Source organism: Gallinula chloropus, assembly GCF_964237585.1.
Source record: "Gallinula chloropus genome assembly, chromosome: 18".
Lineage (NCBI taxonomy): Eukaryota > Metazoa > Chordata > Aves > Gruiformes > Rallidae > Gallinula > Gallinula chloropus.
The window spans coordinates 7733296-7877474 of NC_140103.1; the positions used below are offsets into that span (position 1 = coordinate 7733296).

Genomic DNA, 144179 nt, shown 5'->3' on the forward strand with positions numbered 1-144179 from the left:
AAAGTTTCTTTTGCTGCTTTTTTACTGTAAGTAAAATCCCATGATTGAAAAACTTCATTGAAACAAAACCCTTTTCACTGCAAAGCTTAGTGTCAAAAGACTGAGGTTTTTTCAATTAAACCCCATTTTGTTAGGGAATGTACATCCATGTCTATTCTGTAGCTGTTGGTTGGTTTGTGTGTCTGAGTGCTGAGAAGGAACATTTTTCTCCTGTGAATATGACCTGTTTGGGAAACACTGGTTTTGATTGTTGAGCCCTGTGTTATTAGAGACATTTTGCTGTTTGGAGTCTGAGGGTGGAAGTTTCTCTTTGGTAGCAGGAAGCAGGTGTATCATCCTGTGGTGGAAATATTCCCCTCCTTGCTGAGAACTCTTTAGTACAGTTTTGGTGGAGAGTGATTTTAAATCTTTCCTTTTCCCTTAAATTTTGAAGCCTTTGCTGGTAGACCCTCAAAAGAGGGTCTGCCAGAGCTGAGAAGGTGAAAAATGGAGAAAAAAAAGGTTCTCTCTGGTGCCTCTAGACTTCCTTTATACACAAAGCCATGTTAGTTACTTTTTCAGTCATTTCTGATGAAGTCATGGGTGTTGAGTCACTATGGAGTGAAGGCTTCCATTAGAAGAAGGTTGATCCAGGGGTTAGGAGGCAGGCTTGCTGCTTTGGAAGCAACAGTTAAATTTACTGTCTGGACACATCTTTTCTATGTTACTTTACAGATAATTCTGCTCAGTCTGTCAGGTTCTCATCTATAAAAATGATAAGAATATTTCCACCTTATCTTAAATGTGTTATGAAATAAATCTAGAAGATTGAAGGCTTCTGTCTCCCTGTGTGCACACAGACATATACCTACACTCCCTCCTCCCTTTCTGCAGAGACGTTACTTCATTCTTACAGCAGATTCACAGCTTCTAAGAGGCAAAAATGTTGGCTTGTGTCTGAACCTTCTTTTCTCTTTGCTGTGCAACATAACGTTCTAAAGATGACACCAAATTCTGCCACCAGACATCACTTTCACAATGCTCCCTGGAGCTGAGGCACATCCTGGTTGAATGTGACTGAATGAACTTACCAAAAGATGAGTTTGTCCACTAAGATGTGAATCAAGTGGCACATAGTATAACAATGTGGGTCAAACCCCATTAACTGTGTGTATTGGTTATAGTTGTGCAATACATAATAATGCTCAAATATTAATCAAATGACATATTGTTATGATTCCTGTTAATTGAAAAACGATCATAGATTTTGGCCTAAACATAGGTGCTCTTTTCCCCCCTCCTCTTTTAGTCTGTAACAAGCTGATGTTTCTTTCTGTGTGGAGAGCACAAACCCTGAGATTACAGAACTGGGCTGGGAAAGCTAAAAATCTATTCCAGTGATGCATGGGGCAATTCTGATTAATGCTCTGACAGCTCTTGTTTGAGTTTCTCTACCTGCAGAAGTAATACTGAAACAGTGTCTCATTGGAGTGAAGCTAAACTTGTTTAAATACCTTCAGAATAGAGGTGTTTGGAGCAGCATGATGTAGCTAAGAGTGCATCTGTGCCAATTCTGACATACAGCCCCCTTTCTCAGGCAAAGAGGCTATAATCAAATACTTTGTCCAGCCAGAGGGTGTGAATCTATCTCACCTTCAGCATCAGGTTCAGAACAACCCTATGACCTGACATAAGTTGAGAGAGTACCTCACCCTGTCTTCCAAGGGCACCTCAGGTTGCTGTCAATATATATGTGCTGGATCAGACCCTATTTGGGATTGTCTTGTACACAATTCTCCACCTCCCATTTCCTTAGTGTACCAATTGGGAGCTTTTCTTCTCTGGCTCTGATTAGAAACCCACTTCAAATCAATAGGAGCCTTTCCTTTCAGCAAGTGGGGTTTGAACACGATAGTTTGTGAGACTGCTTGGGCCTCCCTGGGATGAAAGGCACAGCACTGAAACAGAATACAAAAAAGGTCCTTCTTCCACACATTCCTATTCACATGAATATAGGTACATCCACCTACTTCAGTACACTGAAATGAATATCTGCTATAAGAATAAAGCTTATCAAAGCCTAAACACAGTACAATCAGCCTTCTATGTAGATGCAAAACCTTACTGAGCAGCAGCAAAAAGAATTAAACCCAACAGAGGAAGACAGAGACTCATTAAAAAGAGTTATAACAAATCAGTTATCAGACGTTTAAAGAATAAACTTGTTAGAATAAACCTGTTAAATAAATCCTCAGCAAAGCTAATTAGGTCGGTGTTACGCTGGCACAATGGCTCCCTTCTTCCATAGAAGACTTAATGATAGCATAAGCCTGTTAAAGGAATACACTAAGTATACAATAAGCCAGCTATTTAAAGGATACTGCAGTCAGTTCATCCTCTAAATCTGACCTACCTACAAATTGTCACTGGTGAGAAATTTCTCCTAGGTTCCAAACGCCTATTGAAAGCCCAGCCCCCTGTGCCTTCTTGTTTGAGACACACATCCCTGGATGTGCCTCTTTTTCCAAACAAAGGGACTGGTGATGGCTGTGGAAGAAGTACATGATTGAGGGGTTTTTGTTTTCCTTTCTCTCTGTGTTGTGCTCAAGGTGCAGATTAACCAATTGAACCTATTCTCAGAGCTTTAATGACAATATTGATTGACTATTGGTGAAGCAGCAAGGAAAGAAAGAGAATAAAAATAATTACTTTGCCCCTATATAGTGGCTTTTGTCAACACATGAGTAAGGATGGATGATTTGGAGATTAAAGGCGTTTAACTGAGGCTTGGAATATTTGGGCTTGTCCCAGTTCTGCCTCTGGTTTTGTGTAAAACATGTTCTTTGTGCATCCCTCTCATAAACAACAGGGTGAACAGCAGGGTGACTACTGCTTCCTTTTGATTTCACCTGTTGCAAAACACAGATCTGTGAGGCAAGCCTTCTAACTTCCCTCAGGATGATCTACGAAGCCAAACGAGCCTTTTGTAGAGTGTGTGAGAATTCCCATGATGGCTTAGCCTTGCTAGTGTGGGTAACTGCAGGAGTGGAGATGCAGGCAAAAACCATGATGCTCTTGGCACTAATATTTCCCACCAATACCATAATGTGTTGCTACCACTGTGCCTTTGTGCTGCTGTGTGGAGAGCAAGCTGGGTGAGGAACTGTAGTAAGCTCAGTTCTGTCTTCTAGGTGAAAGTTATACAAACAAGAATAATCCTGACAAGATGAGAGCTTTAGGTTAGTGTATTATCACTTGTTTTACCTGGGTAGAAGCAGAAACAAAGAAGGATAAAATGATCCCCTTGAGACCTTGGCCATCCAGCAGCAGAAGAGGAGACCAGGTGTCTGAGCTGGTCCTGTATGTCTTATGCAACAGCTCACTCCCTCCAGAGGTGATCTCCCTCAAGAAACATGGGAAGAGTTAAATGCTGACTTGTGAGGAGGAAGTGATCTAAAACTAGAGGGGAAAGAAATGCTTAGTTCTGGAGAAAGTGTCACAAGCAAAAGAAAAGCTTGCAAAAGAGAACTGGACACTACATAAAGAAACTCTTGACAGCCACAGCCCTTTAAGTTGCCTTGAGTATCTGTGTGCAGAATTCATTGCTGGCAACCAAAAACCAGTGTCAGCTCCAGAGGCTGAACGTGGGGTATGAATCTACTGTAAGAACATGGGGACACTGCGGATGGTAGTGCTATAGGGAAGAAGGCATCTGGGCTAGTTCAGAGAGGCATGGACAAAAGGATAGCAGGAGAAGAAAAGAAAGGAAATAAGAACCTTCAGGATCCCCTAGACTGAATTTCTGCCTAATGTTCAACCCGCTCCTGAAGAAATGCAGGGAATGAAGTGTTGGTATGGAAAGCTGGAATGTGCTGGTACCAGAGCATGCGTGGACTGCAGGAGGTGAAGAAGCACATAGGCCAAGTTCATCGTTAGTAATATTTCTAGGAGCAGGGGAAGGTACCAGCTGAGTTCAGGGCTGCTTGGGGAAAGGCGTGCATATACAGAGTAAGTAGCAGTCTTTGCTTTGGGAAGCATATACAGAGTAAGTAGCAGTCTTTGCTTTGGGAAGCATCCAGATAAAATAAACAAGGTGGAGGTTTTTATACATGCTCTTTAACATGCTGCTTGGGAAACTGGCATAAAAGCTACATCTAAACAGTCTGGTAACTGCTTCACTGAACACTGAGACCTTGGTGCTAGACACCTGGGCAGGGTCCACCAGGGCTTGTTCTTCATTTACTTGACTGTGTTTCTGGAAGGAGATTCCTGAATATTTTAATTTGTCCTTTCCTTCTCTGACCACTAACTAGAATACCCTGAGAGGCTGTGTTTATGCAGAGAGTTTTTGTAAAGCACTTAGGCATGTGACTTTCAATGTAGCTCCTGAAAATCGATCACATCAGAGTTGGGATTTTTTTTAACAAGATGAAAAATCCTTATTGTATATGAGAAATAACCCTGCTCGAGGCATGTGGTTACTGTATGGTAACAATAACCCCACTTCTCAGGGTGCCAGTAAGCACCAGCTATCAACCTTGTGACTCACTGCATACCTGAGGCAGAGTGCAGTTATCTCAGGGTAGCAGCATGCTCTGAAACATGTCATTCTTTAGTGATTCAAATTCAGATTTTCTCCCAAATAAATAATAAACGATACCCAAGGGGGGAAAAAAAATACTTCTCTTTCTATATTCAATACTTGCCACATATATTGGTTTGAACAAAGATAATGGTGATAGCCCAGTCTGACCTAGACTGCTGTTGAGAATGAAGTGCAGTTTGGCTGCATGTACCTGTTGGAAGGTGCTGGACTCCCTACCCTGGTGATTTGGGTCCTCAGCCTCCAGAAAGTGGTATTTTCCCCCTTTTTGCTTTGTGGCAGATAGCCAGGTGGGTTGATGGTTATTTATAATTCAGAGATAAAAAGACAGCGATAAAACATCTTGTGCCATCCCTTTCAGAAGCTGAAAAAAAATTGCCCATACAGTTACAATATATCAGCATCAATTTAACAGTCATGCAGTCAGATGTGAATACATGTTATGACTTGATTTTATGCTGTGGGTGGTACAGTGATTCTGTGCAAACATCCGATCATACGACCTTAGCACAGCCCTGCTAGATGTGCACTGGCATCTTTTGGTTAAGGCAGAAAAGAAGCACTGACCCTCTGGCTCCCACTGATGTACTTTGGAATTAGCTCAGAAAGGCTATGGATGGCAGTGGCTGTCCAATTCCTCCTAAACCCTGCTAATCAAGCTAAGGTATTTCTCTCTCATGCCTGCTTCATAAACATTGAGATATACCAGTGTCTCTTGCTTTGCCTTTTCCTTTGCAATGAACATTTTCGGGGCTCAGAGTTTGAAAGAGAGTAAGAGCACAGATATATTGGAGTGAGGAATAAGGAAAAAAAAGCTCAATTGAACGTTCTAGTCTCTGCATTTGACTGCATGCGGGTTTCATCTGCTAACATTTTTTTTGAGTGGTCTGAAGTGCTGAGTGATTGCAGATAGAGGCAGAGTGAGGCTTGAAGCCTTCTGTGCAGTGTACAGCTCATGATGGGTTGGGAGTTACAAGTAGTTCCCTTTTGAAAGCCTTAGTCCAAGTTCAGAAGGAAACTAAGCTGCAGGTGATGAATACTGATGACTTGTACTTGGTACCAGACAATAGTAACAATAGTGAATATGAAAGACTGCTAATAAAGAGGATGGATTTGTGACTAAGATGGGAAAATCAGCAGATATGGGATCATTTGCTTGCTCTTCTGTGCACCTCAGCAAGCTCTAGAGGAAAGTATTCAATTTCTCCAGTTTCATCCCTCTAAAATTTAGGATTTAAATCTAAGCTGCTGATTTGTTTCCCTTTAGAGTCAACACAGCTAATTTCACAAGAAAATCCATCCCATGTTGAAGATATTGTCTAAGATGACAAGATTACATCCATAGAGTTAAAATTACCCCTTTCTGTTAACTGGTGAGAACAGTTAGGCATTTAAATACCTGAATCCAATTATCTGGCCTGTTCCAATTCCCCATGTATTCAATGGATCAAATAATAATTTTGCATCAGTTATCCTTGGCCAGGAGCCTTCATATCAGTGATGATTGGGAAGCAGTTCTCACTATTTGTTCTGCCCACTACATTTCTCTAGAACTGACCTTGTTGTGGTCACTGTTTCTCTTTAAGCTTCAGTAAGAGACAAACCACTATTATTTCTTTTTCACAAGATATCTGCTTCCTTCCCAAGGCCAGTAGCAACAATACCAAGAAAAGCTCATCAGAAAGCTGGATCTCAGGAGAGTGAAAAGCTCATTCTGCAGCCCTCAGAACTCGTACCCTGAATGGTGAGCGCCTAGGACAGCTGAAAAGTTCAGTGAGCTCAGTGTTTCAGGCTTCTAGAGCCTGGGGATGATTCACTTTAGTGCAGAGGAACCAGGTATAAGAAACTCCTTTGGGGGGGGGGGGGGGGGGGGGGGGAGAGGGGAGGGGAGCGGGGAGCAAACAAACCCAAACAAAACTCCCCAGTTCCCAACTGTTTCTTCCCACTCTGCTGGGACTTGCCAACATTTTCACTTAGCTTGGCAGGGGGTTTCAATCTTTCCCCAACCCCTGCTCAAGCTTTGACTATAAACCTTGAATTCTGCACAGCAATGGTGGAAATGGTCTCTGCCAGCTCTTTGCCTCTAAGCCCTGATCCTTGAGCCCTCTCCCAGACTTCTCTGTGCCATCAGTCACAACAGCTTGGTATTTGTCAGGCCTCACAGCCCTCCATATCACCCATCTGCTTTGGGAACAGTGAGAACACCCATCCAGGTGCTAAGGGATACTAACAACAAATTAACATCTTTGGTGTTTAGGAGTAGGGTATCTGTGCAACCAACACAGTCTAAATAAGATCACTACTTTCTGTGATACTGCTACTAGAGAAAGAGACTGGGACAGCACCAGAATATCAATACAATGCTCACAAAGCAAGTTTAATCCATTTTTAGCCTGTAATAAGCAATGAAATCTGAAAAACCTGGGCAAGAATGCATTCTGCATCCTCAAGGAGGGCAACACAACATGTGGAAAGAAAGAGTTTGGCAGTAATGTGAGGAAAAGCTCAGAACAGGGTCTGATTGTCTTCTAACAGATAGTCCAATACTGTTTCCTCATCCTCACCATTGCCTTTTTTTTATTGTTGTTGTTTCCTAGTATTTGAAAATGGAAGAATCTCTTTTTACACCATGTATGTCATGAATTTCTGTTCTTCATATCCTCCCCTGGTTGACTAGTTTCTATTATCTTCATGGGAAGAATATAAAAGTAATAGAAAAATCCAGGCATTGCTTTTCAGACAACTGTTGAAGCGGGGTCAGGGGGAGTGGTGGTGAGGATTGGACATAGTTAAATTGTTAGTAACTCAAAAAAAGGTCTTTACTGGAAGGAGAAATAAAATTTTTTGTTCAATGGAGCTTTGCTGATTTTGGATGAAGATCCAGGCTTTGTTCACTGCAAGGAGAAGGTGAGTTGAAATATCCAATGCTAAGAAGAAGAGACCACTGAAAAGAGAAAGCTACTGAAGTGAAATAATTTTGTTTTTAAAAATGGCATCCAGAAACCTTATCTTTGACACATAAGAACAGACACATAGCTAAATATGCTGTAACCTGCTTAGGTTTCCAAAGCAGCAAATTAAACCAGTGGACTATGCAGTGAGTGTCCATTCAGATGAGCAAAGCTCATTGAACACAACAATACTGTAAGAGAACATGTTGAATACTCAATGCACCAAATAATCCTCTTTTGATACAGAGACAGTAAAAGCTTTTGGGAAAGAGGCAGCAATAGCATGTCTGTGAATTTGGGGAAAAAGAGAGAAAACATTTTGGGACCAGAAAATTATGAGCAAAACTACTCCCTTTCCTGTATTTTATGTTTTCCTCTTATTCTGTTTTTACAATATTGATAACAATTCTCATTTCCAGGCAGTACACTGGTGGTGAGAGTTTGTTGGCTCTGACTTTCTGGAAGGTGTTATTTTGTAGACAGTACTTGAGTTCTCCTCTAGGTCCATGAGACCTTTGCGTGCCTGAAGGGTATCATCTCACCTGGTTTTGTTTCCCCTCTCCTCACTGGAATATGGAATATCAAGCCGGGTGGTGCTAGGGTCTGCGAGATCCAATCATACAGTAGCCTTCCCAGCTGTAGTGAGGAAAGACACTCGGTATTGTTACATTAGTTTGCATCAGTAAATCCTATGTGACTGCAGCATTGTTTATGGAGCCTTTGCTTTGATTTCAAACACCCCTCCTGTAGGGCAGCAAAGGATTCCTCATCTCTTTCTGGCCAATGCCAAGAGCACAAATGAAAGAACGTACTGGTGATAAACCCAAACATCATTTATATCTTTAAATAAGTGCTTTGCAGATAGATGTTCTATATCAGACCCCATGCCTCGAACTTCTCTGCTGTGGTGTAAGCTGTTCGTGGTCTTTTACCAGGGGATTTGGTGAGAATCATTTCAAGGCTCTCATCTGAGCCATTGTGGCAGAATCAGGGGTGGCTTACCAAGAAGTGTGCTTTGCAGCTGAACAGTGACTTGGAAAAGAAGTAAAACTCAGGAGCTTTGGATACATTGTAACTGAGATAAGCTAAGCTTCAGCCCTATCAGAACAGCCTGGAGTTTAACCAAACAGCTGCTAATTCTGCTTAGGAAAGATTTGCTGAAGATTTAGCTTAAGACAATGTTCTGTAGCCACAGGGGATGGGTGAGAGAAGGACAGAGTGTCCTTGCAGGCCGGAGAAGGCGGGTGGGAGGAGGGCGTCTCCCGTTCCCCTCCTTGTCCCATATGCCCTGCACAAGGCGGTTGGATCCTTTCCCTTCTGTGAGCAGAGCTAACGCCTGCCCTGTCTGAGGGGTCCCTGGCTAGAAACCTCATGCAATGGTAGGAGTCGCTAAATGCTCTTCCTTTGTGGGGCCGCTGAGGCTTCTTTGGGTGGGTCGTGCCCTTGAGACCCCACTATCCTAAACCTTCCCCGAGCCCAGCGGTGGGACCCTCTCCCGCCCCGTCCGAGCGGCAGCTGCCTGCTGCCTCCCCGGGGGGGGCTCGGCTGCCGCCAGCCCAGCCCCGCTCCCAGCTGCTGCCGGGCGCTGCCTGTGGAGGCAGGGCTGAGCCGGCGGAGGCACCGGCCGCCGCGGGCGAGCAGCGGAGCGGGCTGGGGGGGATGAGGAATGAGGATGAGGTAAGGGGGGTCCGAGCAAAGCCGGGCCCCCGGCGGGCGGTGACCGGCCGCCGGGACGGCGCTGTCCGTGGTGCTGAACCGCGCCCGCACTGCCTGGAGCGGGGAGCACTCCTTCCCCATCTGCCCGGGGGGAGGCGGGACCCCCCCCCCCGGTGTGGAGACAGGCTGGGGAGCAGCCGCGCACACACCGTTACCCCCCGCCATCAGCTCGGCGGATAGAGCCCCGTGCTGCCTGGTTCCAGAGAGGAGAAAAAAAGGGGGAGGAGGGGGGGCAGCCTGGAACCGCAACCAGTCCCGCTGCAGACTCCTCCCCAAATCCGAGGGGCAGACAAGTTTATATATTTCCCCCCCCCAGCCCCGTCCAGCGGCCCTTCCCGGTCTCATCCTCCCTTCCCACGGCCCAGGCTCCGTCTGGCCGGAGCTTAAGCCCCTCCTTTTTGCCCCCCTCCCCCTTCCAGCCCCTCCCCTTTCCCTAATTATGTACAAAACGCTTCTTAGAATAAAATAGCCAGGCTGGGGCTCCTCCCTGCTTTCCTCTTCCCCATTCATCCTCTCCAGGCTGCTCCAAGCCCCTCCCCCAGTGGCAAGCCCAGCCTCTCGCTTCCCTCCTGGAGCCCTTTTCATTTTTATTTCTAACCCCCTCTCCATTCTCCCTGCTGCCTCTGCTCCTTCCCCCGATGGCTACGAACTGAGCAGCAGAAGAGAGGGGGGGAACAGGAATAAGTTAAAAATAAAAAAAAAGCCCAAGAAAAAAAGAAAAAGCGAAAAGAAAGAGGGGGGAAAAAGGATATATATATATTTGTTATTTTTTTTGCCTCTGCCCTTAATGCCCGCGATCTGGATCAAGGAAGGGGATTTTCTGTCTGAGCATGAAAAGGACTGCTAGAGCCCCAGGATTTTCACGCCTGCATTATCAGCCCAGCACCCAGTATGCGAGCTGGACAGAGAAGCTCTCCCACAAGTTCCTACCGAGCCGAATAAAACCCACGGGCGACCAGATCTCCGCCAGAGAGGGACATTAGCATCAGGTAAGGCGAGCGCTGCGGCTGCAGCGATGCTTCTGCCCCGCGCTCCCCCGTCCTGCATCGGCCGCGTTGTGTAACGCGCCCCGCGGTGCCTCTCTGCCCCCAGCCGCGCACACGTTTGCTCTGCGTTGCGTTGCACCCCCGCCCTGGGCAGGTCGGAGTTACCGGGGGAGGGGGGGTCGGGGGGCGAGGCTGTATGGCAGAAGTCCTGCGGTCCGGTTAGCGATTGTGCGTGAGTGGGACCGAGATTCGCCGGCACTTGGAGGACTGGGGAGACTGGGAGCACTGGTTCTTATGGGGGCAAAGACGCAGCCCCCGGAGGATCCCCGGCAATAGGGGTTCAGCCCCTGACTCGGCTGGGCTGGCGGCGAGGCGGGATGGGTTGTAGCCAGGTCCATCTGTATTCCGGAGTATCGATACATCCCGGAGCGGGGGGGGGGGGGGGACACACACACATACACGACACGACCGTCCCCAAGGAGATGGTGTCATCTCCACTTAATCCACTGCTCCGTTTTCGCAAGTGACAAGCAAATAGCGGAGGAAAAGGAAAGTCTGTCGCCTTGAATCCCACACTGGGCTGATTGCCTCTACGTGTACTGGGGACTGGGAGACAGCGGCAGAGCCGGGGGAGGGCAGCGATGGCGGGGGTTGGGAGGGGGGGGCTGCATCCCACGGCGCAGGAGATTGGTTTTCCCTGGCTCAGCTCTCAGCGCTGCTCGCGAGGCTGGTGTGGAGCATAACTTTGCCTTTTCCAGTCCGTGGGGAAAAAGGGGACAGAGCTATTACATCATCTCGAGGTCCAGCACAGCCTGGGTCTAGAGACCCTGCCATGATCCGAAGAGAGGAGGGCTGAAGGTGTGAGTGGGTGTTTTGGCTTTGGAGAGCCCCTCCGTGCTTTTACTTGTGAGTGGAGAAGGGGAAGGGGGGGGCACTCTAGATGCAGTCTCCTCTTCATGGAGAGGAACAAGCAGCAGATGAATGCCAGCAGTCTTCATGTACGAATTTAGTCTTGTGATTGATATCTGCACTAGGTAGGACAGAAGGGTCCTTCATGCTTTACTCTGGCTGCTCATCTGGGTGCATAATAATTTGCTAATGGCAGTAAAGCTCCTTTCCTGAGAGTTGTAGAGAAGTATTTGGGAGAATGGTGAGAGGAAGTAAAGAGTGAGTAAAGAGGAGATGAGGCTTTGGTGTAAGAAACATGAAAGGATTTTTTTTTTTTTTAGTTCCTTATAAAGGAAAAAAGATTGATCAGATCTGCCTGTGAGTGACAGACAGACAAACCCAGGCTCTCTCCCTCCCACACACCACACAGCCAAGCAGTCGTGGTCTCTCTCTCGCATGCATGTACACGCTAAGCACACAAAACACATGCTGTCGAGCTCGCACAGCCTACCCCATGCTTAAACGCAGCATCTCGGTCTCACATCAATGCAAGCACCTATTCAGGCTCTGCAGCCCCGCAGTTCCCCCGCACTCAGACACACAGACTTGAGGAGCTACACATGAACACGCACCGTAACGTGCAGAAATAACCGGATTGATGTTCTCGTTATGCGAATCAAACGCTTAGATGTTCACATGAGCGCACACATGCCGTCTTCTTTGCAGGTCTCTCAGTAGGTGGTTTGTTCTTCCAGCACAACCTTCTCCCTTGTAGTTAGTTCCAGGCATTGATTTGGGGTTTGTCTGACTCCAGAGCCCTTCGCGACTCAGCAGAAAAAGCTTGCTACATTTGGTGGTTCTCGGCTTGTTTTACTGCTCTTTGCATGTTCCCAGGACTCAGTAATGATTTCGCTACTGGAAAGGCAGACAAGCAGTAGACAGGGACCCGGGGAATGGCTGGGGGGAGCAGTGGCAAGCCCATACCCATCATGCTCTCTCTGATCAAAAGCCAGAGTCTGTGAGGATGGGAAGTGCTGTGCTGGAGTTATGTGGCCTTTGCCCATGTGTGAGTGTGTGTGTGCGAGCACAACCATATATGCATCTGCAGCTAAAACACACACCGTTCAAGACTCAGCCTTACCCTGGGTCAGAGCAAAACCCTCCCACCCTTAGAGCGCAAATAGTCCCCGTGCCTTTTCAAGCCCCTTCGATCAGAAACAGCATCATATGTGCAGGGGAGATGATGTCACTGGTGTTAGATGTATTTAATCAACATCCCCCTCTGACCTTCCTCCCCTTCCCCTCTTTCTGTAGGGCCTAGTGAGGAGACACTGAAACCCTCCAAGAGCAGGAATATAACGAGGTTGACTAACGCCTGTGTTAAAACTTTGGAGCAGAGGAATGTACAGTGCACTAGCTGGCTGTAGGTAAAAGGTGTCCCGAAAGAGGTGACAGGGAGTACATCTGTGTTCACTCCTCAGCTCCGCTGTTTACTACATTGGGAGCGTGTGTAAGGCTGATGCTAAACACTACGTGGGAACGGGTCTGCCAGCAGACAATAATCATTGTTGTCTGTGTAGCAGAAATAGTTCAAAGCCAAATCCTCCCGTCTCTGCTCAGGCTGAGGTCCCTCTGCCTGCTGAGCGCGGTGCCCAGGAAGGCACTGCAGAAACCGGCTCCAGGACCGGCAGAGCCGTACCCGTCTCCGCCGTGGCACCGCATTTACAGCCGATGCAGAGACGTCCAGAAGGCAGGAAAAAATGATTTTATAAGGAAATCGCTGAAGGCCAGAGAGGAGGGCGGAGAGCCCCAAGAGCAGCCCCAGGCATCGCGTTCGTAGACTGAAAAGGAGGGTGGGGGGGAAGCGCTGCGCCACGGATACCCCTCCTGCCCCGCTCCCCCGCGGGAAGGACCCCTCCGCCGCCGCGCAGCTCCGCGCCCCGCTGCGCCAGCGCGGCTCCTCTCCGCGGCCGCGGGGCGGGCGGCGCCGCCGTGCCCCAGGAGGGGGCGCTGTGGCTCCACGCAGCGGCGGGGCGCGGCGGGGCGCGGAGCTGCGCGGGTCTCCAGTTCCACCCCCCCCCTCCTTTCCCCGCGCCTGCCCCGGCCTCGCGGAGCTGGAGCCAAGCGCTAATAATAATAATACGGGGGCGGGAGGGGGGGTGAACGATCAATAACAACAGGGCTCTCTTCTCCAAGGAGCCCAGGTGCAGCTGAATGGGTTTGGGCCGTATCCTCTCCGGCTGCGGACCCGCTGGTGCGTACGGGAGCTTCGGCTGAGGATCTGGCCCGGTACACGCAGGAATCTTTTACCCGGTGATGAAATGCAGCTACTTCTGGGACAGAGCCCAGCAGCTTTTCCGTGCCAGCAAATACTACAGGGGAAGTGAAAAATCACTTCATGCATTGAAAGTGCAGAGATGAACTTAGCGAGGCAGAATATAAATTACCCGGAGTTAGGTAGCTTGTGCCCTGTGGTTTGATTTACACCGTCCCTCTTGCAAAAGTATCACAAGATCTTTAACAACCATAAGGACCTTGGCCCATTTCCTTCCAGGCCACACAGAGCAGCTTCCCAGAAAGGGAGAATATCCCCGCACAGAGGGATCTGGCTTGTAAATAAACCCGCGGACCATGGACTGATCCTGTGGTTCTTCCTCTTGCCTGGAAGATGGCTGCCGGCTGGAGCACGGTGCTGAGTTCCTGACTGATGCTGAGCTAAGTCAGGGCAGAGCATCTCCTCCCAGCTATATGCGATACCCCAGACTGTTTTCAGATGCCAGGGAAGGTTTTTCCCTGCTCACTGTGCCTCTGCACTGCCACGTCCTGCCGACCTGCTGGGACCGCAGCTCTGCTGGACAGGGCTGCTGCAGGCTGCAGCTTGTAATCGGTGTGGAGAAGGGAAACATCATCAAGCAGAGAGGCACCAGGAATGAAACTGGGTATATCTATTGGGCTCTTCTGTCTGGAGAGAGTCAAACATGGGCAGAGCAGGACTAGATAAATGAGGTGACATTCACCAGGGTTCGAGAGTAGGCGTAGGGTAGCTGCTGCTGACTTGATGGGCTAAGCTGTACTGTTTCAGGGAAGAAAAAGTGCTGGCGCTAGTGGGAGGAGGAATGGGAGGAAAACCAGGGATCAGAGGAGCAGCTGATTTAGACTGAGCTGAAGGCAATTGAAGGACTCAAGTTTACTTCAAGGATGCTGGATCCTAAGTGAAGGTGGCATAAATTGGGCATAAACATGTCATTTTAAAAAGGACCCAAGAGTCAGGATGCCTTCTGAGGTTGGGCTGGGGAGTTCAACACATGTCTACACCTTTGCAGCCCCCCCACTCAGTGAGCTGTTTTGTTGCAGCCTTGAAGCAGGACCTGCAGGCAGCATCACAGGAGAGAGAGAAAGACGCTTATTTATTTTTGCTATTTGCTCTTCTGAAGTCATGTGCTCTACATCCATTTTATTGTTGCCTACGAGGCGCAGCTGACAGAGCTTAGCTATGCACAATGCTGGGGCTGTGTCTGCGGACGGGCCCGTTCAGAGCGCAGCGCTGGGTGAGTGTGGGACCCATGGCAGAGCCAGGGCATGTCCCGAGGTATTGACATAGTGCTCCCCAGTGCATGAACTCTCATACACACAATTCCCTGCTCCTATTTCAGAAAAAAAACAACTAGTTGCAGTGCTGATGGATCACCTCTTACACGAGCAATAGAAATAATAGTAAGTCAGAGCAGCGGCAACCGATTGGAGCAAATAATCTAAACCAGCTTCAGGTGGTGGCCTCCAGAGGAGGACAGAGTAAATAGCCTTTGCCAGACAAATACTGTTGTTGTTCACTGTTTATATTGGTGATAGAAATGCTGGGCAGAGGTAGAAACTCAGGTGCCAGGAGCACCAGAATGGCTTTCAAGCTCTAGAACAAATTCTCTGTGTGTTAGCAGCGGGCACCGTTCAATGGCATATTGCCATCACAGTGACATCTTCCCTCCCAAAACAACAAAGCCAGCTCTGGGTTGACACAAACCAAGCCACGACACAAAACCTTGCAAACCAAGCTATGACAGGTTCTCACACATAGGAGAAGCTCCAGAAAAGCAATTTGCTCTGGGGCTTTTTGTTGGGAATCAAAACAGACTATAGGAGCAGAGGGAACTCTCACGCTTCTGTCCGTTCTCCCCATTTCCAGCAGAGTAACTCTGGCTTTTGCTGTCTCTCCATGTTTGGGACCTGTCTCATGGATATCATGACAGAAGGTGCGCTCTTGTTTATAGATTATAAAGTCTGGTGCCTTTATAAGACAGGTCGTCTTCTAGCTTGGACTTTTATATCTATGCAAATTACAGCCAAAGTACAGCGAGTACCTGTGAAAAGCTTGGAACCTCTTGCTGTAAATCATCACAGCCTGTCGAAGCCAGGAGAGTTAACTGGTGTTGTGGTGAGTGAAGATCTCTTTCTTAGGGTTTGATTTAGAACCTGGCCTGTGCTCTAGACTCCGCTGTGTCTATCATGAGTTTGGATGCAATTTTGGCCAGAAGTCCTGAGTCGGCAGAACTGATCTCCTTTAGCCATCTCTTTACCCTGCCATAGCTGCCTATGAGGTTGTCAGATGCATTGCTAACATTGGGGACCTCTGTGGTCATCTATCCTCGCAGCTGTGGATATTAACTTACTAAGCAGGGGTGGGAGATGGGGAGCGTGAGCTTTAAAACCGTTGCCATGTGCAGGCAGCATGTTCCAGGTATGGCTATAAGGACCAGAATAACAAATAAAAGGATTTTGTTTGATAGTTAGGAAATTGCAAAGAAACTTAAACTAACCAAGGAAGGACAGAAGGAGATGAGCTGTGACCCTCAGGGGCGGGGGAGATGATGATTCAGAGCAGGCTGGAGAACCAGGGTGAGCATGTGTGAATCTTTAGCTGGACTTCTGGGATCAGTGGAATAAACAGCAGTGAGACAGGCTAGGAGGGCCCGAGCAGCCTGGCTGCTTTCGGCATGTGACTGCTCTTCAAGCAGGTACAGATGGTGAGCGGGTAAGCGAAGCCCTCAGACATATGCTGGGGTACATATGTGGCTATGGGTCCCTCCTGGCTCAGACCACCTCCTCGCCTAGAAGATGAAGATGTTAAGGCTATTCCAGGCATTTTTTTTTGCACTGTTCTGTGCTGGGGGAGACTTGCAGTCAAAATAAAAGGTGTGTTTTGATGGAGCAAGGAGAGCTTAGGAGGTACACGGTGAGGCTGAAGAATGCTTGAGAAATATAGAGAAAGCTGAAGGAAAAGAGCTAATAGAGACAGCATGTTTGTGCTAAAATTGTTAACAGAGATAAAAAAGCAGTGAGGATACATGTAACGTAGCCTTAAGACCAGCAGCTATTTCTAGAATTGCTTATGTCATGTCGTCCAAATTCAGAGTTGCTTCTGCAAAACAACTCCAGGCTTCGCTGTTTTATGCCTGAGAATGCTGATAATGTGTTTATCTGCCATTCCCACTCTCCTAAAAGAGAACTATAAAGTATTTGAAAATGATGGTGGGTTGCTGTACCGTATTTTGGGCCAGTGAATAGATAAATCTAATCATCCCGAGAAAAGCCACCAGTCAGGATTTTCCCTCAATATTTAAATAGAGCTGGCTTAAAGTAACTTAATAGCAGTAATTTGAGCTCCTGTAAGTAATTTTGTAAAATCCTTGTTGTGTGTTTAGAGATATGTGTATATCAATCCTCTTATTTGCTTCTTGGGGGAGAAGAGTTAAGGTTGAAAAGGCAGCGATTTGGGCTGGGCGTGTGGCTTGGCATATTTGCTGGTGACACCGAGGAAGGAGTGATGTGTTTTGGTGATGGAGCTGGATCGGGCCTCATTAAGAATGGGAACAAGTGAAAAGTGGTCTAAGCAAAACAGAGGGATGCTGAAGAGATCAGAAAGGCATGGATGAGCTCTGTCACTCCTGGGGTAACCTTTCAGCCCTTTGGGGCCATGCAAACCCAACAGTTGTCTCAGGACCGCTGTGTGCAGTGCCAGAAGGAAGCCCAGCACTTGTGACTATGGCTAGTTTGTGATTCAGTCCTTGATTGATGCTTTTGGTTTTCACAATATTCTGCAGTAATGGCACTAGTTATGGGGTGTGCAGAGATGTATTTTGTTTGGGATTTTTTTTAGATCTGGTACCACATGATTTCCTTGGGTGTTTCCAACTTTCTGTGGGAAAGAGAAGGAGTGAATAACCATTTCCCACTGCCTGGCTCTCCCTGATTTGGGACTGGACCTTGTATGGGCTATGGCATACAGGCCCCACGTCTGCAGGTAATGCAGATGTTGCTCAAAGATTATTGACTCTAGGCTTGCTCTCAAACCCATGCTCAGGTGTCCCTGACCCTGTGCAATTTTGTGCAGGGAGCCCGATCCTGAACCACATAGACAAATTCTCAGTTACAGTTCCATGGACATGATGAAACCTGTTTCCAGGATCAAAGTCTAAGCAACTGCAAATCCATCCACGTCCTGAGTGCGGAGTGAATCATGTTTATTATCCACTGGAGTTCAGCTTCCTTGTTCCAAAATGCTGGTCAGGAAGGCAGAAGAAATATTCCCCAGGATATTATAAAGACTAACATATCATCAGAGGGAGAATCAATGGAGATTGATGGCAAATTAGATGAATACTTGAGACATTAAAAGGAAGGATGGAAAATAGAAGTGATATTATAATTGAACCATATTAATACATTTTAAATTGCTTTACAAATGTTAACAAGCCAAATGAGGAAAACCTGGAAATAACAGTTTATTTAGCCTGGGAAAGCTGGGAATAAGAAGGGACATTTGGGTTCCAGTTCACAAGTATATGAAGGTTAGAATGAAAAGTGATCAGAAACCTTTTAACACTTTGATGATACAAGAACAAGGGGACACATCAAAATTAAAGGGCAAAACTTTTAAAGCAAATTAAAAGGAAATAGTCCTTTCTTCAGAGTATAGTGAAGCTACACAATTCCCTGCTGCAGGATGTCGCTGAGATGAAAGTCTGGACGGATTTGAAGTGTAAAAGGCTACGTAACTTTGTAGCAATTAATAGCATTTGCAGCTCTGCAATCTAGGACAATGGTAATCAGATCTCATGCTTCAAAGCAAAAGGTGACCATCTTCTGGGGTCAGGAAGGACGTTTTGTGCCTGCATAGAAAGAACATAATATGGTTGGCCAGGTAATATGACTGGATATGGTCGATCCTGCTAGAAGCTAAGTCAGCAAGAGATTAGCAAATTGCTTCTGTGGGTGCTGGATTAAGGTATTATAAAAAGGTTTTCATCAATGCCAGACAGACTATCAATCCAACAATGTCTTCTTCTGTGTCAACTCCCACAAAAGTAATTTCACTGATTACAGTAGATATTGAAGTAGGACATAAAATGAGTGGTTATAAGCAGCGGCAGTGACCCTGAGCTGCACATTTCAGTCTCCTCTATCAGCACCATTATCTGCAGGATGTGCAGATCCCAGAAGAGCCTGGAGTCTCCCAGTGCTAGGGGCTGCACAGATGCCCTCCCTGCCCTCGAGGGTGTGCGGTCCAGACAGTGGAGAAGCAAAAGAGACAGGGTTTGCCTTCACCTCTGCTCTGTAGCAGGGAAGTGCAGCACGAGGCTCCAGGATCAATTCAGTGGGACATTTTGATTTATAGGAAGAGGAGCTTGGGCTTGGCTTTGGCAGGTTTCAGAAGCGGTCAGTGGCAAGGTAGCAGAATGCTTTGGAAAACAAGGCCTTAGATATCACAGTGGGGTACGCTGGACACTTGGAAAATCACCCTCCAAGGTGTTTGTAAAATGTCACTCAAAAAAATGTGTCCAAGTTCATGCAGAGAGGGTGCAGCAGAGGTAATGTCTGGGTGCATCTAGAGATTTAACCGGACTAGCATGGTAGGAGTGGCAGAGTGGAGGGAGATCAGTAATGGAGCCTGTTAGTGTTTGAGCTCCTCTTCCCACATTTTCTTTCCAGTGTCACAGCCCCGTGCACCAGAGCATCCCAAGGTGCACCCCCAGACAGAGGTCCACCCTGTCTGCATGTGCTGGGTCCAATCCTGTATCCTGCCCATGGTCTTCCATCGTCACTGGGGCCACATTGGTGCTGCCTTTCTCCATACTCTTCCTCTCTCATCAGCCATTTTTCTCCTGTTGCCATAGACAGATGTTTGTGTGGTGAGGGAACGGGCTGTTGTATACAGACAGGGGTGTTCAGCTTCAGCAGGTGACATTTGCAGAGGGCCACGTGTCCAAAGCATGACTAGGTGGCCAGAGCAGACTACTCTTCCATGGTCAGCTGCACTGAGGCTGAGACAGGTGACACAAATGAGTTTCCTACAGAAAGTTGGGAAGGATGAAAAGCTGATGAGTGCAAGGAAAGTATATTCTCTAGAGGGAACAAAGCTCTGAGAGAGATGTGTGAGCATGGCTGGGAGGGGGAGGAGAGCTGGCAGGAAGGAACACAAAGTTCACTGGCAAAGCAAGTGTGAATGCTGAGACAAATGTTTCCTTTGCTTCCTGGATTGTAAACAAGAGAGAGATGAGACCGGCAGGTGCAAATCTGCCAACGATGTGTTGTTGAGGTGTGATGGTTACTGTGCTTGGCTGGAAAGGGGAGGGATGGCCAAGGGAGCTTTCGTTCTGCAAAATGCATGAGAAAGATGCATACAAAAAAATATAGCTATGAGGCAGGATTGCAGTTTACCTGCATTATTGGAAGATTGATTTCTGATGAAAGGAGCAGCAGAGAAGGGAGGGGAATAAAAATTTTATAGATGGCAAGAATGGGGATCAGAGCTTTAAAATGGCAGTTGTGAGTTAGTAGGCTTGAAGGATTGGTTCAAATGTGACTGCAGAGGCCAGTGCTAGCTTCTGATTTCCAACCATCTGCATTTAAAAAAGAGAGAGAGAGAGACCAGCAGACTGGCCTCAGTGAAATTCTGCTGGATTTCCCCCCGGGAATGAGAATCATCCCTGCATTTCAAGTACCTGGAAGACTTAAAACACTGAAAAGGCTGAAAGGTGAGGCGAGGGTGGGAAGGCAGAATGGCTGGCAGGAATAAGCAGATTGTAGACTAGGCTGGATAATTCAGGGATCTGTAATAAAACTGCATGGTGACGGATAGTGAATAAAAGACTATAGGTATATTATGGTTTACGGAGCACAGGACAGATGTGTCTCTAAGGAGACTGCGATAAGGAGTGGAAGGCAGCAGCGGCCCGGCAGCCGAGGCTGTTTTGGGATGCAACAGCGCTGTGTGAATAAAGCAGCACCGTAGCAAGATAGTTCAATCCCGACGCTGTCACCGACGTGTTATATATGACCTTGGGCAGGTCACTTAGGCTGATATCTTTCAGCAGAGCTTTTTTAATGCATGTGTTTCCATGCATACGAGCTGAATTTCTTAGAGCCAGCGCTGCGGTTCTGAGCCCTCCAGCTCGCAGAGTGGATGTGGAACCGCTCAGGGAACTCGGCTCAAAGTTTGGCATGAGGGAAAAATCTGCATGTTTTAAAGAATTCAGCAAGCCACGTCCTTCAGAAATATAACACCCTGAAAGACTGATATTTGGCACCACCGATTCTACCTTTCCAGGGGTGGGCAAAAGCAGCACTGGTTTGCATCTAACTCCCCTCCACCCCAGCAAAACGGCTCCATGTTTAGAAGTCTGGCCTGAATTAATTTCTCTTCTCATTACCTATGACCACTAATGAAGTTGGCCTTTTGTTGGAATATGTAAGGGAAGAATATGCTAATTGTATCTCTTTCCCTCCCTCGCACACTGATACTGGGCTTTTACTTACACAACACTCATAATGAAGTGTGCAAGGGTGGATGTGCACACACACATGCACACACACGTGCATTGTGCTTTAAGAAGCCTGAATCAAGACTGCTGTTTAGGTGCAGCATATTAGTTTTTTTACCAACTTCAGCATTTGCAGTAAATAAAAATTAATGATAAAGATGCTCATATTAAAAAGAAGACCAGAAGAGGCTGATATGTCCTTCCTACCCGTGGATTCCCCTGCAGTGCTTCTCATTACTTTGTTTTCAAGTCTGAAGACAGAAATTTTGTCCATGGCATTTTATTTTTCTCAGTGCTGCACCTCCAAGGGAGATCTTCCATAGAGCCTTGATATCTGTGAATTCCCCAAACCCTCCGTACCTCAGGTAACAGGGACTCTCCTTTGATGCTGGGGGCATGACCTCCCCTCTGGTGTCATAATAGAGCTGGGCAAAAGGGCTGGGGACAAATACACATGCTGCTGCCCTTGCACAGCATTGCTGCTTGTCTGCAGACCCTCCATAAATAAGATTTGGAGCTGGTGAAAATGAAATCAACGGGAGAGCTGAGATACACTCTGGGTTGTATTTTTGTGTGTAATTTTAAAATTTCAGGCTCTTGAAAGGGTATGAAGGCTGATTTCCAGGTCAGTAATGCAGTATCTCTGTAGTACGATGCTCAGGATGCATTTTGCATGCCCTGTGTGCATATGCAGAGTGTTTGAACATGCAGTATCTTCTGAGACAGGGCCAAAGATGACAATAAGCTGTTAAAGGGTTTGTGGCTGCTCTCATTGCCCACAATTGATGTGAACAAAGCAAAATGTACCCAGAACTGGGTTTCTTCCTAGTGGAAACTTGTTTCCTCATGAAGAAACCCCAAAAGCAAAGTAACACAAATGCAATGTCTATGGCTAAGGAACTCAGGAGCCAAGTTCTCTGGCAATGCAGAAACACCGAGGGATATTTAGACACCTAACTCCTATATACATGCCAAATTTTCTTTAAATCCTCTGGCTGCAGGAAGCTAAGCAGGTGATGCTTCCCTAAATACCTCTGGGACTGAGACTGGCAGCGTGTGGCTGTGTGCAGGGTCCTGTGCTTGAGGGATGAGACCCAGAAACTGATGTCAGACGATGCCTGAGGAGCAGGATCCTCGGTACATGCTGTTCCCACCCCTGCTTGTCTGTGTCTCATTCAGAGAGCACTTCGATGGTTTGAATCGGGGATGGCTGATTGCAGGGAGCTATGCTGGCTTTCTGCTTAGTGCTGGATGCACTTGGACATCCCTCGGTCCAATCTTCTGTAGGGACCTATTTGGTTACATGTTAGAGCCAGCAATGCTTAAAAAACCCCACCAAACAGCAGAGCCAGGAGAAGGGAAAAGAAAGAATTCAAAGAAATAGAGGGTAAAAAGGAATTCTCCGGTTGTCTTAAAATGAAACAGCAGTATATGGCAATTTGTAATGGGAAAAATAAATCCAGTCTCAGATTATTTCCTGGGAGCTTTTCTTTCATTTTTGATACAGGATTTGCTCACTTATTTTTCTGTAAATCTAATTATTTCATGTTAAGTTCTCTGTTGAATGCAGGTTTAGACTAGAAGAGAGCAAAGGACTATGAAAGTCATCAGCTTAAGGAACTCGCAGAAACTCATCCTTGCTGAGATCCCTCATGTTGTTATGAAGATCTGACAGACAGTTATTGTAATTCCTAGTAGGGATAGGTGAATAATGACTTTTTTTTCCCCCAGTTTGGTTCTGAAACAAAAAATGAAGGCAAAAAAAATTTTAGCTATTCAAAAATATTGGGGGGGAGTAAAAAGACTTTTTTATATTTGGAACTGGAAGGAAAGGAGAATAGCAAAGCCCTTCAAAACTTTAAATTTTGCAGAAAAGCATCACTTTGTTTTTCATAACTATTGTTTCATTTATGTTTTGTTTTGTTGGTGATTTTTTTTCCCATTTCCTTCTAGATCCACTTTGTAAACATTTCAATATGAAGCATTTATGTTAAGAAATAATGCACTCATGTACTTTGATTCTTTTAAATTTTTCCCATCCTATTTTTTGACAGTAACTATCTAACGAATTCAACCTGAATTAATAAACATTGGCACTCAATCCCCAAGCACTTTTCTGTGCCTAATTTTAGTATGTGTTAAAAATAATGTCTTGCATCTTTAGTGCCTATGATTCCAGTTTCCTTTATGCTACACACAGTTAAAGACCATTCATACCTCAAATAACATATACTCAAAGGGTATATATACCGAAAGGAGGAAATAAAAAGATTTATCTGGGGTCTCAGAGTAAATGAGTAGCAGAAGCATGTAGAGAAGCCTACGGTCTTGACTTCCATTCGCCCGTTCTCTCACTAGGCTGTGGATTAATTATCAATCTCTTTCTCACCCATTAGCCTTTTCTCATACTACTTCTACTCCTGCACTTTCTCATTCACACCTTCAATTCTTTGCCACTCTTCCTTTAATTCAACTCCCCTTACTCTCCATTTTTGCGCACTTTCCTCTTTTCTGCTCCTCCTGTAGAGGATTGCTAACGAAGCGGCAAGTGTTAACAACGTGTCTTGGCTGTGCCAGCTGCGATGGATAGAGAAGGAGCAAGGTGGGTGAAGGAGAAGAGGAGCAAAGAAGGAGGAAAGGGATGACCTGAACTGATTACAGGCTCAGGGGACAGGTGTGCAGGAGGGCAGAGGAACCAGCTTGGGAACCTGCACTGCAATGGGAGCACAGCGTCCAAACCCAGTATCTAAGGAGGAGAGAGTAAGCTCATAAATGGTGGGACTTGTATCCTCAGGGATGTGGAGACCAAAGGAGAGTTACAGCTTAAAGGGATGGGAGATGTGTGGGCACATTTCTCCTCTCTGCAGTGACAGGACCTCAAACCTGGCCATCTTGCACTCAATTCGTCTGGATGAGTGTGTGCACAGGGACTTGTATTGCTGAAGTACAGTCAGATGCAAACATGCATATTCAATTGGACAGGGGTTACGGGTGCTCTCTGCGCACTGGGCATTGCATGCTGGCAGGGATTAGACCGCCATCTGCTCGGTACGGTGCACATCACAGTGTCGGTACCTGAAGCTGGGATGCTGCTGGAGCTCCTGCTGACTTCCTTGAGTCCTGCAGAATAATGTTTTTGTCACTGGAGCCTCTGTTGTGTGGTTAATGGACAAGTCTGGAAAGAGCTGATGGATTTAGGGAGGAGAGGTGTTTAAGGGTCAGATAGGAAAAGCAGCTGAAGAATCCGTACTTTGGGCTGATACTTATAGCTCCCTGAGGAACACAGGCCAAGCACACAACAGCTGGTGGAGGGAAACTGTGTTGATGCTGTGGGAACAAAAATGTTGTCTAGTCTGCAGTCCAGGCAGGAGGAGATAGAAAACAAAGATGAAAAATAGGAGGAAGCTTCCTAGAGCTGCTTTGGTCCAAGAATATTATACCAAGAATAAAATGTCCAAGAATAGCTGTCTGTCATTGTAAACAGTCACATTAGACAGGATGGATAACTTCAGGCTATGTCTTCATGAGAACAGTAGACTCTAAATACCCTTCTTCCTTTGGCAACTCCTTCCAAACACCTTTGGTTTCACAGGGATAAGCCAGCTAGCTGTATTCCTGTTCTGCCTTTGTTTTACCACTCACAGTGTGTTACTTATCTAGCTGGCTATTTATTATCCTGTTCCACAGCTGCAGTTGAGGAAGGTCTGTTTATTCCTTTTCCACAGCAGTGTCTCTCTCTCCGGCAGCTCTGACCAGCCGTCAGGTGCCCCGGGGAATGGCAAAGCAGAATTAATTAATCATGACCAGTGATGGAGGTGCTTTTCAGATTTGGATTTGGCTAGCTGAATGCTAGCAGGATCTTTCTGGGAGTCAGGCTACTGAAGAAACAAATGTGATGCCTGCTCTGGATTGTTTTCAGAGTTGTTCTGGGAGGCTGCAGAGGCACCTAGGGTCTATGAAGCAGTGGGGGAAACCTAGCAGTAGTGTGCATACTGGTGGAGGGGACTGCTTGCTCCCTTTGGCAGGATGCCATGCAGATGAAACTGTAAACTACAGATTAGCATGTCCTGTCCTGTTCCCAGCCTACAGAAGTGTGATTCTTCTTCTGAATGTCCCTTTTGGAGCAGAAGGAGTTGTGATGGCGCCTGGCACACACCAAACTGGAAGTCACCCCTTCAGCATGCCTACAAGTGATGGCAATGCTGGCCAACTGCACAGGTTGTGCTGAAGCAGCAGTGTTTGTTTTACAAATAGCTCCAAATTCTCCCAGACCCCCTTCCCTCCCTTTGTAGAGACTAGTTGAGCATGTGCTATTCCTCCTGGTCACTGATTTCCTCCTGGCAATGGAGAAAGGTCAAGTGTCCATGCCAATTCTTTTTGATCTGTCAGCAGCCTTCAAATCCTCTGGCAATGAAGGAGTAATGATTTGCAGTGTCTGGCATGGATGGGCAATCTCTCGCTGCAGGAGCATTCCTCCGTTCCAAAGAGACTCCTCTTTGGAGTAATGAAGCACTTCCCTCAAGGACGCTTCCAGGGGGTAATGCGGTGCTCAGTTGCACTGTTGCTGTCAGAGGGATGGGGCTACAATATTACTGATGTGCTGATGACAAAGGGGTATGATCAACATTGAAGTAAATAATCTGCAATTTTCAAGATTTGTCACCCTCAGACGTCTTTTTCTGCCTTTGACTTGTTCCATCCAACACCAAAACAAATCGAGGTGCTTTCCTCCCTTCCCACCCCAGAGATGAGGCCACACGTGCAGAAATGTCAGCTGGGATGGAGCCATTTGTGGGGCGGGGAGGTGGAAACGTCAGCTTTTAATGGAAGTCTTAGACTACAGCAGTACTCACTGTTAGCAGAAAGCTGTAATCCGTAGTGACAGGCCAGCTGGAGCAGCAGTAGATACCCAGGCAAATCTGCATGCAGAGGTGCACTTGGAGCAGCTGCGTGGGGGGGACTCAGAGTTCAGTGCTATGCCTGGCAGTAGAGGCATGTCCCTTTAAGAGAAAAAGCAGACAGAAAAGTCTCCCATTACTTGAAATAAACCTCCAAAGCTGGAGGATGCTTCTCCTTATCATCCCCGTTGCACCAGCCCCATGCTCACCCTTGCAAAGCCTGTTGGGGTCAGGACTGATCCCTGTCAGGACTGACCCCCCATTTGGGGAGGGCTGCCCCCCTGCCATGGGAAGGAAAGTCTTTAAACTTTCTTTTAGGGTGGTGAAATGGAGGAGAAGGAACACAAGGTGGTCATGCTTAGCCACCCTTTGCCTCCTGGTCCCTCCACCATCCCTCCAGCCTGGCATCATGGCCCTACCTGTGTATAGATCGTTCCCTGTGCATGGGCTTAAAATGGACTCTGTCCTCTCAGCCCTGCAAGCAGGCGCTGGCAGCACTACAGCGCTCAGCACCGAGACCCGCTGCCCTCAATCTCTTATCGAACCACAGCGAATGCGCAGGAGCCGTCGGGGACATTTTCATCCATGAAATGAAGAATCAATAGAGCTGCCTCATTACAGGCTCTGCTCTGCGCTGCCGTCCTCCCCTTCCCTTCTGCCACTCGCTTTGCCCTTCTTTTCAACCTGCTTTCGCCCATCACCTACACAGGCTCAGTGGCACTAATTCAGGGGCAGCAATTCCCCTCTGCTAAACACAGGGGAGCGAAAGTATCCTTTAAAAGAAGCAAAAAAAATGAAAATCAGGTGGATCCAAGAAGGAGGTGGAATATATCTTTTAAAGTACCTAAATGGTTTGGAAGCTAAAGGCCCCAGGAGGTCAATGGTATACAGACATTTAAATCCCTGATGCTCATGAAAACATTACACACAAATTCCACCCTTGGAGAATCTACATTTTATTTATTTCTTCTTTTTTTTTTCTTTTTTTTTTTTTTTAACAAGCAGAGAACTTGTTTTTTTAGTGTGCAGAGGGGAGTGGAGCTGTGCTCTGCAGTCATTGAGCTGACAGAGCTGCTTGGAAAATGGACATGTTTTATTTCCTTGGGAAATCCTCGCTGTTTGATTTGTGGTTCGTTGGGTTGTTGTTTGGGTTTTATTTTTTTAAGCTCCAGTTTGAATGAGAACCATGCTCCCACAAAGCTCTTATGGCCTAAAAATTGAAAAGCAATAATAATTAGAGACCATCAATAGCTTCTCTTTCTGTGGTGATGAGGCACCGAGAGGCTATGGGAAATATTTAGCATTGTATAATGATAACACAGATAATAAATAAAATAACATCAAATATTTTATGCAATATATAGTATAGTTAAAAATATATAAATACAATGCAGAATATGTAAAGGTGTCAAAACAAATTAATTGAAACAACACAAAAATAATGTGTTTATCTCCTCAAAATGAAGCATTTCAGAATAACTGAAATGAGGAGAGAAAATCAAAATGATTTGTTTTGACACTTTAAACATAAAAAAGTTTGTCAAAGTTGACACATTCCCATGCAACGTTTCGATTTCAAGAGAGCTGCGTTTTCCTGCGAAAAACTGTTCTGTCAAAATTTTTTGACCAGCTCTACTTACAGTCTATCTAAACAGACAAGCATCACAGCCAAGACTCTCAAACGCTCCAGGTGGTCAGAAGATGGATTTAGCACAGAGCAGAACAGTCTCAAAGAAGGAAATAAATAAAACTCACAGCGAGAGGTGGCCTGAAACTTGGGTACCAAACTGCTTTAATGTTTGAGATGCTCAGACCTGAGTGGTTTTGGATTTTAATCCTAGCAAGGGCTGCGTTCCTTTAAGGTTTTAGCAAATCTGTGTTGCAGGGCTGGAGCGCTGATGAAAGAAGCTGTTTGTGATGGTGAGATGCCAGGGCAGATTCTCAGCATCCTCTGGGCTTTTTCAGTTCTTGGCATTGTTTGAGGTCTAGCTAGTAACAGCCCACTGTGTTTGACAGATTAATACTGGGAAGTATGAGGTGGCTTTATTTTCCACACCTTGTTCTGTCTCAGCAGAAAAGGCAGGCTCAGGATTTGGGGAATATCTGAATTACAGTGTGGTGGGTGGATTGGCTTGGGATACAAGGCTGGGGAGAACAGCTTTGGCCAGGAGTTCTCCCACCTTCCTGATACACGGATTTTAAATCTTCTCATTACATAAATGCAGTTTCAGGTTAATTTGAGCTTCTAATTTAATATGCTCTTCCAAATTAAGAGTTAATATGATATTTGATTATCATTTTGCGATGAGATCCAACCTAAGGTTCATTGACTTCAATAGACCTTCCAGCAGAACCTGCAACTACAGAGCCTGTGTAGATGCATGCTGAGAGCAGGAGACCTACACAGGATTTCTGGTCCCTCTTCCCTCCCCTCTTCAGCTGCCCCTGGTTCCCTTGGCTTCACCCAGCATGAATGGTGGCAGAACCTGGTACCCAGAGGAAGCAGCTAAGTTAAATGGTGCTTTTCATCCTGTCACTGTCCAAGCAGCAGGAGCTGTCCCAGAAGAAGCAATGGCCTGTGGATGTTGACTCCTTCTGCTTCTCCAGTAAGAGCTGAGGAACATAAAAGACCCAGGCCAAGAGCTAAGCTCCTTTCTGAGGGACAGGAAAACCAGGGAGATAAATCATTTTCAAGCATCAGCTCCCTAGCACACCAGAATAAGCAGAGCGATCTTGCATTTCCCAGACCCTCTGGAGTGGGATCACTCCACGTGGCTGTGGTGGTGATGTCCCTGCCCATAAGTGAACTACAGAACAACAGAAATATTGCAAAGAATGTCAGGTGTGGGATAACAGTTGATCTTTTGGATTGAACATTATATTATTGCTCTTCAGGGCAGTTTTGGCATTGATTTTTTTACCTTCAAACTCTTCGCTTACAGATCTAAATCGTTGCGATGGAATACATTAGAAAGGCAAGGCTGGCACACAGGCTGGAATAGGTGTGAAAGCCAGAACTGGGGTTTCTGGCCTCTGACACAAGCCTCTTTTAACTTTGTTTTCAGATTACTGTCCTGGAATTTTCAGTAAAAATTGTAAGGAATAGTGTGATTTTTGTTCAGTTTATTGTGTGTGGTTTGCAGGTGTTTATTGTTCCAGAATGCAAGAAAAGTATTCAATTAATTTGGACATTTCCTTTTATGCATAAATTGCAACATCTATTTTGGCTCAGTCAAAACATACTGTTTAAGAAAACACTTCATTTTGATTTTTAATGTATATTACTCAACATGTAATGAAAAACAAAACACAATCTTGAACCGATCCTTTCCAAACGGAACACTCGACACATTCTGTTCCAAAGAAAAGCTGACTTTATCAAAACGCTCGTTTTTTTCCCCCTTAAATCAACAAATTCCTACCAAGTGTTTTGCCTCTGATGAATTGGCATTTTTCTGACATAAAATGAGCAATCCAAAAAAAAAAATTCGAAGCAGCTCTGTGGCAAGCCTCAGCTAATTCTGGAGTAACATGAAGGTGCGTAGGAAGGGTACTGCAAGGAGACGCAGCTTTGAGCTGAGACTTAAGAGATTTGGGTTGTATTCCTGAAGCAGTTGTAAACTGATCTGGGACAAACCATGAATCTACGTCGTGTCTCAATTCCCGTTCTGCAGAATGGGAAAAAACCCACCACTTCCCAATCTCCTAAAGCTGCTGCAAGGATAAAAAACTTATTAACACTTATGAGATTACTGGGCTTTGATATGAGGTGTAGAACTACTGAGGAAGACAGAAGACAGAGCTGCATTTGTGTGTAACTTAGAATGAAATTATGGGGAAGTGGACTAGCTTGGACAATAATTTAATAATAGTAGGAATAATTTCAAGTTCAGGGCAGTGTTTAATAGAAATCACTGCTCACCACCCACCATATTTTTTTTTTTAATAAGCAGCTCAGAAAAGTGCAATTTATCATTATTATTATTATCATCTATATTCATTCTATCTCTGCCACTTCACAAATGAGAGGAGATCCTCACAAACATCTACAAAGCTAGCTCATTATCCAGCCTCCCTATTTATAACTCTCATTTATGACAATAGCTATCAAAATCTTGCCAACAGTAGGGCTGCTGGTGTGCTGACACCGCTGCTCCGCAGCCCGCCGAGCGGTATTATCTCACTGTTCCCTCGCGTTCCCCCATCTGTCCCTGGCCATCTGGTGTCCTTGCTCTTCTAATTAGATTGTAAGCTTTTTGGGGCACGGACCGCCTTTCTGGTCTCTGTTTGTACAGCACCTAGCACGATACCGTTCCGGTCTCAGAATCGGCAGGACTGGCTTTAAAATGGGATACTTCACCACATACCTGTGTGCACGTGGAGAAGATCCTCTTAATTCAGTCCCCAGACTTCCTGGCTGACTCCCCCTTCCCAGAAGAGCCCTGAACCAAGTGTCTCTGGATCCTGGATTTCAGAGGGGTGGCTTTGGCACCTTGGCTAGTAGATTTATGATGAGGACTAATGGCATTTTATTCCCTCAGTGTAGCACCAACAGATGTGACTTGATGGAGGTTGCATGCTTGCCACATTTCTTCAGTTTCAAGCCACTTTTCCTCATCACAATAACACCAGTAGTTTATAATTAGCTTAAGTGCAGGGACAAATGAGCTGAAAACAGGTACCTGGTTGTTACCAGTGTGATTCTCGCCTTGCTATAGGCAGGGAGTGATTAGAGGTTTTGCACCAAACCTGGTCCCTTTAGGCTGCTGGTTGAACTGCATTAATAACGAAGGGTTTGTAGGGTGGTTTTGGTTCACTGAATATTCTGACAGGTTGTAAGCAAAGTGTTGACAAACTGAAAAGAAAAAAAAACCCATGACCCTTTTCTCCTCTAAGTCATTTGGGGTCAAAAGAAATACTTTTATCACTGTTCCCTCTTAAGAGGCTGGAAAGACAAATGGAAAGGAGAAAAAGAAAAAGCTCTGGTTGTTTCAAAGTGAGTTTTGGAAATGTTTCCCCTTGGTGCTCTCACAATCAAAACACTGACATCTCCCAATCATTGTTTTTTCAGCATGAACAATTTGGCAAAAGTGAAGAGAATTGGTGGACTCTGTGTGTATTTCAGAAAGGTATTTCTCATTCTCCCTCCTTGCCTTTCCTCATTCAAAAATGTTTCAGCTGATCAACAGCCCTCAGGTCTAACAACCTATGCATATTTTAAACTGAAGTGCAAATTTAGGCACTGATCAGTGCAAAATTATCAAGGTTTAGGGAGAGATTCACCCATCACTGCCCAAAATGGAGAAATCCCACTTCTGTACAGAAAAAGCTATACAATTATTTGGGATTTTACAATCAGTTGGGATTTTACAATGTTGCATACCACAGCCATCCAGTAAGTCAGAGCCTCTGCTGTATTGCAGCTCCATCTCTGGCTCCAGTCAGATATCAGCCTCTGTAGTTTGAGCTATAAAGACATGCAGGTCAGAAGTGGCCAGATTCTGTTTTCCCAGGGCTCAGGTTATCCACAGAAGTTTGTGTGACTTAACAAACACCGACAGATTCACTTCCCCATCCTTTTCCATCCATGTTCCCTGTTTTCCCCTGGCCCTGACACAGAAAAGATGTCCTAAAGATGCAGGGACAGTAGTTACCTGTCTAGCAGGAATATGAGTGCACTGTTAACTCAAAGCAGGTGTGGTTGAATAAAATCTGGAAGAGCATCTCTGGTACTTAAAATTAAGGATACACTTAAGCTGTTTGCTGAAATGAGGTCAGGTGTTTGTCACTTTACAGGGTCGAGCTCTAAACTAACGTAAGCTGTTTCATCTCTCCCTTGGCACTTCAGTCCTTTACTAATTTATCAGCATCCTAAAGCAGTGTGTGAAGTTGCTGCAGAAGAGAAGTGTTTCAGATACAAATAGCAATTGTTAGCCTCTTCCCTCTGGTAAATGGCAGCAGGCAGAAACCTCTCTCAACCTGCCAAGCACCAAATGTGGGACACAAGAAAGAATTATTGGTGCATGAAGATTAAAGAGATAGAGGACTTATTTCTTTACTGCAAATAATGTGTTCAGTAATTTCTCTTTCCTGAGTCTGCATTTTTGATGGAAATAGTTTACAACAATGAGCACGAGAAAACAGAAGGGATGTGTGCAAGATCAATTTGAATCTAATAGAAGGGATAAATGAAAGGTACAGAGGTTAGAAGAAAGGTAGAAAAATCCCAGGAGGCAGAGGAGTAGCGGAGTGTTTACAGCAAGCAATGGAGAGTCAGAGCTCCTGCATTCTGCCTTCCCATTTACAGCAGTGATCTGGAGCTACACAGCCTCCCTGTATCAAACAGACCTTGCAATATCACTTTGTACAAAATCTATCACTCTGAGCTATCCCACTGTATAAAAATTGCCTTTTAAGTGGCTAAGTAGACACCCAGCTTTATTCCTTTCTTCTTATTTCAAGAAACAATGGGAGTAACAGCACTTGCCTGCCTTACTAGAGTGCTGAGAGCTTTAATTAATGTCTCTAATTCAATTTGAACTCCTTGGATAAAAGGCACTGCCTTGTGACAGCAAAGGTATTGCCTAAAATAGAATATAATTAACACACAGATATCAATCACGATGAAATTAAGTGTACATTCAAATACAACTTGCACTTTACAGAAAGTACTTGCCTATTTTTCCTCCAAGAATCTTGAAGACTCATAAGACAAGGAGCATTTAATGTTCCAGGCTGAATTCAGATTTAGAATAAGGCCATCTCAAACCACCAAATGAACCAAAAGGGGTTGGAACAGAAATCTCCCTTTGCACTGATGGATGTGCCTTCATGATGGATGATGCTGGAAACTGACTGCAGCGTGCCTCAGAATCAGTACATCTAACACTTTCTTCTCCCAGTGCTTATTCAGTCTGAACTTTTTCCTGTGTCTTAGCCCACCTGGTGATCATGTTTATTAAGAGCTGTAATAATTGCATGATCATGTTGGTTGACATGAATCAGGAAGACCCCCAATTGCTGCGTTGCTCTGTAGTGCTCCTGAGTGGAAATGGGCTTTGTAGCTTGGACTGCAATGAACCACATTGAGCTTGTAGTTATTCCTGGGTCCCCTACCCAAAGGCTATCTATATACTTGGAGACATTGCCTCACTGCCCCTTCTCCCCTGTCCCCTTTGCAAAATCCTCAGCACATATCTTACACCAGTGAAGCTCCACAATGCCACATAACAAATTAATTTCAGATTCAAACTTGTTAGGAGTTAGATTGAATGCACCTCACAATATTGCCTTAGATGCAAAATAATCCCACTTTAGTAAGCTTTATAGCTTCCATGGGGACCAGCCCCGCGGTGTGTATTAATCTTTAATGTGAAACAACATCTCTACAGCAGCTACAGGGGGGAAAAAGATACTACTAAAAAATTAAAGTTGATGGTGTGATAGTTGTCTAGACCCAATTGCGCTCTACCATCCTCCATTGCCTCAGGCACCACTCCCTGCTCTCAGCACCAATACAACCAGCTTCCAGACTGGAGATGAGTCCATTTCTTCTAGTGATCTCCAGGCATGTTTTCCCCATGTCTTAACCCTTGGTTAAGCGCCGTCACAACTGTAATTATCCCAACTCTTAACTTTGACCTAAAAGAAAAGTAAAGGAGGATGAAGAGTTGCGTGGGGGGAATTAGTGAATATCTCCTCCCTTTTATAAGCTGATATTTCCCCAATGTATGATGCTTGCACGTGGGAGGACATGCTGGGATTTCTCTGAAACCCATTTGATTTGGCTCTTCTCATGTTTCAGTTCTCACTTGTACTGTGCTGGGAACTGGAGGTGAGCTATCACTCCACTTTGGTAGACTGAATCTCTGTTCCTCTCTTTGCAATAGAAATTCGGTAGAAAGTGGAATGTGTAAAGGGAAAATGATCTGGGCTGGCTGATGAAGGAATTAGTTATGGACGAGCTTAAAGAGCAGACAACCAAGCGAGTTTGAACAATGTGTACAGAGCAAATTATCTTTATCAGCAGCAAATCTGCATACCCCTCTAATGGCAAATACGCTGATTTTGCAGCTCTTGCTGTGATGGGACAGTGCAGTAGGTCTGCAAAGTGCAGCGAGGCAGAGAAGTAGCCTGGATGGAGAAGCAGGAGAAATGAACTCCTGAACTGGAATTTGGAAATGCTGAGGGTGGGATGGAGCTGGGACTGTTTCCCAGTAGTCACCTTGGGTTCATGACCACCATGAGTGGAAGCAGAGATGTACTGTAGCCCACTTGGAATATGATGCTCTATTCCCCTCAGTGCAGAGCTAGAAACTCCCCAGTTTGACTCTGCAAAGCAGAACCAGTCATTTCTGAGAGGCAAGGGACTGAAGCAGCGACAACTGCCTCATTTACGGGTGAAGCAGGAGTCAGCGGTGAAGACTAATATTAAATGCATGTCTCCAGAACAGGCACAGCCTCCTCAGTCAGGAGCTACAGGTACCATTATGTTTAATAACAGTAATATTCTACCCACAATTGGAAAGAAGTTTCTATGTGCCCAACAGAAAAAGCTCACATTCGCTGACTTGCCCGTGCTTAATTTGTTTCCTTTCCTTATGTAGTGCAACAGCTGACTGTCATTTTAACCAGACTTACACAACTCCGTTTTGTCAAGTGCTGCTGAGCTCACTGCAGCTCCCCAGACACATGCTGTGCACACGTGCAGACTCCCACACACTCCGGCGCGCACACACGCTCGGCGCTTGTGCTCCCCGTCGCACTCCCAGGTTCAATCCACCCGCGCAGGAGACATGCACGCTCGCTGCCATGGGCTGTGGCTTTGCTGTGCAAAAACATGGTGACAAGCTCCCAGAGCAGGGACACAGCCACGCCGAGCACAAATGCTGATGCCCTCTGGTCTGAACTGCGCTGCTGGTGCCAGCCAGGGGCTCTGGTTCACGCTCAGTACTGCACTCATGCATGGCATCTCCAGCACACCTTGGTGTGGCCTCTCCTACACTGTTAGCAAAACCTTTTCTTTCTGGGAGTTACAAACTTTTAGAATGTGCATGGTGGGATCATCAAAAGCAGAAGGGCTTCTGGAGATGTACAAATAAGCCTGACATTAAATGTCACTGTAGCAGACCTATGCATAGCCTAATTCCTCCTGCTTTAGAGTTGCTACAGTCCCTCTGCACTATATGCTGCAGAAATAGGGGAGTACCACCTGTCCTGAGGACAACTTTTGGCCAGGTTTTGTGCTCCCAGAGGAGTGGATGGAGCCTCAAGATAGTTCTGCCTGCCCGGACATGCCCATGGTGTTGGCATGTCCTCCACAGAACTCAGCAAGGAAGCCAGATGGACAGGAGGTGGGCAGGAGGAGGAATACGTCCTGCGTATGGAGAGGCCTTTCTCAGAGCAGCATCAGCAACTCCCGGTGATGCGGAGCACCACCCAGCATGCTGAGCTGTCGCTGCTGCAGCCATGTTGCTCGTAGGGAGCTGGAGGGGAGGGGGTGCATGCCGGGCACAGGGTGCCAGCTAAGCAAGCCTCTCACCTTCTACCAATGGAGCTCATGGCTTCGTTCAGAGAGAGGCACCACGCCAACAGTGTGACTGCGGAGGCGGATGATCTAATGGCTGAAACGCTGGAAATGGGAGGCAGGAGACGAGGGCTTTCTTCCAGCTGTATCCATGGCTTGCTGCGTAACCTTTGGCAAGGCATTTCACCCCTCTGTTTCCCTTCCCACTCATCATATGTCTTGTCTGTTAAGCCGTTAAACACATAGGGGAGAGGAGCTGGCTCGTAGCGGGGCTGTCCACAGCCATCATTTGCCCGGGGGGGGGTGCAGCGGGACAGCCGCTCTCCCATCATGTGAGCGACAGTGTGCCCTGCACCAGGTGGTGTGAAGCATCCCCTTAAGCTGCCTAGTAAATCTCCTACACTGAATATGCATGTTCAGTATGTTGCCCTGCAGAGCCTTGATCTTGGGAAGCGCCTTGAGGTCCTACAGTAATCAAAATACTGAGAGTCCCCCTCCACGAGACACACACCTCCCAAACATCCAGGCAGGAAAGCAGGTTGAAGTGATTTTTATCTTTCAAAGTTTGGCAGGGTTTCATAGTCGTGTGTCTGTCTGTCTGTGTGTGTGAGTGTGTGTCCGTGTGTCCACGTGTGCTCATCACTGAAGCCTGGGTAATTATTTTGTTTTATTTCTTTTTTTGGCAACACTTTAAAGTAAAGAGCTGGGTCTTTATAGATTGCTCAGGTTGCATGGAGTATGGATTACAGATCATCAGAGAGACATGAAAGCAGAAGACATGTTTCTCTGGCACGGCATTAAAGGGACAATAAAGGGGTAATTGTAGCCTAGGGTGCGGCCACCTTCTGCGCCCAGCCTTCACTCGCCTCTGCGGCACTGCAGAGAACTTCATGAGGGGAATGATGGAAATGATGTTTCAGGTCAGGACCTGGTTTTTTCAAAGGTGATATATGCTCAGGAGGTTAAAGGCACCACTTAGGTACATGAATAAAACACTGCCAAATACTCTACGCTGTAACACAGGCAGACTGAAGTCCTTTACAACTTGATTTTTCTTGTCTATTTTCACCCTGAGAGACGGTTGTCAAAGGATCAAAGCAATTCCCATTTTTAAACTCTCTCTTTCTCTCCCTCCTCTCTCTCCTCCCCTCCATTTCTCTCTTTCTCTCTCTTTCCTTCCTCCTCTTCCCTCTCTTTTCCAACAGGACTCCACAGAATGGAGCAAGAATGAGAGGAAAAAGGCAGACAGAAAAGCATGAACTGGAGGCTTGTTGAGTTCCTCTACCTCCTGTTTATATGGGACCATATACTAGTACAGCCCTCCCACCAGGACCCAGCTGCTACCAACCAACATGTCTCCAAGGAATTTGATTGGCTTATTTCAGACAGGGGGCCTTTCCACCACTCACGGAGCTACTTATCCTTTGTGGAAAGACATCGTCAAGGATTTACAACCAGATATAAAATATACAGGTACGTTGGTTTCCTACAGCACCTGTAGCTTGGATAAGTTGTTAGGTGGTGGGAACTCAGCCAGTTCCCATGGGCTCAAGGCTCGTAGTCAATGGGAGACGCATCATTGTTCCCGTTCCACCTGGAAACGCTTCTTTGGTTCTTCATGGTCCTCAGCTGGCAATGCACATTGCTTCAAAGACTCAGGTGTAATGCTCTGATAGTGAGATGAAGGCACTGCGGTACCATGGCAATGTGCACAACATAGATCAAGATAAAAAGGGACCAAGGGTGTGGGTGTACTTCAGTTGTAGTGACAGATAAGTTCATAGGCAGGTTCACAAGCAAGTTTTCCACATCAGTGTACCTATGGGCAGACCAAGCCCCTGTACCAAACACATACATGTGAACGGCCAAGAGCTTAAGGTTTACATGGGTAAGAACAGACATAAGGATGTCAAGACATACATCAGTTCTCACATTGCTGAGCATGAGCCTTAGCTGCATACTGCCTGCCACAGACTTTTGCAGATTATCTCCACATATGAGTCAGACTTGCCCTCAGAACTGTGATCTTGATTTAAAAGTTTTCCAATTAAAATGTACAAAGAATAGGCAGAATTCAGATTTTCTTTTGCCTTCTAGGTTTTGAAGCCTTTGTTTCAGGCTCTTATTGCCAGTTGTGATCTCTAGAAACACACTTTTCTTTTCTCATTTTAACATTAAAAGCTGGGGTGCTCGTATGAGCCCCCTATTAAAGCAGCAAGTGCCTTGGAGTGAAGGGGAATAAGCCAGCAAGGGTCATGAGATTTGCACTAAAACCCAAAGAGACTGAAAAACTCTCAGAGACATGTGGTTTTACATCATTATAGAGCCCTGTTGTGCTTCAGAAAGACACTTGAAAGCACAACTGTGCAAACTAGTAGGTAAGAAAGTACTAGTGAATTGCCTGCTGGCAACATGCACGTGGATACCCATGCACGGTGATTGGGGGACATGGAACCAGGGAAACCACATGTGTGCAGGCACTGTTCTCCTAAGGGCAGAGAGCCAAAAGCACTTGCAGAGTAACAGCAACATGCGAGACATCAGTGTGTGGGGAAGAAAAATGAGTTGTGCCTGTCCCATGGACTCCAGAGACTGCAGCATCCCCTCCCCTCACACCAACCCGCAGGTTAGCAAGGGTTGGAGATGTTGTCCTGGCTTGTCTCCTTCATTCAAAACAGCTAAGGGGGAAGACAGCCCCAAAAACTAGAAATTATGCTGCCACACTTCCACTGAGGATGTCTCACTGCCTTTGCTTGCAGAGAGGAGCAGACAAAACATGCCTTTTTTAAAAAGACTTTCTTCCCAGCCATGGATATCCCCAGCTCTCTTCCTGCCCTGCCTGACAACATGCACTCTGATCAGGACTGCAAATCTCTGCCCCACACAGTGCTCCTGGCAGTGACTCTGCCCTTTGCTAAAGAGCTATTCAGCCCTAAATGCCACCACAGCAGTCTACAGGGGCTATAGTGGGAGAGAAATGCATGCGATGTATGTGTTCAGACACATCTAAGAACTGTCACTGCAGGTCAGGCCAGAGATCCATCAAGCCTGGGATCCTGTCTCTAAGAATCATGGAGAAACGGGTCTGGAAGGACCTTGAGAGGTCATTTAATCCATGCCTCTTCCCCAAGGCAGACTCAGACATACCTGTGTCACATCTGACAGAGGATTGTGGGCAACCTCTCCTGAAAGGTTTCCCGTGACGGAGAATTCACACCCCGAGCAGGCAGCCTGCACCACGGCTTTGCTCTCCCCACTTTTATAAAGGAGCTAAAATCTTGTTTGCATGTGAAGCCTGTGATTTCTAGTTTTATCTGCTACAGGGTGAGGAACAAATTCTACTTTGGTTTGTATGTAGGAGACTGGTGAGAATTTGAAGGCTTATCTCAGTTCGGGATGAACTTTATTTATGGGAAGTGGAAAGGGATCTGTTTTTCTCAGCCAAAGCATTTATGAAAGATGCTTGTAGCATGGGGAGGACACAATGTCTTCCTTCTTCCAACATGGAAGAAAGATGGGTAGCAACATTCTGCATGCACAGGAGTTGTCTGAGAGGGGCCTCACAGATGGTCCTGATGCTGGAGAAGTCATTATTCATGAAAGAAACGAGATGAGACAAAGTCCAGGGGAAGTAGTTAGGGAGAGAGTTGAGAGAGATATGGGAAGACTGCGAGGGCACCTGGGGATGCATCTCACAGCCAAGTGTCATGCACTGAGCTGAAGGAGGGAGCTGAGGGCTTGGGGAAATCCAGCCATGTGTGTCATGGTTTGAGTTCAGCTCTTTGGAAAGACACTTTCTGAGATTAGCTTTTGCTCCCACTGCAGTCAGCTGAGGAGGAGGGGAAAGCCTCATGTGCTTCAGAGCAGATGGAGCCATTAGGTAGGAGGCTGGCTAGATGTCGGTAGGTTGTTGGTTTTTAATATCTGGCCCTCTTGGCAGAACTGGTCATTTAAACATTAGGCCCATGCGTTTTTAAAGGATTGTCAAAATCAGTCTAGCTATGGTGAATTAGTGGAGCCACTGTCAGTTCCAGCAGTTAAGAGCTGGACTCTGAGCATACACACCCTCCAGAACATATCATTTTACTGAAACCCACAGGGGTAAAATCTCATTTTGTGGGCTCCTTAAATTGACTTCGAGAATCTGTAAAGCTGTTGGGATTTTGTCAACTGTTTAATTCCAACATAGAAGCTTCTTTCCTCCCAAATGATGTCTCTCAATTGCTCTTTGCACTAGACTAGCCCAAGGGAGGCACATATTCTACATTAAGGCTATTGCTCCTTTCTGCAGAAAAGCAGCTGATATGGAGCTGGGAATTTTCTATGCAGTCTCTTTTAGTGTTCCTTTTCTCCCATACTTTTTTGGGTTGGCTGGTTTGTCTTTTGTCTGTTGGTCAGCCAGTTCCTTGGGGCACCTGTGATTTTGTCAGAAGAGCTTTGACCTGACAACTGCTCTTCTCCCAAGGCCAATCACAACAGACCTCAAACCAACCAGAGCAACCAAGGATTTGGAGTGGATGTGAAACCAAGCGAGAGGACCTCACCCATCCCTAATCAAAACACTGTCGCCTGTTTAGTGGTGATTTCCCCAGTGTCTTGCTGTGCAGGAGCCTGGACACAGCGCATTAGGACCGTGTCATTGACACTGAAACCCACAGAGATAACCCCCCTGTCGATGCCGCACGGCAGCGGAAGGCAAAACGAAACATCTTCTCATTTTCACAGGTGATGTCAAAAAGGGAGCGACACCAAACTAAAACATGCAGCACTCCTGACACCACAGCTGAAGCCCCGAAGTGTCAGCAGCAAGCGGAGAGCCTGTTTTAGTTAGCAAGGTGATTTTATATGCTGCATAAGCAGATTTGCCGTGGAACAGCGTAGCTGCTGATATCTTTCCATAGGATGCCTGGATCCAGATCTACCGTCCTAGCACAGAAAGGCAGTTCACTGTTACAGTCTCCAAAGGCTTGTTCCCTCCTTCTGCGTGTTTCTCTTTAGTAGATTTTAAGTTGCTTTCTCACAAAACTTGGACCATTGATTTTCCTGGTACTCTTGGTCCAGGTTTCTTCCTTGCATGTGATATTAGGAGGAAGGCAAGCAAAGGGGGAGATGTTTTATATTAAATCATGAACAGTAGGGGTAGATACAATTGCATTAAGGAAGCACATTAATCAGCATCGATTCATACTAATAAGGGTGGTTTAGGGGGGCCTCTGGCAGGAAAATGCAGCTTTGATCATTATCTGTGCACTCTGATGCTAATGCAGATAGGATGGCAGATGCTGAGAGTGGTTTGTGGGATGTCTGAATATTCATTATCACTATCTTTGTTGTTGTTCCTAGTCATGAGAGCCTTGGGTACTAGGTACTGCACAAAGGCTGGAAAACAGATGAATCTCAGCTTGGCTTTGGGACATGGGCACTGCACAGACCAGGAAAAACTCCAGTTAGCACAAGACAGTAGTTAACAGTTTCAGTCCACTTCTTTGAAGTCTATCGTAATGTTGCCCTTTTTTCTTCTCCCAGAAATGGATTATTTAGCTATAAGGCAAAGCAAAAGAAACAGCAGACTGAGCACTTGTGTGCACCATGCAAATAGCCAGGCAGAAGCACCCACACAGACGCATTTCACTAATGATGCTGCTCAGTTTAAGCAAGTTCTAGAAAAACAGATCTTTCCTAGAAAAATACTAAGGCTTTGCCATTGAATGTCAGAGGTGAGACACGGGAGGCAAAGAGGGAAGTAGTGAGATGTTAGCCAGGCTGCTGCTGCTGCCAGGTTTCCTGAAGCAAAGCAGGGATGGGACACATCACCTTGGAAGGAGGGACTCACAGCTAGACTGGCAGAGAGGTAACGCAGGCAGTATCGCTGTCTTTGCCCCATTTTGCTCATGGTGTGGCTGTGGGTAAGCTCCCTCCTGCCTTGGTTCCCTCTCCGTCTTGCTCCCAGAGAATGGGAGATGACAGCATTCGTCTGCGCTGCGTTGCTGGGCAGACTTAATTAAACGCTGCAAGACGTTTGGACGTAAGGGACAGCAGCAATATAAAGTGGATGATCACACAGGGCTGGAGGGGGAATGTGTGTGTACAGGAAGAAATGTGGATTTTCCACATGTGGGAGTTTAATTCCATTTCGTGAAATGACAGCAGGGACAGGGAAATCTGGCTCTTTATGTAAGAGAGCAGGGAAACCCTGGGGTATAAAAGTGAGATCTGCTCGCCTTGCAAGTTCTCCTGCAGTGGGACCATTTAGAGGCTGCCTAATTTCATGAAACCTGCAAATACAGGATTCTTCTGAGAGCTCTGCCAAGCCTGGTTGAAATGCATGAAGAGATGCAAAACTTGGTGAGGGATGTGACAACAGACAAGCCAGTCCTGCCCCATCCCTCCGCCCGCAGAGTGACAGGGCAAAAGTGATTGCAAATGAACACTAGTTACAGGAAGGTTATATAAATGGATATATAAAAAGGAAATACAGCTCCAGAGACAGGAAAGGTTGTGAGTAACTGGCTGCACAAGCTAGCTGTAAATTGGTTGGGATAGTGGCTGGGGAAAGAAAGTGGATTTTTCCTCCCCCAAAAAAGAATTTGTTTCATGGGGAGGGTGCTGTGGGTCTGGGACAGGTCAGTGGAGAGGTGAGGGGTATCTCCATCCATCCTTGGTGGGTTTCAAGGCTTGACTGGACAAAGCCACAGCTGTTGTGCTCAGGAGCTGGTGATAGTCCTGCTTGAAGGGGGAGGTTGGATTAGGGACCCCCAGGGTCCCATTTAACCAACATTTGTGTGATTGCTCTGATCCTCTGACTCAGAGTGGACACTAAATTGGGCGCTCATAAAGGGATTTGCACTACTGAATGCATTTGGCCACGCTAGAGATTTTTATTTAGTCCTAGAAAACCCACAAATCTGAGCAGCTATGTGCTCTCTAAATGTGTCATTCCCTTGGCGAAGAGGAAGAGAATTATCATGATGTGAGGATCTTTGCTGTGCACGTAGCATGGGCTACAATTGGCTTACAAAGTGCATATGCTGTTCTGCTGCTTAAATTTTCCCTTAGAGGAAAAAATAATTGTAAAAGGAGGGAAAAAAGAATTTGGTCTCACAAAACTGTCTCACAAAACTTTCAAAGTTTTATGGCACCACAAATTAAAAACAATGAGCCAGATTCTCTGCAACATAAATATGAGAAGCTGTTGACTTCAAGGAAAATTCACCAATTTATTGGCTAGAATGTGTTCTAGCATCTCTGGCATTGCCCACTGCCCGGGCTCTGCATACACAGCACCAGGGTTTGTAAGGTTGTTTGGCCTGCTTGTCTGGCTGAGAGCATCATGAGATTTATTATTTCTAAGTGAAAGAAAAATACAACTCCTACTCCAGTCAGGCTCTGGACTTGGACAAGCTGGCTTGTGAATGTGAGGGTTTTTATGACTGGTTTTAGCAGCTTCTATTAGAGAAATTTCATCTTTCTTGATCAGACCTTCCTGGCAGGTTTCATGCAAACCTGTGATTTCCACAACTGGTCTGGCAGAAAACTAAACAAGAAAAGAAAAAGAAAGGGGTTAAAAAGAGTTAATATTTAACTCATTAATTGTTTGGTCAGTTGATCGTAAAGGGACAGGACAATGTGGATGGAGGGAGAAAGGGGACTAAGGGGACCGGTGAAACCGCTGTTTTCAGCAGCTGTGTGGATTAAAGTTGTATTAAAGTGGTAGTGAAAATGCATGCTAAGTTCTGGCAGAGACAAGATCTATGAGAGCTGCTTCCAGCACTTTTTTAGTCCATTCTTCTTCCATCTCTCCACTCCTCATTGACTCCTTTTGCTGTCTCTCTGTTGCATTGAATTTAATCTACTGGTCACTAGAGCTGTACAAAGAATTGGTTTCATACAAATAACTGGTTCACCAGTTGTACAGAACAAATAGAACATTAAAAATGGTTTGGGCTTTATGGATATTTGTTTAGCTTTTCAGTAAAATGAAAAAATCAAAACATTTTAGTTTAGGCACAGTGAAAGGTTTAAGGTTTTCCATTTGTTTTCACTTTATTAATCCAGTGAAAAGCTTTGGTTTTGGCAATTTTTAAGGTGTAAAAATTTATCTCAAAGCAAAAGTCAACTACTGCCACTTAAAAAATGTCAGAAAGGAAACATTTTGATTTTGAGTGTATTTTGTTTAGCTGTTTGCTCTTCAACTTGTTCATTCCATTTATGTTGAATTTGCAAGTAGTTTTTATGCCCTTGAATAGGGAAGGAGAAAAAAAGAAAAAAAGACTGGCTGTCCTTATTGTTCACTCTGAGACTTTAAAATCTTTTAATTCCCCAGGGTTCAGCTTTGACTTTCCTTGGACTCGAGCTTTTAGCTCTTTATCTTAGGATAAAGAAAAAGAAAAATAAATTCCCCATCTCACTGGGCAAGGGAGACACGGCCAGGCTGAGCAGTAGGGTTGTGGCTTTGCTGTGGGATGGCTCGTGCTTGCTCACAATGATGCTGGCTGCTGAGATCTGGGTGCCACAGGCTGAGCCACACTGTCCAACATAGGTGCAGTCAAAGTTCCTCTCTCATGCACATGCCCTGGCAAGTTTTCAGTCCTGTTCCAGTTGTTGGGGTGCCTGAAGCATCCAAAAGAGCACCGTGAAGGTTCTTCTCAAACAGCATTAAGGTGAGGCTTTGCACTGGTACAAATTGATAGGCACTGTTAGGCTTTTTAATCTTTGCTTTGGCTTTTTTAGTCATGCTGAAGTTCTGCTGACAAGGTTTTCCTATTAGGTTTTTATGCTGTCTGCTTAAAGGGGACATCAACTTTTATGTTTCCCAGTCAGAGGCAAGGCTTTTTTAGGAGAGGCAACGCAGCAATTGAAGGACAGAGGGAGCTGAGATGAAAGGAGGCTCTTGCCTCTGTGTGGAATGAGCAATGGAAATCCGTCCAGAATTGCATGGTGAAAAAGACAAAAATCTCCATAGTTTACATTATGCATGTAAACGAGTGATGTACATTGGTTTGTAATCAGTAAACGCCTTGTAAATAAATGTGTGTAAACCAAAAATTTAAATCTATTTCCATAGCGCATGTAAACAATGAAGCCTTCTAGTGTTCTCCTCAATGTAAATGTTAATCTAAAAATGACATTACTACAAGTTTATGCAACTTTACAAGGGAGCCACAATTTACATTCCTGTCTCACCAGCCCTAAAGCAGCAGCTTGGCAAACACGAGCCAGTCAGTGATGGGCACAAACCAGCCAGTTCCATCCCATAGCCTCTCCTTTAGCCACAGCCTTCATTCTTCATGCAGTTCAGGGACCAGTGTTGTTACATTCCCTGCATAATGTGTCTCCCTGTGCATGGGAAGCTTTTAATATATTTGCATAAGCGGAATAAAGGCAGGAGTGGGGGATGGCAGGGAATGGCTCAGGCTGAGCTGTGCAGCTCTTTTTCCTGGGAGCGCTGGGCTGAGCAGACAAGGAGCTTGGCCTGTGTCAGGGCTGGAGGAGCGGCTGCTCTGGTTACGTTTGGATTCAGATGCTGAGGGCTCGTGAGCATCCCTGGCAGCTGTGGGACTTGACAGAAGGACACACCTCTCCTTCTCTTTGATACTCTTGAGAACAGAGGGCAAACGGAAGGATAAATGGCACCAGCATTTGATATGCTCAGAGCTGCAGAGATACAGGAACAGAGCATCTGGCCACGCTTTGGGGATGGGCAGCCCCTCATCTCGGCATGGCAGTGCACACCCAGGGCATAGGGAATGGCACAGAAGCCATGCAGTTGATAAGTTCATGTTCTGTAGGGAGCTTGTGGTTGGGACACGCTGGTTCCTCTGAAGAAAGGCATCCATGTGAGCTGTAAGCCTGGAAAGGCGTATCACAAACTGCCTGCCCTGCCTGCTGACCTCTGTGAGTTCTTGGCTGGATCAGCTCAGCCTCCTCACACTTCTGCAGAGCTGCATGCTCAAGCACAAAAATTCCCCTTTGGAATCCAGAATGAAATGTTTCAGCTGTGCTCCCAGTGAAATCCAGAAGCAGCACAAAGAAATATTTTGAGATCTGCTGGGGGGAGCTTTCTACAAAGTCCCCTTCAAGATCTTGCTTGGTGGGGGGGTCTTTTCCCTTCTGTATGACAAGTGGAAAGCTTTGCCCAGCAGATCTCCCAGGGCTGCTCCCTGACATGCTGTGACAGCAATGACTCTGCATGTTCCTCTCAGATTCCTTCAGACCAGCAGACTATGGTCCAGTGGCTCAGGAGCATATTTTAAAGGATAACAAGCCAAGGAGAAGCCTTCACTCTTTTTTTTTTCATTTTTTTTTCTTTTTTTTTTTTGGTGAGCAGATTATTAATTCTGCTTTCAAATCAGGCAGATGCTTATTTCAGCAGAGAAGCTGTTACATTAAAAAAAAAAAAAAGTAAAAAAGTCATCCTGTTAGATGCATGGAATAATTTTGTTCTGGCACCAGTAGCACTGGGAGATGGCATGACTGTACCTATTATAGGGGCTTTTCTATTTCTGGATCCCTCTAATGTTTCCCTTGGGCTCCAGAAAGTATTTTTTTTCCTTTCTTTTTTGCTGATTGCCACCCACCAGCCCCTGTAAATGGAACAAGATGCATCCCACTGGGGCAGTCGGAGACGTCCAGGCTGGTTTCCCAAGTTAAACTCTCAAGTGCAGGTACAGAACCCAAGGATGCACTTGAAAAGAAACCCAGTGCCAGCTTTACCTGCAGCAAGGTGGAAGAAGGGTTTGGCTGAGCTCTTTGCACCAGGATCTCCTCTCCAGGCAGTGTGAAATCAGATCTGCCTGTGCAGAGCCTGTGGTTCCTTGTGTGCTGCAGGACGCGTGTGCCCGGTGAAGGAGCTGACGCAGCACGGCATCGGCTTGGTGCAGCCTCAGCTTCCCCTACAGAGTCCTGGGCAGGCAATGCCTGCTCTGCTCCTGGGGAATGAGAAGGATTTAGGTTGTCAGGTTGGGGCATTAAGGATGCTGCTTGCTGATGACCAAGCCAGGATGCTCTGTGTCTGTGTCTCGAATGATGAGACCCCATATCCCAGTCGCAGCACTTTGCAGCCTTCCACTGCTGAAACAGTGACCTTGAAGTGTTTATGGAAAGTGTTTTGTTGGTTAAATACAGTGCAAAATACCTGGAAGGAACGGAGGAGAGGGATAGGAATAGGGACTGGAGGTGCAGGTTGCCTGGGCTGGAGGCACTATATCGCAGGCTGCAGGCAGATGCCGCCTCCTCCTCCTTCCTCCCTGCCAGCTCCTCGCACCTGCCTGGCTTTCCAACTGCTCAGTCTGAACAGGACAGAGATCCTCCTCATCTCCACACTCTGCAGTGTGGGAAAGCCTCTGACCTGCATCAGCGTGGCCCCAAAAGGCAAACCTGGGCCAGACTGGAGAGCCATGGAAGGATGGGTCTTCTGAAATATCTACTGCGCTTCTAAATCAAAGTCTTGCTGACTACACAGAGCATCAAATGCCTGCCTTGCTCTCTGCTCCTACAGCCATGTGACGACATCAGAATTTAAGCTTTAATTAAGAAATGACTGCAGGGAGGGAGGGAAGAGTCTCCAGCCCTTATGACTGCAAAAGAAAGCTTGGAAACATGACCTGAGAGCAACCAACATCTGCTTTAATGTGCAAATGGCTCCCAGCAGAGGGGTAAGCAGCCAGGAGAGGAAACCATTACATCAAATTCCCAATCAGGTCAGGCCTGCTTGTGCTTCTACTGGCAATGAAAGAGCTTACCTCCAGAAAGGGGAGTTTGCATAAATTACACCAACATGCCCTCCCTTGCTGCATGTGGTTCTCATGTAGCCTTGCAGGGCCAGAGTTCACACTAACACAGCCTCTGCTTGTGCACAGACACTGTCTAGGGGTGGTGAGAGCATGGTGGCTGCTACCGTGTTCCTGCTGGCTGGATTGTGCTGATGGTGCAGCTCTTTTTAAGCAGCAATAAGGAAATTCTCTGCTCTGAGGTTGTGGCAGGAAGTGTTTCACCTCCTGGAGTTCTTCAGCCCAAAGTGGAGGGACTCCTTTGTTAAGCTTGTATGGCATGCCACCCTTCAACACTTGCTGGCCCAACAACCCATGCTGTGCTTTCTCTTGCCATCAGTTACAGCAAGGGCAGGGAGCAACTAGACATTTTAGACACCAGTTAAGGAGAAGCCTCTGGATGCTCTCCATCTCCCAGGGATCCACTTCTGGCAAAGGTCATTGAAGAAGAACACTAGTTGATGGCTACGCTCTCAACCAACATAACAGGCACTGGAGGCTCATATATGCCCAATATTGCAACAACCTCCCCTTCCCATGAATGAATAACATAAAAAGACACTGGAAGAGCCATTCTCCTGTAAGTTATAGCTGGGACCTGTGTTGGGACTTGGTCTTAGTGACAGCTCTTACAAGTGTCCTGACCCTGACCCCCATGATGTGGCTAGAGAGCTTATCCTTTCTACAGCAAAAGTGCTCCTTGCCAAGCTGCAAACAAAGGTTTCATGGACTGGTAGCGACTGGTGGGTCTCCTGGAGCACGCATTGGTGTTAAGCACCAGCTTTGATAGCTTGCCATGGCAGTGCACTCAAGGGATTCAGCTTGGATGAGGATGCCAACAATGACCAGTGAGGGACACTGCCTCCCCACAGCTACCTGGAGGTGGAAGGAGGGAGGAGGTGAAACCAAGCATTATGTCAGGAGGGCAAAAGAGTTTTCATTGTTCTGCATCCCTGTCCAACCTCATTTTTCTTTTCCTCCTCTTTCTTTCATACTGATTCTTTCTGTCTCAGCAAAGGAAAACCTGTCTATTGAGTATTCAGCATTAAATATTTCAGTGTTAGCTTCCAGCTTGAGCAAAAACCCAGAAAGAACATTACTTTTTACTCCCCTCCAAATGTCTGGGGCTCTCCCTGGGGAGTGCAGGTGCGCAGCCTGGCTAATGCTAATAAGAGAGCTCAGTGCCCGGGGAGAACTGTGTGTTTCATAGTGAAGAGCAAGCAGGAGAGGCAGGAATAAGTAAAGAAGATTGCTAGCTTCATCTCTGATTAAAACTAAATGAATAGCCCCCCACCAGGCTAAAAGATTCTCCTTGCATTTTGTCTTCCTTCCCTGTTCTCTCCCCCTCACCCCCCATTCACGGTCAGACTGTGAAAGTCTCAGATTCCCCCTTCCCACCCATGAAAGTCTCCCCGCCTGTTCCTTGGGAGGATTTGATATTTGAAATCTGTGCCGTACCGATTCAGCAGCCGAGCGTTGCCAAGTCACATGATGAGCTGTATCTCAAGACTATTTAGCGTCTCTTCAAAGCCCACACTTTGAGAGTCCTGTGATTATGTAAGAGTCTCAACTCAATTTTTAAAGTAAGTTTACGGCCCTCATAATTGCAGAGGAAAACTTGATAATACGACTCCTACATAGTCAGAAAGCAGAAGGCAAAAAAGAAGAAGAAGAAAAAAAAAACCCTGAAGTTTATCAGATTTTAAAAGTCTCATGAATTTTAAAACCAATCTCTTAATTCTTTTTTGGAGCCTGACTCATGATTTTCAAACAGTTAGCAATATGGCTGTAGGGATTGTAAGGCTGGTTTGTTATCTTATTAGATAACTTACATAAAATATCCAAACCCATGGAGACTCAGAGATTGAGTATTGCACTTCAGTGCACAGCTGGAGAGAACAGTGTCTCTTCTTCTCTATAGATGCTCAGGATCTCCTCTTAATCCTGGTCTCTAGTCACTACTGCAGCATAAATATCCTGAAATTATATTAGTGCTAATCATATGAATGAGAATGGCCATAATATTGATCTTCATAATACATAGGTTATTAAATTTAAGTTTGAAGGTAGTTTTGTGGGGCAATTCATAATAGTAAATCTCTTCAGCATGCATAAACAGGGGGAAGCAAGCCACAGAGCAATAGCACTGCAAACCCAGAGAGAAATCTCTTCTGGAGTCTTCCATCCAAGACTGCACACCACACAGACACATGTAAGTTAGCAATCTCAGAACTGACGTTTTGCTAATTGATATTTATCTCTGATTAATTTAATTGATCTGAAAGGAGAGAAAAGAATATTGAAACAACTTGTTACAATGTTTCCATGAGGTATTTGCACCACCCAGGGGCACTGGATGATTCTCACACATGCACAGACAGGGATGCTGGTGTGATAAGATGAAGGGGATTGCCACTGTTACTGGTGAATGGTGGGCTTGTCTTCTGCACATGTTTACCCAGGCTGTCCACATCCATTTTAAGAGTCATGCCTACTCAAGAGTTAGGGAGGTAGTTGCCCACAGAGCCTCTGAAGAGCACTGGTGTTTGAGGCGTGTGCAGGTATTGGGTGGCTGAAATGCCTTGTGTGACTTTATTAAAGGAAACCTGAGGATACTTCTCTGTGGAATGGCTCTGCAACAGGGGACAGGAGAAGCCCCTACCAGCTCTTCTAGCATATAACAAAGGAGGAACCGAGAGTGTGGGAGAAGCTGACTGCTGCTTTATAATGAGCTTACAGGATAATTGCAAACTGTATTTGGAGTTAATTTTCTTCTGCAGAAGAGTCACAAAAATAAGTTTATTGTTTTCACTCCTGGGGAATGAGATATTTGCATCCTGTCTTGTAAAAAAGACAGTGCTTTATCTCCCCACTTGACATATCACCTCCATTGGTGATTGTACAAATGTGGGTGAGCATCCAAAGGTAAAGACTTCTGGAATGCCAGCTGGAATAGCAGTAGCTCAGCTCTCTGTCGAGTCTTGCAAGTGTTTGTACTACAAGTGGGATGTTCACTCAGAGAAGTGGGGACTGGGCACTGGAAGGGGAGTGGGTCTGGAGTAGTTCTACAACTAGAATTTGGTGGAAGACAAATGGCAGGTTGGTGAAGTCTTTGTGTTTCAGGCACAATGGAATTGTCTCACTGAGGTAGAAAAAAATGTTTTTTCAAAGTAAGGTTTTGTGAAATGTCTCTATTTTGTTCAGAGTGTGGTGTTTCAGGCTGATGAATTGGATTCAAGGCATTTTGAAGTCCTGGCCTCTCTGGTCACTAGTGATTATAGCAAGAGAGTGAGATTGAAGAAATGAGCTATTTTGACAAAATTTTGTCTAGTGAAAACATTACAAGCTGTTCCAGATTCTTCCAGCATGGAACAAAGCCAGATTCTGCAGCCCTGAGAGTAGCTACAAAAAGGAATAATCTCCTGGACAGCTCCAGCCACAACTGAAGCTGGAGCCCTCCCAAAAGTGAACGATTTAAGCTTTGTCCGGAGACACAAAACTGAAGCCCTTACCAATTACAGATGAGTTATCATCAGGTGCCACAGAGACGGTGCAGAGGGACTGAGTAGTAAAGGATTAGCCAATGCACACAGAAATATTGAACAACTCACTACTACCTCCTATTGTGCTCATGCCAGTGGAAATCCTTCTTAGAACAGCATATTTTATTCAATTTTTAAGAGCTCTCAATTTTTCATTTAGGAGAGGAAGTTGGAGCAGCATCCAATCTGTAATCAATCAGCCCGCCTTTGCAGAAAAGCTCTGAGGAAGCTCTCTTGCTCTTTGGTCCTTTATCTTCTCTGTGAACTCACAGAAAATTATATTTCTGAATGGGATTAAGAGTGTGGGAGAGGGAGAACTACAGCCAGGGCAGTCCTCAACTAAATCTTGCAGACCTCCATCCTGTAGTAATTAGCCTTTCTGAAACTACCCCCAACAACAGAGCTACTGTCTCCAGACAGGAGAAGCAGACAATGTTTCAGATAAGACTTTAAAAAGGTATTTAAGCACTTTGTGTGGGTACTTAACTGCCTAAATGCCACATTCCTGTAGATTTTAGTGGGCATTATAAAATCCAGAGCTTTTGAACAGGATCTGCCACCATCTTAAACGAGTCTGCCCATAACATAAGCCATGGATTTATTATCCCTGGTAATAAATCACTAGAAAGACACAATGATAAAAGAAGGAATAACAGACACAGCTCGTCCAGGGATCTCAAAGCTCTTTGCAGCCATTACTTAGGGTTCCTTATGAAAGCTGAGGAAAAGGCTTGGTTTTGTTTGTTTGTTTCAAATGAATAAATTAATCATTAGTAAAATATTATGCAGTTCATCAAATATATTATTCACTAGCTATTTGTCAAAATAACAGCTCAGTCATATATTATCAGAACTAAACATTTATAATGTGTGTATATCTAGTCATCAGATGATTTATTCAGGCTTTTGTGGAATGAGTTAGTTATTGACCAGTTTAAATCACTGGTCCCTTGGGAGGCAGAGACGTGAACTCCACCAGCTTTTTTTGTTGCATTGTTGTTCAGCATCAGGCACCATGAGCAGAGTCCTGTGGCTGGGTTTCCATCCAACACTACCTCAACAGAAACAGTTATAGTTCTGTTTGATAATAGCCAATGCCAGGTGTGCCTCAGGTAGGAAAACTCAACCACTGATTCAAGATCAAGCTGTGACCTGAATTCTTCATGTTCTTGTAGGACCCAACAGCAAGTTCCTCATCCCTTCTCAGATATCTCAACTGTTTAGTTTCTCTCCACCTCCCAGTTACAGGAAGAGTGGGCCCAGGCATCCCAGCTCACTGCTCCGTGTGATAGATCACACAATTTCCTTACCGCTGGGAAAGAACAGAGGAGCCCTTTACCAGGTCCCTCCCAGCTCCCTCTCCCATGCCAGCAAGCTGGCCTCCTTCCAAAAGTGCCTCAGCAGAGCGAATCTACGTGACTGACACTCACTGACTCCCCTTGTCATTCGTGACCAGCATCCCAGAAGGCTGCAACTTCTTCCATGCCTTTATTGGTGTCAAACATCACAGCCTCTCCCCTGGGTTTTATTAGGGAAGCTGATGCCAAATCACCCAGCTTCCTCCTACTCGATAAAAAATGTTTATAACCCAGTAAATTCTAACATATCAGCAGCTTGTTATGGAGGGAAAAGGTCACTGGGAGAGAAAGGAAAAAAAAAGAGGGAAAAAAAAAGGGTGCCCTTCCATCGGAAATTCTGGCTGGGTATAGACGGAGGAGTCAGCGCCAGGAAAATATCTTTTGATATGATAAAGTCTCATAATAGAAAATGTTGCTGCAATCCAGGCCTCGTTTCTTCAGATAAATATTTAATATAGATCACTAAAGATTAATCGAGTACAGAAAAGAGTCTCTCCTATGGTTGGTGTAAAGAAAACATCTTCTCGTTAATTTATTATGGAGCCTGAAATGAGAAAAATCCTATAGAGAGAGATGCAGGGGATGGTTTCCATAGAGAAGCAGCGCACCGCACCAGAATTTATTTAGTGTGTGGGCAGAGGCCTTCCCAGAACCAGCTGCAGCGTGGCATTCGCGTGATAAAAAATCCCACTGTAGGAAGAAGGCTCACAGACTCATCGTGCTTTGCTGATCTGACTCCTGCAGATCCCAGGGTTTCCAGAAATGGTGAGACCCTAGGACTCATAGGTACCTGAGAACATGCTCCACCCTGGATGGAGAGTGTAGCATGGCATGTGTAGCGTGCCAAAGCTCCTCCTCCAGGAAAGGACACTCAGTCCTTTTGGAGTAAGGTGATGCTCCAAGCTCAATGCAAGGAGATGAGCCCCTGATCTGATCCTAAAGGCTGTTTGCTTTAGCAAGAACTCCCCATGAGCATCTCCCAGACAATTTCTCCAAGGTATTGTGGCCATTTCACACTGGGCTGACTATAATGGGCAGCAAAGAATCCAGGGTGCTGGGGTTGAGGTGTCCATCTCCCATGATGCTGGGATGGGTTTAGTCATCTCCACTGTGATGGGTAAATGACGTCCCTTTGCTTTCTGCAACTTCGTCCACAGAAACCATCTACCCAGCCATTTTGCAGCATTAAATAGGACAGTTATGGATAATAAATGATAAATAGTAGCAGAAACTGTATGAGGGAGAAAATAAGAGTCACAGGCAAGGGAGGGGAGAAAAAAAGATACAATTATCAGCTGAGACTGATATGGAACAAAGAGTCAATGAGACAGAGGGATGTGTGAAGGCTGTTCCAGATGGCTAGCCCCACTGATGTGAAGCCTCTTGCACCATCAGCATCCACAACATATGAACAAGGGGGGACTGCTTGCTCTTAGACAAGCAGTGGAAGTGGGTGGGAGAATCCAGCAGATCTGTATGTGCTTATGGATGAGGGAAAGAGAGCACATCCCCCCTCTGAAATGCATGTGTTAAAGAGCAGAAACAACTCTAGAGAGGAGGGAGGCTGTTACATTTTTCCATCTCTCCAACAAAGCACATCTAGCTCTTTCTCCAAGGTGATACTTTCTCTGTTTTTCTTGTTGACCTTTTCCTGTGGACACCTTTCCTGTTTTGGGAATGTTTGTGCCAAGTGATTCACAACACACCAGTCCCTTGTTTATCTCTCCCCAAGGGAAGGAAGGCTGACTGCCACCAATCCAGTCCTTGTCGTGCTGCTCTGTGCACTGCTGGGAGGCATTTGGGATGGGTAGCTAGGAGGAAGAGGAAAAAAGCATGGATGGTAAAGGGTGGTTGCCTTTATTTTGTGGGATATATATAAAATCAGAGTGTCTCTTCTGCTGCCATGCCTAGCTGATCTTGTAGGACACACTTCTTTATTTGAGTCACATGGAAGATGGGGAAAGGACAGTGAGACTTTAGCATCCAGTATCACAACCCAAGGAACGTGAGACTTTAAGGACTCTCCAGGGTCACAGCTTCCCATTTCCCTCTCTCCCAGGTACAGCATTTTGCCATTTGAAGAATTAAAGTCCTAAACCTCTAGGAAAGAATGGGTAGTCTCTTTGCATCTCCCAGACCTTGCTTGCTCCCAGAACCCAAGTAACAACTGAAAACCTTAATAATAATTCTCTCCAGTTCTACCACAGGCTGTTGGACTCGATACAGGTGCATCTGGCTGGCAGGCACTAGCCTGGGGCTATCCAGGGGAAAGACTGACAGGTTTTTAATAGTGGCAGGGACTGTTGCAGTCATCTAATATAAAACTAATCTGTGTTTAGAACATTTATTTGTGGCGTGTGGCACGGATCTGGTGAGGAGAATCGCAACAGTGCAACTACCCCCAGCATAACCTGGGGCTGATCAAGGGGCTCCTGTTTTTGTGAGTGAAACACTGTGACTGCACTGCAGTTTGGCCTGTCACCTTGGCAGGGGCTTCCATCAGCCGTGCCCCTCCGACTCTGTCTGTCATGCTTCGTACTCCCGCCGCAGCGAGCCTCAGATATAATCTATGGAACACAAACATGGTTTTATAATAAGTTTTCTATGCAGCCAGGATAAAATGCCAAACAGAATCAGAAAACAATCAGTCAGTGAAACTCGGCGCTGCTGATGAGTGCGCTGTTTGTAACGGTTCGGTGCCCAGGAAGATTGAGGCTTTAAATACAGCCACCACCTGCCCTTCCAACACGGGCATCCGCGGGGAAAGGAGAGAGGGGCAGGAAGGGCGTTGGGGCTGGGGAGCAGGGTCCCCCACCACCATCTCCCCTCGGGAATAAGTTAAACCAGGAGCCAAAAGACACCTTGGTGTGGAGTCTCTGGTTCTGCCATACGGAGATCAACATAAGCCACAGCTGGGCTTCGTCCAGAGCGGTACGAGGAGCCGGGAGAAGCGGCTCTGCCTCTGGGTGATGCTCTTGCACAGGGACGTGTCTCGTCCCTCCCGCCGAGGCCGTGTCAGGACACCTCTCCCCTCCAACCCCCCGCCTTGCCACTGCCCCTGCCCGAACAAGTTGAACTTCACGTCAGGGTCTGCGTCCTGCCACGGGAACACGGTCCGCAGGGCCCGAAATCTGTGTGCTCAGCGCTATGCGGCGGCTGGGCGAGAGGAAGAGGAAAGGAGAGAGGGGAGGGCTGGGAAGCGCGGAGAGGGGAAGAAATTCCGCCAAAAAAACTGGAGAAAGAAGGAAAGGCAGTGCCTGTGCATGGGGGTGTGTGTATGGGTGCTCACAGCATCCTGCTGGTGCTTCACCCTAGGGAGGGCTGTAGCCCAGGGGATGCACCGACCCCATGGCCAAGAGGCAGACTGACACCTGCCCCTCCTTCCTGACGCTTCCTCAGGCACTGGGAGCTCTGAAGTTTTTACCCCACAGGTATTATTTTTATTTACTATGGGGTTTTTTCCCCCCTTCTCTCCAGTATTTGTGAGAGTTGGGGGGGGGTTTCCTGTCTGCTCTGAGTATGCCAGGCTTGAGCCATACTATTGTATAACTCGCAGCTTCCATTTAAGAAATAAGAATAGGCTGTCTTTTAGGATTGCAAAGAAAAGACAGAAAATATGAGTCTTTAAATCTCAAAACCCAGAAGGCAAATAAAAAGCATGGCTGGTATTGTTGTTTTGTTCAGTAGATAAATATATACATATGCATGTGCTTCAGAATTCTGGGGTCCAGTTCATTATTTCAGACCAGAGGCTCTGATGTGCAATAGCACATAATCCCTTATTCAGCCATGTGGATGGGTTTAGCTAGTGTGGGAACTGGTGCTTTTACTTTGCCCTGTCCTCACCCCCCAAAGCAGCCATGAGGGGAGGTCATTTCCTTAGCTTTCCTGCAGCATCTGATCTCCCCAGACTAAGTTTCCAGTACCTTGCCTCACAGAGATCCTGATGTTAACTTAGCACAAATAAAAAAGCCTATCATTAAAGAAAGCAGTGCAGGAAAAAGGGGAAGAACCAACCCTGTGGTAGCTCCCACCCAGACTCAGACTATTCCTGATCCACGATAAAAGCACAAAGCAAACACCTGCTAAGCCAAAATGAAAATCAGAGACATAAGAGCCTTTCTGAGGAGCAACCCTCTTCACCCTCCATTTCACTCCCTACTAAACTTAAAAAACCCCAAAACCTACCCCTCAAAAAAAAGCCAAACTGCATCCTGCCCCTTGGGGGAGAAAAGAAAAAAAAAAAAAGCAAAACCAACCAAAAACCCAACCCCCCAAGCACACAGCTGACTTCTCCCTCCCCCTGAAGAGTTCTTGAGTGAGTGGTGAAGCTATAAATCCTTGCAGCTGGCCTTGCCTATCTCTCCAGGAGGGAGCCCTGGGTTCAGGAAGGGGCTTGTTGTGCCCTTTCCTTAGCATCTACACTCAGCTCCAGCCCTGACTGTTGATGCTTGCTGGGCTGTGAGACTGTATGAGGCGCTTCAGCCTATACTGAAATCGAGGAGGTTTTGCTTGTAACTTCTCCAGGACCTGAGTTGCACGCCTGGATCTTTGCATGTGAGTGGGTTTTGCTTTGTAGCTGGGTTGCCTACCTGTGCTAGGGGCCCTGCTTTGGCAGGGGGTTGGACTCAATGATCTCTTGAGGTCTCTTCCAACCCCTACAGTTCTGTGAACCTGTAACTCACAAGTTATCTGTGTGTGTTGTGGGGCAGCCTGTCTGTGCTGCCCTTTTGCTGAACTCCTTCCACTGTGCTGCAGGTCTTATGCCCGCAGCATGTGTATAACAACCTATTTTGGGTGTGTTTGAAGCTCCCTGAGCTAAAGAAGCACTCTGGTGGCCCTTTTTACAGTAAAACACTCATCTGTATCATCTGGCAATGGAGTGTTCGTAAAATTGCAGGAACTCAGACAGGCACAACCTGAAGTGGTAGACTAGCATGGTTGGAGGCCTTGGAGGTCTTCAACCTTCTCTCCCAGACAATCTGTCACATTCTTCTTTGCTGATTTGAACACAACAGAGTCTGCAATCAATGTAACCTTCCCAAAGGAAATAGTTTGCATTTCATTAGATTGATTTCACAGCCTTTGGGCTCCTGTTGCTTTGGAGAAGATAAATGCCATGGGTGAGTGTTTGATCCCTTCCACTGTTGCTGGAGAACAGGTCCAACACCCTCCTTGCATGCCTCTAGCTTGTGCCCCTTCATGTTTTGAAGTATGTGGCTCTTGTGCCCACCACAATGGGCTGGGATTCAGGAATTAATATGCAGTGAGGATTTTAAGGCACATACCTCTGCCCCTGCTTCTCTTTTCTGGGGCCATGTGGGGTTGTGTTTTCACGTTGCCACTGCTACCCTTAGCACTATGGGGTACAATGTGGGAAGCAGTGCTCCCTGCCAAAGAGAGCCCTGAGTGGGTAGCAAGGACCCATTTTGCCTGTTTTTTGGCACAGGCAAAATGGTCAACAAGTTTGACCATCACCCTCCCCTCTATCTGACAGTGCTGTTAACAGTTGGCCTTCATGATCCTAAAGAGTTTTTTCCAACCTAATTGATTCTATCATTTTGTCTACTTTAGTCCTTGCTGGTGAAATGCTTTGTTCTGGCTTCAGATCTGGGTTAATTTTGTTCTCAGCTGTGCTTCATACAGATTTCCTCTTGGAAGAGTTGTTCATCTCTTGCTGCCTTAGCTTCTCTGTCTGCAGTGACAAGTTTGTTGAGAAGTGCTTTGAGATCCATGTATCAAAGTTGCAAATAACAGCTAAAGGAAACATGACTCATGATTGGGAAATTGCTAAGCATGTGCCTGAATAACCAAGTGCTTCAAAGCTTTACAAACAGAAAACAAAAGCATTTGCATTCACTAGTTCCTGTTCCCTGGATAGGACAGGACAAAAATAAAGCTCTTCCATCATGAGATGTTGCACAAAAAGCCTGCTTGTCTTTTTATTGCAGGCCACTTTGCAGCATGCAAAGAGATTGCCTTTCTTCAAGAGTTTGTGAATTTTTATTTTATTGTAGTCTTTTTATTTCCTCCATCAAAACATGTCTGAGTTGGAAATGGCATGACTAGGAATGAAAATTAAATACATCAAAACTGATTTTTGTTGAAATGAGATTTTGGAGCAACCAGGGAATGTTCAAGGCTTTCTCACAGCTTGTGTTCAGTTTTTTTGCTAAAGAGGGATGTAGTCTGAGGAAATGGGTCACCTTTTTCCTAGAGAAAATTTCTTCAATTTTACTGTAATTCTGAAATGTCACAGGCTTTTTGGGACAGTTTTCTTGTGTGTGTTTTTAATCTTGAACAAAGCACAAATGTCTCTGATTATGGATTGCTTGAATTTTGCTGCAGCTGTACTCTGCAGCTTAATGTTCTTAGCCCTTCACATCTCATCTCATGCCTTTTGCTAGTGATTTCAGGCCCAGATGCCATCTGAACCCTACACTGAGAGGGACAGTCTCTGCATATAGCCACTGTGTCTAGCTCTGCTTGTTGGATATCACCATTAAAATAACAACCCTTGGTGAGTGGCCTCGAGGTAACAGCACAGCTTGAAAACCAAAGGGATGCTGAGCCAGAGCTGTTAGGGTGAAGGCACAGAGGTAGGAGTCCTGAGGAGCTGTGGGGAGGAACCACTGTCTTCTCCTGAACCAAGTTGGAGGAAATAATGTCACAGCACTATAGGAATAAAGTAGCAAGGTTCAGTGTGGGAGGGCAGGGTGGTTTTACAATGACAGAACAGATTTTGTTCACTTGTACTGTCATACCTCCCCCATGTTCTCATAGAATGCTTTCTGCAAGACCCAGTGCAGATTGCATCTGCTGGGTTATTCTGAGGCTGGTGACCATGTGTTGGGTCTGGGCTTGCCTTTAAGAGCAGACAGTGACTGGTCCTTCTGTCCTGTTGTATCTCTGCAAGTCATGGTTTCTCTGCCTGTTCTGTACATGCAGCCTGGAGCACACTGCAGGATAGTCCCTGGCAGGGAAGGGTATGGACCCCCTTCACTTACCCTGGATAAACCCCCCTCATCTAGCCTTCAGCAAGAGATCCCTCATATAAACAGGTGGCTTTGCCAACTGGCTGCCTTTAGGCATCCAAGCAGCCCACCAGCACCTACCTTACATGATCATGTTAGTGTCTCCATCAGCTGAGAATGACTCAGGGGCGAAGGAGTGATGAGGGGACAGCATTCCCATCACTGCCTGTTCTTGCTGAGCCCAGGTAGCTCTGCCAGGACTGCCTTGAGGGCACAGCTGGGTGTAGGAGGCAGGAGGGGTTTGGATTTAAACATCACTTTCTCTTTTTTTCCCCTCCTGATGCAGTGAATTTGAGCCTTTGCCAACTGTGTAGCACAACTGACCAGGGGGAGGTGATGGCTCCATTTTCTAACAACAGTTCAAGTTTTGAAACATGGCTGCACGCTGTGTTGGGGGAAAAAAGAAGTGCTTCTTGAGAAAAAGGGCAATCAAGGCTAAATTTCCAATGCTTACTTTCCCAGTATTGACAAATGCTGTGCTCAAGGTGCCAGTAGTGCAGTGCCCAGGTACCGTAGCCTGTAGCACGAGAAATTAAGGTTCAAGTCCACGTTTCTCACAGATTTTTCATCTGATTTAACTGAATCATGGTAAGTAAAGAGTAAGGCTTGAGGCTGTGGTGTCACAGGCTGAGGTTATCAGCTTGCTACAGCTAAAATAAGGGAAAAAAACCCTCAAACCCTGCAGTACCTGCACCTTTATCTTCAGGGAATGAAGCAAGTGCAGTTTAATGAAATGACTTGTTCCAAACTATGTTCTTGTTACAGCCTTTGATTTGTGCTGCTGTGCTCATATGAACACTAGTAGGCAATTGTGACCCAGTCTGGATGGTGAATTTTGGGACAGGGCAGACCCAGCTTGCTGAGGGGCTGCATGGGGTAAGCAGTGCTCACCATGACTTGGTGTGGGCCAGTCTTGCACTGGGTGATTTGTTAACCTGCTCTATAAATTAAAATCAACCTGCCTGTCTTCCATTTCAAGCTTGCTTTCAAAAGCAACAGATTTAAATACTTGCATGTGCTATTTAGCCACATCAGAAGAGATTTTGAGTTTAGTCCTCTAACCTACTGGAGTCCAAACAAACACTTCAGTGTGAAAAGGTCTTTTTTTTGTTGGTGGTGGTTGGGGTTTTTTTTCAGTTGTTACAGCATAAGACTGGAAAATTTTGAGGCCTTTTCCAGTCTCTGCCCCATGCTCCTCTACATCCTTAATTGTCTCAGCATCCTGCATCTTAGCTTCCCTTCCATGGCTCTATGCCATCAGCTCTCTGGACAAGGATCCAGTGTTGAGTGAAGGAGTGTGCAAGAAGGGGGATTGGAAAAGGTTTGAGGAAAGAACCTAAAACTGTACTGAGGTTTCCACAAGACTATCTAAAATTCCTCCAATGACTCAGATGTTGCTTCAAAAGTGCTATTCTTTGAAAGCATCATCTTGACAGCTCCTTGACTCCCCGGGATCTGCTTGATCCTCAATTCTGGGTCAAACTCATAGAAACATAAATCCTAGAGACCATGCTACGAAAAATACCAGTGTTGTGATCATAACTGTAGAACTCAAAATGCCTGTTTCATAGATAAGCTTCTGTAGGCTACCTCAGGTATTTTAGTGGAGAAGTGTTCTGGCTGCAGGCCTTGTGATTTTTATCATAATTCACAGTGAAGCAATGGGTGTATCTGTATTGTCCATTCCAGTGCTTAGAGCACAGGACCCTGCAGCCTATTAGAATATTTCTTTTGGTAGCTTAATAAACCATGTCCGGTTTAGGTAACCTTGTAGGAAGAAAACAGCAACACATTTCCCATTGTTGATAATGTTTGTTAAGCTGCAGTGGTGCTAACAATGCTGGGAGCTCTTGTAGAGATGTCATCCTGGCTTCTAGCAGCCAGTATCAACTGCTATGTAAACTGTAGTGGCTTAGCAGAAGCGCCCTCAGCCCAATACCCAAACCATCTGAAATGGTGTTAACAGTAATGGGAACTACTTATGAGCAGGTCTCCAGGGTGGACGAGGCATAAGTAGACTGGTGTTGGAAAGGGTAAGTCTGGTGCCTGAGGTGTGTGCTGCTTGCAATAATCTGCACAAAGAACTTTGAGGAAAAGTTAAATGGAATGAATGTCCTACGAGCAGTTTGCAGCGTAACTGGATGGGTGTGATGGAAAGGAATTGCAGCAGCTGATTTGGGGGAATATGGGAACAGATCCATAGGCAACAGATGAAGGTAGCTGGTGAGTTTACTGTGTTGAAGTTTAGAAGTTACTACGTGTTAGCTGAGGATGTGTAAACATGTAACTTGGATGTGACCCCATCCTGTTGAAGGGGTAGTAACCTACTCTGCCAAGTTTACTTGTCATTGATTGCAATGGTAGCTACGTTTAGATTTGAAGTCATGGCTAGGAATCATAACCATGTCCTGGCCAGGATCAAATTTAATAATAAGCAAACTTAGTACTGGCCAAATTTAATGACTGATCTTGTAGCTTGTACTTACCTGTGCTGACTCACTCTGCTTTGGCTCTTTAGTAATACATTTATTCCAGCTTCGTCTTTTTTAAACAAATTGATCTTTTCAGCACCCAACAATTACATGTTGCCTCCTAAGAGACCTGAGAGTAGTCCCATCCTAAAAGAGAACACAAGACTCAGTCATGTCTGTCTGATTGATTTTTAATTCAGTGCTGGAACAATCTGTTTACCAAGGCACTTTCAAGGTCGCATGAAATCCACTGAACTTTGAAGTAATTTTCTTTCTTTTTGCAAACTTTATGTCATTCTGGACCTATTCTTTACCTCCTTCTACAAAACAGCCCAAACAAACAAAAACACAACCCAAGTTTTCAACCTTAGAACAATTTTATTTTTCTAAGAAAAATATCAGAGAGATGAAAACAAATCTGTTTGTAAGAGGAAGGACCAACAGGCTGAAATGACTGCTGAGGGAAGGGGAAGCAATTGAGGTATCAGACACTTCAGCCAAAGCCAAGTATAGACTGAGTTGAAAACAACAGAACATCCTTCCATTGTCCTGTGGAGACAGGCAAAGGAGTGAGTAGCCAGACAGTGCTGTTTTATTTTTGCCATATGATTCTGTTGAATGATCTAAGCACTGATGATCTTGGGTTCAGTCCTATCCAGGTAAATGCCCTTACAGGAATAAAACTGCTGCAGCCAGCACAGCACTTATCAATAGGTCAGCTGTCATATGTCAGCTTGTCTGCTTGCCTGGTTGTCAGTACAAAATGCTGTTACACTTTCATCTTAAGTGATTTCTTTTTCATACTTCTCTGGAATTTGATGTTTTGCTTTTTTTCCTCCCTCTTTCTTAAGGGAGAGCTTCATTCTCTGCCTAATCTGGAACCAGTTTGAATCTACGGACTGGAGTTTTCTTAAATAGATCAGGAGGGATGAGTGCCAAACCCTCACAGGAAACTTAATTCTTGTAGGTCCTTTGAAAAGCTCAGCTTTGAAGACCGACGTCTTCACACTGGCCTAGATAGAGAAGAGGCCAAGCTGCAGAGGCAACTGCTGAAGGAGTATTGCTCTGTGCAGCCTGGGGCTGTCTGGCACTTGGAGGGCACAGACTAGAAATAAAACATCACTGACCCCACCATAACCACAGATACCCTGTACAGACTCCCATTAAGCCAGATCTGGCGGCAAAAGATAAGCATTATAGTGCTGTTCTCATGCTTGTATCGTGCCCCCATGGCATTGTTTGTGGAGTCAAGGGCACACAGCAACCTGGAAGAGCTATCACCCTGAGGACTGGAGATAAATGTTACTTTGTGCAGCCCTCACTGGAACAATTAAGCTGAGGAAAGGAAAGACAAAACAACACAAAAACCCCAAACCAACAGCTCTGTTGCAGGAGCATCTGGGAGGATTTTGGAGGACTTAGGGCTAGGTTCCTGATGCTAACACAGAACTTGTTTTTTACCTAGGCACAGCCTAAAATCTGTCTGGTTTGGTTCATGCTCGCTCTGACAGTTAATAGCACTTGTCTGCAGTGTAGGTAGGGGTGTCCAAAACTGTCTGTCTCAATGATTGTGAGGTGTTTGGATGAAAACAAGGGGCAGAGACATGTCTAGACTGATGTAATTCTGTGTACACCAAAATCCAGGAGAGCAAGAAGGCTCTAGGAGTTTTCTGTCTCTTTATTGTCCTACTGACATCAGAGCAACAATGTGTGCAGTAAGCCACGTAGAGATGTTAAGCGATGTCTTGTCGTCTTGCTACTGAAGAATGGGTTGCCTTTGGAAAGGCTTTGTCTGCTCATCACCTATGTGAGCAGCTGATGGCTTTTGAGCTATAGAAAGAAAAACAAACATCATAGAGAAAGGAGCTGGTGCCTTCTCCTTGCTCAGCTCCCAGGGAGAGGTGGGGCTGGGGCTGTTTGCTGAGTGTGCACTGTGAGTGGGATGAGCTGCCAGCCCTGAAGGCAGTTTATCCAGATGCAAGAGGTGTTGGGGTGTTCTAGTTAGTGTGACAATTACAGGCTTTTCTAGGTGTCTTCCTGCTCTGCTTTTTTCCTTTTTCAAACCGGCTCTGTCTCGATCATTGTTTAATTCATTTAATTTCTTTTTGGTTTCTAGCTCCAGCCCCTGAGGTCTGTACTGAACTTGTTTCTTCACTTATGTCCTTTGCTTGTCTTGGCCGTTTGAAGATGGGGAATTTAATTTGCTCCGACGGCCTCTCTCTTTCAGACTTCTCTCCCTGGGTAGAGATGCTCATGCCCTTGGACTCTCCTAGCCTCTCTGCTGGTGCAGCAGGGGGTCTGGGTGATGTACCCATTCCAGGCTTTTGACTTCTCCTCCCACTTCAGCATTTTTTTTCCCCCTTTTTTCTGTTTCCCTGGAGGGGTCATAGTGCTAATGAGCACTGTGTGACATCCCCAGTGGCTTCCTCAGTCTCTGACATGCATGGCCTTGATGGCGAGCTCGTTAAAGCAAACTCTGCAGGGGCAAGTATTTTCTCAGATATGGCTGTATATAAATAAAATGAGTTGTCTTACTGCGACAGGGGGGAAGGCCTGAAACGTGTGTATCTGCATCCCTGAGGCAGTATTTCACCCCTCTATTTCCTTTTGCCCCCCCCCCTTTCTCCTGAGGCATGAGCACTTCCTACCCCTCCCAGCCTTTCGAAGAGGAGTCTCTTCAGTGCTTTCACCAGGCATTAGAGAGCAGACTCCTCTCTGCTGACCTGGCAGGCGTTTCCTGGGTACGCTCCACATTAGCACGGGCTGTCTACGCCGGCGAGACATTAGAGCATAAACAAGTGCCTCTCCCCCACCACTCAGACGTTAGGTCATAGTTTCCCCTTATCCCGTCTCTGCATCAGGGATACAGACTCCTCTTCCTCCTTGCTAAGAGGTTTATCATCTTTCCAAAGCCTTTAAAAGCTTCCCCGCTGGCAGAAGTTCAGGTCCTTGCTGGGGATTTCCCTGAGAGGCAGAAGAGACTATACTAATCCTAACCATTTCATGGGGTGCCATCATAATCCTGGTCAAGTCTCTGCAACTTCTTCACCTGGAGAATGAGTAAACAACAGTGTAATATTTTTTATAAAGTGCCCTGAGAAATGTAGAGGCCTCAGCTGTGCTTTCCAGGTGGCATTGAGACCGTGGTGGTTCTGAGAGGCAGTGATTGGTGAAATGGCAGCTGAGAGTGATTCTTGGGAGGAATGATTGCAGTGTCCTTCTGCACACATCTGTGAATCCAGGGCCTTGGTAGATCCTCCAAAGTTTCACAGGTTCAAGGATTCAGTGGTGATAAACAGAGAAGTGTATACTTATCCCAGAGCCATGGAATCAGTTTTGGGCAATAGCAGCTCTTTCTGCAGAAAACACAATGAAGTCTGGCATGGAAAGCTAATAGAAAATCTGTTCTTGGAGGTGTTTCTTCACAGACTTCAGGAGTTACAGGTTGGATTGTTCCCTGAGGCCAGAGCTCCTTGCAAATAGTCTTTGATTTTTTTTTAATAATATTAATAATTAAGTGATTTCACTAGCCATATCCATTAATATTAAGTCTTATTTTCCAAAATTGTACCATAATCTTGGCCTCAGGTGTATGTTACAGCACTGAATTCTACAGGTTGGATGGAAGATTTCTAGTATTTAGTGGGTTGCTTTCAATGTCAAATAATCTGGAACCAGGGAAGCCAAGTTTAAAATGTAGTTGTGATCATTAATCAGGCATTTGATCAACACCATATCATTTCCATGACCAATCCCAACTAACCAACAGCACACAAAGAGGGAATATGCCCAAGTAGTATGCAAAACCTTAAAAAAAAAGCTGGAAAAATGTCACTAAGTAAATTCAAATAATGCATAAATTAGAAAGAATTGCAACTGGCTCATGGATATTCTATGAGCAGAAGATAAACATCTAAGTTAGTTGCATAAATTATTCATCATAATGTATTTGCTCAGCTTTTCTCATCAGCTATGAAAGCCACACATCCAAGCATTTGAAGAGTATAATAGAACTGGGCTTTCACCTCAATGATACGCCCTAGGAGTAGGAAGCCCTGGGGAGGGATGGCATGCATAAGAACTGAGTGGAAAAAAATATCCTCCACTATGATGTTTTTAGATGTGGATTCTGCTCAGTCCTTGTCTACTGCATGAATGGTGCCTGGAATTGTCCCTTGGCAGCAGGCAAGGTTGAAGATACAGCAATGATTTCTTTTAAACTCCTCCTTTTGCCTCCTGCCAGCGGTGTTGTGAGATGATGTTGGACCCAATGTAAAACATGAACCCACTTTCCCTTGGAACACACCAAACTGTCATTCTCTGTTACTACCTTCTCCCATCTTTATTGCCCACGGCTTTGCAACATGTGGTCCCAATTGTGTGCCCTGCCCACCTCCACACACTGAATGGAGTCACTCCCAGGGCTTAGGTCTTGATATATCAATAGAGCCCTCCTTGAACAGTTGCACAATTCAATCCCATACTCTTTGCTTTGGAATAGATAACTTGGCAGTAACAATAGCAAACTCTCTGTACTTTGTCTGGGAACATGAAGCATTGCCCCAGTCCTTTCTGAAAAGATGCTGGCTCTGGAGAGCTCTAGTCCCTCCTGACTTTATTGATAATGCTTGCAGGAAGCACTAATCTTGGAGGAAAAGTGTGCTTGAGTTTTACAGAAAGTAATAATTGTCTCTTTGGAGAGGAAGCACAGATGGCATTTTTCCTGTGCTTGCTGGTTATCATCTTTATGATGGGAACACAGGAATCTCTATTTATTATAAAACTTTCCCTGTCTTACCATCCAGAGCTGTGTCTTCCCATGCAGTGTAACTGCTGTATCCTGATGGGACCATCCCTTCTTCATGCCAAGGGGGGGTTTCCTTAAGGAGCCAGGTTTGGGATCACCCCTCTAATCATGAAAGATTAGAGTAACACCTCTGCAGTGTCAGAGAGAAGCTGTTTATCTTTACCTTTAATGTTCTACCTAGCATTAAAAACAACCCCCAAATGTATTTCTTCCACAGGCATTAACTATTTGACTTTTACATTATAAAAACAATATCCTGCTCCACACACTGAGTATGTGGCCATTAGTAATGCACTTGTTATTTGCAGACAACTCTAGAGTCAATGGTCTATGTCTTCTCCACTCCTGGTATGAAGATCCTAGTCTGTGGGGATTTTTGGAGATGGGTTTGGGGTGGTTTTGGCTTTTTGACAGATTTTTCTAGGAAAGACTGATGTTTCTGTGGATTTCAAGATTTGACACTAATGCCTCTGAGGATGTTGTAAGGAGGGTGTTTTGTTTTGGCATTTTTACTTGGCTTGTGAAAGCCTAGGAGCTACAGAGGGGGCATTAGCTCAGCTGTAAGGAGATATTTTGAAGTAAAAAGCTGGCACTTTGCTATTTTAATCAATGTGACTGCTGTTAGGCAGCCTGGGGTGTTGTGATAGGGTGCAATCAAAATAAATACATGCATAATTGCATTAAGTAAAATAACTGAACTCACATAAAGTGGACTGGGTATAGATTCAACCTAGGGGGAAAAAAATCTGTTTTGTGATCCTGGCTTTGCAGCAGACTTTGAGCATCTCCTAAATCTGCCTGCATGTCAGGTTCTCTACCAGCAGAGTGGGGTTGCCAGTGCTAGTTGACACACGTTGATAGAAAGTGCTGTGTCAGAGCCAGGTATTGTCATTCCTATTATTTAAATGAAATTTTTGTCTTGAACTCAAGTCACAGGAACCAGTGAATGAAAAGTGATGGAGAAGCTGGTGTCTCAATTACTTGGGAGATGGCTTAAGATAGTGCAGGTGTGTTGCAGAGTGGTTATAAATAATATTCTTCTCTTTTTAGAAGGACTTGCTCAATATTTTTCAAAGGACATTAACAGGTTTCTCATCTTTTAGGTGCTCAGCTGGTAATGTATTTCAGAGGCCTGATTTTTAGATCACAGGTGTGCAAGGTTTTCTCTAGGCATTTCCCTCTGTGTTGTTTCAAAATGGATACCTGCAATAAAGTGCTGCTTTTGCAAACATTAACTTTGGTGTGGGTTTTTTTTCCCAGTCGCTATCAGTTTAAAGGAAGGGATTTGAAAATCACTTTATAGGTTTGTTGGGGTTTTTCAAAAAGAAAAGCAAAGCCTCCATTTTCATCCTGGCCCCTGATTATATCTGAATCGATCCTTTTACAAGGTTTATCAAGCGTTTTGTTTTTCAGAATGATCTTTTGCTGTTCTCCCTGGTGCTGAAGGATTAAGATGTTTGGGGAAAGTGTTTCCTGCAGCCTTGCTTTACCAAAGCAGTAGCTCCAAGGGAGCCCTGTGGTCATGGGGACAGAGCAGTGATCAGACTGCTCTGGGTACGCAGTCTGTCTAACTGACCAGCTCTTTTGCAGACAGAAACCAGGATTTGCTATTTTTATAGAGAAGTTTAAGACCCCAAAGTGTGTGAGGGTGAAAGGCTGCTTTCTTTGTAGGGAAATTTAGCCCCCTGCCAGACACCTAGAGACTCTGAGACTGGCTCCTCATCAGCCCAGACCCTGATCCTCAAACTGTATTATTACTGTGCTGTAATGTCTTGCTTTTCCTCTTCTCCTGCCCTCCCTTTCTGTCTAGCCTTGTGGCTTCATGTGTGTGTCCCTGTGGGGGTCTCCAATAGGATTTTCCCCTTTGCCATCCTCTTTCCTTGCCCTCAGTGGCTATCCCTGCCCCCCTGGACTCGAAGCCTCACCTCTGTTGTGTTCCTGTGTTGTCGCATAGGGAGTTTGCCCGTTGGAAGGTGAGGAACACAGCCATCGAGCGGAGGGACCTGCTCCACAATCCACTGCCCCTGATGCCTGAGTTTCAGAGGAGCATCCGCCTCCTGGGCAGGAGACCCACCACGCAGCAGTTCATTGATACCATCATCAAAAAGTACGGCACCCACATCCTCATCTCTGCCACCCTGGGAGGTAGGTGGCAACCTGGGCTGTTTTCTTACGTGGGTTTCAGCGGTGGGGTATTGAAGGCACCTGCAAACCTTGGCTGTGCTGAGCAGGGGCTGGTGGGTAGCACAGAGCCAGGCTGCAGCTCCAACAGCTAAAGCCTGTCTCCTCATCAGACATCGTGTGAAAATCCCCAGAGTACAAATAGCCTTTGGAAATGAATTTGCAGCACAATTCATGCAAGTTCGGCGGCTGTGATACGTGTGCTCCTCTGACAGCGGCGTGTGTGTACTGGTGTGCGTCAAGATAAACATGCTTCATTTAGCCAGGGAGCCTGTCTGTCATTCCTGCACCCCTGTCCTTAATTTGACAATAGACCTTTTTTTTTTTCCAGAAACAAACAAAATTCAGGAGGGAAAAAAAAACATCCTTTCTTCCTGTAACTGGAGGAATTTTACAGAGCTCCAGGAAAGGGGAGTTGATGGAGTTGGGCAGGGAGTGTGTGCAGCAGGGGAGGAGATGGCTGGGAAGGCTTGTGCTGAATGCTTAAGTGAAAGCAGTGATGGGAAGTAGACTTTTGGAAAACAAACAAACAAAAAAAAGAACCCCAAACCCAACAGTTAAGTGAAATTCAAAATGGGTATGCAAGGACTGCAGAGGCTTGCGTGTGCAAGCAGAATGTCAGCCATGACATAAGACAGAGTACTATGGGACCATTAATCCACATGCAAGCACTGCTGCTGGTGCTGCATAAACAATTCAAGTACTGAGTATTGAAAACAGGAGGGGTAGAAATCAGCAACCTCTCCTGATATTTGCTGCTGATTTTACACCCCCTATCCCCCTTGTACTATTTTTAGCATTCTTTACCCCTTTGGGTGCATTTAAATGCCTTTCTCTTGATTATCTGTAAGAGGAATTCTGCAATGGTAAAGGGTCTTAAATTTTAGTAGTTAGTTTTTCTAATGTACCTGACCTCCAGACTTGCCACATTGCAAAGTTTGTCTTGAACTTTGAGGAATTTCTGGCCATCTGTCTGTTCCCAAAGCATTCTGCAGGCATTTGGAGGAGACGTAGATGAAATTAGATGTGTGCATATGATTCATGCACAGATTAGGTGGTAGGTAAATTGGCATGGTTCCATTGAAGTCAAATGGCCTCTCGTGTGGCAAATGTCCTTCAAAGAACCTCGAGCTGCTCTTCCAGTCCAAGCATTCAAACTGTTTGCTCCATCAGCAAGAAATGTGTGAGAAAGCATGTTTCCATGCACCAAAGAGTACAAGTTCCTGTCTGCATCAGGCCTTAATGAAGCCTGTGAAAAAAATTCTCTCCTCTTTATTGGAGAAATCACTTTTCAGGACCATATTTTACAGAGCTCAAGCCAGCCAAGTAAGAATCCAGTAAAATACTGATGTTTTTTGGTGGGTTTACTTTTCTTTCCATTGTTAGGCCTTTTTCTTTTTCACATCTGCACAAATTCAAAATAAGAAAGACCTTTGATGGTAAAATATATTTTTAATTTTGCCTGGGTGAGGTTGTGAATTATTCACAGTGGCTTGTTTCTTCTCCTGATTTTACAACACAACAATTTTAAATATGCAGAGGCTTGTAACGAGAACTGGTGTTGGAGAGGAGTGCTAAATGCTCCATCAGCCCAGAGCACAGTGAGCAATGGTGGGGGAGAAAAGAAGGATTTATCTTGGCAGTGGCAGTCCCAGAGAAAATGTAGATGAAGCTGAGCATGCATTATGCAAGGAGGAGATGCTCTAAGCACAGTCTGTGGGTTGAACAAGAACACTGGGATAGAAAAGCAGATGTGTCCTGGCACCCTTGCTCTCTCAAGACCTCAGGTCTCCTCAGGAAAGTTACAAGAAATCTCTGTTGGATGACAGTGGTTTATAAACTGGGCCTGATGTCTTATTAGGCTGTAAACAAGTGACAAATGTATGGGGAAATTGTTTGGCTTTTAAATGCCAGCTGTTGCGTGGACCCCAAGGGTCTGGGTGATGGATCAGGCCAGCCCACCTGAGCACAGCAGCTATTTTCACACCTGGTTGTATGAAGAGCAGCTCTGATGCCTTTCAACCTGTGGAGCAGTCAGGTCCCTCTGGAGCCTAATAAAAAAACCAAACCAGCTCTGTTCCAGTTTAGTTCTGACAAAGGAATTGGTGAAGGGTCATTTTGAGGGCATCCATGTTCTGGGATGGAGCACACAGAGCTGAGAGCCAATTTGCAGGGAAAGCCCTGAAGGAAAGACAACTTTGAACATAGCATCCGCTTAATAAACGAGAAATTAAGACTTAATAATGCAGCAAAAGTCTATTAACCTCTCTTGATCTAAGGGTTGCTTTCTCATATGCATTCTCTGTGGGGATGTGGTGCTTTTCCAGGTCTGCACACATGTACACAGCAAAGGTTTCCAGCAACATCATTTCTGTTCAGCACCCTTCACTCCTAGGTGCAGTATTTGTCCCTCAGGATAAGCATCAAATATCTTGGGCTTTGGTTTTTTTCCCTTCTCCTCCCAGTGGAGGGATCCAAACACCTCATGGAGGGAAAAAATGATGGCTTTTTGGGGGCAATCATTGATCTCCACTGCCCTAGACCACAGGTTTCTACTGTCTGATGTCTGAGAACAGTCTCAGCTGCTCATTGCCTGCATGTTGTTGTTCAAGGACCAAAAGCTAGTAGTGGATCTCCTGGAGATCTGAAACCTGTGCTACTGCCTGGTGTAAATCAACACACTCTTCCTGGTTGCTCTTTGTCTAAGGGATCTCCAATCTCAGCATTCCTCTCCCAAAATGAACTGGTCTGAACTGAAAAGGTGACTTTTATGTTGCTGGTGGGATTGAAGAGTTGATACCTGGATCCCACAGGATCCTGTGAGAATCTCAGCTAAGGGGAAAACTATCTCAGGTCTTCCCTCTCCTATCACAGCCTCATGTAATGGAGGTAAAGCAACATCTATACTTGCTGTGTCTCCATGCAGAAAAATACTTCCACTACATGAGAGATACAAAACTTTTGGCTCACAAATAGACTTTCACACTGATCCAGCTTATCTTCCCTTCAAGCCTCTTGGCTAACTCCCTTGCAGACATCCTTTTGGTGGTAAGCAAGTCGCCTCATGAGAATTCACAAAGTCTGACCTTCCTTCAAAGCCCCCTGTAAAACTCACCTCAAAGATGAAACCTGAAAGTGCCTTGACAGCAGCCAGGCATCTGGTGAGCGCTGACCGCTGTTTCTCACGCTAATCACTCATCTTATTGCCTTGTGTGTTGCTGGCTGTTTGTTGTATACACCTGTGGTGTCTCAGCTGATACGTGGGTTTTAAATCCTCTGAGATGGGAAACATCATCTGCTGTTTGTGTGGCTAGAGCCTGATGTGGCAGAGCCTTGATCCCTGCCAAGGTCTCCTCACGCTGCTCAATGCATAATAAAGTTTATGGTGATAAAAGGCATCTAAGCTGATCATTTTCCAGAGACCGTGTTTTTTTGTGAGAAGTAACAATGATGATACTGTTACAATGACAACTTTGATCGTGGTCAAAGGATACTATGTTATTTTTAACAACACTTTTAGGAGAGAAAGTTTTACATGCCAAACTTCTCCACTTAGCTCCCATGAAGCCAATTAAAAGATTTCAACTGATCAATTCTTTTGATTCTTTCCACCAAAAATTTCCATTTTTCGTCTGAAAGCCAAAGGCTCAACTCTCAACATATCAATTGCTTGAAAGACTGAAATCCAATAAAAATATTTTGATTTTCAGCCAGAATATTTTTGGTTTGTTTTCAGGCATTTGGCTTCCAGATAAAAGCTGGAAAATTGCCAGAGGGAGCGAGGGGGGAGAGAGCTTACTGGGTTTGTTTTGCACGTATGCAATAAAAGAATTTATTATTTGGACAAATCAAACAATTTCAGCTAATACAATTTATTTTTTGAGAAAAGTGGCTGGTCCCTTTAAAAAATAAAAACGGCAAAAATGCTGAAGAGTAAAATGTTTCTTGGCCTAAAATATGGTGGTGCATTTTTTTTTTGACCATGCTATCACTGCCAGAAGCAATGAATTCATCAGTGGTTCATCATTCAAATCAGAACAAGCTCCATTCTTCTCACTGAGAGAGCTATGTGGAAACGGCACATTCCTACTGTGGGTATCTCTTCTCCTCATTTATTAAAATCAGAACTTCAGATGTTAAGGATGCAGGACAGTATTCTACCTTTTTACTCCTTCCTTAATGCCAGCCTTAACATAAGAATGAACTGGATTTTAATCTGGCTCATACAGCACAAATTGAACTTTTAGGTAAATATTACTTCTCATCTTCGTGTCCTTTTCATATACCTTTTGTTAGATTCAGGTTTCTGCTGATGTTTGGTGCTATCTGGTCTTAACTCCTTCGCTCCCAGATTCTCTGTGATTGCTACCTCAGAGCCATATGTTGTCCTTTATCTTGCACTACATTTTTTGCTCTCCACTTAAATTCATTGAATTAGACTTTAGGAGATGGGAGGAAAAGGGGGAAAAAAGCAGAAAGGGTGGTTGCTTTAACTTCATTTTCTCATTTGCTCTTTCCTCTGATGGCTGTCCTTCACTCAGCCCCCTGCTCTTACCTTCTCCAGTGGTCACTGGAACCTCAAGAGCTACAATTATAATTTGGTTGGCCTCTGTACCCACCTACCTCCTACATGCAACTTAAATAATCATTGTTTCTTTCACCATGTCAGAGACAATTGCATAAAATTGGTACCTTTTCCAGTCTGGTGTGCACCATTCCAGAGGCACTGCCCACAGAGAAATGTGTTCCTCAAGTGGGAGAAATGGTCTGTGAATCTTTTCCAACAGTTGCAGTAAAGCTACACTGGCTAATAAACGTTCCAAATGTTATCTACTCAGTGGAGCTGACCTTTCTGGCTCATATATACTGAGGTTCTGAGTCTGGTGAGGAAGGGGGTGGGGGGGTTCATTTAAAGTGCTTCAGGTGTCAAATTTTTCTTTCTTTAGGTGCAACTTGTGGCATCATGTGTTCCTGTTAAGATGACTCTGCATGACAACCTCCAGGGCCTTACTGAAATCTCCTTTTTTCACTGCTGCAGGGGAGGAGGCCTTGACCATGTACATGGACAAGAGCCGCCTTGACAGAAAGTCAGGAAACGCTACTCAGAGCGTCGAGGCGTTGCACCAGCTTGCTTCCTCCTACTTTGTAGACCGTGATGGCACCATGAGGAGACTCCATGAGATCCAGATCTCTACCGGAGCAATCAAGGTACTTTATCTTACCTTGGGAAGAGAAAGATTGTGTGTCCATACCGATACTGTAGGGATTTGGGACAGGACTCTGCCAGTCTGGTGTGATGTCTTTTTTGATCACAAGTTCTTTTTGTGTTCCTGTGCTGATTTCACAGAGTAAATTGTTCCTTTATGTGCTTTACCAAAGAATTGATTTACCCAGGGCCAGTAATACCTGGAAAGAAGCAGGCATTCAGTGTGATGGTTCTGACAGATAGGAGACTTCCACTATGTCTGGCAGTGATCTTTGGAAGGGAAAGAGAAGCAGATAATTCACATCAGCGGTGGAGGTTGGAAGGGAAAGGCAGGTCTGTGAAATGGGCAACCCCTTGTAACCCAGAGATATTTTCCTCTTGTGAGTGTAAGACTGCTAAACATCTCTTAGATGAATTTGCTACAAGAAGAGGTGAAAACCTCAGTGTGGCATTACTGAGGCGTCTGGAATGAAACAGACTGAGACACAGCTTGGGGGTTGCAGCAAGAAAGAAGGGGAGCTTCTCAGAGCATACAAAATAGGGAAAATGGCTCTGCAGACAAAGGCTGCCTTCTCTGAAAGCAATCATCCTATACTGGGGAGGGATTTTATTGTTGCAGAGCTCACTCCAGGGAAGGTGATGTGGATGGAGTCATCATTGTTAGCCATTTCTGAAAGGTTTCAGCTCTTGTTATTGTTCTGTGGTGTCTCATGGCTGAGTCTGTTCCCTTCTGGATGGGAAATCGAATTGAGATATTGAAACAGTGACAGCAGATAATCACCCTTTGTGAATTCAGGAAGGGCAGCTCTCCTACATGGCTGGAAACCAACAGCAACAGCACTGCAGGTCATCTGTGCCTCCATCTATCCTCAGCACAAGGATGGTGTGCACATATGTTGTGGGAGCTCTAGGCACTGTTGTGGGCTGGCAATCCATCTCTGTATCTTGCTTTCCAATAAGAGAAGCCAGGGAATAATTCCTCTACTGGCTTCTGATGTTCTCCAGTGGAGATCCTCTATGAGAAACATCAATCTGCAGGACCTCATTGCCAAGCCCAGAGTAACATGCAGTACCATAAAGAAAGCAGATACAATTCACTCTCTTATTTCAGCTCGTGAGCGTGCCAAATGTTAGCTGTGTCTGTCCAGCGTGGGGCATTCTATCCCAATCAGAGAAGACATGCTTTGGATTGCATCAGCTGGTGACAAGGAGTCATATTGAAAGGTCTGATCCTGCTTGGGAAAGATGTGATGGCTCAATCAAAGGGAACATTCTCTTTTCTATGTTCTCCATAGGTAACGGAAACTCGGACTGGCCCCCTGGGCTGTAACAGCTACGACAATCTGGACTCTGTGAGTTCTGTCCTTCTGCAAAGCACTGAGAGCAAACTCCACCTGCAAGGTAGGGCACAGGAACGAGGAAAACGGTAGCACAAGGCATGGGGTGGGGGGATGAAATGAGAGAGGGATGGCCTCTTTCCCAACCTCTTCCCCTTCTCCGTTTGCTGTGATCGCTACCTTTGCTGTAGGCTCCTTGAAGCAGGACCAGTGGCTTCTGGTTGGCTTCCTATGATGCTCAGGACACCAGAGCTAGGGCTTGACAGGGATTAAGCTAAAGGCACAAGGAACTGCAGGCTGGACCCCAGTGAAGTGTCTGGGTGCCCCCTGCCATTGAATTTTGATGGACTTCTACATATTATGCATTCACCGATATAAATAAGCACGACCTTTTCCATTAATATGGAAGGGACATTCTGTCCACGTCTCCCTTTGTCCCTCCCAAATTGCTGATTTGCGTAAGAAGTTTGCAGATCAGCTTTTGGGACTCTCTAATGACTGTAATCTTTGGGAAAAGTCACAAAGGTTTTATTTGGATGCTAGAAGCCATGGCTTCAGTCCCAGTTGGGGAGCTAGTCCAGAAATCAACAGATAGAGGTCATGACTGAATTAATAAATAAATACATGCTGGTTAGCAAGAAGTCTACTTCAGTAGAAGGAGGAAATTCACTGGGTGTGTAATTTGCTAAGGTTATTCCCAAGTTTTTGACAAAATAAGGAAATGTGGGATTTAATTGCTCAGTTGCCCAGATGGTTTTATTTCTGGAATCCTTGTACTTGCACAAATTTTAATTTTTCAGATGAATGGGCTACATTACATCTTCCGCTTTGAGTATAATTTGGCAAGTGCTGTTTTAATCTTGGTTTCACAGAAACTGGGTTTCATTTACTGAGTCATGTTGTGGATATATTACTATTGTTGTTATTATTTGCCTTTAAAAATAATAGGCAGGTTGTTTTCACTATTCCGGTGATTATCTAAATCACTGAGTTCTGGTTCTTACCTAATTAACAATAAACAATTGTTGAGGCTTTTTTATATACTGTGGTGATGGCTGCTGGTAATGAAAACCCAAAGATGACACATCAGATAACTAGGTAAGCTGCTAAACAAGCTAACAGTTGGTTTATAGGCTGGCAAGTAGGTAAATCAATAGATCTGTATTGGCTATCTGATCTCAAAAGAGAAGAGAGAAAGCAAGATGCCTGGGAGGGGGAAGGAGGAAGAGGAAGAACTTAGGAGAGGTGGGGATGATTCTATGGTTCTTTGTAAGGAAGATGAAGCTGTGATTTTTGGTGGCAGAAGAGGACCTCAGGTGTCAACCACACATGGTTTCATGGAGCTTCATGATATAACTCAGCACAGATAGAGACCAGTTCCAAGACAAAGGAGGCAGTAAGGGAAGAGAGGAAGATACGGACTCTTCCTAATAGAACAAAGTGACCTTTAAAGCTATACCTGAGTGTTTTCTGCCTAATCTGGAGTGCAGTTCTTGGGATAATTACTCAGGATCCTTCCTCTGCTCCGAGAAGCCTCATTAGGAATTAGTCACAGGGCTGCAGGTAATGGATCGTGACTGAGTCTCCTCTGATCTGATTAGCAGCCGAGCATGAGCTGCTGACAGAAATCCATGTTACTACCTCCGTGTCACTCTGGCTCTGAGGCTGGCTCAATAAAAGAGCAGCATCTTCGTGACAGGGAGAATTTCTGTTTCTGAACTTGCTTTCTGCCACCCAGCCCTGAGAACCATAGTTTCGGAGACATGCCCCTTGGGAGCTGCGATGGCCAGGCTCAGAAGTAAGCCACCTTCATGTCTGCATGGAGGGTTTGGGAAGGTCAGACAGGCTGGAGATTTAGGGGAGGACCTGGGTGCACGCATGGTGCTGGGTATGGGGTTCTGCACTGGGAGTTACATCAACAGAAAAGCATCGCTAACTTAGAAACCAGGATCCATGTGGGCCCAGCACACATGAACCTGTGTTGGATGCCTGTGCTGGGGTACATACACAGGTACAACTGCCACAGTAGCTCAGGTGGTTTCCCTTTTCCTAGCACTACCTGGGGGCAGGCTCCATGTCCTGTGCACGGGGAGGGTTGTGTGGGGACACAGCCTCCTGTCAAGGACTGGAGGGGGGGGATCCTGTGGTAGGCCAGGATCTCTATCCTGCTCCTATCACCAGCATAAGACCATCCCATCACCTGCCTGTCATGTGGCTGATGCACAAGCCACATAGAACAGGGAGCAATCCCAAGCATGTGAGGTGAAGATGCTAACAGCCCTACAGCAGTCTGGTGGGCAACAGGAATTTATGTTTCTCAGAAAAGTGTCCTAGGTTGAAATCTGAAAGTTTGAGTGGGGAAAAAAGAAAAAAAATTTCAAAAAGCAACATTTCCTTCCTGGAATTAAAATTCCAGAGACATCCTCTTGGACAGTGTGACAGCACACGTCAGTATTGCACCATGGCAGCGCTTCAGTGAGGTAAAATCCTTCTGTGCTCTTCTAAACGCTGTGACATTAAAGAGGAAATGTTGCATGGTGGGTAGTTTGTTACATCAACTATGGCAATGGAATATTAAAATTTACATTACAATTAATATTAATGTCTTTGCCAGGATGGGCAAAGCAGTAATGACACCACGAAACAGTTCAGCTTTTCAGCGAAACAAAACGAGAAAGTATGAAAAACACATTTAGACCTTTCCCTGTCAAAAGTGCTTTTGGAGTCAACATGCTCTCACAAAATGCTTCAATGAAACTGCATTTTCAACAGAGAACTCTTCTGTGAAAAATGTTTCAAATAGCTCTAATTTAGAGCTGGGGAAATTTACCTCTTTTAATGCAGGAAGCCTTTTATATACAGTCCAAAGCCAAACATCTCTAATAGTTTTTCTAGGTGAATTAAGGACATGTTCGCTTGTCAGACACTTCATATTCTGCTTGTAGTTATCTAAGACAAACCTATATCAGGCCTGGGCTGCTCTTAATTTTTAGAGAGGAGCTTTATGCTTTAGAGAGTGGCAGAATTCCTCTTTCTCATCAATGAGCTACCATCAAAACTAAGATATTTTCCCTAACGCTTGTCACCAGCAGAATTACCTTCTGCATGTATTACCAGCTCCTGAAGGCTGCTGGGGAGGATGAGCCCATTGCTTGTGCACCCCTGAAAATATTCCAGTATCTCAGCCTTTTAAAACCCAGTTTCCACCCTGCTTGGCTGCTGACATGAGGTTGCTTTATCACTAGAGAGCACATTATCACTAGGCAACTCATTTTTATTAATGTTTGCAATATTCAAAGAAATTTCCTAGAGAACAAAACAGCATCTTGGGATGTTTTATTAAGGTTGTGGCTGGCAGCAGGGGTTTCCTGGCTATCATAGCTGGCTGCAAGCTGCTCTGTGGGGCTGGTGTGCTCTTCCAGTCCTTGGGACTGCAGCATTCCTGCTTTAAAGGTAACACCTGGAGCAGTGGTCTCAACCAACATGGCAATCTCATGTTTGCAAAGATTACTTTAAATTATTAATCACACCTAGGTGTTACTGACAGCTGTAATCAACTCAATTTCAGGAATACTTAGTTACTGGGCACGGTATGGAACTGCATATGAAGGAGGAGGGTAGGAGGACTGAGTGAGATGCTACTTACCCAGTACTTGTAAAATGTCTTGCTAGGATCTGGTCATAAGGATGCTCAGTATAAAACCAAAAATACAGATATGAATCTGCCCTTGTCTGGGCATGCTGATAAATGTGTGAGTATTTATATATTTACATCAAAGCATAAACATGAAACAGGCATGGGTGTATTTCAGTAACCCTGGCAGTGATTTCTTCCACAAGGAAATTCCTGGCTGGAAGATCTCAGAGTGATATGTAATCCCTACAGCCTGTTGGCAGTTTGAAAGTCAGGGCTTTGCATTTAGTGCAGGCACACTCGTGTTTCCATGGGTAGCTGGATTCGTGTGTCACTTGTGTTCCTGGCCTAAGCACACATTTGAATATAGCTGCTTGTTGCATGCTACAATTAACTGTATGGACTCCAGCACTGCTGCTCACCTGGTTCAAGATAAGTATTTTGTTGAGTGGTTGCTAAGTGTACAGGAGAGCTGATTACCTCTTAAAGAGCCTAACCTCTACACCATGTCCTCAAGCACAACACCTACACGCCTTTTAAATACCTCCAGGGATGGGGACTCTACCACCTCCCTGGGCAGCCTGGTCCAATGCCTGACAACCCTTTCAGTACAGAAATTCTTCCTGATACCTCACCTAAATCCCCCCAGTTGCAATCTGAAACCATTTCTTCTTATCCTATCACTAGTTACCCAAGTGAAGAGACTGACCCCCACTGCTCTACAGCCTCCTTGTGGGTAGTTGCAGAGCGATAAGGTCTCCTCTCAGCCTCCATTTCTTAGGACTAAAAAACCCCAGCTCCCTCAGCTGCTCCTCACCGAACCTGTGCTCCAAACCCTTCACCAGCTTCTTACAAGAGAAGCTTATCCTGGAAATGTTTGCTTAGAAACTATGAGTTTTATAGATTAAAACTCAAGCAAGCATCTGCATGAGACACTGTGCAGTGTAGGGTGGAACCACATTATGTTGTGGAGATTACAGGGTATTCGTGTTTCTGCGTGTGCTGAGATGCACAGTGAATGTCCCTTGCAAAGGGAAGTGCTTTCCCTAAATCTTTAGTTGCTTTTTTTTTACCTCTATTCCCTCCAGGAAAGAAAAGAAAAAAAATCTCCAAACCCACTATCATTTGTAGCTGGGACCAGGCAGCTTGTTGGTGCTGTTATCCAAGTTAAAAACTCACAGAGAAAATATGATGAGCTGAAGAGCCTGCGGTCATTTGGGCCTCGTATTCAAAGGCTGAGGCCAGGGCAGGTTGCTTCTCCATGAAGCAGAGAAAGCAAAGAGTGGAAAGATTTATTCACAGGACTTGAACCATGAATAAACAGGGTCAGTGCACATCCAGACATCCAGACCCCCCTCCCTGTGAGCTTGCAAGCTCAGTGAGTACAGCAACCTTCAGGGTCTCCAAGCCCTTTTTGTGGATCTCATTTCTCCAACAGCACTGCACTCTCTGTCCTGAAGGAAACTTTAGGAGCCAAGCAGGTGGGACCATCCCTGATGTCAGTGTGAAGGTTTGGAAAAGGACCATGCCTCTGGGGTGGTAGCTTCAGATAAATTCCTAAAAGGGCTTCCTGAAGTCAATGGGCTTTTTGTTGAGCACCATTGTAGGGAAGACCAATGGGACCTCAAGGTGCTGATTGCAGGGATGCTGTACGCTGTGGTCAGCCCCTGGCATGTTCCCACTCTTCCCTGCAACAGCAGTTCGGGAAAGGCAGCAGGGGCTCCATGACATGGTGCCTCCACAGCCAGGCTTGAAATCCTGCCTAGTGTGAGTGTCACAGACACCTTCTCCAGCTGAAGGATGCTCTGTGTTCATCCTGCCCAGCCACTGCTCTGTGCTGGGCTGCCGATTAGGTCAGATGACAGGGCAGCCTGCTGGCACTGGGCATAGTGCTCTCTGAGACTGTGCCCTGGCTGCAGTAGGAGCAGAAAGGAGACAGAGGTCCCTGTGCCTTCCACAGCCTCCTGATCCCTCAGACTGGGTCTTCCAAAGGGACCTCATCAAGGCTAAGGTGTCTCTGTAGGACCAAAAGGGTAATGGGGGTCCTGGGGGCACTGCCCATTGCTTTTCTCCCATCTGAGGTGAATGTGACCCATCACAGATATGGGCCTGAACTCCTGAAAGGAGTCACAGCCCTTCTTGCCCTTCCTGCATGCTCTCATCCTCTGAATTATTGTCTTATTTTCATTCCACTCCAATGAGCTGTCAGCCACGGATACAGTAATTCAGCGCAATAGAAACACAAACAGATGGGTAATTGACCCGCGTGCCTTCATTACACTGGAGTTCAGTGCTGCTGTTCAAGCCATAAACTCCTTTATCTGCCACTCCACAATCCCTGGCTCTTTTATGAGGAAGGCGAGCAGGCCAGGCTTCCTGTGAAAAGCTCGCTCAGAGTTATGGTGTCTCTGCCTCGTGCACCGCAGATGCTGACAGAGCCTGACAAGCGGGACTCGCCAGGTAGAAGGAAACAGCTGTGGATCCTCAGGGGCATCTGTGGGGAGCCTGGGGATGGGGACTGGAAGAGGACAGGAAAGAAAGAAATGTACATTGTAGCTGGGGACAAACAAACTGTTGTTAAGTCCTCTGGTACCTGAGCAAGCGCAGACCTATGCGACCGCCGGCACAGTGGGATGGATACACAAACACTGGCTGTGGAGAAAGAGATGTGGAGATAGATCTCTCAGCTAACGTAAATCTTCAGAGCACCACCGAAATCATTGGCACTAAATCCATTTGCACTTTTATAGGATTTGGCAAGTAGCCTTCCTAGCAGGGAGTGAGCTGAAATGGTTCAGGTACCCAGCTCCTGTATTTATGCTGTGGGAGCTGGGCACTTAACTCTGCAAGGGTCTTTTGTAAATCCCTCCTTGGATTATTTTCCTTTCTGCTGTTTTCCTTCCTTCCTTCTTTTCTCCTCCAGTGCATGGTTTTCCTGTTTCTGTGGTACAAACCCAATCTAGTCTCTCTCAAAACAGGTCAGAACAACATAACGCTCACCACTTCTGCACTAGCACTTGGTAGCAAAGTATAAAATCCAGTGCTTGGGAATGAGGGAGGCTTTGCATTCAGATGCTTTGTGTAGTACTGGGATTCAGGACTGGGATAAAGAGGGTACACTGGGCATCAGGGAGAGGGAAGCTACTTGTCACTCTTCTCATAGAGCAGATGGCATGCAATTTGTATCCCACCTTCCCTACTCATGACAGCTTTAAGAAAATCATCCCAGCAGCTTTTAATTCTTCAGCATCACTTTCCCAAGCCATCAATGAAGCAGGTTTTGTAAAGAACGGGTACCTGAAATAACATTTGGGTTGTCTTTTTTTTGCTCCCCCCATATCCCTGCCTCTTGTTTCTATGCCAGGTCTCCAGATCATCTTTCCTCAGTATTTACAAGAGAAGTTTGTCCAGTCTGCCTTGAGTTACATCATGTGCAATGGCGAGGGGGAGTACATCTGCCGGAACAGCCAGTGCGGCTGCCAGTGTGCGGAGGAGTTCCCGCAGTGCAACTGCCCCATCACCGACATCCAGATCATGGAGTACACACTAGCAAACATGGGCAAGACCTGGACAGAAGCCTATAAAGATCTGGAGAATTCAGGTAACCAAGCAAAGCACATTTTCTGACTGATTTATTTCAAACAAAACATGTCAGGTTACACCAGGTAAGAACCTTGTCTTCCCTTACTAGAATCATGGAATCAAAGAATGGTTTGGGTAGGAATGGACCTCAAAGATCATCAAGTCCCCCCCTGTCCTGCCATGGGCAGCAACACCTCCCACCAGGCCGGGCTGCTCAAGGCCCCATCCAACCTGGCCTTGAACACCTCCAGGGATGGGGCAGTCACCACGTCCCTGGGCAACCTGTGCCAGGGTCTCGTCACCCTCATAGCGAAGAACTTCCTAGTATCCAATCTAAATCTACCCTCTTCCAATTTAAACAATTCCCCCTCATGCTATCCCTCTATGCCTTTCTAGAAAGTCCCTCCCCAGATTTCTTGTAGACCCTTCAGGGACTGGAAGGCCACTATAAGATCTCCCTGGAGCCTTCTCTTCTCCAGGCTGAACAGCCCCAATTATTCACAGGAGAGGTGCTCCAGCCCTCTAATCATCTTTGTGACCTCCTCTGGACCCATTCCAATAGATCCATGTCCTTCTTATGTTGGGGACTCCAGAACTAGACACAGCACTCAAGGTGGGGTCTTGTGAGAGAGGTTTCTTTGGATTTGTTCCAGTTTGGATTAAAATAATAGAGGATATTGAACCCAAACCCAGGATCTTAGTCTCAAGGGAGTGGCTTTTATTCTCTCTTATGCATACAGACAAAAGCACACACCTACACTTAATTCTATGTGTAAAGGGATATTTTCCATGGAAGTATTTGTTTGATTAAAAAATATGATTTTTCATATGAAACCAGCTCAGAATCTCTCTTTAATAGTTCTACAGAGAAACTTCCACAATATGAATGATGCAGAAATTGCTTTTCAGATTTGCATGAATGATTTATTCTGCTTTGGTGAAAGGCAATTCAGAGAGAGAGAGCACAGGCCAGATGACACCTCATTTGAGATAGCAAGGAGAAGGGAAAATGACTTCTCTCTCCTACAGTGCTGATGTCTGCTGGTGTGAACATTTCTCCTCTCCCTCCGCGTTCTCCCACTGTGACACCAAAGGTGTCAGCAGAGTTTGTTCCACGTTGATGCTGGTAACACCCATAGTAGGTGTGCTGGAATATTTATGTGATATGCATGCTCAAGGACTTGAGGTAGGAAAGAGGGCACAAGTATCAATGTAATCATATCCTTTCCTTTAGCAAGTGGTCTGCCTGCCCCAAAGCCACATGGGCACTAAGCTGAACTTAATCAAGAATTTATCCTCATGCTGACTTTAATCTCTTAGTGTTAGTCATTATTTCCCACCACATTTTTTTAACATTTATTATCATGACTGTCCAGGTCTCCACACTAGGAAAGAAAACTATGAGGAAGCTAACTAGCTTCATTCAAGGCACTGATGGATTGTTCTTTAGAAGTCTTCCCAGCACCAATTTCTTATGCTGAAGGTCTTCTTAATCCTTTTAACGACTGAGATGAAGCAGCCTATCATGTTTCCTTAGTGGGATATTGAGGATTGCTTCATACTTCAGTATGTGGATCCTGCTGGCATGTCTTCTGCTGCGTCGATTCTCACGTCCAGCTCATGTTGTCAACTTGGTGCTTTGCTGAGCAAGTCAGAGGTAGCAGTTAATGTCCCAAGGCTGATGACCACCTTGGCAAGAAACCCCCATATACTACAGGGAGCCACAAGGCTGGGGCAGTTTCAGAAGTAGGCCACTATCTGAAGTGGTCAGTGGTTTTCTGGAAGTTTCTGCAGATTCACAGATGGGGTGGTTACACCAGGGCAAACCAGAAACACAGATTTCAGAAGCTTCTGCTAGCTCAGTGCCACACAGATTAGAATTACTGGCAGTGCCTGCCAGCACTGTTACTAGTTAGATGTTACTAGTTGCAAGTGCTGGCACAGGACCTTCATACAAGATGCAGGAGAGCCACAGGTTGGCCACCACTCATCAAAACCCTTTTATATCCCCAGGGGATCTAACCCAGACACTTAGAAGGTGAGAGCCCCATGGAGAGAGAAGAATTACAGTCCCACGGTGATTGTTTTACTGTTCTGTTCTGTACTTGTTGCACTCAATCTAAGCAAAGGCTGCCGTAGATAATTATATTCAGTCTCCCTCCCCTTGAGACTTCAACTGGGGAAGGTGTTTTTCATTTGCCATGTTAAAGTGACACATTGCAGTGCAATTCTCTGCTGTGCTGTAGCCATATTCCACCCAGGGCTGGAGGCTTTTCAGGACTAGATGGAGTGATTATCTTTATGTTTAAAACTGCTGCATCTCATTCATCACTTTGTTGCATCATGCGTGAACTTATCCTTTGAGATGAAAGTTGCTCTCACAAAAGACTACAGTATTTGTATTTTGCTTCTTCGGTTTAATAAATATTCCCAATAACTAGAGGATTTTCTTCATTATGAACAGCAGAAAAGAAATCTCTAATGACATCTGAAGGCTTTTCCAATAAAGTGGGCTGAAAAGCACGAGTGCTCTGAAAGCAAATAGCATTTGCACAGGAAGCTGCTGATAGCCTAAAAGGTCTATATTCTGTTTCTGATCTGGGTTGGATCCCTGTGTCAATTTGAAAAAAATCCTGCAGGGCAAATCAAGAGTTGGTGTGATTTGGGATAGCATCTTCAAAGTCAAGGGGGCTGCAGTGAACAGATGCTGCTTTAAATCCACTCGGGATCTTTCTTGTAGTCCTGTGCTTCACTGCTTAGGAGTAAGATGAGGAAAATAGCACTGCCTTATTCTTGGAATTTTAGTATGTCTGGCCAAAATATTCTGCATCCAAATTGATTCTGGATTTTAAAACAGTCTTTTGATTAAAAGTCATGGGTTTTATTTCTTTCAGTCCTGTTGCTTTCTGATGAAAATGTTATTTTTTTAACTGAAAAAAATAAGCACTGGAAAAATAAGTTTCATCTGTGAAACAGATGTTTGACATGGCCAACTCCCTGTGATGCCAACGTTCTTCTCCAGAGGCTGGACCATCTGCCCTGTACCATCAATAAGTCATTGCCATGGGACAGCCATCGCCTTCAGGGACTAGGTGACTGTGCAGAAAGAGGGGCCATGCTGCACTATGGGAGATGTAGTCCTAGCCATCGTCAACGTTGTCTGTGTGGCTAAATAAAATAAAACCAAATTAAAACAGCCTTAGTAGTTAATTGAAAATTCTTTAGGTTAAGAATCAGCTGTTCCTGGGAAGGCACAAGGCTTAGCACAATGTAGCCACAGTCTCAGGGATAGTTATAAATACATATAAATCAATGAAGAAACTATTCTTTTTTTAAAGTTTCTTCCCCCCCCCCCCCTATTTTTTTCTTCTAAAAACAACCCCATCCAGCTTTTATTTTGCCAGATTTCTTTGCTCATTTGTTTTTCCCCCAACGTTGCACTGCAGTATCAAAATGTGCACACTGCACTGAAATTTCTCCCTTCCCCGTCTCTATGAAAAATGTAGCACATTCATCATCAGAGGGAAAAGAGCTTGGTCTTTTGCACAAACAGGCTTTTGAGGAAATTGATTTATAAGGGGCGGGAAGCAAATGCAAGGCTTTTACTCCTGAAAGGTACCAGGAGTAATCAGCATGGTCAACAGAAGCAATTATACATGATGATAGTTTCAGAGGACCACTGAACAGGAGAGAATCATTTTTGGGGAGGAGAATGGCACTGAAAGCAGCATTACAAATAGACTGAAAACCTGAGAGATGATTAAAAAAAAAAAAAACAACCAAGGTCTCTCCGTTATCTTTGGGAAGAAAGGAGACAAGCAGAAGTCCTGTGGATCTTGATAGTGCAATGAGGATAATTATTTTTATTAGGTACTCGGTTTCCCCATGCGATGAGTAGGACATGAACATCCATTTACCATCTCTGTAATGATGGTACTGACTAATGCACAGATATTCTTTGTTAGGCACTCAAGCACTGAACTGCAAGTTGCTGAATAGTAGGAAATCTGTTATGCAAATAACTATAAGCTTCGTAGGATAGGTTGCAAATTATCCAGTCTGATTTTCTGCAATAACTCTCTATATTATATCTTTTTCTTAAAAGAGATCAGCCTTTGTAAGCTTGCATTTTTGGGGGGCTGTTGTCCTCTCTTCCTTCTGAAAATGGGATGAAGGAATTTAACAAAAAAAATAGGATTAGGAAATGAAAAAACAAAAGTAGATAGATTACAGGAAAAGATGGCTGCATTTCCTGCTGGATGCTTTGTGGGGTTGATGACAGGGTTGTAGTCCAACCTCCCTCTAGAAGCAGAACTACGACTAGCATTACACTAGGTCAACCATGGGGTTTTTTAGCAGACTCTAAAAGGAAAAATTCTTCAAAATCTCTGGGCAGCGCGTTCCAGTGCTGCGTTGCCTCCACATGAAGAAGTTTTCCAATAAATCATTTGAGTTTCTCAAGCTGCAAACTGTCTAGTACTCCTTGTTATATCATCTGTCTCTAATAAGAGTTTCTCTCCTTTGTAAGTACCTTTTAAGCAGTTGTAGGCTGTAATTAGATTGCCCCTTGGCCTCTTCTTCACCAGATTAAACAAGTGCAGTTCCCACCACCTGACCTTGTAGGACTTGTGCTCCAGGCCCTTGACCATGTCAGTAGTCCTTGGTTGTGCTCTCCCCAGTTCCTCAACACCCATCTTTAATTGGGTGTCCCTAAACCTGGCAGAGAAATGCAGGTGCACCCTCAGCAGTGCCAAGAAGTAGGGAATATTAACTTCCCTAACCTACTGGGGTTAGCCCAGTATGCAGTTTGTTGCATTTCCAGTGAGAGTGTAGTGTTCACCCTTCAGTATGGTGCCCACCATAACACCTAGGACTGTCTAGCAGCTTTTATTCAACTGATTGTTTCCAAGCCTGTACTGGAACCTGGAGCTGTTCTCTCTTGGGACAGAACTTTAGTTCTTTTCTTTATTGTACTTTGTGGGGGTTTTGTTGACCTGTACTTCTCAAGCTCTCAGCATACCACAGTTTTCCGATGTCAAAAACTGGGTTATTTTCAACTGAGAAAGTTGGAAACATCTGGGTTTCTTCACTGGAGGATGTCCCAGCCTGATAATCAGACTCTAAACAAACTCAGTTAGGAAGAAAGAGGTGGTCATACACAGTATCAGATTTTCTGGTTTTTGATGAAAAAGGCTCAAACAAACCCTACGTATAATGGGTTTTTTTAATTCTCAAAATCAAATAGAAATAAAGTGATCACGAAACAGCATTTAACAACATATCTTTTGATCAATTAGATTTTTTTCCTTTTAGCTAAAATTGACATATTTTGTTCTGACTTTAGCCCTGCTAACTATTTTATTGTATTTTATTTTATTTTATTTTATTTTATTTTATTTTATTTTATTTTATTTTATTTTATTTTATTTTATTTTATTTTATTTCCAGCATTGCATAAAGCAAATCATTTAACTTCATTTGAAGTTAAATGAGAAAAAAAGTCAGAAGGCTCTTTTTTTAAAAAAAAAAAAAAAAACCAAAAAAGGAGAAAGCAGGACATTTTAACACAATCCAAACCCTTCCTCTGGGGATTTTTTAAAGCTTTTCTCTCTCTCTCTCTCTCTCTTTTTTAACAACACAGCCAAAGTGATTTGACTTCAACAACAAACGGCATTTTAGGAGCAGCTGAAAAACAATTTAAATGAGAACTCTTTAACTGACAATGATTACAACTCCCTGCTTTTTGTTCATAACCCCTAGACTATAATCCCATGCTCCAGGGAATTTGTTGTCTTTTTTTCTCCACTCGGTACACATTAACCATATTGCTTCACCCTGATACTCTCTGGGTTTCATTTCTCACATAAGAGCAGCAACAGCCATAGAATTAGTGGGCTTCCTGGGGCAGAATGACAGGCTGGTGGGTTAATGGACATCACCTTCCTTTGGCAGAGCACTGATGGCCTCATACATCATTGCTGTTTGTCCATCCTGCTAATGAAAACCTTTGTAACTTTTTAATAGTTCAGAAACCTCTGCATTTCTCCACTTTTTTGTGTGTTCCAGATGAGTTTAAATCCTTCATGAAAAGGCTACCTAGCAACCACTTCCTGACCATTGGGAGCATCCACCAGCACTGGGGGAACGACTGGGATCTGCAGAACCGCTACAAGCTGCTGCAGAGCTCCCTGGAAGCCCAGCGCCAGAAGATCCAGCGCACTGCCCGCAAACTCTTTGGCCTCAGTGTCCGGTGTCGGCACAACCCTAACCACCAGCTGCCTAGAGAAAGGTATCTTCATCCTTCCTTGGCAATGGGTGACTGATGAAGTTGAGCCTGGGCTTGGACCTAAACCCAACAGCCAAACCCTAAACCCAACCCAACTCGTAGGGGTTTGGGTATAGCAAATGGGGAGGTTTGGGGGGAAAACGTTACAGTTTGGGCTGTAACCTTTATTGCATACCTCAGTGTATTCACAGCCATCCTGCACGGTCTTAAGTACCCAGGCAAAGAGTCCTCACTTCTTCTGTTGTGTTCTGTATGAGTATTACAGGGCTGACATCAGAAAGCCAAGCAGACCAAGCTGCTTTTTAAGCAGTTTTGCCTCATGTACCACAGCCAGGGTTTAAGCCTCAGTTTGCTGTTAAAGTGGACATAGGGAGCACGAGATGCTTCAGCCCTTTTTTTGAGTTGTGCTCCTCAATGAGTATAGCCAAAGAGAAGCTTTAGTTTCACTTGGAATAGATCACATCTCTTCTACAAAATGCAGAGTGAACCTGCAAACCTGCCCTGACTAGAAACCTAGCAATGTTATTACAGATGGAGAGAGAGGAGATTTTCCATTAAAGCTACAGCAACTATTGATATCCAATAGTTACCTCCTGCTGGCTCCTTTCAGCCCTGACCTATGGCTGAGTTTAAGTTTGCTTCCAATCATTTTTGGAGACTCCCGTCCTTGGATTTTAACAAACATTTCTTGCTGTTTCTTTCTGTGTTGTCTGGAGTGAAGTCACACTGAAAATCTTGTTAAAAAAAAAAAGTCCAAATGCCTTTTATTACATGCTTCTCTTGGAAGGGTCAGGCCAAGTTAACACTCGTAGAGGAACTGTTCTTTTCATCTCCTTCATTACCTAAATATTCAGTCTCAAGAGAAAATTAACTGATTGACTGCTGTCTCCTGTTATCATCCATCCCTCTGGCCACTAAGCACTCTGAGTTTTCATTTCACCACTGTGCAGCTCAGGAAACTCTTCTAGGGCTTGACAACTCTTTGATTACAAAGACATTGCATGCTTCTGGACAAGGACTTGATGGGCTTACTAGGGATGAGGAGAAAGATCTACTAAGTTTAAGAGATTATGAAAAAAAGTCTTTGGAGAACTTCCTAAAATTAGCCAGCTCTGGCCAACTGACTGAGCTGCTATAAACAAGCCAATTGCTGGAGGAGTCTCAAGCATGTCCAGGCATTGGGTTATGCCACAACAGCAAAGCAAAGTGGCAGTGAGCAAATATCCTGCCAAGTACCTTGCTGCAAAGGAGTCAGATAAATACATCGTAGAATTTCTCTTCTATTTTTAAAAAGCCAGCCACGCAGAAAGGGAGGCTCCAACTAATACTGTAAAATCTGGGGGAAGCAGGACGAAATGGCTGATGGCAGCTGGGTTTTTAGCTGACTGACGTGCTTGATGTGTTTAAGTCAACACCACCAGGCATATTATAATTTCTTTTCTTATTTGTCATTCTGCATTTGCAGCTAGGCAGGGGAGGGGTTTGGTAGATCCATAGCAGGAGAGGTATGCATTTCATCACTCCTTTCACAGAGCTTGGAAATACTCTAATTTTCTAATTGTTACTGTACAGAACGACAGACACTTATCAAGCGTGCCAGTGGCTTTGAAAGGATGGCAAGGTTCTATTAAGAGCAAACCTCTCTCTCTGTCTAACACACATAATAGTAAGCCTACATTATAGATTCAAAAGCAATGTAAAAAAGAAATAGGATTGCTGTTGATTGTCCTCTAGGAAAGGAAGAGGTGGTGTTTCCAAAGGAAAGGAAGAGTTGGGATTTGGGCAATTAGGTGGATTCCACTCCTTAGTTGTTAAAGCTTCAGTGCTGAAGGAGCACTTACAGTTGCATTTTAAATCTCTGGATGTAAAATATAAATAAGATCCAAAGGAGGGGGGGAATTCATATATGTTCTGGGCTCCAGTCAATTTATCATTAGTTAAGAATACATCTCACAGCTGCTGAGAACAGAAATAGCATTTTTTACTTCAGTGTTCCATGCAGAAAGCCCAAACATACCACCACAGCAGCTAGCACTGGTTGGAAAGCGAAAGGTAGGTTTGCAAAGGAAAACTGATGAAATCCCTACCTTTTCTCTTGCAATATAAACAAAACCAATCTGTCCTGCTGGATCAGGATTTTAGATTTGGGGGTGGGTTTTTTTGTGTTTGGGTTGGGTTTTTTTAATTTGGTTTCTTTGTTTTTTGGAATTTTTTTTGTTTGGTTTTGGTGTGATTTGGTTTTCTAACCAGCTCAGACATCATCTACAACGAAGCTGCATCTTTGCCTCAAGCACCACCCATCAGCCTCTTCCCCTTCCCACACCCGATCAGTCCCGAAGGATGACAAGTCAGGAGGAAAGAAAACTATTTGTCGCCTTTCTACCTGACCTCTGCTTCTGATCTGAAAGCCCAAAACTGTCCCACAAAACATCTTTTATTTTTTCTTACAACAGATAGGTTTTAAATGGTGGAACAGCTCTGCATGATTGCCTGGCTCCCAGTTCCCAGCACGTCTCCAGTGAGAAACACAAGAAAACATTGCAAAATAACAAAACTCTCACTTTACTTGGATATCTCTCTCTCTTTTTTTTTTTTTTCATTTTAGTTTAGAATGTGGGATATTAAAGCTGAATCTAAAATTGCTTGAGAGTGACCTTTGAAGATGCAGTTTTCCTTTTTTTAATTTCACATGCTCTAGGACTTTACACTTTGAACTGGCAGAGGTAGCAAACGTCAGGCAGAATAACTTTTGCAATGATATTAAGAGGGAGAAAGATAAGCTGATGAATCTTTAATGAAAGAGAAAATAAGTAAAATGAAAACCAGTGGCTCTTCTAGTACTGGCTTTCAGCTTTTCAACAGTGGCTCTTTTCTGCTTCCTTCTGACCTGACACCTCTTGGTTACATTCACATGAGTCTGAGCCATCATGGGTGTGTTTTTTAAGAAATTCCCTCCTGTCAGCTGATGGGCTGTGACTGGTCCTGTGTATATTCTTAGCCTGCCCCAGTTGCAAGGCAAAATGGGATAATTTATACTTTTCCTCTCTCTCACTCTATCACACTTGCCGTTGTCATGTTTGTAGCTGATGCCCAGCTCTGCCCTGGATTCTGCATTTTCATTTAATTACATCCTTTACTGCTGCCATCAGCAGATGGTGGGCTGTGGTGGGTAGGCTGGGATGTTTTTGGTCCTACTTGTGTCTGCTGAATGCTAAGACATATATACACCTCTTCCAGAAAAAAACCCAGCTCTCTTTCTTCTCATCTCCTGAGACCTGTGAGCAACTGTTACTACCTCACCTGGAAGCCCAGTCCCACAAAGAACAATAGATGTGGCCATGGACAGAGCTGTGGCTGTCAGGGAAATACCATCCTCACCTCATGGGGCATCATTGGATGCTAAGAGGATATGTGATGGAGCTGGACTCTCGCTGTCTATCTGCCACCAGCCTGCTGCCTCAGCTCTTCATTTTCCTTGTGCCACTGTCCTTTGTGTCCCTGTTCTTTTCTTGGAGGAAATTACAGTGGGATTGGAAGCTAAGGATGAGGCTGCAGGAGATATTCCCTTCTAAGCATCCTCTGATTTCTATCATTGTTGTCAAGCCCAGTTGTGGGAAGAGGGAGCTTGCAACTCCCCCAGCCCTGTAAACCCAGGCAATCAGTATGCACGTATTGGAGGGTTTCTTTGGGTTTAGTTAATCCTCCACAGGCTCCCTATCCCTCAGCTTCATATTTAGATTGACGGTGGGAAGCAAAACCCAAGGCATTCAAGGAGGTGATGAAATAATCACAGAGGGCTCCCAGTACTTTAGTGAGATTGAAACTTGGAATTTGGGTGCTTTGGTAAAGCTGAGTGCACTTGGCTGGCTCTCCAAACAGGAGCTGCATAGCTTCAGATGGGGTAAGAGATACTTGTATTGCTGAAAAAGTAAGGAAAAATTCACCTCTGAGCAGAAGGCAGACTCAGTCCCCAGGGGATAGTTTTGAGCGAGGTTGTTGCTGCCAGCAGTGTGTTTTGCAGTCACACTCTGCTGTCTCCTCTTGTCTGAAGCAGAGCTGTCCTAGAAACCAGGAGGAACCCCGCGCTCTTTTTTCTGGGGAACAGGACTGTCACCCTCTCCCTCTCCAGTAAATATTTGTTGAGGTTCTTGCCTTGCTTCTAAGTGCCCCAGCCAGCCCTGGCTTTTCCACTAGTTGCAGAGCTCCTGTTAGCTGTGAGAAGAGACCCTGGCAGCCCTGCACCACAGCAGGAATGTGAAAATTGTCTCTTCCCACATTCAGAGCTCCAGAATTTTCCTGCTATTGCATTTCCTTCTCCCTCACCCCATCTCATTTTTTTTTCCTTTTCACTCAGTTTCTTTCTGCTTCTTTTCATTCCTGCCTGTCCTCTGTCTTTCAACTGTTGCTCGTTTCAGTTTTCCCCTTTCTCCATCCCTATTCCTCCTGCCCACTGCATTTCTTTCTCATTTCTCCTTTTACCTGCACATTTTCCCCTTCTTTCTGCTTCTGCTCCTTGATTATTTCTTTCCTTCCAGCGCTTTCCTCTGTTTTACACTCTCATCCCTCCACTCGCTCCCTCCCCTTAATCATCTTGCTGTTCTTTGCTGCTGTATCATTTAATGCCTTCTTTGATACAGCCTACAGCTTAATGATTATTCGGAGGTCAGGCGATGCAGGTGCCATGAATTTCACTAATCCAGCTCTGAGAGCCTCTGTCCATAATCACTCCTCCCGTTCTACAGGGACTGAATCCTAATTTGTCATTAGCCAGTCCTCTCACTGCAGCACTACCAAGAACTTTTTGCCCAGAGGAGACAATGAAGTATTCATTAGCTGGGGGGAAGGCGGAGGGGAGGGAGCGGGCGGCTGAACAAGGCATTCTGCTGAAGGATGCTGAGAAAGGAGTCGCTGTGCTGAGATTTCCCAGGGAGGGGGAAGAGGGGGCAGCGAGGCAGCGTGGCGAGTGGGTTATACATAAAGCAAACGTGGGTTACAGTGTCATTCATTAGGAGTTGTTCCAGGGCTGCAGGATGCGGAGGTAAGGGCGTTGATATAGCAATTATGGGAGTGGTGGGGCCTAGGAATGGGCTTTTTAAGGGGAGAGGCTGGGAGAGGAGGTTAATTAGCAGCAGGTTTTTTTTAAAGGAGAAGCTGTTTTGGCAGCTTTATCACTACGCACCCTGACTTCCACGCTCTTTTCTGCTGCTACTGAGCTCTGCACCATAAGCACAGGTTACTGCTGGCTTTGCCACATCCTGTTACAGGTCTGTTTTGGAGAGTGAGGGGAATTGCCAATGACACAGAGCAGGTATCTCCTACTGGCCTAGGAGTTGTACTGACCTGCAATGTCTGGTAACACCTCAGCCTCTGGCATGGCTTTATCAGCTCCATTCCCATGGTTGAATTTTGGTTGCTGTGGCACTGATGGGATCCTTGGCAGGGGACTGTGCCAGTCTCAGCTCCTAGAGCAGTGTGAAAAGAGAGACCTCAGATGATCAGCTCTAATGTCTAGCTATTTCTTAGAGGCCTTTTGCTCTCCACCAATGGAGTAAACAGCAGATGAAAGATTTGGTCTAGAAATAGACTGGAATATCTCCCAGATGCCAAGGCAGGGCATCAATGTTCTGAGAGCTCTGCCTTGATATATCCCTGAAAACGCTGTGGCTCTAGTATGATGCCAATACCAAAGACTCCCTAAGGCTCTCCTACACTAATGCTTTCTTCTTCCTGCCTGCAGGACAATACAGGAATGGCTTACCCGGGTTCAGTCCCTGCTCTACTGCAATGAGAATGGGTTCTGGGGGACCTTTCTGGAAAGCCAGCGGAGCTGCGTTTGTCATGGTGGCACCAGCCTGTGCCAGCGCCCCATCCCCTGCATCATTGGGGGCAACAATAGCTGTGCCATGTGCAGCCTTGCCAACATCTCTCTCTGCGGCTCATGCAACAAGGGCTATAAGCTTTACCGGGGTCGCTGCGAGCCTCAGAACGTAGACTCGGAGCGGAGCGAGCAGTTCATCAGCTTTGAGACGGACTTGGACTTCCAGGACCTAGAGCTGAAGTACCTGCTGCAGAAAATGGACTCTCGCCTGTATGTGCACACCACCTTCATCAGCAACGAGATCCGCCTGGATACCTTCTTCGACCCCAGGTGGCGCAAACGCATGTCCCTCACCTTGAAGAGCAACAAGAACCGGATGGACTTCATCCACATGGTGATCGGGATCTCCATGCGAATCTGCCAGATGCGCAACAGCAGCCTGGACCCTATGTTCTTTGTCTATGTCAACCCCTTCAGTGGGAGTCACTCCGAGGGCTGGAACATGCCCTTTGGGGAGTACGGCTATCCGCGCTGGGAGAAAATCCGCCTCCAAAACAGCCAGTGCTACAACTGGACCCTGCTACTGGGCAACCGGTGGAAAACCTTTTTCGAGACCGTCCATATCTACCTACGCAGCCGGACTCGGCTGCCCTCCCTGCTGCGTAACGAGACTGGCCAAGGGCCCGTGGACCTTTCTGACCCCACCAAGCGTCAGTTCTACATCAAGATCTCGGATGTGCAGGTCTATGGCTACAGCCTGCGTTTTAACGCTGACCTACTGCGCAGTGCTGTGCAGCAGGTCAACCAGTCGTACACACAAGGTGGGCAGTTCTATTCTTCCTCCTCCGTCATGCTCTTGCTGCTGGATATTCGGGACCGAATCAATAGACTGGCGCCTCCCGTAGCCCCAGGGAAGCCCCAGCTGGATCTGTTCTCTTGTATGCTCAAGCACCGCCTGAAGCTCACCAACAGCGAGATCATCCGTGTGAACCACGCTCTAGATCTGTACAACACCGAGATCCTCAAACAGTCGGACCAGATGACAGCCAAACTCTGCTAACCCGGACTTTTCAGTGGACATGTTGGTGATTGATCCTTTTGCTGTAAAAAAATAAAAGAGAAAAAGAAAAAAAAAAAAAAAAGAGAAAAAGTAAAAAGAAAGAGAAGTGGGGTGACAGTAAAGGAAGGGGGGACAAATGAGATTTGTAAAATGTAACTAATATACAAAAGAGGAAAAAAAAAGAGAAAATTCTTCATTTGTTGAACACTAAACCCGTTCTAGCAGCTGTATAAAACTGTCAGGCATGTTTGTTATTTCTATAATCCGTCATAAAAGGGTAACACCTTACTCTCTCTTGACCTTGGGGGTGTTGCTTGCTAGTCCTCAGGGGCAGCAGAGTAAATAAAGGGAGGAGCCGAGAGAGGGGCAGACTTCTGTAATGAACTGTAAAGTTTTCTGCTATGCAGGTGCCAAGACAAAGAAACAAACAAAAAAATCAAAGCAAACAAGAGTTATATGTAAATGTAAAAGAACTGCCATTATTCCTATAGTGGGAGTAAATGGTTAAAGATAAAAGATATTTCTTCTGTTGAGATTTATGCCAGCTTTACTTTGAGTTATTCACACAGCCTGTGCTGAGCTTTGCTGGAATACATCAAGTGATGGCAGTCCTTTGAGGGTAAAAGTAATGCCTTGTTAGTGAGAAGACACCTAAGAGGTCTCAGGTGGGTGCAGGTCTCAGGTGTCTTCACTTTGGGATTTCTGTCTCAGAAGACTTTTCACCAGAGGTAGAGTCTCAGCACTTGCTGAAGAATGGGGCATGTCAGGTCTCTTCTGCTCCTTGCTGGAGTTCACACCCTGTGTCAGACTGCTGCTGCCTTCAGAGATGCCAGCGCTTAACCCCTTTGAGGATCAGCACCTGTAAGTCTTCAGAGCCACTCATCCTTAAGGTACTGCAACAGATTCCCTAAAACACTGAGAAACTTAATTCACACACCACTTTGATAAATCCAGACTTAAAGAAAAACCTGGGTTTGGCTTTTTGCCTCAGGTTCTGGGTTTTTCAGTAACACTGGGAAACCCTCATCACCACAAAAACCAAAGCATGATGCAAGAAAATACATTTCAGAGGAAACTTGGAGACACCGAAGGGTATGTGTGTCATTTTTCTCCTTTGGGGAAAGAAAAATCCCTTTTACTTTCTTGTTTCCTTAGCTGTGAATAATATCCATGGTTTTCTTACACTTTATGCCACACACACCAAAAAGGTTATAGAAAACAGATTAATTAATTTAATTAAAATATCCACATAAGTATAAAATGGAGGGTTGGGGTAGAAATGCACAATAACCAAATTTCCCTGAATTTGCAAGGATAAAACAACATTAAAAAGGGTTCAATTATTAAAAAAACCCACCCAAAACCAAACAAAACCCCCAAAATACATAAAAGGTGGGTAAAGTTTTGTGGAGTGTTTGTGTGTGTTTGGATTTTCTAAAAAATAATGTATTTACAGAGTATATGAAGGTAGGATCAGCTGAGCTGTGTGGTGAAGCCTGAACACAGTAGGGTGTTTCTCTTAATCTCACTGGTTTTAGTTAAAGTTGAATGTGAGAAATGATGAGTAGACTTTCTGTCCTCCTGGAAGGGAGGAATAAACCTCTGAAGCTGCCAGCTTCCAGAGCTGGAGGAGTGTCCTGGGGGAAAAAAACAGGCCTGACCAGGAGGACCAGTCCCAATCCAAAGTCCAAGATTCAGATCTGGCTTCAGATTTAACTTGTTGCCTCAGTTGAGTTCAAAATAGTCTTCTAGAAATTCTGCCTTTCTTATTTGGAGACTTCAGCTCAGACTCTGCGAATATCATTGGCTCTTCTGGAAAGAATGGAATTCATTGTGGTGGTATTCATGTGATACCAGGGGCTTAGACAATTAGGTTTGCCTGCAGATTTAGTTTAATTTGTCTGGCTTTGGTTGATGCTCATCCAAACTGGGCAGGAATTAGATACTTAAGGGAAATACACATTCACTGGACTTTCCTCCTGAAGGAGTAAGAGGAACTACCTGGGTAGTTAGTAAGACAACAAAAAGGAGTCACAAAAGCACACACCAGTCCCTGTCTGCATGCATCTGGACAACAACAGGGGGAATTAAACAACACAGATGTTTCTCAGGACATCCATCCACTGTGGGTTGGTAGTAACTTTGCGTTTTCCCTGTCTTTCATTGAGATCTCTTTCTATCTCTACTGGTTAGTCCATGCAAGAGCTTGCAAGGTTGCCTCCTTTTCCAGTTTGGTCATTTGTTTTTCCTTTGATTGTGTAGTACAGGTTCATGATTATAGACCTCACCTTTCAAAGAGGTTTCTTTTACTGTTGTGACACTCCTGCATCACATCTCTGATGAGAGGAAAATTCAATAGCAATAGTATGCATGGAAGTTAGTTTTAAGCAAATAGTTGAGAGCATTCATGGGAAATGAATGTCAAATTTGTAATTATGAGTGGAAATAATGTTCCTGACAATTACATCCATCCAAGCAGGGAATAGAAATGTACTATTTAATTTACATGTATGACCCAAAGAGCTGACACTGAAAAAGAGCTATGGCTATTACTCTAAAAATACTGAATACTGTTTATGAGCAACCTATACCCTGAGATGCAGTCTGCAACCAATGATGGGATTTGCTCATGGCTGGGAACAGTGAACATGCTAGCACAAAATGAATGTAATTCACACAGCTTTCCTGTATGATAAGGATCAAAAGGTCAAGCAATAGCTCCAAAACTAAAGATGCAAGGACTGAAAGATGTTCCTGGCCTGAAACATCCCCATCTAGCCCACAAGCAGCCCCTCTGACCCTGGGGCTCAGGGCTTTTGTAGCCAACAATACAGTCCTAAGAGTGTCCTATGTCATATTCCAGCTCTACCAGCATCCAACTTAAAAAATAGTAAAGGTCAACCAATAGGTACCAAATCAAAGGTGCGAGGACTGAAAGATGTTCCTGGCATGAAACCTCCCCATGTAGCCAGCAAGCAGCCTCTCTGACCCTGGGGATCGTGGCTTTCGTAGCTGATGGAGCAGTACTAAGATGGCCATGTGGCATATTCAAGCTCTAACAGCTTACACCTTCAATTATGATAAACATCCAACAAAACTTCCCAAACCAAAGGCTGGAGGACTGAACGATGTTTCTGGCCTGAAACCTCCCCATATAGACCACAATTAGCTCACACTAAGCCTGGGGCATGAGGCTGAAACTCAGCTTCTTTCCTCTACAGAAGATGGAGTTAGGGAGCGATCCAGAAGAAATGTCCAGTTCAGCTAATACAGAGGTGGTCCTACCAAATCAGGGCAGATACTTGTCCCTTGCTGCAATTAAATTAGGGACAGCATGAAAGCTGGAGCTTCCAAATAACTCAAAGAAAAAAACAAAATCCAGGTGACAGGTGTTCCAAAGGCAAAGTATGGCAAAGAGCAGCAGGTAGAGCAGAATCTACCTGCTTCTTCCCTTTGAACACAGAAGGCTTCTGGGATCATTCAGCCTAGAGAAGAGAAGACCTTCCAGTCCTTGAAGGGAGCAGAGAAACATGAGGGGACTCAACTTTTTAAAAGGGTAGATAATGGCAGCACAAGGGGGAATGGATTAAAGCTAAAGGAAGGAAGGTTTACATTAGATATTAGGGGGAAGTTTTTTTAGAGAGAGAGTGGTGAGGGGCTGGAACAGGCTGCCCAGAGAGGTGGTGGATGCCCCATCCCTGGAGATGTTCAAGGCCATGTTGGATGGGGCCCTGGGCAACCTGTTGTAGCTCCAGGCCTGGAGGTTGGTGACCTGTGGTGGTGGGGGGTTGGAACTCTATGATCCCTGGGGTCCCTTCCAACCCAGACCATTTTATGATTCTATGATCAGTTGTTTTGAGTTGCATGAACGAATGCACTGAGACCTTACTAAGAACTGTGCTTTTCTAAAGTTATTCAAATGTAGACTTACCAGCCAATGTGGCAGAAAGCAAAGGACCTCAGCAAGTCTTATTAATATGCTGATGCTATGGCTTCAGAAGTGTACAGAATGCCCATTTGGATCAGGGCTAAGAGCACAGCATGGAGTTGCCATGGAAACGTGGGGAGGCCATTAATTAGCTATCACATGAAATCATAAGGAAGAATCTAGACCTCAGCAGCTTTGCCCTCCTCAGAGGCAAAGGGCACAGCCCCAGTGACCCCACAGTCAGACCCCTCTGCAGCTCCAACAACCACCACATCCTGGAGCAGAAATATCTACTTGGAGGCACGAGAGGTGGGTGGACAATTGTGGGGAGGGAGTGACAAGGTGACAAGGGCAGAAGGCAGGGAAGTACATAAAGAATGGAGACAATTTTCCTTCTTGTTTCCCCCTTCCCAGGAAGCCTCTTTGCTGTTGCATAAAAGATCACAAGAGATCTGCTGCTTTTTGAGCTGGTGGGACATGTGTCAGTGACCTCAAAGCAATCAAGATTGGCCACAAGACCCTCATGAGCTAAGTTAATAGAATTAGCATCTTCTTGGGTGAGCTGCACCTTAGATGAGTGAATACCCCTGGTATTGTCCAGCTCCTCAGAGCCATCTCTGACCATGCTAAGTCAGGAATCCCTTTTCCCAAAGGGAAACATGGGCAAGTGAGAGAGGCTTTTGGCCACTTTCCCAGTCTCCCTTCAGAGCCAGAATCCACCTCCAGCCCAGGCTGTGTGCGTACATTCCTATGACAGCTGTGATGGACTTCAGCTGCCATGTACGTGATGTTCTTTTGAGCCCACTTGCTAAAACACCACCAAGGAGGACATTCTGCAGATGGCATCTCCGGCACCAGGGTTTATCAAGATCCCCAGCCTGGCTGCTCAGTTCCCTGTGCTAGAGGAGAAATGCAGAGTGACAATCCTAACTGTGTGCTCCTGTCTCCAGCTAAGGTGCTTTCTTTGATGAATCTACCTTGGTGCTTGTTGAGAGGAAAAAATGGCCCAAGGCTGAGGTGTTGCAGTTTATTTACTGAAAGCAGAGACAAGCGTGGGGTGGTCAGTGGTGTGTGGTAGGGGAGAGGCAGAAGGAGACAGATGAGACAAGGCATAAGGAGTTCATGAGGGAGACATTTCCATCTTCTTTCTACCCTGGAAAATTTGAAATGACACATCAGACCTGCTGGACCCAGTCAGGTTATAGACCTCACTCGAGATACGTTTTCTAATCCACGTATCAATTAACACTTGCTCACATTTTCTTTGCCACTTCTTCCAGTAATCTTTTCTTCCATCATCAGAAACTGCCTTCTCTTAATGTCATCAGGATTATTATTCTTCTGTAAATTAAATAAATATGGGAACCCATGAGGACTAAAAAGTTATATAAACCTCATCAGGATTTCAGTCCTTCCTCCTGAACTTCCAACTGCCAAAAGATGGGTGCTTTGTAGAAATAGATTGTTCAATTGAAAATTACTTTCCTTTTGTTTAACAAGAAGGAAAAAATCCCACAAATGGTACCAGTCTGTGCCCCTTGGATATGCAAAACAAACCTCACATACAAGACAGTCCTTATGACCACAAGAAACAAGCAGGCAGTGGTGCTCCCCAGCCTACCAGCTCTGCTGCTTCTCAGATAAATACCAACAAATATACCACCAGATACTGTGGTGAGAGTGGGTCTTACTGTGGGAGTGTTTTTCCAGTCTGAGCTGGATTAAGTTTAGCAGGACACACGAGCTAAGATGTAGCTGGGTACATATCTTAATGGAGTTTAGTGCTACTAAAGACATCTACAGGAACAGCCTGAGGAACACTGTTTTGTGTCCCCATCACAGTGTGCAATCACTGGGTGGTTCCTGTCTGCCTCCAATACTTGTTTTTCAGACAAGAAGAAAATTTGACCTTGTGTAGAGACCTAGAAAAAACAGGCCATGGGTCCCTCCCCAGGAGAACAACAGAAGGTATTGCTAGAAAAAAATAATCACAGCAGTAGAACCTGTGGAGGAACAAGATCTGGTTAGGTGACCCTGAACACAGGGTGTCTGCTACAGGCAGGCACAAAAGAAATTGGATTACTGACCTCATCACTCAGGGAGGACTCCTTTCACTCCCCAAACCCATGGTGTGTCTCATCATCTCCTCTTCTCAGTTTTGGCTCAGTAATGAACAAACCCAGCCCATTAGATATTATATATAACACACATCATCTAAGTGCAGTTTAAAATTATATTTTAATGCCACTGAAAAAGTCAACCAAACTGAACTGAACAAAGAAGTAAAATGAAATGGGTAGAGCACACAGACTCATTCTGTTTATTAGGGATGCTTTTGCCAGTGATAAATGCTGAGATACCTTATTTTTTAATAACACAATAGTTTCCAGTAGAAAATGTCCAACTGAATTATTTTGACTGAAAATCTAAAGGAGGTCTAAGAAAGAGAAATTTAAAGTCAAGATTTTCGGATTGAAACATATAGGATGGATACTGCTTCTGAATATCTGAGATATCCCTGGCATTTAATAGTCAGCCATGTCCTCCAGCACATAGATTTGTCTAAATAGGAAAAAAAAAAGTTCATCTGGGATGATTTCCCAAGCTGGTCACAGATCTCCTTGAACAGGGTATGCCAATGGGAGCTGAAGGGGAGCAGTTCTCCAAGATGATGCCAGGAACAGAGGATAGAGAACCGGGATTATAGTGCTGCTGAATTCAAGTGACAAAGGCAAGAGACTGCATGTGATACCATGAAGACAGACAGACAGCTTCTAACTTTTGTATTTCTATATAAAGATATATATTTAGTTAAGTTTTGATATGTTTATGTGAGATATCTTTTACCTTATTAGCATATATTTATTAATTTATCTATTAATCTGTACTTTAAGGACTTGTCTCATTGTGTTTGGTCCTGGGCATATACAGAATTAATACAAGCATGTCAGTTAAAACCATGATCAGTTTAGGGTTAGCCTGATTTTTCTAGGTGAGAAAGGGAAGCTTGAGAAGGACAGAGACTGGCTTGCTATGGCAAAACCTGCACAGAACTGGGACCAGAATCTGTTTTGAACCTCAGTCTTGAGACTGAAAATTATATGAAGAGGAGGAGAGATGACAGGGCAGGCATGGCATTCCAGGCACGCTTTTATTTCCACCAACAGTACCCTGTGTCTGAGTTCCCCTCTCATGTGCATTGATAATGACCTTGAGAAAGATGTGTAGCGATGCCCTATCATGATGTGGATTTTGTCTCAGACTGGTGACATCCCAAATGCTCAAGTCAAGCCTGAAAGAACTGCCTTTGCCTGATTTTGGTGATAGATTTTCTTTCTGGAGATGAAGCAATCCTTATTTCAGTCTCTTTTCTGGGGCAGGCTTCTTGACAGCGTGCAGCATCTCCCTCTGAGTTGGGCTGTGGTGTAATTTAGAACTGAATTTTGTTCTGCAATGTGATGACAAGATCATATTATACAAATGTCATACAGCTAAATGCTGAGATCTGGTTTTCAAACTTCCCTAAGACATTTAGACTCAGGGTTCTGTTAAGATTCATTCCAGGATAAGAAAGCAAAACCTGGCTGGATTTAAGCATTAATTCTGATCTTCTAGTATTTTTGTAAGCTATATGAAGGGAGTTCACTCCTGACTTACTCCAGGATACTTGGGAACGATCTCCATGTTTTCAGTCTCTCTTGATATGAAAATCTAATTATGTCTGTTGCTCAAAATCAACTCTGGTTGAAGACTAATGCAAAAAGACTCAGCCTAAGCAAGCAGTTTGTTCCAGAAATGTAGGTAAGAAACCCTCATGGGTTGCTTTGAAAGTCAATAGACTTGGATTTAGATGGGTTAGTGAAGGGCTCAGTCCTGCCAGGTGCTGAGCATGATGGACTGCAATACTGAGTGTCACCATGTGTGCAGGCAGATGCATGAAAGTCAAAGGGACTGTTCAAAACCACATGATCTAGGATCATGCCCATATATTTTTCTGGCTCAAATTCAGAGCTCTCAATGACTGATAATGTGTGTTGGGAAAATCCCAGATCTCAGGGCTGTAAGGGCCCAGGAGTCCCAAGATCAAAAACCACCTTGCTAGCCTGAATTACTTTTTTAATCTCAGTGGCTGGGTTGGGTTCAGTAACCCAAGGCAGCTGTGATGGAGCACATACAGAGCCTTTTAGACCGAGATGAACACTTACACTGCACCCTGGAGTAGCCAGTGAAGTGCACAACGCGTGTCCAAATGAACACCAATTGCATCACTTCTTAATGAGAATTAATATCTCTGGTGTAGCACTGGGGGACCTCAGTCATGCACTGAGACCCCAGAGTGGCTGGCATTTTACTGAGACATAAGAAAAAGGAGATCTGGTTTCAAGAAGCTACTTCTCCAAGAGCACTAATTAAGAGGAAGATGCATGTGGCACCGGCTGAAGTTCCCAGTGGGCTTTCAAGGGTCAGTCCCGTAAAGGTGGACCAGCCCTTCATCTGTTTTTTAGGGTGTTTTTCTGTTGCCCTTTATTCCCAGGAAATGTTGAACAGGAAGCATTGCTTTTGCCACTCAACATATATTCCTGTTCACAAAGTGGTTTTTTACCTCTCTGATATTCTTTGTAGGGTGAGCAGCATTCCTTTCAGGTCAGCATCACTTGTGCATGCATTAGAGGATCCAGTTAGTGCAAATAAAGAGCAGCAAATTTAGAGCAAGAAATAGAATAAAAGCCAGCTAGATGATACTGACATGAGAAACTCATGCTCCAAGAAGTATTTGTTTAAAATAAAGACAGACAGCAGAAGTGTATGTTGAAAGAGTTGCCTGTGGTCACACAGTCAGTGGCAGAAGCGAGGGAAAACCAAAATAATTTGGGTCTCTTTTAGCACTGCTCTGGTCATACCCAGCCCGTGTCAGGGTCCTTCAAAGTCCATAACTACAGAAGTGAGAGTCAACATGGTAATTTAGTGTTTGTTGCCAGGGTGAAGGGAGCTAAGGAGCCAAAAAACACATCTACCATGTGTCTGCTTTATTCACCAGTTGCAGAATAGCTCTAATTTCTCTGGTATCAGCCAGAGGCAGGGTATTAAACTCCAGGGTGCTAACAGACTAAGTAACTCCAGTTGTTCTAACGGACCTGGCATATCCTACCTTTCTGCACTCTTCTGTAACACAATAATGCTATTTCTCCCATCACACATCAATCTGGCTGTTCATTAACAGCTCTGACCTGAATCTGTCACTTTACAACAAACTCCTGTAGGATTCCAGGTTTAGTGCCATATAACCACTTTATTATACATGGAAGGCTGTAATAAGCTGATTAAAAAACCTTCCTTTTTTTTTTTGGAAGATTAATATAGACTTTTCTGACATCAGATAAGTACAAAATAAACCTGAAGCTTCACCCAAAATGCATTATGCAAAGAAATCTGTCACTATAAAAAGCCTAAGCCACGCAGGGCTCCCTGTACCAACTCATCTCTGCACCACCTTGGCTGCATAAGAGGGAGTTCTGTTGTGGCAACTGTTAATTCTTTAAAAGCCTTGAGTCAAACCATCCTTTCTATGATTCAGCTGATGCAAGACTTTCTTCCCTAGAAATGCAGCTTTCTGGAACATTTTAATCCTGAGTAGGAAAGTTCTAAAATTAAATGGCAAGTGCTATTCTCTCAAAGTTAAGGGTGAAAAGCAACATCGCATCACATTTCAGTTCAGAAATCTCAGGACAGCCTTCCTGAAGGAAAACTCTGGTAAATGATTGAAACAGGCAAGTGTTTCTCTGCTGGATTTTGATTACTTCACGCCAGATGAGACAGAACTGGCCAAATGCTAAAATGGAAATGAAGTGTTTCAATAATTTCCCATTAAAAACGTCAACAAAAATTATATTTTGCTGAATTTGCATTTCTGTACGAGAAAACTGTTCAGCTGGGGAAAAAAAATTGGTCATCTCTATCAGCAGAACTAGTTATGGGAAGTGAAGTTCATACATCTGGGCTAATGGGGTGTGAAAAGTTGGCCTTGCTGAGTACATGTAGACCTTTCTTACTGCTCCTGAGAGGCTTCGGAGGAAAAAGTCATCCCCGATTACATTGTCTCCTGTCTACACAGCTGTAATGTGCTGTTCCAGACAGGGCTGGGGTGTGGGAAGCCCATGGGTTTGCCCCATGTGATTACAACCTCCACCCTGATCTTCAGGCCAGTCTGCAAAAGCTAGTATCTATCATGCTTTCCATGGTTACTGCTCCACAGAGGGAATCAGCCATGATGGCAAGACATCACACAGCACCCAAATTGGCTCTTGCCCTTGTGTGGCTTTTGCCATCACCCCAGAAAATTATTTTGTGTGTGTATTTTCTCACCTCAAATTGCCAGAGGTAGCAATGGAATTCTGTGGTTGCTCCACTTGCAATGCTTACTGCAGGACATGTCTTGAGGATGGCTGGTAGTGATGTGAAGGAGTAAAATCTGTTCTGATAGTGGTGAAGAACTGTCCTGGATAGAAAGAACCAAATTTGGGATACATATGGATGTCTAAAATAGACTCAGGAGCAAAATATTGTGTAAACAACAGTAGCATTTGACTTTCAGGGAATGAGGTGACTCCTCCAAAAGGAATCAGCTATCGTGTGGGATGTGATTGCCCTGGGCATGGGACCTCAGAGCAAGGTGGTGTCACATATAGCCAAGTAGAACAGTGTCTTTGCAAAATAGAAGGCAGAATTATGATGATCATCTGCAACACTTTAAAGCACGACTTTACAAGTTAGAGCCCAACTTAAAAAGGAGAGATGGTATTTTGAGTCTCACATCTAAGCCATTGATAGTGGCAGGGTTTTACAGTGTATGCTGTACAATCAGTGAACAAAAGCCCCAGATATTTCTGTTAATCAAAGCCCATCTTTTGAATCAGTTATTGGGTTTTTCCTCTTGTTGCAATCACTGGCCAGCACAAGCTGAATTACAGTGTTCTTTATTAACTGGCACGGCTTGCTCCACCTTAATTAGTGCAGACCAGTGGAGTTAAGGTGAATGAGGTGAACATTAGATGCAATTTTATCATTGATGTTGAAAAGGCAACCAGACCTCAACTTTTCTCGCTGTAAGTACATGCCTTCCTTTTGTGAGATGATCAATAGCACTTCCACTGGAGGAGGTGGGCAAAGCACCTTTCAGAACTGATAATTGTGCGGGATCCAAATCTCTTCTAATAAAATCTTTCAAAACCTTTATAAAATTTCTACTGAAGGCCAGCTTGCCTAGGAGTCGTATAATTATTGAGAGCAAAAGAGAGAAGAGATGAGAGTTATCAACCCATTAGACATAAATAGGACTAATCCAAACAAGGGACCTGAAAAAGAGGGATATGGACAATGAAATAAGTGGGGAAAATAAATAATAATAATAATAATAATATTAAAAGTACAAGGATCAATATCTCTAAGAAAAAAAATGATTTAATTTTATACAAACCATAAAGCGTACACACATTCTGTGATTTCCCAGAGGTCTCCTGGCTCATTCTATTTTCTTGTAAAACCCATATCTTTACACACTGCATCCACAACTCCTATCTTAGCAATACATAATGTACATTCAGACTGCAGGACACCCCAGGAGATTTATTCCCTTGGTGCTGCTCCTCCTGTTCTTTTTTGTATTTAAAAGTCAAATATTTATCTTTTAGCATCCTCTATGTTTTGCTTTGATCCTTGAAAGAAAGAAAAGTCCCTTCTCATTGCCCTCACCCTCAAAAATCACGAAGGCAGAGTCATCATCGTTTTCACTGGAGTGACCAGGAGAATGCAGTAAGATGACCAGCTCAAGACAGCAGATAGGAAAAAAGCTCCAAACCAACTGTTTCTCCCAAACTGTGGCAATATGTCAACATACTGATATGTGCAAAAGCTTGGCATCCAGTAGAGAAAAACACTAATTCAATTTGAGAAAGACACTAAGACATCTTCCCTTACCTTTGAAAACATCTGTTTTAAATTCACAGCTTACACATTATGGCACAACCTGATTTATGCTAAATTTCCTTGAGGATCTTTCCCTTTATAAGGAGAGTAGAGATAAAAAACCCCAGGGTTTTCTTCACAGTATGATCAGTGCTTCCCATGCTTTTGTCTGCTGCATTATTGCAAATGTCTGATGGAGGCAGAAGTTCATCCTGATCCAGAGATCCTTTCACCTAAAATTCCCTGGACAATTGTCCAGACTATGGAGGTGTTGATCCTGTCTCATTGCTGACAAGGTGTGAAATAGAAAATGGGTGAAACTGTGGGATAGTGTGCAAAAAGGGTCAAAAGTGAAGTCCCTCTCACCACAAACACATGCAGACTCCTCAGGCAGCTCTGCCTGTGTCTGCTGCCTCCAGTGCAGAGATTTGCTGCAAGGACTTGTTGGATGGGGGCAAGGCTCCTCCAGAAGCATCCCTGCCCCACATGTGGCATCCCTCAGTGATGATTCAGCCAGAGGAGTATCCCCCTGGCCCCAAGGTTCTCCAGCCCTTTTGGAAGTCATCCCCTGGTTTCATTTCACACGTGTTTGCCTGTGGAGGCTCAGCTCTTCATCTCTTTCACTTAGTGTGGAGGTGAGAGGACACCACTCAAAAAGAAAAGGATGAAAAACAAACCAAAGGAGGGGAAAAATATCCACTTGGCAATGACTGAAAACCTCCTCAAATGTCCATACGAGAGCAAGACTCTCCGAGGTACCCTCAGTGATAGCAGTAAGGATAGGAGGCAGGAGGAAAAGGAAAAAACAAAATCATTATGCTGAAATCTCACTTGAAAGAAGCAAAGGAACGTGGGTCTGAGCCAGGCTGCAGCTCAGCTTCCCTTACTGCTGCTGTGCTGAGGGGTGCTTATCATTCCATGTAGTTCAGGGAGCTTTCAGGTGATTGCGCTAAAAATACCTTATCTGCAACGGGTAAAAATAATTTCCTCCTTTCTATTTATTGACCTCCCTCCTTACCTTTATGACCCCCTATTCCCAAACATCATCCAAATATTTAAAAGTAACAATCTGTCTTTCTTCCTTCTCAGCCTAACTTGATTAGTTTACACAGCTCTCCCTAATTGGGTGCATGCGGAAAGCGAAGACCTAGAAGAGAAGCTTTGCGTTGGCTGCTCAGCGTGACACTCAGCCTGATCTCTCACAGGAATGAACAACACTCCTCACACACTCCATAAAGACATTTTGGGTGATTCAAATACAAACTGCTCTCTTCTGAGCTACTGCTTTGTTGTCCTGGTGGACCACAGCCTGAGGAAGAAGTGTGCTCAGGGAAAGAGAAACACTTCAGATTGAGGGGACGGAGCAGCAAACCACAATAACTTGCATTCTACATGGATTAACAGCTGTGTCTTATTCCAGTAACAGCTTTTTCTTGCAGAACCTTCTCTTGCTATATGCACAAGCCAGCAGTGCAAGGTACCTGGGCAGTGTAGCTAGCCCAGGTCTTCTCAGACATGGTCTAACTGTTGCTTCTCATGGTCTGAAGTGGGGGTTTATTTCTTCATTTTTGGTCTGACAGCAACAGAAAACAATCTTGAACTCATCAAAGTAGATGAACTCCATAACGCTGCCACTGCAGGCTGGATTGTCTCTTTAAGGCATCAGATATATTATTTAAACATTAACTTACATAAGGGAGAAGACTCTGCTTGTGGGAGGCATGGAAGGATATGGGCTATGCAGGATGTCTGTCCTGGTTTGATTTGGAAGGACCATTTCGAATTACATTGTTCATTCTTTGCTAGAGACGGGGTATTATTTAGCAAGCATTAGTATCAAATGCAGGGGGAAAAAAGTCCAGCAGAATGGCTACAGATGCACTTCATTTAATTTAGTACTTTCATGCTCCTCGCTCCGTGATTGGGGATGCAGAGAACAGCAGCCACTTTGTGCTGCAAGCACAGCTTTTTATAAGGACTTTGCAGCACCTTCTGCCCTATTAACACTTGCTGTATTCTACTCCCAGGCTTAATTATTCATCTTATACCCAAAAGCGCAGCAATGATTAAACTCAAGAGCAGTTAGGCATTTTCAAATGGAAGTGATGCTGCAGCGCTGGAGAGATGTGTATTTCAAGGGTATGAGTTTGTCCCTTTCCCCCTGCCCAGATCTCCTTTCCACTGAGCACTGCTTCTGTGGTCCTCCACTGCTCAATCATCTTTAAACCTTTAAATCTTTCCTCCTCCTCCCCCCCCATGATTACGTCTCGTAGCTCTCTTGTGCCATTACCTTTCCCCTCTGTTGATTTGCCTCTGCAACTGAATTTTCTCTGTTGCTCTCTGCAGGCTTGGATGAAAGCCCGTTGAAGACAACAGAAATTTTCTTACTGACTGTTGGAAGATACTGTTGAACGGAGGGAACGTTAAGAATAACAAAACTTAAATGCAGGTTTCTGCCTGTGGATTGGGGATGGGTCAGGTGACATGTCTTGATGTTTCCAAGAGGCTTTAGTTTTTCTGACTCCATGAAATATGAGCAGACCATTTCAGCACCATTTTTGAAGGACAAAGATGTGCAGATCCCAGGAGAAAGCACAAAATGGTCCTTTGAAGGGGCCAGCCACTGAGCAGTAAGCATTCTCAACCCGCCCTGAATTTTGAAAATAACTTGAGACAAATGCATGTAACGGTGAAGATGGCTAATTTCTGCCACCAAAAAGTTAGGCTTTCAGTTGAAACTAGTCATTTAAGCCATAGAAAGAGATGAGTCATCCCACCCACTTTAGGCACTGCACATAGGAAGAGGTGACTCATTCTCTGGAGATGCCTCCTTTTCTCCTGGCAGCCTGTAGAGGACGGCTAGATCACTGGCTTAGACATTGAAACTTTTACATGGCTAAAGTTGGGGAAAAATTAATCCTCACTTTCCTGAAGAAGACACAGATACTACCATGCTTCACAATAAAGCACCGTGCTGGACGCCAAATGAGGGTTGCTCTGTGATCCTGTAAGTGGAGCTGCAGCATAGACCTCCTATCTTGTCCTAAACAGATCTGAATTGCTGCCCATCAGAGAGCCTGGGTTCCAGCTATGGCCTCAGCTCAGTTCTCTTGGGACACAGTGGGATTTTTTTTTCTGTGTTTCCTTCCACTAAGTAGTGGGTGAGCACTCTGAGTCCAGCTTGATTTCAGAAACATCTTCCCTCTCCTTTGCCACCCCACCTAACCTTCTCATCCTTAGATTCAATTTCAGTATCTCTAACAGGCATGGCTTACTGTCCCTTACACTACTAGGACATCCCAACATCCCTGGGCAGGTGGGAAGTGCAGTATCTGGTTTCATTTTCCAAGCACCTCCAGCTAGGTTAGCTATGGCTGTGTCAGAGTGGAAGTACCTAGTCCACCACTTCACACAGCTATTGGAGCGCACCCAGTTCTCTCCTGAGAGAGCAGGAGAGCAGTTGTTCAAATTTTTCATTTCCAGAAAACCACAGGACAGGAAAGAACTCAGGACTTGTTCTTTCTTCTCTCTTGCTCATAGTTCCTCCCTTGCATTTTTGTTGAGGGCTGCATCAGTACATTCATTTATAAAACTGACCTGAAGACAAATGCGTGCAAGCTTTGCCTGCCTTCCCACTGCTATCTTGGAGGCAAGGCTCCAGTTTTTAACCATATGACACAGCGAGATAAGCCTTACAATAAAGAGCAAACAATGCAAGGCCAGCCCCGGGCCTCCAAGCCGTGATCTCCGTTTGTTCAGCATTTTCCCAGGAGGTTGTTGGAGATACCTGTGAATAAGGCTGAATGCAGAGAGTCAACTTTGCTGAAGCAAAGAGCACAGCATTCTGGGTTATTAAACCATTTGTCTTACAGCCCTGGGGAAAAGGAGTTTGCTACAGAAAGTCACAAATGGACTGAGTTTGCTTGTCTCAAGCCAGCTTCTCTCCATTTCGCTGCTGCATCCTCAGCTTGGCACCATCGTAGCATGAGCACCAACTTCTGGTGAGAAGAGAGCAGGGACTGAGAAATGCAGAAAAAAGGATGTGTCACTGAAGCTATTTTTGAATCTGTCTCTGGGACTTGTCTGCGTTCTCTCCATATCTCCCCTCGACAGTATTTTTCATTGTTCATGGTAGGTTGAGGGTTGGGGGGTTTTTTCAACACAGTGTTATAAGAACATTGCCAATTCATCAAGAATTTCTCTAAAAATTAACAAAACAAAAACAAAACCGGAGTTGATACCGTCAGAAAATTCACTCTTAGAGAAAACTATATTCTTCATGGCATGGTAATACAATATGCTGTTAAATTCTTTCACTCAGGAGGGAATAAAGGATATTTGAGCATAAATGCATTATCCACAATCCACAATAGCACAGCCTATCCCCCTGTGGATAATGCTATTAGTGCTACATTTCAAATTAAAAAGCATATGCTCTTCTTCTTTCAAAAACAAGGGAGTGCTGCCCACTTCCTTCACTTGACTAAAAACAAAAGCTTTTAAAGTGATAAAACAGCATTCATTTGATAAAAACAACCATCTGCACCTGATTTAGCTAAGTGTTCACATTTAAAGGCAAATTACTGGTTGGAGAAAAATTAAATACAAGCACCAAGGTTGACTTGATTTGACCACAAATGGATATGTACTATCCCCACCAGCACTAACTAACCCTGATTGTGACACTAAATCCTGACCTTGAGTAGCAAGATCTGATCGAGGGCTCTTTAAATCATTTTCCTTACAACCCCTCTTAATAAACACATTCCCAAACTCACCCCCCTCCTTTCTCAACCTATTAGTCTGCATTAGTTAAAGTGGGTTGCTTATTAAGTTTTTTATATCTTCAGAATAATTTGGAAATACACCAAGGTCTTAATGTACCAGATTTTCATAACGCAACGTGATATTAACAAACATCAAACTCCATCAATGATCTGTGCAGCAGGCATCCTTAAAGCATGTAATTAAGATAACAGAAGATAACATCAGCCACAAGAAAGAAAGCGGAGGAGGGAACACAAGCACAGTTTTCTGAGGGGGCTGCACTGAGATCATCCCTTTGAGGGCAGGACGCAGCAGCAACACGGGACCAGTGAAAATGTTATCCTGATGGTGCACTAAACTGAGATAACTGTATGTGGCATGGATCATCCTCAGAGAAATAGCAGCTAGCACAGCCAGAATGGAAGATGAACAGTCAAATATACATGAGCCCTTTTAGAAATGGTTATGCAGATTCTTACAGAAAAGTCCTCAAATGTCATAAACTTCCCTCTACTTTTAAATCGATGAGGACTATAATAAAGGCAACAATACCCACCTGTTAGAGAGTGCTTTCCATCAGATCTTATATGCTTTGGAAAAAGAGTCGGTATTTTGCATTTATCTCTGTTGCTTTAGTTCCTGTGTCATTCTGTTGGTCACCCCCCAAAGCTGGGGTAAAGTGTGCTGGGGCGTCCAAGGGCTGCTAACAAAACATGCAACAGTGAAAGCAAAATTATCACTATTATCACTTTGCACTTTCAAGAATCACCCAGAGTCCCCCATCTGCTGGGCTATTTCTGCTTGTTTTACAAGGAGCAAAGTGGGAGAAGTACTTTCCACCCAAAATGTTCCCATAGGCTTTGAGAAGTGTTCGTGGCTGTGCACACCTCCTAATCGCTTCTCACTGGTAAACAGCCAGAAAGTGGTTGTGGATGTGTCTGCTGTTCCCTTTCCTACCATAGCTGAATACATCCATATGCAGCTGAACGTGTATATTTAGCTGTTAAAAATCCCTGGCGTATCGTGACAAGTTTATTTTCCACCAGAAGGCTCCATCCATTTGGGCAAAACTTTCTGCATTCACAGACAGTAATAGACAAGCCCAATATATATATATATATATATATATATATATATATATATATATATAAAATAACATCAGAGAGGGGAGATTACAAAGCGTATTTCAGATGCATAGGTCCAGACTAATGAACCCACCCCTCCTTTTCCCCACTCACAGCCCCCAGTGTCAGGCAGTAAACCAATTTGTCACTGCTGCTGCCTAGTGCCAGGCTAAAAGTGTGTGCTATTCCCATTCCTTTGCCAGAGGTCACTGGATGCAGTGTCTCAAAGACTATCTGAAGGAAAACAAATGAGTGCAAACATAATAAATTGCAAGGAAGAAGCTCTGTCATGACTGGTATGAAGGCAGGGGGATGATATCTTGGGGGAAAGGGGGGGGCAGGAGAAAAAAAGACGTACACGGTTCATCCAGCACAAGACTGCTTTAATCACTTTGTGAGGGGATGGCTGGTTTCAAGGACAAACGGATAATACGTGTTTCGCCAGGGCCGATAGTGAGATAGTGAGTATCTCTGAATGTACTGATACAGCAATTAAGCGAACTAGTGTCCTTGGGCAGCTGCTGAGCTTTCTTAAAAGTGGAGTTTTAGACACCACTTCAAGCCTTCCCTCACTAGCACTGGGGATGCACAGAACACATGCTATTGTGCATGCCAGCAAGAGCAAGGTGGCTGTCTGGGGACATCATTCCTGACCCCCTCACTATGGTTTTGGTTTCCTGACCTGGCATGTGCCCTATTCTAACCTGTCCCTTCTCAGAGGCAGAGAGAGGGATATCTCCATGCCATTCCCATGCCAAATGTAGAGGTGCTTCTTGGTAATACAGGGCAGTAAGAAAAGCCATGAACTTCTGTACCCTTGAGCTTTTGCCCATAGGATCAATTCATCCAAAAACTGTGCAACTTGCTTTCCTGTGCAGCTTGGATAAATGTATTTTATGGAGCTATAAAACTAGATCCTTCTTTTGGTATCCTCAAATGCATAGGGATGAGTCCATCACTGCCAGTTTACACTCACAGTGCCTGCACAGCAGATCTCTGAAGACCTCTAGAGAAACAACAGCACAACAGATGCCATTTTGGCTGACCACAGAAACTGGGAAAAAAGCCGTACAAAGCTGGAAGTCTTACAAAGCTTGACAGCTAGATCTACAAACCCAGTGTCAGTCTCCTATCAGGAACGGATTGGGTACACACTGAGACATCTGTTAGCTGATGAGCAATGGGTTGCCAGAGTTTCCTAAAGGAGTGAAACAAACCCTCAGTTCCCACTTTCCTCCCCAATTCTGACATGTTCAGACTGGTACATCCCCATCGAGTCACTCTCCAGGCTTGAGGTCACACGTTACCTGTGCACTGCCTGAAATGATTAACTTCTAGCCAAAGGTTTATTAGGCTAAATTTGCTTCTTTCTAATTTATTAGACTCATTTTGCCTTTCTGTGAGTTATCCTCCTACATCTGAGATCGTTAATTCTTTGGATTTATTTGCCAAATATTTTTTTTCCTGGAATTATTTCTCTGTGTCATAACTTACTTGAATTGTAAGTTTCTGCAGGTTGTCTTTTTTGCTCTGTGTTTGTAGTCCATCTAGCACTTTGATTGGGGGCATACTGTCCCTCTGTGATATATATATATATATATATATATATATAAATAGGCAGCACATTGTTAGTACTCTGCATCCCACGTTCATGTTGCGCTGGTTAGTTCTGACACAACCCAGAGTTCACACGCTGTGTATCTGTCCCCTGATTTCATACACATTTCTCTATCAAAGCAGGTTGTTAGGGGTAAAGCTTAGAAACAAAGTTAACTTCCCTCTAATATTCCCCAGTTGTCATTCCCAAGCACAGGAGAAGGAGGTTCAGCCACTGAGCAAACAAAAGCTGTATTAATTAGGCTGTTATTTCTGGAAAGTGTTTTGGAGGTATTTTCTCATTGTTGTTTTGTTCCCCTTTGTGGAACACCTGTGGCTCGTGACCCCACCTGACACTCTCACCACCATCCTTGCTCTTTCAAGGTATCTTTTACTGCCAGACAAAGGGAAAAAATATATATTTGAATGTGGCCACCAGATAGGCCATTGCTAACATCTCAATAGAAAAAGGCTTTGCAGAATAAAGGCATCATTGGTATTATCAGAAAGCCAGAGAGGACCGAAGTGTTATCACACATTACAAGGATTAAAGGTTGCCAGATGTGACTTTGGCCACACTAGGGCAGATTCTCAGCTGGTGTAAACCAAAGAAGCTTTCATGGAAAAAACTTGAACTATGTCTATTATATCCCATGATTTCATTGCAGTTGAAGAACACGTGGTGGAAAGACATCTCAAAGGTCATTACATCCAGTCCTCTGCTATCTCAGGCAACTGCACCACATAATCCCACTCGTAAACTGATCAAGCTTCATCATAAAACTAGTCAGGCTGCTGCTTGCCACCCACTCCTCCTGCTGAAGGCTGTTCCAGAGCTTCCCTCCTCTGCTGGCTGCAAACCTCCTTCCAGCTTTCAAACAGAATTGATTAAACAGAATCCATTTCGGCTTGCTTTCTGAATGCACAATTTTAATCCATCTGGGGGAGGAAGCAGAGGATGGTGGGACTTCTTTGCATTTCTTTTGTTCCACAAATCTGGGATAACTTTCCCCAGATGCAGGAAGCAGGCTGCATGGATGAAAGGTAAGGACCAGCTATCAGTCCATACCTTGCCCTTTGTATGCATGGCATGCAGGTAATGTCACTGCAGCTGCCCACTTTCTGCTATTTCCTTGCACTCTTCAAAGGTCACCTTCTCCTAGGCAGAGCTATTTCCTCTAGGTGAAACTTTTGCCACAGGACAACTAATAGCAAGGAGAAAACTTCTATACTAGTTGAATGTCCCTAGGCGACCCACAATAAACCTACAGGCAGTTCACTCAGAGACATGCACGGGATCACTAAGCTAAAGATAAACATCATTAAATCCCATGAGTAGAAAGACAGGTTACTTCTGCCCTCAGGACAGTGAGTGTGTTAGGATAGTTTAACGTGGAGAGTAGACTAGACTTCACCCATTCAGGTAACTATTGATACTTCATATTGGGTGCACCATCATTGCGACCACCTGGGAGCTAGGAGCAACACTAATGCCATCACAAGTATGGCTGCATCAGCAGTGAACTGCAAACACGAGTCTTTACCAGTCTTCAGTCTGCAAAAGCCCTCTCAGGCTTATCCCAAGCTGAGCCCAGGTTGCAGCCTGGTTGATCAAGGCATGCTTTGGACTTGGATCCTCCTGAGCATGCTGCAGGTATGTTTAGTCAAGAAGGTTTCAAAGCCTGGTATACACATTATTGTTCCCTCTGAACAGAAATAAACCATTTTTACTAGCATTTTCACCTTACTGAATATGAAAAATACCAAAGGAAATGTGCTTTATTAAAAAATATATATAACCAGCTCCACAAGCAAGATTTCTCAAGAGGGACATGATCAGATGAAAGAGAATTCACTTCTGGACTACCGTTTGTCTGCAAAAAAGTATACCATTGTTTTAGCTGGGGTTTCCAGGACTAAAATGACAATGATTAAGAGATTCATTTAGTAAGCTTCTGTTCCTTTCTTCCAGGCACACTGTCCCTGGAGGAGTTAAATTGGAAATCCAAAGGGGCTTCTGACAGTGGGGAGCTCAGGGAGGAGTGGAGAGCACTTTCAGAGGGGAGCAGGTAGTGATTTCAGGTGAGGAAGCAGGAGGTTGTAATCTCTACCCAACCTCAGCTGGTTCAAGCTCTCAATGCCCAGGAATGGGTATGTCCACAGACCCAGCTCTGCTAAAAGGCACTGAAATAGATTGATGTACTTTCCTCAGAAGCTTCCTAAAAGAATTTTGCCTCAGTAATAAGGTAATAATGGCTGAATTTAGCTAAAAATTTGTGAAGACTCTCCCTCTACCCCTGCTGTCTCATCAACTGCATTTTTATTTGTGATATCCACAATATCTGTGACATGAAAATAGCTACTGCAAGCTAGTACATTAAAAATTACACTGTTGCTGTGGTAGGGATTGATCCTGTGATGTTCTGTGCAGTCCTTAGGTACCGATAGGGACAGCTCAAAACATTGACATGTACAGAGTGGGAAAAGCCTCAAAAGCACAGTGTGGAATGCTTACCCACAAACTGGATCCAGCAGCTCCAGGAGGGGTAAGTACAAACTCTTTTTGTTATAATCTTCCTTCTTTTTCTGTCTTCCTCTGACTAATTTTTCAATTATTTTCTTTCTGCCTTTTCTCTTTTCTCCTCCCCACAAACCTCCTTTGCTCTTCCACCTCCATCTCCCACCACCACCTTTTTTATGTTAGCACCATCTTCTCCTCCTCTTCTTCTGTCTTACCTTTTTCCATCCTGATCTGTCATGGCAAACTGCATTATCCTGCTATTCTCTTATTTTTGTTCCTTTTCCTTGACTCTGTTCCAGTCCTTCCCCCTCCTATCTGCCTCTCACAGCTGTTCTTTGTCTCTCCAAGACTGTCCCACCCTTGGGCTCTGGGAAGAGGTGTGCAGCAGCTGGTGTTTGAGCCCTGAATGTAAAGGGATGCTGCTCAGCTGTGCTCTTTGGGATCTCCCATTTAACAAGGACATGGGAGCACACCTGCCCCTAACAGGCTTTGAAAATTGACTTCAGAAGCTCAAAATGGGTCAATAAAAACAAGAAATTAAATTGATGTCAGAGGTTGTGTATATATATATGACAATAAATAGCTTCATAGGATTGAATTCCTCCCTCAGCTGGGACGCTCATGGCTCTTGGCGAAGTAAATGGGTGCTGCAGCATACAGAAATAAGGTGACAGAGTCAGAGCAGGGGACAAGAGCAGTTATCGAAGGCAACAGGGACACCAGCTGCTTATACCTTATGGGTAAACCTACTCAATGTCTCCATCATTAAGCCAGGCAAGGAGGTAGGAATATATTTGTATTTAATTTTTTTTTTAATGTGTGGCAGAATTTTAGATTGTAAAATAATGCCAGAGCAGGGGGTGTATATAATAACTTGCAATAAAAAGCAAAACCGCTGGAAGATTTTCCCTTATAGGCTTATTTTGTCAAGTATTGTTCCACATTTACTTTTTTCCCTCTTAAACTAAGAAATCGATCCTCCCTCTGCATTGTCAGAAACACCTTTTGAAGACAAGAAAGAAAGAACAGGAATAAAATAGTAAAACATAAAATAAACCCTGGAGCCCATGCCTCTACTCCCAAGTGAAAGGACCTTTCAAAGGGAAGCATTTGTAATTTAGATTTCTGAACAGCAGCGAAGAGAAGCCCCACTACTGACTGTTTCCCACTGACGATGCTGAGGCCATATTCCTGTGATCCAAACCCCCTCAGCTTTTTAGTCAAATGACTTCTACAAGTCACTCAAACGACTGGGATCAGGGCTTGGCCAGCCCGGCTTCCACCCACGTCTCTTCGTGTTGCCTGGGGAGGCCAAATGCTGCTCCTGTGAGGAAAGGGCATTCAGCTGCCCCCATCGTAAGCTAAGCAGGACCTGTGGCAGTGGCAGACATTTGGACATTGGTGCTGAGTCTCATAGGGTGTGCTGGAGGAGGGTCAGCAGTCTGAGGGAGACCTGGGGCAGACTCAGATCTCAGAGGATGGTTTTTGCTGGGGGAAAAGTGGTTTGATCAATGCCTCAGAGCTCAGCCTAGCTGTGGCACCCATGTGGTTGTACATATTGCCCACTGACACAGAACTGGTATTTGTTTCTGTTTCATCCTCCTCTGGATGTAGATGACACCTGCTACATTGCCTGTGGCCTGACAGCAATCTTGCTGCTTTCCAAGCTTGCCTATTGACTTTGGTGGAAAAAGAAGCGGGTAATCTGGGCTACCTTTAATTTTGCAATAGCTCAGTGATCCTTTATCTTCTCAGGTAGTGAATCTCCAGTGTCTACCTCTCATCTCTGTCACTGCCAAGGACCACTGGCTGTTCTCTGCTCCAGCAAAAGCACTCTGTCAGCACAGCAAGGTGAACTGAACGCACTGATTTTAATTTGGATGAGAAATGAATTGCAATAAGATCCCCATCACCACCAGCAGCCCCCTACGGCTTAGAGATATCTGAGTGAGAGCAGCACTGAACAAGGGGAAAATATAATAACAGGGGCCTTGCTGGATGCTCTCCACCCCCTCGCCCCACGACTGTTTATTAAAGGTGAATTCCTGAGGGTGTTTGGAATCTACCTCTGACTAGCAGAAATAATAACATTGAAAGCTTTGATGAGACCAGCCTGAGCTTCCAAATTTCTGAATCTATATGAGTTTTTGAACTCCTGAGGGGTTAATATATCCAGGTGAAAGAGTGGACAACGAACCTACATCTATCAACCACTCAGATCACCAGTTGGATCACAGGACACCCCTCTCACACTCCTTTCAGCCCCTGTGTGAACCTGCAGCCTCATTTCCAAGGTGGAAATAACAGCAGCAGAATTCAGTGTGCTCTAGAATGAGCATGCCCTCCTCTAACATCTCCTGCCTCCAAGGTACCAGGGCTGATGCTCCAGGGTACCAGGTACTCTCATCCTGCCCTTGCTATAGCAGAGTTTCCAGCACTCACGATTTTGGAAACTAGGTGATTTCTGCAATACCAGGAGAGAGGTTTTAGCCACACCATGGAGGTCAAGTTTAAAGAAACATCAGTGGAAACTGGGGACCACTGAGAGTGGCTTTATCTCACAAAAGGACACTTCTAGGGCTCTAGGAGCCCTTGTAATTGGAAGAATTCAGGGACTGTAAAAACATCCAAGCACAAGAGATGCTTGGTCAGCATTTGTGGTTTGAGATGGAAAGAAATTGTTTCACAGCCCAATGAGAACTGGTGCCTGGACACAGAAAGACAAGAAGATGACCAGCATCCAGCTTCTGAGTCTGGTTTGGGTCACCTTTGAGATAAACAGTCAATTAAATCCTTACACAACCTGGGACTGAAATCCTAAGAAGAACACAACCAAGCCAGCTCATGTAGAAGCAGGACAGAGGGTGGGACCTTGCCAGCTGTTCCCAACATGAACCTGGTGTAATTAACAGGCACAATAAATGAAGCAAAGCCAACATGACAGTCACAGCTGGATTGCCTTCTTTGCTGAGTCTTGTCTCCTTCTGACCAAGCACAGACATCAGCATCCCTTCCTTTTCTGTGTGCCAGATGTATCCCTGAACCCTTCAACAAGCCCAGCTCCTCTCCAACCTCTTTTGCATGTCAACCAGCCTTTTGCAAAACTGATATCTTGGCCCATTTGTGGTGACCTTTGCTGAGACATCCTGGCCCTAAGCAGCCAAAGGCTTCTGCTGACCTTGGGTGACTGCTGCTTCTTACCAATCCTGTTATCACTCTCTGCTGGATTGCCTGCTGCTGCAGAGCTCCTTTAATGTCAAGCAGAAAAAAGGGATCAGTGGAAATGCAGGTAAATAAATTCACGGCCTATTACCATGGAAATAGTTTAGCCGCAGTCAACTTCACCATTAAGTGCATAACAGAAGTGTGTGGTGTCCAGGGTGCCTCCTTACTGCTCCTCCTCACAGATAGATGAGAACTGGTAACCCTGCACACCCTCTGTTCACATTCCTAGTCCACCCAGCAAAAAGCAGGGTGAACTTGCCTTCCATATCGTCAAGAATGATATTAAACAGCACCGGTCCCATTATCAACCCCTGAAGAATGACACACATCACTCCATTTGGACATGAGGCTGTTGATTGCAACTCTTCATGTAAACATCCAGCCAATTCCTTCTCCATTGAGTAGTCCATCCATTAAATCCATATCTCTTCAAGGACATTGTGTGGGACAGTGTCAAATGCTATGCACAAGTCCAGGTAGATTACATCAGTTGCTCTTCCCTTATCCAGCAATATTTGTGCCTGAATATGACCTGTAGGAGGGACTGGAGCTCCACAGAGGCACACAGCCCTGGCGAGGGAAAGCACAAAACCAAAGTGAAAAACTGAGGGAGCTACAGAAATTGCTCAGAGGCACCCAGAGATGGCAGCAATTGAAGTTTAGAACTTCAGAACAGCCCCCATCCATGCTGATTTCTTCCCTTCATTTCATGCTTTCCTGCTTCACCCTTGATCCTCTGAAGCTTGTGTGTACATGTGTGTGTTCCCTGAGCTGCCAACCTGACAGTCCCTGCTGACGGGTTGCTGATCCCATGAATCACAGAGCTCTTAAGCCCTTTCTCATCCCTTCCAAACACATCCCTTCACTCTGCATCATGCAGTGAGCTCCTTACATATCTCTCAGTTGCCTGGTTACCAGGTTATCACTGATGACAAATGCTGGATGACAGTTTGTCTAACACTGCTACCTCCGTGATCTGGGCTCCAGCCTTCTCCGTTCCTAACCTCCTGCAGTGTCAACCCTTCAGTTGCTCTTGTTCACAGTGTTTCTTTCCAGTAACTAGCCTCCTTGCATCCTATGTTCAGTCTAGTCTATACTGTCACCTCCAATGTCCTCCTTTTGAATCACCTTGTCACCACAGACCAGTTTCTCCAGAAACCCTCAAAAAAAATGTCCATTATTTAATGTCTCCATTGTTAGGAAGGCTGTTGAAGGAATGATCAATGCTTTTCCTCTCCTCCTGCTCTAGAAAGAAGAAATACCTATATATCCCTGATCCCCTACCTTATAAGCTCTCAGTCTTGAGGACAGATGTCTATATGTTCACGTATGACCTCATATATCAGGATATATGTCTTACTGTTGCAACTGTATTATAAAGGAGTAATATTAGTTCTAATGTGCATAACTGCCAAACCTCTCCTTCCATCACTCATATGCAGATGATGACCTTTAAAACATCGCCCACCTCTCTTTTATGTATTTATAGTGTTGAGCACAATGTAGCTTCTACGTTTTCCCATAATGCAAATAAAAGGTATCTTCAAACCTAGGTTTCCTTCTACCTTGAAAATGAGAAAGGGCTTTCATAGTCCTTAATTTTATCTTCTTGCATTCTTGCCCTTAGTAGCATCATTTGAGCTGTTGATCAAATGAATCTGGTTTTCTAAGCCCCGAACTCCTTCTCAGAGAAGACAACTCTAGTCATTAAGGTCTTCCCTAGCCTGACACAGTGTGATCCTGTTGTACCTCTAACACTTCAGGGCATCTTCCTCCTCTAAGCTAAAACAGGACATTAGTCATCTCACAGCCAAAAGCGCTTCACAACTGAGTGGTCTTTTGGAGAGAGGTGTCTCAGAGAAGCATTTGTCCAGCTGGCAAACACACTAACCAAAATATATTTTATTCTTCCAGTACTGAAGCCCAGAGCTTTTGGATGAATATGTGCTTAACTATTTATAATTGACCTTTGCACAAAAGAACATGAAATTTTTATAGCCTAAAGCCTCATTTATTAACTTTACTGGAGTGTAAAATATTGCTGTTTGCTATAAATTTGTACTAGGACAAACAATATATATGCTAATTAGTGGCTGTGCAGCCATTCGGGGGCGTATGTGCTCACCAGTCATTTCCAACAGGCAACAGAGAAGAATGGAATAGACAAATGACAATTGAGTAGTTTGATACTCTCTGTTCAAACAGTGAAGTCTGAAGAGGTGAATTAATGGTGTTCATTATAACAAGTCCATTTCCTTTTCATTTCCTTTATAAATTAGTCCAGGTAACATGCTGTGTCCCTGAGAGAGCCGATCAGAGGCAACCTGCTGAGATGCACCTGCAAAACTGATCACTCTGGAGTTCTTTCATCACTCCTTACTCAGCTTTCCCCTTCCTTTGCCTTCCTTCAGCCCACCCATTCATCTTCTCTGTTTTGTCTCCTCCATCTGCACTCCTCCCTTTCATCCTTTCCCCTATTTTTATTTTTGCTCCTGTCCCTCTTTCCTTCTCCCTTCTTCCCTCCTCACCTTTCCTTCATACTGTCTCTTGCTTCTTGTTTTTTCTCCTCAGTACCTTCTTCTCATCACGTATTATCCTATTAGCACCTTTGTTATCTCATTGGTATTTTAACAACTTTGGATCATACAAGGGAAGATATCCTTAGAGCTCATCAAACCTCAGTACGAAATACAACCACAGGAGGGGAAAAAGAGATTGAGACGTGTTCAATTTCATGTGGCTGAATCAGCTATTTCATGGTTGGTTGGCTTTTGGGAGCCAAGAAGAAGGGTTGCAGGGATGATAAAAGGAGACTGTTGGAAACATCTCAAATGGTCCAGGGTCTGCAGCTGCATCTGGCTCCTGTGTTTGCACAAGTATATCAGTATATGCTGGCTGGAAAGATGAGTGGCAGCATGTTAGCAATGACTAGGACTGTTCTCAATAGTTGTCCAGGAATGAGGAAATGGGAGACAAATGTCATTTTCAGGCATTTCATAGAAGTTTGGCATGGATCTGAAATGATGCTCCCCAGAAGGCATCCCTCCTCTTCTCCCATTCCACCACACCTCTCCAGGTCACTGTCTACAGGATGTAACAAGCAGCCAGGACACTCAAAAGGGGAGCAGCCAAAATTATACTAGTGGGAACAGCAGGTATCAGAAAGGGCACAGAGACACAGCCACAGAAGATGCAAACATAACAAACCCACTAAAAATACATCATTTCCCTTGGACACAGATTCGTGGTGCAGGTTTTCATGAAATTTAGACCATTTAAGGAATCCAACTCAGTTCACTGAATTGTGGGAAACTGTTAGAGATTTTCCATCAAAATATTTGCAAAGTAATATGTGGTTTCTATCAAAACAAAAAAAAAAATCAGCTGAAAAAAATCAGCTGAAAAATTGCTTCAATTTCTCCTTTGAAGTAGACAGGTATAAGCCCTACTCTGAAGCCCGTGGGAGAGAATAATGTGCCCCAAAATATCATTACCATGAGGCAAATTGACATATCTGAAGGATTTTAACTTAAAATAAAATTTTTAGCATTTTCAAACTACCCTTTAACTATTTTTCAACAAAATTACATTTAACTTTTTCTGCTATCACTGCTATCGATATATTGAAATATCTTAGGGGGAACAAAATTCTGCTAAATGTTAAATAAAAACATTTCCCTAAACCCACAAACTTTCTGCTTCCTGGGGAATAGCATAAACCCTGCTGTGAAGCTGTCCTTGGATATTTGTAAAGGTAAATAAACAACAAAATACTTCATTAACCAAACAGTTGTGTAGAAAAAAAAAAATCAGTTCATCAATCTCTTGGAGTTTATACATATTAAAAGGAAAAACTTCCTTTAATGATTTTTTTCTCATTTTCCTCCATTAATATTAACAAATTTTAAATGAACACAATAATGTACCCAAAGCTCCAGGGTTTTCCCATTCTAACAGAAACACTTTGCTGAAACCACAGGTTTTATTCTCATTTAAAGACCGTCTTTCAGTTAAAGCACAAGTCTGGGTTTAAGAAGAAAATTATACCAATGCCCAGGATATGTGGTTTGGGGTTGAAATCTCTATTGCTATTCTATATTCTTATTTTTTATGTGCAGCAAAACTGGTATCTGCTCCATACCTCAGTTTACCCATAGAAGGGAGGACATGGCAGTGCTGTGAAATACCTGAAGTAGAGGCAACTTTGCATGGATTTTCTTTAAAATGTCAGGATTTTTGGGAAGTGAGAGGACAGGCTGGGAGGGATTTATTCCCACTGCAGTCTAGTCTCAGCTTAGCTGAGCAGAATCATGGTCTGGGTGGTTTGACCAGGTGGAAGGCCACTCCATCTCCAGGCTGCAATATTGCCAAGGCTTCAAACAGCACAGATGGTTTGGTTAAGGATGGAGCAGTAAGGGAAAGTGTCAGCATGAGCAGAGATAACAGTGTTCAAACACCCACTGCCTTCAGAAATTATTTTTTAAATTGCTGATCGTGAGAAAAATTATGGGCCAAATTGTGTGCTTATGGAGCTCATCTCAACTCCAACAGCGTTATAGTAGGAGATACATCAACTATATCCAGAGTATGCCCAGCTTTCTATGTTCAAACAGCATGAGAGTAGCTGAAAAAAATGCATGAGGTTTTTATAAGCATGTTTTGAATTCTTGTGTACGTGTCTTCTCTATTTCAAATCTTCAGGATGTGCTGGGACCACGGGAGAGGGGGGAGATGGGTTTGGGTTTTTTTTTTTCCAATTGCATCTACAGAAAGAAAGCATGGCATGTTTTCTTACACATATATACACACACCAAAAAACTCCAAATGAATATTCCTTAACAATTGTCTCCAAGAACTGGAGATTTACCTGAAAGACCAAAGAGAGCTGGTGTCATTGGACAGGTTGGACTTTTTAGATACAGGGCAATGATATGTCAGTACATGTCTATTAATCCTCAGTATCATGGATGCTTTGGCCATCTTCCTCTTCCTGGCACCCCATTTTACATGAAAGTAAGCTGGAGATCTCTGTGATCTTATGGCACTTTTCCTTTTCACAACTCCAGAGTGGACATGAATAGTTACTGACTGAAATTCTTGCTTTCATCAGCCACTGGACTGGCCCAAATCAGAGACACGGACACGGCAGCTCCAGCCCCTTCATCATGCCATCAACAAAGTATTGTCCAGCACATTAAATTAATCAAAAAAGAAATTGAAAGATCTTCCTCACATCCTTTTCTGTTGTTATATAGGAACTGCATTACTCATATGTCTGTACCTTCAAGCACAAACTAAGCTTATAACCATGTTCATTCCAGTTTTTAGGCAAACAGTGCATCAGTGGAGGCATCATCATAAAAACACTGACCCTGGCATAAAGGACCCTCGATTGCAGAGGGGCTGTGGAACTTGGCTCACTGCTGTATACACTTCCCATGAAGTTCCCTGTTCAACCAAGTACCTGGAAAACCTTACTCACATTTACATAGTCATGGTGTGGTGGCAAAGCCATTAGGATGTTTTCCCACTGAAGCAGCTGATTCAAACCTTTCTCCAGCCTTATACAACCCTCCTGCTTCACCTCTCCCTGGGACAACACGGCCAGAATTGGAAGGGGATACCTTCCAATACCAGGCAGTGGACCTGGTATGCAACACAGGAAGGTTCCTTCAGCACAGCTCCCCTGATACTGCTCCCTCACCAGGACTGCCTCATTCACTCCCAGTAGCTGAACACAATGCCAAATGCTTTGTCACCAGCTTTTGGTTGCAGAAAAGTGGCTTTTATATGTAGTTTTATCCCCAGTCAAATGAATAATGACTAAGATTGGAGCGGCTCAGCCAGCTCCAGAGCTGGACGGCTTTTCTGGATCATATTCAGCACCTAACATGCCTGGCAACAGCCTCCAGGTTTTAACTGTTGCGAGTGAGGGGACGGCGTGCCCTGACTAGTCCTGCACAATGGTTTTGCTGCCACTGCTAATATTTGAACAATGTGTTTGCCAATTACGTTAATACAAACAAGTCCCCTGGATCCCAAGGAAAAGGCTGCGCAAACCCGAAGTGAAAGAGATACTGGCAGCCTGGCTGCTCGGCAGAGACTCGTGCTACAAGGCAGGCAGAGGCCAGGCAACGACAAGACAGAGTGGTGAGTTTTCTGCCAGAAGGACAGCATGGTTTAGCCAGGCTTAGCTTGGCTAAGTGATGGGTGACTCCCCAAACCCAGGCGGGGATGCAGATAGATGGATGGCATACTGGAGATGCCCAGCTTGTCAAGTGCAGTCAGATACAGACCACACGCCTTTGGTTTCACCAGACATGTCCTTTCTCAAATTTAATTTGTCCAGGTGAAACATGAAGATATTTTACACTTATTTTCCACCTTTAAATGATCTGGCTCTAGTGTCAAAGGTTGATGTCCTTTCACTTCTCTTAGCCACTTTCTTGATTAACCTGTCCTCATAGCCCCTGATCTCTGCCTGGTTTCCCCCACTACTGCCTGCCACAAGGCCCTGCTGATCTATTTGCCCTCTAGTTTCAATCATCAGAAACCCCTTATCCAGAAGGAAAATATCACACATGGGTGCTGAGAGTGTGAACTCAGGGGAAAAGTGTTCCTCCAGGACATGGGGAAGCAGTTGAAGAGTCTGGGATGGAGAGAGGGCAGCATGAACTGGGGAATGAGGCTGTGCAGAGCAAGCTGGCAGATGGCAACATCTGTCTTTTTTACCTCACTGTTCCCATCTCGATGGATGAAACCAGCGACAGTTATGCTCCTCCTTCAAAGGACATGGTGTTTGCAGCTTCCCTGAAATCAGAGAGCAGCCCTGGGAAGCAGCAGGAGCGTTAGTGCCCCGCAGTCCCACGAGGTTTTGTGCCCACACACATATCCTCACGCTGAAAGCCAGCACAGATCTTGCCACCACTGTTTCTGTGAAACAGAAAATGCAGCACAGGTGGTTTAACAGCCCTTACAGGTCCCATTTGGAGCTGTTCAGGAGCTAAGCCTCATCACCACAGATACACTCATCAAGCTGTCATCATTAATTGCCACCCACTGCCACCATGGTACTGAGGTCATGGCTCCAGGAAGGAGAAGACCAGTGTCACCTGGGCTGCATCCCACAGCTGGGGAATTTGCTAGCACCCCGCTTCATCCCCAAGACAGCACTGTCTTAGAACTACCAGAAAATCCTCCTACTGCCCCAAAGTTTAGGTCTTGCTCTTCTTGTTTCAGCTCCAAATGCACATCTGTCTGCAGCCAATTCCCAAATTATGCCTGAACAGCCTCCATTTGTTTCCTTCTGGACCTGCTCCAATATTGTGGGCTTGAAAGTTCACCTCCAACCTGGCCATTATTGGCTTTGCCTTCCACTTAGGAGCAACCGTGAAAAATAGGAGCAGAGAGAGGCAAGTGAGAGTCCTGGGAAAGAATAAACAAATTAAATGCCAGCTGAGCTCTGAAAGGCATTTCCTAGCCCAAACAGAAAACACAGTTTGCCCTTTCATTTTACATCAGAAATAGGTGGCTGTTGCTTTTCTCTTTTTCCCTTCTTTTTTCTTTTTATCCTTTTAATGAGTCATCCTTAAGGAACTCAGCAAGGTGGTTGCAGAAGGGATAGATGGAGGTGAAATTACTGTGAAGAGACAAACTCAAATGAAGAGAGTACCCCGATCTGGCAGGCTGTCCCTGTCCATGGCACTAGTCCTCCCTCAAGTGAATTTTTCTTGCCAGTGTTTCCCCTTGGCTGTCTGCCTCTCCCAGGCTCTCCTCTCCCCATGAATCAAGCTTGCATCTCTGTGCTTTGGTCCTACATCCTTTATCCCACTTTTCTGCCTCAGACCAATGATTCTGTTTTTCTCTAGCATCTCTGTGCGGCTTTTGTTTCTTCAAACCCCTCAGCTTCAGTCCCTCAAGCCCCCAAGATGCCCCTTTCCTTCCCTACACTATTCATATTTATCAGCAGCATCAGGATTTGCAGTTTTGCCTTTGCAAAAGGCCCTTCAGATATTCCTTCTGATTGCTCGCTTAATCCCCTAAATCTCTTTTCTGTCATTGTAATGGTTTTGTCCCCTCTGCCATCTCACACAGGCCCCCTTTCACCTTTAGCCCATGCTCCTGCCTCCAAGGGCTGCCCCTTGCCGTACCTTTCTCCCTTGTAGCTATTTTCTATAGTCCAGAGTAACACCAGCTTGGAGACTCTTTTGCTTCAGGGTCCACTGGTTTGCTGGTATTATATGCACCATCACGCCACGCTTTTCTCTCTGGAACTCACTAAAGGCATCTCCTGGGTGACCTCCAGGCAGCTTTGTACCATCCGCGCTGTGTTTTGAAATCCCAGCACATACATAAGGGAGTTCCTTCCCTCACGCGAGCTCTCTCCCAGCGGCCAGCTCCTGAAGCATGAGATTAGGGGAAATGGAAGTTACAGAAACTCACTGGCAGGAGAAAGGCAAGCAAAGCCCAGCCCAGGTCAGGACACAGCCGGCATTCACCCAGCTGTTGTACAACTCAGCACCAGGACTCAATGCAAGGAGCAAGGAGGGTCAGACAAGTGTCCAGAGGAGGACTGCAAGGAAACGCGCTGACAGACAGATAGATAGGCAGGCAGCTGTGGATACAGGTACAGATATAGAAATTATTTATGGATTCTGTTCCCTTCTCCCACCCTTTTGCATCAATACTATTTTTTGCTGGGGGCAGGGGCAAGAATGACAGCACGTCTGCAACCAGAGCTGAAACCAGAGCTCCACAGCCTGAGTGACAGTGGTCTCAGGGGGCTTAAAAATCTGCCTGTGCCTCGGGAGACTTTATTTCCAGTCTTATTTCCTGCTGGTCTCTAAAGTCCCAAGTGCAATGGGATTCTACCCAAAAGGGGGCTTCTGCAGACCTTGCTCTTTAAAGATATGTTATATTCCATGAAACAGGACCCTGATGAATGTTTACAGGGAGAACAATTCATTCATACCAATATCATACTGGGAACAGCTTGTTTTAGAGCAGTATCAATGAAAGAAAACCAGGATTTCCTGTAGGTCTAGTTAGGAAATATTCTGAATAATCCCAGATTTATATTTCTTCAACAGGGCATTTCCTTAAGGGGTAAATAACTTGCCATGATTTCCTTACTCTGAGTTTACTCATAGCCAGTGGCAACCTAGGGGAGGGTGGTATCTATATCCCTTCTCCCACCTTAAGGCTTGAGAACAGGGAAAGAAAGTAAAGAAAACTATGCAATGAGCTGATTCCAGTGTCCTGCACAGGGCACCTTGCGCTCTTTTGCAGCTGTAGGAGAGCAGCTGGGCAGCCCTGTGAGTTAAGAGGGCTCACTACTGCATCCTTTAGCATTCAGAGCCCTGTAGATGTCTGTGAACCTCCTCAGGAGCCCAGTGGAATGTTCAAAAGAGAAGCTGCAGCATTTTCTTTTAAAGAGCTGTTGTTCTGTCTGCAGCTAAAGTGCTGTTGTAGCTCACTTCTGGGAGGGAGAAACCTTCCGTGGCTGTGTGACTATGCTACTTCAGACTGGAGTCCTTAGGGAACCATCCTAAATGTGCTGTTGAGACTGCCTAATAACCCAGACAGCATTTCAGTAGTCCTGCTGCATGGGAAGAGGATGGCCCAGGCACAGCCAGGATACAGCCCACCACGTCCCATTGACAGTGACCCAAGCAATGGTCACATCTTGTCTTCCCCTTCTGGAAATCTCTGATTTGCACACCAGCAGGAAGTTATTTCTCTTTCCCCAAAGCATCAAATAACGGAGCCCTTGAATGGAGTCAGCTCACAGATATTTTCCATCTACAGTCTTGTTTTTCTGTGCTGCAGTCTGGTTTGCTGGCAACACAAGAGGCTCCCGTCACTCCGGCTGCTCAGCTTTTCATTCACCCTCCACACACCTTTACATTCCCTGCACACCTCTCTAGCCTGCTCCTCCCATCCATGCCATAACTCTGCTGGGCCTCAGCAGCACTACAGAGGTCTCCTAAAAAACCAGACTGGGTATCTCTCCAGACATTTCAGATGCCTACCATTAAAAACACCCACTCATTAAATTTTGCCTTGCATTTAATATCTACTACATGACAGTCATCTTCAACAGCCCATTCCTGACCCCCTTCAAGTTGATAACCAAAACAGATGTCTTTCTTACAAGGACTGTAATCCTGGGTTTCCCTTCGCAGCAACACTAGCACAGAGACAGAAGGGGAAGAAGGGGGGGGGAAAGAAGAAAGTTAAAAGTTTTTTTTTAAAAAAACATAAATCCTGAAGTCTTACACACTACTAACCATAGCAACAGCATGATCTTAACACTGCAATCTCTGTCCTTCCGGCGCTTTCTCCCCAGGGGAACAGATCCCTCAGCGTGTTGTGTGTTAACTCAAGGACCAAGAATGTGCCGATTCATTACAGTGGCTGTTTGTAACTTTGGAGGGACTTCCATGATATTTCTGAGGATTCTGAAAAATTCCCAGCCCTCAGAGTCGATATTTTGTATGAGCCAAATCAAGTTTCCTCATTCTCTCTTTTAAATAGATTAATATTTTATTTCTTATAAAGATGATCCTTACAGGATTATTGAATTGATTGAAAATTAGTAAGGAAATCTAAACAGCCAAAGAGACAGAGCAGGAATGTATACAAACACTCATTATCTACCAAGCTTTTCCATAAAATATCATTATCCTTACAATGAGCTCTTGATTTTTTGTGAATCTGCCACCTTATTATTGGGGTTGGAAGTGCAACTACCTATTGTGTACAGTTCAGCTTACTCACAACAGTAAATACTAGCTGTAGTAATAAAGATTAATTGGTAGGATGGTATCATAGCCCACACAATGTGCTCTTTCAAGGTACCATCCAGAGTCTCTTGATCTCGGGGGGTCTGGCAATGAATCTGAGGGCCAGGGGAGCATCAGGAACCTTCTCAAGAGCATCATCTGCAGACAAGCCTGTGGGATTGAGGCACGGTGATTTCAGTAGCCAGCAATCCCAGAGAAAGCAATGGAGATGCCATGATATCAAGCCACCTTTCACTTTCCAGTAACAATTAATTATTAAACTTTCATCTCCTGGCTTTGTATCTTTAGGAAGCCACTATGTGAGCCCTATTTCTGTGCTCATTGTCACACTCTAATTCTAAACAAACACACAGGTAAATGAAAACATCCATCAAATGACCACACGATGGGAAAATCCATTGCAGGGTGTATTTTTTTTGAGCAGTGCTACTGAATAAATTAACCAGGTAGCAGAACAGTAACCTTGAGATAAATGATTAGGTGGTTTTATTTTTTATTTGGGGAAAAAAAGAGATGACACAGTTTTATCATATTTATAATAAAAGTCATTGACATAATAAAACACTCCCATCACATCAGTATTCATTTCTGCAAATAGAGCGCTGACGTTTTATAATATTAACATGTGTTATAAATGTCACTGATATATTAAGATTTTCAGTCTCTCTAACCAAAAATATAGAGAGATGACTGAGGAGGAGATGACTAATTCTAAGAGACTAAAGAGAACATTTTCTCATGCAATTAAATCATCTTTTAGTGATTGTGAGCTGAAGGAAACATACAAAAACCCGGTTCTGTGATTGCAATTTCTACCACCAGCACAGAATGACCTGGGACACTGAGTAATTGGGATATTGGGAAAACTTAGGCATGAGTCGGTGAGCTACTGGGCAGACTGTGATTGCATGGTAGTATGGCTACACCTACTGGGGCTGTTTAGACTGATGCTCAAACCTTGAGCAGAGCCTTTGGATTCTCCTTGCATGGAGACACCCAGCCTGGACAAGGGCTGGAGATCTAATCCCATCACCTGGGATCTAGAGGCAACACTCAAGAAAAGATCCCCAGATGTCCTCCCTTGCTGCAGGAATATGAATTGCTGCAAGGAGTTGAGCCCCAAACGGGACATTTGCTGGCCATGCTCTGCTCCTGGGAACACAGATCTGTTGGTACAAGCTCTTCCTCCGGCTGGTGGAAGGGTTCAGCTCACAAACAGGAGTATGACTAGAGTATGACAGGGAGATCCAGGGCCAGGGCATGGTCTGTATTGCAACAAAAACCCAAGGGATGAGTGGTCAACAGGGCCAGATCCAGGAATATGAGCTTTAGTTAATGACTAGGTGATAAACAGTGAGCGAGAAATGAAGGAGTCCCTTGACACTATGAATAATTCTTTATAAAAAAGCCTTACTAAAGTTCTCATCAAGCTCTTATTAAAATTACAGAACCTGTCATTTACACCAGAGCCCTGTGCTAGCCAACGGGTCAGTCTAGGTTTCAAACCCAGCAGCATCTGGGAGGAAACCCAGAATAAAAAACACTTACAAGCTCTTTTGGTATTCAAGTTTGAACTTCCTACATAATCCAATCTGAGAATTTCATCTCATGATTTTTGTATTACATCTGTAATTTATTTGTCTTACTGTTTTTATGAGAAGGAGGTATGTATGTTCTGTACAAGGTCAATACATAATTTTTATACCAGCACATTTATGACTCAGTTTGGGGACTTTTCTTCTTTTAACCATCAGTTAAAGCAGTGCAGCACCTGAAATGCTTTTTCCTTCCCAGCTGTTCAAATGACACTTACATCCATATTAATTATTTTTCCTCCTACATGGAAATAACATGTATTTATACAATAGGTCACTTCCCTAAAAAGCTTAAAATCTGATCAGGCAAAAGAAAAAAGAAATGCAAAGCCAGAAGCAAGCACCTAAGGGGCTGACCCAGGGTCACACAGGTTGGCATTGCAAATGAGGTGTCCTGAGGTACAGATTGAATTTGAAGATCATTGTTACGTCGGCTGTCAAGATCTAATTACAGCGATGCAACACTGTTCCCCCCACCAAAAAGAAAAGGTACTGACTGCAAAAGGGTGGGAGAAAGGAAGCAAACTGTAAATCATTTTTCTATATCTGTATCTATGGATATATCTGTGGATATATCTAGATATCTGTATCTATCTGCCTGTCTATCACTTTTAACCTCCTCTTTCCCACTGAGATGCAGACATCTTCGCAATGTTTTCATCAGCTTCCCAAACAAATGTCACAGACATTGCCAAATTTCAGTTCACAGGAGAGAAAATGTGCATACTTTGTATTATTCATTCCTATTCAGAGAAGTGGTGCTGCTGTAATTATGCCTGAATGGCTACAGGGGTAGAAAAGGCCTAAATAAATGCATTCCCAGGCAATTGGAGTAACGAGTTTTAATTGCGTTTGCAACTTCTAGTTTTATTCCACCAGTGTTGCAGCTCTCAGCCTTTGAACAGGCACAGGAGATGGGAAATAAACCCAGTACACACGTTCCACAAACACCTTGTTGACCTTCAGCAGTTACATCCTTACTTACTGCAGAAGCATTTGTTTAAGGGTAATTTGATCACGGGAATCCTCCTGGGGTTACTGCTGCTCCAGGTCTTGAAAAGGGGTCTGGCAGGGTTTATTTGTGTCACTTGTCAGGGTTTCCTCTCCCGGGAGTCCCAATTACAGCGGCGTCGGGGAGGTATAAATTCAAATCTTTAGGCCCTGCTCGTCTCTGCAGATGAACTCATCGGGGCCTAGGAGAACCCTTCCCATTATAAAACCTCACGTAGAACGACAGAGACCTTGGACCGCTGAGAGCAGAAAAAACAATAAACATCCCACAGAGAGGAAATGAATTTTCCCCTCCGCCCGCCTTTGCTTCTCGCTCCACCGCATAATAACGGTGAGTGTTTGGATTGCAGGGGGCTGCCAGGGCCACGGGTGAGAGGAGGAGAGAGAAGCGAAGGCAGCAGAAATGGAGATTTTGTACTTACCAAAGCAAGTTATTTTTCAACCTGGGCTCAGCTCTAAAGTTCACCACTGAATTATTAAGTGTGGAAGGCTTAGAATCTGCTTCAGCAAATAACAGCTATATTTCTTTGGGAAAGCATGTAAGCCCTAAACTTGGGACTGGGGGAAAAGCAGAGAAACTCCCATGCATGGACGGGATCCAACCACCTTTACACCACGGTCCACGGTCTACTTTATCACCATCCTCTCGCCACTGTGGGCTGCCTGTCTCTCACCCCAGCCTTGCTGCTGCAGGGCAGTGGAAAAGGAGAAATAATCCTGGCATGGGCACCAAGAGAAGCAAAGAGGATAGTTCTGGACCCCAGTGAAGATTCTTCCTCTGAAGGAAAGGTCAGGATTAATGGAGCCAAGGGGAGAAAAATAAAGTGATGTAGCTAATCTTGCACTTACCTAGGTGTTGCTAAAAAATCCCATTTTGCAGATAGAAAACATCAAAACATACATACTGATATGCAAATGACTGAGGGGCAGGAATACCACTCTTATCCACAAACTGTACCTGGCATAACAGCAGACAAATAGTCGTATGTCTGGTTATTCCTTGACTGCAGGTGAAACACCATGGCTGACTAGCAAGAATAAGATCTTCAGGTTTCAGCATGGTTATGAGGGGAAAGCTCAGAGCTGCTTTTCCAGACAAGTTGCAGACTCAGACCAGCACTACTGAGAAGATGGTGTTTGACTCACACTGTGAAGATTCCTCTTGCTACTGAAGTGCTGAAGACTTAATTATGTTTTAAGATGATAGCTTAGATTCAGAAGCACAAGCGGTATTGTACAAACAAGGAAGCTGACTCAACGAGACACCCAAGACAGCCCAGCCCAACCCCTTCAAATGCGTTGCATAGATGGTTGCTTTTCCTACAAGATTAAAAACTGAAGCAACATGAAGGGTTAGTATGTTTCACAATGAATTCTGATTTATCAAACATGATTAGTGGGTTATGAATATGGATGTGATTTCTGAAACCAAAAGAAAGTTCATGTGGTTCATCCTTCTTTAAAAGATTAATTTCAACTCAAGAAGCAGTAACAGCAACACAAATACACTGAGTGTAAAGTCAGGAAACAGACAAAAGGGGAGAGAGGACAAAAATTGGAAAAATCAGGTGAACTCAAGTTGGATTGAATATGTCCAGGGATTTACTGGAGTCTTGTACAGTAAATGCAGCTTTAGGATGGAACAGAGTTGTCTAGAATCTATTTTGACATTTGTTATTAACCCTTGTGATTTAATTTACTCCCTGAAACTATAAACTCCAATTTGAGGGAGACAGTGCTATCTCTGCCATACTATTAGTCTTCTTCCTCTTTTTTCCCCAGACACAGCCCTCAAGGTTTGGCATCAGCTCCCATCTGCGGGAACCATACTGGAGGTTCTTTATCACAGCAGGCTTCCCAGAGGCCAGCAATCTTCTACCGGCTGGTTAAGTTGGCTTTATAGCTGTGTTACATCAGAAGAAGTGCATAAAGGAGCAATTAGGGGACAAGAGAAGGCCCAGTGCAGTTCTAGCAGGACTGCCTGGAGATGAAAAGCTGGTGGTTTTGGAGCATGGGGCTGGATGCAAAGAATAAAGTTTCACACTGAAGGCTGGTAGTAACAATGAAAGCACGTGGGAGGCAGCATCAAACCCATCAAGGGCATACTGGGACAGCTAGCATCTCAGACATTGCATAGGTGACCTCCAGTCATAGCTAAAGCCAAAACCCCAGGTTTTCTGCCTGAAAGGACAATGAGTCATGCCTTCAGAACAGCTTTCAGATGCTCCTCACATGGCAGTGTAAACACAGCCAGTGACCGTGTTCCTACACTGTGGACAAGAGCAAGGAGCTACTCCTCTGCTGTGAGGGCCCTATACCTCTGAGCAATATCTTATTTATCAAGCATACAAGGTCTCCTATGCTCATCACCATGGTATCTGAGTGTCTCATTTATTATAGAAACAAACAACTCACTTCAGAAACGAGTTAAGGTTGCTAAGTGACAACAATGTACTTACTTATCACATCATTTGCAAAACCCTCACACTTAAAAGCAAGGAAATGAATAAGTACTCCTGAAACCCTATACTGCCCACATAATAAATATATATTTTTAAGTTGAGTACGAAGAAGTGCACTTTTTATTTTGGCAAACAACCTCATGTTTAACCTGTGGATTGTTTTCTTCTCTGTTTCCCCTCTTTTATATGATATTTTTATTTAATCAAATTAGGTGTACAAACATTTTCTTTTAAGGAATATTCATAAGTGGCAAATATGATTAGTTAGTTGAAGTGTTTCCAAGTACCATTACTATTGGATAATACTGCATTTGTAATAGGTGAATCTATGCCCATTTTTGTTTTACTTTTTTAAAAACCCATAACCCATTTTTATATGTAAAATTATTTCCATAATGTTGTTGTTCTTCAAATCAACATTAATTTTGTAGGTGTGTTTCACATTTTTAAAAAGGCTTTGTCTTCTGTTTAAATTCTAGAAGTGATCATGGAAAAGTACCTTTCTTGAGTCAGGATTGAGATTTTTGTGGTGTTTTATGACACACATTTCGTTGTATTTGACAAAACAATTTAAGTAAAATCCAAGTTCATCTAAAGTCAAAAACTTTGACATTGCCTTTGGATGGGTCAGGATTTCACCCTTTGTATGTTCTATGTAGACAATAAAAGATGTATGATGTTCTTAATTATTTATCTCCTGGCTTTTAAGCACTTGGGCTTTGTACCTAATGCAATGGGAACAAGTGGCGCTGAGGGAGTAATGCTGTTACTTAACTGTAACTCGTTTGAGGAACAAAACTGCTGCTTGTTTCAGAATTTCCTAGATCACTCAGATGTTTATTTTCTACTTTTCTTTTACTTTTGCGTGGATAAAATAAGATCCAGGGTCTGCCTTCATTTGCACTAGTCCCCAGCTGTGCAGCTTAGAGAAGGGAGCTCCCACGTGCTGGGACCTTGCACCTGAATGGGCTGGCGTACCAATTAGTGAAACTTAAGTTGTGACCAGCCCTGCTTGGGCTGATAATAAAAGGAAAAGCCTCCATCCGAGACAAGTATAAGTCCAGATCCTCAGCCAGAGGCTTTCTGAGCCATGCTGTGGTCCAGATATCCAGCCAGGATGTAAAAGAAAGGGGAGATTTTCAAAAAGCACTCTCCATCCCTCGTCCCCACCATTAAAGCACTCGGAACAAGAGTTTTGAAAGGACTTGGTACTCATTGAGTTGTGCTCTCCTGAAAAATGTGGCCACTCACTTTGTGGGCTAAATGGTAGCTGGGTAATGTCGCTTTGGTTGCTGGAAGAATTAGTCAATGACAAAAGGGCAGTCACGGCAGCTCTTCTCCATCAGCTTCCTCTTTCTTCCAACAATATCAATTATGGAAGCTCCAGCGCAAGGTTTCAAATAATAGCTATTTCTCTGCAATGTTACTATTTTTGCACATAAAAAAAGCCTTTTGCATGAACCACTGTCAAGGTCTAATCTAATCTATTTATCTGTATTTACAAGGCACTTATCTTCTGTAGCATCTAAGTGCTCCACGTGGATTAACAGACAGCACTGCCATCCAAACAGCACATTGTTTCAGTGCTTTGTAACCCACTGAAAAATCTCCTGGGCTAAATGCTTTCCTCTTGGATCCTGTGTAAATGGAAAGTATGATGAAGGGCACAGCTGTGCAGGGATCAAGAAAAAACTATGGGCCAAAACCTGCTGTCAAAATTCTTGTTAACATCAGTGGATCTGACACCAGCAGAGGTTTTTAAGGTGTCTCTCCTTGGAACAGCAGAGGTTTGTGCCCAGACCAGTACATCACCGGTATTAAGGTAGGACCTGGCCTCCCCTTGGTATCACCTTCTCAGCATGGGTAGTGTCCCCAGCTTCCCCATGTTGTCCTCTCTGGGCACATTTAGAGGATAACTTTCTTGAGAGAGGTCCTGGGGTCCCTCTAGCTGTGGGACTGTTATAGCAGAGAAAGGAATTGTGATTGCAAAGCTGCCCTGAAGCTGCCCTATGGCTGCTTGGTGCTCACCGTGCAAACCGGGGATGGATTTGGTCTGGCCAAATGACACCTTCCCCTATCAGAAAAAGCACTTTCAGGAAATAATCTTTGAGGAAACCATGAACTTGTCACTGCAGGGTGAGGAGAGAGATCCTTGTCTTTCTGCTCAGGGAGGGCAGAAACAGCAGGCTCTGAGCTGCTACCGCTGCTGAGACTCCCCAGGACCCTGCACTGCACACTTCAGGGTTTGGTCTCGGTTTGCTTAGCCCTGCTGAGATTCAACAGACTCAGTATCCAAACAAACAAGGGTTTAGCTGAATCATAAATAAAGCCAGCACACGCAAATTCCCATTTTTCCTTCCAAAGGATTTGTCTAGTTTGTATTTTTAGGATTAGATTTGCCTCTGATGAGCAGTTATGAGGCAGAATGGAGAGAAACGTGTCATCTCGTTCAACATCTCCTCCTTGTTCTATTCAGTCCTCTACCACAGCCAATGTTTTCAAGCCAGCAAAGAGCCCTGTGCCCCTTTTTCCCGAATTCTGTCTCCAGACTGTGCGATATGGTTGGACAGGAGAGAAAAGTGGAGAGAAAATACCAGCCTTTAACACAGCAGTATATAGATATATTTTTAACACTAAACCAGAATAAATTTTGAGGCTCTCCCTTTCCTTCATCCTTAATTTCCCTAAATGAGACACCTTCTGTGATGAATCCTCCCCAGGCAAAACAAAACCAGGTTTTCCTCCCATTTTGGCTGGCTGGGTGAAGCCCAAACTTCCTGACGAGGCCCATACATCACAGAGCCAGCAGAAGTAATGGGGGGAACTGGGAAGAGGGGAGGTCTGGACAGCACAACAGGAAAATCAAATCCTGCATATACAAAGGAGAAAATGGATGAATTTCAGTAAGGGAGAGAAAAGGATGCTTCCACTGCCAAATTCCTTGTGAGGGGTGGTGCTGTGTGGGAGACAGGAAGAAGTGCTTAGCAAGAGGTGGAAGGAAAAGAGGTTACACAGAAAAAGGCTGAGATCCCTGTGCTGGAAATACAGGTATCTGAACCCAGCTAAACGTGGAGTCAGGTTTCTCTGCTGCGAGAGAAGGCCGTGTTCAGAGCAGCTGTCACTACAGCCTCCTAATTGGAAATAATTGGGATTCTGTCTCAAACCACAAAGCCCTGAATTAGCCAGCACAGCCTCCACTAGGAAGCATCTGTTGCCATCTCCAATGGCAACAGTTCAACCCCCACTGCATCCAGCCCGCTCCCTCCGCCCGCCAACTGGCAGGAGATGCCCGTTACCACCCTGAGCATCCTGCATCTGTGGGCAGGCAAGGGATGCAGAGGGAGCCCAGGGAGAGTCAGAAGGAGGGCAAGGCCTGCCAAGGCCACCCTGGAACACCGGGGAGAGTCATGGTGGGGGTTGGCCATGGGGTGCAGGTGTTGCAGAGGTCAGTGGGAGGAGAGATGGCTTGGATGGGCAGCCCCACTCCTGAGCACTGTGTGACAGTGGCTGTTCCAACAGCACACACCACAAAGGGCCACGGGAACAATTGTTTGAATTAGTACTTTTTGCTGATTATGTTAACGGCTCCTTTGTGCTGTTCATATGCTTGTGGATAATTAAGATGGGGTTTATTTATTTATTTTTGGTCTGGCGTGACAAGAGGGAATGGGAAAAACAGCAACAGTAGTAAAGGAAGATGAGAAGAGCACTTGAGCCTTCTGGGGTGGCTTTTTGTGGGGTGGGGAACCAGGAACAAATGACACTTGGAAATGTTTGGAGCAGGAAGGGGTGAGCCCTGCTGAAGCAGTGAAATGTGTAGAAGGACAGAACTTCCAAGAGACCTGGGGGACCAGAACACCTAGCTGGTCTGCTCAGTCACAGCTCCACATCACCAGCGACATCGCAGTTCCCCTCTGTGCCTGCCTGTGCCACTCAACTGCCCAAACTGAGAGGAAGAGCAAATGGTCAGGTGGGTTTCCCCTGGTCCTCGAGAGTCCTCAGCCACCACAAAGCAGTCAGAGCCAGTTGGAAAACTAAAGATGGGATGGGGAGGCAGCCCATCAGGCAAGTGTGTGCTTGGAAAGCCTTCTGTGCACAAAGCACAAGCAGCAAATCCTCCCAGTAGTCCTGGTCGGTGTTTTGTGAACAAGCAGTGGATGGGTGATGCTTTGAAAGCCACAGGTCCAGATTTTCACATAGACATCACCCCGCAGGGGAAAGTCAAATTAACTGATTGCTGCAAAATGTGCTATGCACAGTGTTATGCACTACCTTCCCTTCTGCATGCTCCAGGCTCCCTTCCTTCCATCCACCAAAGTACTGAAGCCCTATAAATGGGGATTGCAGGCAATGTGTGAAGTCATTTTTGTTGCTGAAAGGAGATAGAGAGTTAACAGATGCTTTTAAAGCACATTCATCCTAACCTGGGTGCCTTGGAGACATTTTTGCTCTACTATTGCACTTAGAGGTTTTTCATCCTGGAACCTGGGAGACTAAAGAGACTACGGAGAAGTCTGATGCATCTTGATAACAAATTGGATCAAATTGTCTGGGTACTCTATGCCTGGGGCAGATGTTGCAATGAAGCTGGGAAACACTTGGAAAAACCTGCTATCTGCATGATGCTGGGCTGTGAGATGGAGGAAAGGGGGACTTTTCCTCCAGAAATCACCTTTTGCTGGCATTTCTTTGGCTTAATAGAGATTAAAAACTGGTTGAATTATTCTAACTTTCCTGGGGAAGTTTCACTAGCACCTGTTTTGCTTCCCACCTTGGATCTTAATCAGCTGAGCAGGTTTTTGTGTTTGTGTGTCTGTTTTGCAGAGTGGGAAGTTCAGCACTTAACAAACACAAACCTGATTTTTTTTTTCCCATGACTCTTAAGGACACCAAGTTAGTCCTCTCAGCTTCAGGCAAGAGGAGGGGGGGGTGGAGAGCCTTTGCTTTCCTTCTTGGTATTATGTTAGCACCCTTATACCTCTCTTGAGATCAGGGATGCTTTGTGCTTAGCACTGGGGACCTGAGACCAAGATCATCCCTGTCCTAAAACGTTTACTCAGCAGGGAAAGGAGAAGCCAGGAGCAGCAGAGGAAGAGTTTTCCTAAAGTGTATCAAACAAATCACTAGAGTTTGGTTTGTGAGTGAGAAAATTCGTTACTACCCCAAGTGCCAAATGGCAACAGGGCACCTCTGAGAGAAAGCTGTTAGAGTCAGTAGCCTAGATTAATGAAACACGTACACTGAGGATATCTGGAGCTAATTTATGGGAGCAGAGGGGAAGCAAGTTACAGCTTTGTACCTGAACCTCCTCTCCATCCATCCGATCTCAAACTGGCAGCAGGAGGTTGTGTATTTATGCACACGAGAATTCAGTGCAAAGCAGCTGAAGTCCAGACACAGAAGCTCCTGAGAGGAGAACTTTTTCTCTGCACTGGAATTCAGACAAATTTACATATTGTCTTTCACTTGGGGTACACATATTTGTCTCTTTTCCTTCCCCTAAATCCTAATCCAGTCTTCAGTTCATGTAGTTGAGTAGTGCTTTCTGGTCCTGGCCTCTGATCTATAATGCTAACCCTATCCATAAATTAGCTCATTTACTGACCATCAAGCACAAAATGAACAGCAGGATGGCATCTTTACCTGGCCATCATCCTGAATCAATACCATTTCATTCTTCTGTCTGAATCACTGGTGATCTGTACCACTTTAAAGTGTTAATGGGCCACCTGTTAAGCACTTAAAAGATAGGATCTTGCTGTGGGGTTGGGGCAGTCTTTCTGCCTGTATATATGATATTACCAATATGCCAACAACCTACCCATTAGGGTCCCATGCTACAGACATAGTCAAGCCATTATGTGGTCTGAAAGTCCACATCAAAGTTGGAAGTTGAGCTTTTCAGTCTAATAAAAGCTTAAGAGGGGATGTGCTTAGGAAAAGCCTGAAACACATCTTGTTTACTATAGCAGAGTATAATGTTAGGAGGTCAATTTTTTGTTTGCTGAAAAAGTAATTTCAGGGGGCAGGAAGCTTTTCACAAACTTGTTTTGACTCCCTGAAATAGCTAGTCTGGAAATAAGAGCAAATAAGAAAGATAAAATCCCGTTTCAGTATTTTAGGTATTAAGACTCTCTTCAAAAAAACCCAGGGTTTTCTGTTACCCAAATGGTATCACTTTAAGCTTAAGGACCCGCAAAGATTAGAAGAATTTTGACACTTAATGGAAAGCAAAACTTTTCCATCAAGCCTAAGAGAAATTCCCCTTTTATTTTCACAAGGAATGAAAAATGCATAATCCATACTGGTTTGGGTGAATACCAAGCATTTGTTTTACCCCCTTGTTTTGCCCAGGAAAGCACCAAGAAATGCTCTGCAGCTTTTTTTACTACACCTAGAGGATGTCCTACTGCAAGGAATCCTATTGAGTTTTGAAGTACGAGGGTCCATTTTTTTCTACTTTATCCCTTCACAAGCACACTGAAAACAAGCTTTATAAATCAATCCGACACCAAGGACAAAACTGTTTGCAGAGACACACATGCTACATTCTTAGGGACAAGGTCTCAGCCCCTGTGATTTGGCTGGGTGGGACTCCTACGCAGAAGGGATGTGGCAGACAAATCACTTCCCATGTGTTAAAACACATCCTTAACCACTCTGACAGGAGCATGAGGACAGAGGTAGTGGCCTTGAGCCACTTGTTAGCCACAGGAGACTCAGAATGCTCCAACCCTCTCAGAGGTCTGGAGGCAGAGCAGCAGCCCCAGCATTCATTCCTGGGATGTCTGCTCTTGAGACATTTTCTGAGGAGGGAAATGACAAAGTGCATTTGTTGTGCAGGCACAGTAATTCCTTCCTCCCGCCCCATCTGGTCTCATTCTATACCAATATTAAGTGCACCAGAAGGAGATCACTTTTAATGAGGTCCTGTGATCAGTTATGCAAAGTTATAAGTGTTACCAACTTGCTTGCAGTCACTTGCACTATCCATAATTATTTCTCTTCACTACAAATCAAACTGTAAGGTCTTCTTTATGGCCACCACTACTACTACTTCTACTACTACTACTAACTACAACAACAACAACAGAAAATAATCAGTGTTCTTCATCAGAACTAGCTACCAACATCTCCCTGTGAGAAGTGCCAGGACAGGAAAAGGTGATGTGGGACTGGCACATGTGCAGTGCCCTGTGCTTGGGAGACAGGAGCAACACAGGTCTTTTATTATCCTTATAAAAAGTCTCTTAAGCTAATGTGTCTGTCCAAAGATTCCTGCAAAGCATCTGACATCCCGAGCACAACTTCATGCAACATTCCCCTCCTGCATGCAGCTACAGATGGGCTTCATCTGCCAGTAGAAAGGTCCAGACTCTACAGCCAGGAAGCAAACTGGTGAAAAGATAAGAAGCAGGAATAAACTGACTTGCAAATGAATCCATGCTGAGCTGAGCCGTTGGTCATTTGGTCTTCTTTGTATGTCCACCCCCTTGGAAACAGATGAGTTTGTAGAAAACTGCAGTGCTACCTCAAAGCAGAGACCTCCTGAGCAGAAATAGGTACACAATTGTGATAACATCCAACTCTGATGACAGCAATCCTGCACAATGGACATACCAGTGCAACGCAGGGGAGCAAAGGTACTTGGTTTCATTGCTACCACACATCAAGCTCTAAAGGATGCTGAAAAGGTGGGGCTGCCAGAAACAGCCAGGCAGAGTATCTGCTGGGAAG

At 44.7% G+C, this 144179-nt stretch overlaps 1 protein-coding gene across 1 annotated transcript; it reads left to right on the forward strand.

Annotated features, from left to right (window-relative positions):
* Positions 1-36583: 36583 nt before the first annotated feature.
* On the forward strand, positions 36584-95446 carry BRINP1 (BMP/retinoic acid inducible neural specific 1; the record flags this gene model as incomplete). Its single annotated transcript, XM_084272365.1, has 7 exons — positions 36584-36835; positions 68297-68487; positions 73562-73731; positions 75025-75130; positions 82065-82301; positions 88349-88571; positions 94306-95446. The coding sequence occupies exons 1-7, from the start codon at positions 36618-36620 to the stop codon at positions 95444-95446; spliced, it is 2286 nt and encodes a 761-aa protein (XP_084128491.1). The 5' UTR covers positions 36584-36617.
* Between the last annotated feature and the right edge of the window lie 48733 nt (positions 95447-144179).